Source organism: Pecten maximus, chromosome 15 (genome assembly GCF_902652985.1).
Source record: "Pecten maximus chromosome 15, xPecMax1.1, whole genome shotgun sequence".
Classification (NCBI taxonomy): domain Eukaryota; kingdom Metazoa; phylum Mollusca; class Bivalvia; order Pectinida; family Pectinidae; genus Pecten; species Pecten maximus.
The window spans coordinates 23,932,151-24,054,123 of NC_047029.1; the positions used below are offsets into that span (position 1 = coordinate 23,932,151).

At 35.0% G+C, this 121,973-nt stretch overlaps 5 protein-coding genes across 7 annotated transcripts; 3 read left to right on the forward strand and 2 right to left on the reverse strand.

The window, feature by feature from the left end:
- Positions 1–233: 233 nt before the first annotated feature.
- Positions 234–23,875, reverse strand: LOC117343711 (peroxisomal carnitine O-octanoyltransferase-like). Of its 2 annotated transcripts, none has more exons than XM_033906178.1 (16): positions 23,789–23,875; positions 14,586–14,762; positions 14,044–14,168; positions 11,760–11,941; positions 10,098–10,225; positions 9,540–9,745; positions 8,907–9,020; positions 8,159–8,260; positions 6,925–7,008; positions 6,246–6,353; positions 5,828–5,958; positions 5,085–5,208; positions 4,757–4,835; positions 4,216–4,309; positions 3,592–3,711; positions 234–2,840 (listed from the first exon to the last, which is right to left on the reverse strand). In XM_033906178.1, exons 2-16 carry the CDS (start codon positions 14,725–14,727, stop codon positions 2,705–2,707), a joined length of 1,875 nt encoding a protein of 624 aa, XP_033762069.1. In that variant the 5' UTR covers positions 14,728–14,762; positions 23,789–23,875; the 3' UTR covers positions 234–2,704. The 2 variants fall into 2 exon arrangements, with proteins under 2 accessions (XP_033762069.1, XP_033762070.1); XM_033906179.1 differs by lacking the exon at positions 23,789–23,875 and adding an exon at positions 15,542–15,779.
- A 3,728-nt stretch (positions 23,876–27,603) lies between these two features.
- Positions 27,604–64,728, forward strand: LOC117343641 (serine/threonine-protein kinase Nek10-like). 2 transcript variants are annotated; one of them, XM_033906086.1, is made up of 31 exons: positions 27,604–27,778; positions 33,130–33,246; positions 38,721–38,781; positions 43,064–43,185; positions 43,331–43,429; positions 43,970–44,096; positions 44,478–44,556; positions 44,882–44,949; positions 45,272–45,351; positions 45,631–45,717; positions 45,943–46,164; positions 46,517–46,598; positions 47,829–47,879; positions 49,863–49,902; positions 50,092–50,243; positions 50,892–51,059; positions 51,490–51,663; positions 52,288–52,429; positions 52,735–52,856; positions 53,246–53,351; positions 53,793–53,871; positions 54,332–54,461; positions 54,770–54,840; positions 55,205–55,354; positions 55,814–56,034; positions 56,675–56,881; positions 57,523–57,720; positions 58,029–58,138; positions 58,350–58,460; positions 58,723–58,852; positions 59,355–64,728. In XM_033906086.1, exons 2-31 carry the CDS (start codon positions 33,209–33,211, stop codon positions 59,543–59,545), a joined length of 3,618 nt encoding a protein of 1,205 aa, XP_033761977.1. In that variant the 5' UTR covers positions 27,604–27,778; positions 33,130–33,208; the 3' UTR covers positions 59,546–64,728. The 2 variants fall into 2 exon arrangements, with proteins under 2 accessions (XP_033761977.1, XP_033761979.1); XM_033906088.1 differs by lacking the exon at positions 47,829–47,879.
- A 2,879-nt stretch (positions 64,729–67,607) lies between these two features.
- Positions 67,608–79,386, reverse strand: LOC117344327 (oncoprotein-induced transcript 3 protein-like). Its single transcript, XM_033907054.1, has 8 exons — positions 79,269–79,386; positions 78,641–78,871; positions 74,006–74,170; positions 73,729–73,779; positions 71,711–71,935; positions 71,139–71,300; positions 69,257–69,298; positions 67,608–68,518 (listed from the first exon to the last, which is right to left on the reverse strand). Exons 1-8 carry the CDS (start codon positions 79,312–79,314, stop codon positions 68,433–68,435), a joined length of 1,008 nt encoding a protein of 335 aa, XP_033762945.1. The 5' UTR covers positions 79,315–79,386; the 3' UTR covers positions 67,608–68,432.
- Positions 79,387–95,640: 16,254 nt separating this feature from the next.
- LOC117344191 (coadhesin-like) lies at positions 95,641–105,097 on the forward strand. Its single transcript, XM_033906846.1, has 11 exons — positions 95,641–95,723; positions 96,213–96,284; positions 97,229–97,260; positions 97,973–98,164; positions 98,525–98,713; positions 100,059–100,247; positions 101,381–101,569; positions 102,435–102,623; positions 103,280–103,459; positions 103,882–104,043; positions 104,194–105,097. Exons 1-11 carry the CDS (start codon positions 95,641–95,643, stop codon positions 104,592–104,594), a joined length of 1,878 nt encoding a protein of 625 aa, XP_033762737.1. The 3' UTR covers positions 104,595–105,097.
- A 2,496-nt stretch (positions 105,098–107,593) lies between these two features.
- On the forward strand, positions 107,594–117,826 carry LOC117343846. Its single transcript, XM_033906382.1, has 3 exons — positions 107,594–108,149; positions 115,393–115,482; positions 115,729–117,826. Exons 1-3 carry the CDS (start codon positions 108,047–108,049, stop codon positions 116,367–116,369), a joined length of 834 nt encoding a protein of 277 aa, XP_033762273.1. The 5' UTR covers positions 107,594–108,046; the 3' UTR covers positions 116,370–117,826.
- Positions 117,827–121,973: the final 4,147 nt, after the last annotated feature.

The following is a 121,973-nucleotide window of genomic DNA, read 5'->3' on the forward strand; positions in this document are numbered from 1 at the left end:
GTATGTATACATAATAATAAAGGGTCTTGTAAGTAATAACAAATGTATGGTCCACTATAGGTACTGGATCCTAACAAACAGATATATATGTACTAAGTATTACTCTTAAATGATAACATGACCTGAAAATAATATGGCATCAACATTAAATTAAATACAAAGCATAAAAACAAACATATACTGTATATATCGACATCACCAACTGTAAACATCTTGGTCAATAATATGTTTTTTTCTTATTATAATGAATTTGAAAAGGAACATTTCTATTGGCTTCTTGAAATAAAATGTTCATATTTTCTTACAGCACACAAAATATTTAAATTTTTACACTTTCATCTCTCCAACCATCCCTGGATTCCTACAGTTAATTGCACTACGTTACACTTATCATGCGAAGACGTTCTCCAATTGAAATTAAATTTAATTTAATTAACTACTGTTTATGCTTAAAACACATGCTCACATTGTATCACACAGAAACAACTCATAGATATAGTCCACTTTCCAACAATCTTTAAAAAGACACAATTTTGTAATCATTTTGAATTAAAAAATGAGTTTAAAAAATCAAAAGTTCCGTATATATAAACATAAAACATTAATTGGCTTTAAAATTATAAGAGTCCTCTTAAGGCCTTTTGTCATTAGAATAATGTGAACTTGAAACAATATACAGTACCAGTAGTACAATAATTTGTCAGGAAAAAAGTCATGTTCTGGCTAGTTAGTAGAGTACATATTGCAGACTTAATGATATATGATATTGAAGTTATTTGTGGTATTCAACATATACATGTACACAATTTATCTAAATTGAATTAAGAAATTAAAAAAAAAAAAAATCATCAACGAACATAACAAAATACTTAACAACACAATAAGCTAACGACATATCTGAGGAGAAGTTGATTTTTTAAGATAGAGGCTGCCATCAGGTACATAATGTATACTCTCACTTCACTCACCGGTAGGTTCAGCCTTACAAAGGGAGATAATGCAAGCCAATAAAATATTGACTCACTTTTCTGACAAATTCTCCTAAGAAGAAAGAATAGATGTTCAAGTTCTCTCTTGATAGATTTCCTATGGTCACTTTGTTTTATACATGTACAAATGTAATTGGTATCACAGAAAATGTCTTATAATCAGACTCGTTTATCTAATTTTCACTGTACTATTTCTGAGATATATCTTGATGGCCCTGCAGATGTTAATAGCTCTTGAAAGTCTTTATCAAAGCTCATCCAAATACTAAATAAAATCACCAGGTCTGTCCTCATTTCATAAACAAACAATTCTAATCCAGCCATTAGGACTACGATAAACAAAAATGGCACATGAGATTATGGCCCAGAAGCTTAATTGAATCAAGTTCCTTATGTTTACATGTAATGCATACATGTAGTTATTTGTACATTGTCTTCATTTAGAAGTGATCAATGAACTTGCTCATATATATATCATAGAAAATGTAAATCTAGAGGCTATTATGTCCTATATACTTCTAAACTTATAGCTGTGAGTCAGAAAAAATAGTGTAACATGCATACATTAGCTTCTGTATAAAAAATCATTCACTACAATATTAGCATGTTTTTCTCTAACTTGGTCCTTGGTAGATATAAGAGAACTTGATTAAAAATTACCTATGTCATTACATATATGTATTAACCTGCTATCCACTAGTATATAATATAAACACAACTTCATCTGGTTATAAGGCAATCACTCGCTTTAAAATCTGGGTAAGAATGACAATTCTCCACAATGAATGCAGAAACAACTGCTATAAAAGACTATATAGTGATACAGCAGTATAAGTTATCTGAGCCTGAACTGAGGTAATTTTGTTGTCAATGTGAAGTGCTCTATATTCATTACAGGACAACCTGTAATGTGACTTGGAATTTTCTCTGCTGTGTCCTTCCACAGTTTAAATACTGTACTAGTCCTACAATAAGCCAAGGGCACTTACATTTAACGAATGACTCTAAAATCAGGTGGGTTAGTTTTAGCCATATTAACATATTGCTTCCATTCATGCCAACTAGAATTACCATCATTCGTTCAGGGAGGTGGTATGTCGTAACAACCAAGCCAGCCCATCATCTCCTTGCTCTTATTATTGTCTTTGTTTGATGCCATGCTTTTCTTCTGGCATCTACGCAAAGGATAACTACAACTTATTAAATCTTTAAAATAGGTGTTACCTCTCTCTCATAGTAGTATTATTAGTTGATAAGACTTTCTTCATCAATAATACTTAATAAAGAGTCATTGATTCATCCACAGCCATTTGATGACATCAAACTTTTACTTAAGACATATATATTAACATAAATAACTTTTCTAGAAACTTTCCTCATGGCCTTGACAGAATCTTTGATTATCAGTCTTTTTTCCTTTGATATTTTCTCCCTCATATTTTTTTGATATCACAGATATACCACACTGTTTAACCATTGTGGATTTGTGCCATTTCTTACATAATTCATATTTTTGGGGCAACACAATTCAACATATTTTTTATTCCAATTTCAATATCACATTATAGACTGCTTTTAATTCTGTTTTATCATGAGTCACTTTAGATACACTATGTATATAGGAGACATTTTTGCATTGTTCTAAATGTTTTCTTTTCCATAGGAGCAATTACATAAAATGTAGACACACACCACCACTGTCTCCAGAATACATGTCACAGTTTGGCAGTGTTTGCTGACACTGTATCCAGAAGGTCGCCCAGCTCTTTCAGTGCATCCATCATGCCAGTGGCAAACTTGTCAGCATCTGTCTCTTCACTGACCTGCCATGATGTTACCACAGGTACAATTCTGAAAACAAACAGACACCACAATATTACCATGGAAACGATAATAAAACAAACAGACACTACAATATTACCATGGAAACCGTAATAAAACTAGCAGACACAACAATATTACCATGGAAACAATCCTGAAACAAACAAGCACCACGATGTTACCACGGGAACGATAATAAAACAAATCAGCACCGTGATGTTACCATGGAAACAATCCTGAAACAAACCAGTACCATGATGTTACCACGGGAACGATAATAAAACAAATCAGCACCATAATGTTGCCATGGGAACAATAATAAAACAAACAGTTTCCAGGTAACCACCAGAGCAATCCTAAAGCAAAACAGCACCATGGTGTTACCATGACAACGATACTAAAACAAGCAGTTGCCTTGATGTTAAAACTGCTACATGTAAGTCATTTCCTGTTAATGTGACAAAAGAAATTGCTGAATATTAAAAAAAAAACTATTGATGTCAAAGATTTCCTGTTGTCACATCAAATGTCTCCACCATATGGATATATTTACGATTCACCTCATGATCATCCAATTCATTAACAGTTCTAAACCTGTGGAACTCCATTCTCAAAATCATACTTCATCAGAGTAAGTATAGTGAAGTATTGATAATACCCATTCATGACACAAATGGTTACAATACACTTTGTGTAATAGAATCAACACTTTCTTGAAGTGATATTTTTGTTTATGTTCTGGACTGATATGTTTCAGAGAGTAATGACCGAGGTGCCTTACTTGTCTGCCTCCACTCTGTAGAATGTTCCATAGCCATCCTGTAGCATCGGAGCAACAGCCCCATAACAGGTCGTGTAGCCGACGAAACTAGTGGACAGGACAAAGTTACCTCCACCTCCACTGAAACAAGGAATTAACACAAGCATATCTCCCTGTCAAATATATTGTAATACAGTTACCTCCCCTTCATATCTAATATAACATGGAGATAATTTTGTAATACAAAGTTACCTCCCCTTTATATATTGCATGGAAATAATATTGATACAATGTTATCTTACATTGAATTAATAATGTAATACAAAATTATCTCCCCTTCATATCAAGCCCGTAAACAATCTTGTGAAACAAAGTTACCTCCCCTCTAAAGCAAACACAGAATTACATTTCTGGACGCCCTCCTGAAAAACTAATATCCTTACTGCTACTCTTCCTGGATGAGTTTTTTTTATATTAATTAAATAATTTTTCAACAACTGTGCATCGATTAACAGAATGAACTCCTGTCAGCTGGTAAGCAACTTGTACCATGCAATCAATTTTCATGACAAATTAAGTGTCTGGATGAAAAATAAAACAAACGACAGTTGGAAAATAGCTATATCTAAAGTATGGATTATTCACCTTTTTTTGTATGAGATGTCTTCATACAGCTGAGGGGTGGGCAATCCCTCCTCCCGGGCAATCAACATCAGGCCTAGAAGATGGCGGTCACACCCTTTAAACATACCAAAACAGTTAGATACAATATAACAGGATCACACACAGGTAGGTAAGTGTGTGGTCAACATAATTGGAGTACCCAACAGGCTCCTCATCACATGTTTGCCGAAATTTTTCAATTAATTTGGATTTTCATTTTCTTTCTTGAAAACAAGACTTTCCACTGATTCGAAGGTTGTCTTTGGGAATTTACACATTTTATAACAAAACCATTTTTTACCATTTTGATAGCATTCCCCCTTACTTTTGTTTTTAATTGTGTAGAATGCAAGTAGCCTTAAAGTGTGACTCTTACTTTTGTTTTTAATTGAGTAAATGCAAGTAGCCTTGAAGTGTGACATCATTTCTTCCCTGTATGACACCATAGGTTGGTATATTCACAGGAGTGCATTTAGTGCCAGATTGGTTTAACTAGAGTGATTTACAGATGGCCAATCCTCACCTTGTAGTTGGGTAGCCTCAGACATCAGCTTGTTGTGTTTGTCTGCCGCACGCATGTACAGTCTGACCTTTTGCTCATTCTGAAATAATTTGTCAATATACATAAATCTCACTTAACAATCAGTACCTTTATATAAACTGCAACTGATACAGGGACATAAAGTAGTATATTATCTAACCATTGCAACATACAGGTATAGTGCTCGGATTTTTCCCTGTTTAATCCCAAAGCATGAGTCTATATATATATGTTAGATATATTACTAAATCTACCAAGTGTTAATAAACCACTTTCTTGCAGTACAGAGGTTATAGAAAATGCTATTTACCGTCGCATTGGGATCGACCATTGCCTTACACCAATCAACAAGTTCTACTGTACACGATCGTAACGTCTCTGTACGAGATCTGTAGAATCTACGTGTAGTAGCTGTCTCGTATGTAGGTGCTGCCCTGAGGAAATAAAAAAACAAATTTACAGTGAATCCTGCTGAAACAGTACAACTGAGCTAACACCAATGGTGCACTTGTTCAAACAGAGTTCCTCCGAGAAGGTTTCTTATAATTTTTGCATTAATATATAATTAATTATAAACAATTAAAGTCTACTGTCCTGAATTTTTAATGCATATCAATAATAAAACAGGCAAAAACATAACAATACTTCAGAACAATAGGACCGAACGTGAGCATCATAGTCAAAGACAAGAGCTGAATACAGACAAAGGTCATATTGATGGTGAAAAAAATCCCTTACAGAACGTTCGACATAAACATGAAGTCAAATAAAAAGCAGGAATATTTCTGAATTCAACCTAATAAGTAAACTACCGGTATGCACATAATAAATTAAATTATCTATAAGGAACAGTTTCCATGGGAATTTTTTTTTTTTTTTTTTTTTTTAGATTTCTCTTAAAATTTTTTTACTCGCAGATCAGTGAAGAAAATAAGGATTTTCATACATGGGCACTCATTTGCTTTTTAAAAAAACCCAGTAGGGATGCACTTGTTATAGGGGCAGGTGGACTTATCAGGTCTAATACAGCACTAGTTTGATAAATGTCTTTACTTTTTATGCATCTTGTAGTAGGTGTACTGCATAGCAAGCTGGACATGGGTGTCTGGATGGAGGTGTTTAGATCGGAGATACTTTCTGCCATAACCCATGAAATGTTTTGTGCAACAGCGTAAATTGGATCCCTGAAAAAGCACATCACTGTTAGGCATTGAAAGTGAAAGTAGATATTTAAAATCAATTACTCACTGAACAGAATTAGACATGTATAATTGTTAAGTGCTGAAAGTGAAAGTAGAATTCACAATTATTAAACACTTAAAATGAAAATAGGCATTTAGAAGAAATATTTTCCAAAATTATGTGGTACTAGTCATTATACATCATTCTGTATAAATGATGAAGTACTTTTTTTTAACCAGTAGAGTTTTGGTTTATTAGCACTACAAAGCTGATAGTGTTTAGAACATACATAGGTCAGGAACATCTGTCTGGCCTTTGCGATGCCCTCTCTGATGACATCATCAATGTGAAATACCAACTCTTGAGGCTTTGCAAGATCACGAACTTCCACTGAGCCCTGCAAATAAACAACAATAAACTCTGTAATGTCTGCTTTTCATATAAATAAATCATGAATAAAATACTGATAGTAATTTTAATATGATATCAGCACAATACATTATCATATGTATATTGCAATTTGTCTGTGCTTGGTCATAAGGCTACCCCTTTGCATATATTGCAGTTCAGTAGAAATGCTGAAAAGTACATTTCCATTGCCTTGTAATGAGCCAATCCCCATGATTCAGAGATTATGTGCTGGTCTACTGGGCTAAATGTATACGGATAAATATTTTAACTTCCCTACATTAACAAGGAGATCATTTTACATCTGGAGTAACTTTACAATAGATCTTTTTTAAAAAAGATGACGATCTTTAATTAATTAACAATGAACTTCCTACACAAGTACTACATACCTGTGACTTCATTTGAAGTATGATAGAATAAAACATACACTGGCCATTCTAAGGTGTTCATATTTGATTAGCTTATCAGAAACTTATGATTATTTTTTATGATGTCTGTCCCGTTATTTCAAATGGAAGGGACTTATTCATAATAAAAATGACAAGATCATAGCATACCGGCCACTTTCCTTTACATCGCTTCACATTGAGATCAATGTAAAAGGTACTGGAGACAACAATCATGGCATCCATCGGGGAATGCTGTGGAAAAAAACAATAAGTTTTAACTCTCATTGTTACAAACATCCATCGGGGCATGCTGTGGAAAAAAACAATAAGGTTTAACTCTCATTGTTACAAACATCCATCGGGGCATGCTGTGGAAAAAACAATAAGGTTTAACTCTCATTGTTACACGGGGCATGCTGTGGAAAAAAACAATAAGTTTTAACTCTCATTGTTACAAACTGCCATCAGGGCATGCTGTGGAAAAAACAATAAGTTTTAACTCTCATTGTTACAAACATCCATTGGGGCATGCTGTGGAAAAAACAATAAGGTTTAACTCTCATTGTTACACGGGACATGCTGTGGAAAAAAACAATAAGTTTTAACTCTCATTGTTACAAACATCCATCGGGGAATGCTGTGGAAAAAACAATAAGGTTTAACTCTCATTGTTACAAACATCCATCGGGGCATGCTGTGGAAAAAACAATAAGGTTTAACTCTCATTGTTACACGGGGCATGCTGTGAAAAAAAACAATAAGTTTTAACTCTCATTGTTACAAACTGCCATCGGGGCATGCTGTGGAAAAAAACAATAAGTTTTAACTCTCATTGTTACAAACATCCATCGGGGAATGCTGTGGAAAAAACAATAAGGTTTAACTCTCATTGTTACAAACATCCATCGGGTCATGCTGTGGAAAAAACAATAAGTTTTAACTCTCATTGTTACAAACATCCATCGGGGCATGCTGTGGAAAAAAACAATAAGTTTTAACTCATTGTTACACGGGGCATGCTGTGGAAAAAACAATAAGGTTTAACTCTCATTGTTTCACACTGTACACACTAAAGTGACCATATATCAAAAAGAAAATCACACTTTCATTAACAATTATATATTATACAAATATTTGTCATTTCATGAAGTCAATCTTTGTCATCTCAAACTATGATAATTCAAGGACAGTTTTACTCAATGAAAAACTCCAATTCTGACAGCAAAAAATTATATTTAAAACATTCTCTGTTATCTCCAACACTCTGGATATTTGTATCTCAAAACCCCCTTTTAAAGATTTATCTTTCTTTCCAAATTTGCACCCCTTCCCTCTATCCACAATTAACTTTAATATTCAAGTCTCATTTTCAATTTAAATACATCAGATTTAATTTCCTTACATCACAATTGGATCCTGCGAGTCCGTTTTTATAGTAGATGAGGATTGAAGATTTATCAAACCAGCGATTCTGAGGGTCACCAGCTAGGGACATCTCGAACACCTGAAAATTATGAATATCAACATCACGTTGGTGGCAAGCATCTTCCCTACTGTAGCATTTAGTCAATTTTTATTTAATTTTTTTTTCGACTTTGTGTCAATCAGAAGTCCAAGGAGGAAGAAATAGATATGTGATGAAGTTATATAGCCATTATATACAGCATCTTTTATTTATCAACAATTAACAGTGATTTTTTTCCCTTTATCCTTTGCAGTCAGGACAGATTGTCTTGCACCTTGATAAAAACAACACACAGGGGTTTTCAACATATTTGGCATGACATCTGAATAATTCAAATACTGTTTTTTTTTTATTTAAAACATGACATTTTTCCAATCTTGTTTCAAATATCTTATTTTTATTATACCTCATAATTCTCACCAATGAACGAAATGCACATTATTTGCACAGAAAGTTGAAAGTTGATAGGTAACCATAGTAACATACATCTGACAGATATATAAAGGTAACCATGGTAACATACATCAGACAGATATGTTAAGGTAACCATGGTAACATACATCTGACAGATATGTTAAGGTAACCATGGTACCACACATCAGAATCATATGTGTTTGTAACCATGGTAACACATAGCAAGTTCACAAGTACATCAGACAGATATGTATAGGTAACCGTGACCTACATTGGACTCATCTGTGGGACTGTTATCATCAAGTGCTACAGCCATCAAGCTGCTCTGGATCAGCTCCAAGTTTTTATGGTTGTCTGGATGGAGAGCAAGCAAACGACTTCTCATCTACAAATAAAACAAATATTTCACTTCTGTGTCAGAAGTCTTAGTGACTACATGTTGATCACAACCAATGGTCTATACTAAAGTAATAAGCATATTAATTTTATGTATACCTTTCAATATTTTTTATCACTTTTGCATTGTATTGAATATGAAATGGATTTGTTCAATTGCAAGGGATATTTCAGTTTGATGTTTACATTTTATTTCATAAATAATGATTTAGAAATGAAGACATAAAATAAAGTTAAGAAACAATGCACATGTCTGTCTATAAAGACCTATTTAAGAAATACTATATTTATCTGAAAATAAGCCACATTCCTAATTTCTGAAGAATCATCCATCTTTAAAAAAGAAAGCTACCAGGTAAAACTGGTTCACAAGTAAGCTCTCCACAGTCTTTAATACCACACTTTTACCCTGGGGGATGTGGCTTATTAGAGTATAGATACAGTTATCAGTCCATGCTCATTTCAAACTATTTCTCTCCTTCAATCTGACATATTACTTGTCCCTTACATGTGCCCAGGATGTCCGCTCGTCCGCTGTAAGCTGGCCAATCCCTGGTCCCTCAGGCTGACTGTCACACTCGTCTCTAATCCTCTGAAACTGAATTTTCAGCTCTGGTGCTGTGAGGGGTTCACCATGCTCGTCAATGCAGTCAAAAGTAAATATGCGTCCACGACAAAACACGACCATGTGGATTGGGGTGTCACCTTCTGACACTGAAAACATGACAGTATACTTAGGATTGATATCACAAAATTGTACAAATCTGTAAGTTAATACTTTTTCATGCACCCTAACCTAACACCTGTAAATTTTGTTTATAAACTGGGTTAAAATTGATTTTACTAAATACAACTAACATAATTTTTAAGATAATAAATCACTCTAAACAAGTTCCCAAGGACCATGATAGCTCTGTCGGAGTGCCAGCCACGTAATTAACCTTAGGTGAAGATCTGATCATTTCTCACAGAGCTACTGTTCATGGTACCAATAATTACTCAAGGACTAAAACAACATGGGAAAGCTATAAGTCATTGGGGACCAATCAGATTCTCTGTTACATACCTGTTTTGAAGTAATAGAGGATTTTATCTTTCTTCACTCCTGGTATTTTACAAGTGTTGAAGGCACGATGGAACTGGCTCATGGACAAATGGCTACCATTACGGTCCTTGTCAGGTTTCAGACGCTCCCTGGAAATTAAACCAATATAATTCGTACACCTGGTAAATGTGTCTAGGTTGGATTTTTGGCTGAGAACTACATAAACATTTGCCATTTCTGTTTATCACAGTCAAAATCCAATTTGCAGATTTTTCCTATGAAGAGATATTTTTGATTCAATGATACATGATAATAATAAAGCAATTCTGTAAAACCAGAGTGTACTTGAGTCTTTTACGAACTAAGGTGGTCGGGTGGCACAGTGGTAACACACTTGCCTTGTCGTACAGGTCTTTGGACGTATATAAAGTCCAATGTTCCCGATCAGGAGCTCTGTGCCCTTTACCAAAACTAATACCATATGTATAGTAGAATAAGAAGTGGTACATCAATCGCAACAATCTGAGGACAGATGTCCTTGTCTTTATTGGTGTAGTCTACCAGTTTCGCCCAAACATTGAGCTTTATGGGTCCTGGTGAAGCTCAATGTTTTGGTGAGACTAGAAGACCACACCAATAAAGACAAGGAACCAGTCCCTTGTTTGTTGTGATTGATATACCCCTTGTGGTTTTATCTTTACTCTCTAATCACCCTGCATACCCTTTGGTATCCACGAGAAGGACACTGGGACCAACCTATCCGCCACAACTCATTACAGAGTTCTACCCTAGAACTTCAATTTGTAGTAGAATTATGTATTATTCATCGTCAGTTAAGCTTACGGACAGAGATAGAGGGATGATTGGTATACACAATTTGTCGTTTCCCAAACAATATTCCTTCAAGAATATTGACCAATCAGAAGGCTGCTTTCTTGGGTGTTTCAGTTCTACTTAACTGTAAATCACTTATATTTCGCGTGGGATTTATTTTCGCGTTAATTCGCGAGGAGAGTCAAACGCGAATTCAAATCCCTCGCGAATATTTATATAAGAATGACAAGAATAAGTGGCATCCATTTTGAATCTACCGTGATCTTAGTTGGTGAACAGACATCGCCGTTAAAGTAATAATAGAAAGATAAACTATATACTTATATCAGATTGTAATTCTATATCACAAAACACTACATATGAACGGGCATGAAAGCTTTATTTACATTGAAAACAACTCGCTTCACTCTCCACGTGGAAATATTGCCGACCTCTTAACGTCATTCGCAAATTTAAAGTCATTTTGAGATCAAAATTTGCGAAATTATGTATTCGCAAATAAGTCGAATGAGGCGAGTTCGCGAAATTAAGTACTCACGAAATATAAGTGATTTACAGTATACAGTAATCGAGGCCTCCATGCATTACCTTTCGACAGTGAAAGAACTGTTTCAAATACATAATTTTAAAGGCTTTCAAAGAAAATAAGATTTCTTATTATTTGCATGTTTTGGTGGTGGCCCCCATGACGTGTATCATCAAGACATGTTAACACAAAAGATTAAGTCCTAAAATATTTTTAAAGATAAAATGAGATTCCTTGAACCAATTGTCCCATGGTCTCTGTCTGTGAGCGTCAGGACCATGGGTTTACAATGATGGTATTCTGTAGCTAGTTGTAATGCTTACTCTCTGATGAGTTTCCAGTACTGTAATGCATAGTGGGTGATGAGAGATCCACGCTCTACTTGTGTCCCATCTTTCGGTGGCATGTAGTGGTGCATGTAGGGGCCGGGACCTCCAAAGTTCACAAAGGGTGCCTCTGGGTACCGCCCCTCCAGGTATGCAAAGTCCTCCCACCATACCTCCAGCTGGCCAGGTAAAAATAACATAAAACATAGGTAATGTCCAGGTAAAAATAGCATAAAACATAGGTAATGGCCAGGTAAAAATAGCATAAAACACAGGTAATGTCCAGGTAAAAATAGCATAAAACACAGGTAATGTCCAGGTAAAAATAGTATAAAACACAGGTAATGGCCAGGTAAAAATAGTATAAAACATAGGTAATGGCCAGGTAGAAATAGCATAAACACAGGTAATGTCCAGGTAAAAATAATATAAAACATAGGTAATGGCCAGGTAAAAATAGTATAAAACACAGGTAATGGCCAGGTAAAAATAGTATAAAACATAGGTAATGGCCAGGTAAAAATAGTATAAAACACAGGTGATGTCCAGGTAAAAATAGCATCAAACACAGGTAATAGCCAGTTAAAAAATAGAATGAAACACAGGTAATGTCCAGGTAAAAATAGCATAAAACACAGGTAATGTCCAGGTAAAAATAGCATAAAACACAGGTAATGGCCAGGTAAAAATAGCATAAAACACAGGTAAAATAAAGTACAAGATAAGTAGATACATGACAGACAAATAAATAATTATCAATATAAAATGTTTGGGGATATTGAAAAGTCAGTATTGATTAATTTGTGACCAGATGCCTTAGTTTTTTATGTGAATAATGCTTATACCATGACGCAGAACATCGAACACTGAAAAAAACTCCATGAAAATTAATGCTCACAATAATCTTTGCAAATTTACGTCACGGTAATATGTTCCTCACGATAATAGGCAAGAATGTGTCAGTATTTTCAAAGATTATACCGGTACTCTTCGGTTGCACAGAAGATGTGCTAATGACTCAAAAATTTTGGCGAAACTTGTTAACTTTAGTGAACATGTATTTGTTTTGAATCTATTTTGTCTACGGTTTGAATAAAGCTACCGTATCTCCCTTTGTCTATGGTTTTAATGAAGTTATCTCCCTTTGTCTATGGTTTTAATATGCTATCTCCCTTTGTCTATGGTTTTAATGAAGTTATCTCACTTTGTCTATGGTTTTAATAAAGCTATCTCCCTTTGTCTATGGTTTTAATGAAGTTATCTCCCTTTGTCTATGGTTTTAATAAAGCTATCTCCCTGTGTCTATGGTTTAAATGAAGATATCTCCCTTTGTCTATGGTTTTAATGAAGTTATCTCCCTTTGTCTATGGTTTTAATGAAGCTATCTCCCTTTGTCTATGGTTTTAATGAAGTTATCTCCCTTTGTCTATGGTTTTAATGAAGATATCTCCCTTTGTCTATGGTTTTAATGAAGTTATCTCCCTTTGTCTATGGTTTTAATAAAGCTATCTCCCTTTGTCTATGGTTTAAATGAAGTTATCTCCCTTTGTCTGGTTTTAATGAAGTTATCTCCCTTTGTCTATGGTTTAATGAAGATATCTCCCTTTGTCTATGGTTTTAATAAAGCTATCTCCCTTTGTCTATGGTTTTAATGAAGTTATCTCCCTTTGTCTATGGTTTTAATGAAGTTATCTCCCTTTGTCTATGGTTTAAATTAAGTGATTTCCCTTTGTCTATGGTTTAAATGAAGATATCTCCCTTTGTCTATGGTTTTAATGAAGCTATCTCCCTTTGGCTATGGTTTTAATGAAGCTATAAAGCTATATCTCTACAGAATTAATATGAAGACAAATAATGCACCTAGTTAATCTGTAAACTATGAATAGTTTTTATTTCAAATTTTAACAATTATCTAGCATAATATTTATTTCTGAAATAATCAGATAAAGATATGATAGCATGACATGGTGTATAAAACACCTGTAGTCTGTACACCAGACATTAGGACTAATTTATGAACTTACAGATAACTTACAGTACACAGGTGATCAGTGGATAAAAGTTTCTGACTCAATCCCATATTACCACATACACCCTTAACAGAAGTAGCTTTGGGTATTTGATTAATGGGGTACTTTCATACTAAAAGGGGACCCTCTGTATAGGTTTAAAAAAAATTCTGAATATGAGTAAGGCCCCCCCTTACTTTCCTTGCTCCAATGTTCTACATGGATATAGTGAACACATATATTGTTCTGGAGACATGTAAGCTATAACATACCCAGTTCCTCATATTTTGTGCCTTTTTCTTTAGCTTCTCATTTAGTTCCTTTCCAATCCCACACCCAAACTGTTGGACCAGGAACTCTGTCTGACGGTACTCGTCTGCAGTCACATGCGGCTTTACTGTGGGAAAGAACAATTATTTGTAATATTACATTTTTACCAGTGAAATATCAGAAATTATCAACTTATAAAACATCACCACAGTGATGATATTACTTTGGTTTTGACCAATCAAATCAGTGCATTCTATTCACTGCATTAAAATCCACCGATTTTTAGGTTAAGATCCATTTGAAGCAAAGTCATGTAGAAACATTGTAATTAGCTTGTAGAATATACATATTAATCAGATTTTGCAGATGTATAAGATTACGAGGTTAACTAACACACGACCATAGTATGAGTCTAATCATAAGATCAACCACATTTTGTGTACAACCCAATAAAACACAAGTAAATCTCCTGATATCTGCTAGAACACGGATTAATCTTATGATTTAAGTTTGTATATATATATAGTGTTAGAAGACTGCTTACTTGAGTCCAGGTATCTGTTGAGGGTTTTCTGTAAATCTGGCATCGGTAGTGATGGTAGAGATTCCTCATGCTGAAATGTCTTCTCCTCATCTGTTGTGTAGAACAGGTTTGGGTCCGGGATGCTGTCAGGTCCAAAGTCCATTGTTGCCTCAGTGAAGGGACCGATTCAGCTTCAATCTGTTTGGACGAGTTTAGAAAATATTTCAAATAAATATGCACATCTTCAAATACCCATGGTTGATTGCACTATACTACGCTATATCCATGGCTGCATGCATGATTGCAATACACTATGCTACACATGGTAAGCAAAGCATAGTTCAATTAACCATGGGTATCTAACGATGAAATATACACAGATGAAAATATAATTGGCACAAACTCAAGCAATTTAGCCATCATTGCCAATCAACCGTTAATTATTTGAGATCCTGAAGAGCTTTTGATTGTACATAAATTTTTTAAACCATGCATGTTTCTACTTTGAAAAAAAATCCTTTACCACAATCAAGGGAGATATAAATAATATCATTTAACTGGTTCAACTGTTACATATTTCCTTTTAAAACTTAAAAAAATAATATCTTATCAATGATTTATAATCTTGTAAGGTTCTTTTGCTCTACAGATCATACTTCTTTCTTTAATTACTTCATACTGTACAAGTCCCTAAACTGGATGCCAAATGAATCAATCCGACTAAACTGAAGAGAATTTCTCCAAATTATCCAAATGAGTAGGATTTCACTGAGTCATGCTACATAATAAAATTTATAAGTAAACAAAAATACCCACCCCCAACATCCCTGTATATTGCATACATTTGTTTAAGTTGATATGGATACTTTGAAACTTTTATATACAATCCTAATTGGCTTCTTCACTACAGAAGCAATATCTTTTGTAAATCAAATTATATTATATGTCGAATAAGCTACGAATAATAATTAATATACCTGTCAGATTTATGTAACTCTGTACAGCAACTAGTCCAGGTCAGTAAATATGCAGACACAACGTAGACTTGGGTGTAGGGTCGAGTGATAGCTATAGGTAAAAGTTTATCTACAGTTATCCCGACATATCAACTTATCATCCAGTCAATGTCAATAAGACACTACAGCTGGACTTCGGATTCAGAATATCAGGTCTCAAATTTTATATTGTGAAAGTGGGGATTAATTGCATTCCAAGACTGATATTATAACTCATCATTATTTGTTGTCCATCTTGTTTTTTACATATTCTGAACATAGCTTATAATGTAATCTGAAAAATTCTCAGTAACTTCAGTGGGAATTGTTCACATGCAGTTTCCCGTATTCTGTCTTTCTATACATGTAACTCACTAATTTTCTATAGTTCCCTAATCAGAAGTCCTCGTGGGACTGTCTGGCTCTGATGGACAGGAAATTTAAACTAAGGTAATAATGTAAGGACAGCGGTCATATATATACATGTACATATGTATATATATAATGTTTACACCTGCAACATTTATAACTCAAAGATATTTGGTTTGGTTTGGTTTATTTTGTTTAACGTCCTATTAACAGCTAAGGTCATTTAAGGACGGCCTCCCGTGCGTGCGACATGCATGCGTGTGGTGAGTGCTTATGTGTGTTTTGGGAGGCTGTGGTATGTTCGTGTTAAGTCTCCTTGTGATAGGCCGGAACTTTTGCCGATTTAAAGTGCTACCTCATGATCACTGAAGCATACTGCCGAAGACACCCAGCAGCACACCCCACCCGGTCACATTATACTGACAACGGTAGAACCAGTCGTCCCACTCCAAATATGCTGAGCGCTAAGCAGGATTAGGAACTACCATTTTTAAAGACTTTGGTATGTCTCGGCCAGGGAACAGAACCCAAAGCCTTCCTCACAGGGGCGAACGCTCAACTAAAGGCCAAAAGTGAGGCAGCAATGTAGGTTTCCTGTGTTACTTGAAACCAGCCGCCTATGCTTTCATAAAGTTTTAGGAGTATTAACTGCATAGCATTAGATATAGTATGGTATTTGCCCTAATAAGGGTGCAGGTAATTGACTGTTGGGTGCCCTTATTAAGGTTCATTATTCTGAAGTTTTATGAAACAGACTACAGTTGTATACCTTATAGCAAAATACCCAAGACTGTGGAAAAGGTAAAATATTTGGTTATGAAAATGTTCCGGATGAAGATACCTATTCATGATAAATTATTTTGCTTAAATATCAGTGGAATATTCCTGTAAAATTGTATAAACTTAGACAATGTGGCAAAGACTTCTGTCCAGTGACTAATTTTGCTACAGAAAATTGAACACAAAAAGTAACAAAACATTTTCACATAGATTATTACTTTTTAACACCATTTTGACACTCAGTCAAAGGTTTTTTTCTTGGAAAAATTTCAGGAGCACACTTATTAGGGCAGGCGCCTTAATTAGGTCATATACAGTATATGTTGTCCTGTTGTTGTAAACCACTTTTCACTTTACACTTGTTCTGTTTAATAATTAAAATATATTGAATTCATACTTTGAGTCTGTGTTCATTTTCCATGCTTCATATTTATCAAATTCTTAGACCCTAATGAGTCCAAGATCAATTAATGAACCTGGGTCAGGTAAATGTAAATCAAAATTGCTAAATAAGTCATACTGTTTCAACTTATATTATTGAGTACCCGGAGAAAACCCACATGGTCAAGCAGGTGACCTAGTAGCTCTAATTCAAACCTTCACATCTGATCAGGGAATCTACAGTACGAGGAGGGTGATTTGGTACTCGAACGCTCACAGCGCGTTTGCGCCCGTCGAGCGATGGGGATTAAAACCCCGCTGCAATCCCGCCGTAATCCCGCGGAAGCGATGTCGCTGCGATCCCGCTCACGCAGCGATTCCGCTCTGACAAGGCAGCAACTCCGCTCAGCCAGCGATTCAGCTCCGGAAGGCCTACAAACCCGCTCAGCCAGCGATTCCGCTCCGGCGGGCCAGCAAACCCGCTCAGCCAGCGATCCCGCTCCGGCGGGCCAGCAAACCCGCTCAGCCAGCGATCCCGCTCCGGCGGGCCAGCAAACCCGCTCAGCCAGCGTCCCGCTCCCGTAACATGGACACAAGAAATCCTGCAATCTTTTTTTTTTTTTAAATATAACGATGAATAAGAAGGAACTCATATTTATTTCATCAGAAACGTTCGCAGAATGTAATGCAACGGTTACAAAATATGTTTCGTATTCACTTGCTTGAGTTGTTCTCTGCTTGTGTAAGTATCAAATCAAGAGTAATTTGGTAGCGTAAGTAATGAAGTTTAGTTTAACAAAAATACATTTTATGGATCTTAAAGTATAATCATAGAAAAAGGTTAAACACAAAGTTATTTTTTATACAACATCTTGTATCTAAAAATGTTCATACGGAGAGTAGCGTAGTGCAAAATGCAAATGTACATATGATTTTAATTAGATTGAGTATTCTGATATATTTCTAAGTTGTTTTGTCTTTTTGGTGTATATACGTTTCAGTACATGTACATGTTAGCTGGATCGTATGAAAGAGGAACATGACGCAATTTGGCCTGTTTCGACCTAAAGGTGACCATTTTCAAATAAAAAGTAGTTCTCAGATTTGATATTCGCTGGTGTCAATAACATGGGGGAAGACGTAGTTGATGAAATATTTAAGTTTGGATGTCAATTAGACTAACTACATGAATAATAGAAAACAAAACCATCAGTTTATGCAGCATACGGAAGATTAAGAGATCAAACCACCAACATTTATCTATTTTGCATACATATGTACATATCTACAAGTTGCGAAGCTCAGCGATGACAACTGAGCAAAATATGAGTGCAATATATATGTTTATATCTATTTTGGTATACGGTGATGTAGATTCGCAATAAGTCACGTGATATTTCACATGTACTCTAGTTAAGCTCTCGCTAGCGCTATGCGCGAACAATCATTTATCTTATATATACATTTGTGCGTGGTATATCCACTTAAAGTATCGTAGTTATGTATGATCTATCAAAATAAAGAAGGCAACTCGTTCTGTCAGTGAAACATTTTCTTTGATATAGGCAGGATTTGAAATGTGGTCGAATTGTACGATCGCCAGCCGTGATGTAGCCATGCCCGTCTGAGTTACCTACAAATGTATTCAATGCTCGATAAACGTCGTAGTATGCACAATGCACGCGCAATGTACAGGGTACCGAGACAGTTTACACTGATACATGTAGGCTTAGTTTGTTGTTCAATCCATTCATATATATATTATATAATATTTATGTAATTCTCTGAATGAAATATTTGAAATGAACTGTGGTCATCCTTATCATTTACATAAGCTGAGACGGTAAAATGTACTGTATTGTAAACTTATTAATCTGTATATCACCTGTTTGATAGGTAACCAGCCTTGACATTTTTCATAAAATGAAAACACATTTGTTTTGAACAACCGGACCCATAACGTATGTCTCATATATACATTATACATGTACATGTACATTTGTATGTGCTTGTTGAAACAAATACATGTACATGATTTATTACGGATAATGTTGTTATTATGATTAGTATTATGTGTATATATATGTAAATTGTATATGCATGTTTGGGTAAAATATCCAAGTTCGTCCTTATTAAAGTAATATGAAGATCAATAAATAAGTGTATCACGATATCGATCTATATAGGCTATGTCTGATGTCCAATCCTATTGACTTAACATCTCGTCAATAAGATGTGTTGAAATTAAAAATATGGATACTGAGTATTCTATTTTCTTACGAAACCTGACATAAATAGTTACCCTGATTTTTTATTTAAACATATTTTTATTGTAACTTATATGTATATAAGAGATTGGGCAAAAACCACCTTTCCCGACACAAGTATACATGAAAAAAATACAGCAAGATGGCATAATATAATATTTTAATATAATATTATTTTTTAACATGTTTACAAATTGGTTTAGCGGGAGAGAGAGAGGAGGGGGGGGGGGGGGGGGTATATATAAAGATATAGTGAAAGTAATTGCTCTTATTTCAATGCACGTGTATATCTTGATATGTTGCAACCATTAAACCAATACGTACAATGTACATATCATAAATGTATAACTTTCAACAATACAAATTACGTACCTAATTTAAATCTAAAATATATATATGATTTAAGAATGATTAATACAATTATCATCGCATACGGATTTAACGGGTTTTACTTCCGCTATTACGGCCTCAAAAGGAAAACGGCAGGTGCCTTATTCTAAAAGACCTAAATGTAAGAGGTGAGATACAGGTAGACTAGTAAACATGGAGCATAGGCTAAATCCTTATGTAACAACATTCCGCCCGCAGGTAAAAAAAAGCTGTAGGGGTCCGATGGGGTCACTGCGATACAGGTATACTCGCTATTGTAATCAAAATCTGTGATTGGCAGATGTTAACAGCAGGTGAAAACATTTCTATAACGTTAACTACACTGTACACGACCGGTATTTGTACTGTGTATAGAGGATTTATCTATATCACATTGATTAACTCCAATCATGATTTGTAAATGACGCGATTTTAACCACGTGGTCTCCATACACACAGTTTTATTTGGATACTATAACACATGGAAATGTGTTACATGAGGAACATTAACATTGTATCACACGTACATATATATGAATAAACAATCCAGTTACAAAAACATATTATTCATAGGATTATATTACATACACGTAATCAAAGAAGAGATTTTTTTAGAAAAAAAAAGACAAACCATTTAGAACTTACCGTTTATAATTATGACCTTAAACAGACCTTTAGTTTAGTTTTATTTGGATTTGAGCGGTAATAATTTAGAATATGTAATTTCTTTGCCAATTTTCAATGGGAAAACAGATAATGATACTCATCTCCTACATTCTCTGAAGACAAGGTTCATCTTCTCCTGAAACTCTTTGTTACCTACCAGTTTCAATGGAAAATTTCAATTACATGTACGTACACTGTGTATCTTATACAATTAGAGTTAATCTAATCTCAGGCTTCATCGGACATAAAATGGACTGGTCAATAGCTCGGTGAAGGAGGAAATACTTCACATTGTTTGGGTGTTAGGTCTTGATAATAATGGTGACTTTCGCATAGTCAGTACGTATTATTATTTTTTTTTTACTTCCGAAATAAAAAGGACAGGAAATATTCCCATGTTGTCGTTATAATTTATTAAAATTTGTTTAAAATGTGTTTTTGTTGACGTTTTTATCACATACACATGACAGATGACACAAATGTATTGTTTTTCTCACAATAAAGAAAGAATATTGGACTACACACACAATCATTCTGTGGTCTATATAGTTTAAACTGTATTTTATTTGACAATTTCCATTTAATAGCATATATACAACATAAGATATACATACATACGTATATACTATTATGCTCGGTCTTGTAATCAAAGACCGTACTACATGTATTTCTTTGCTGGCAAAAAGAGATCGGGAAGGCAATCGATTATCCTTTACAAAAGTGTTCGATATCTCACAAAATAATTTTGTACCAGGCTGCTAAAATGGTAACAATTTTTTCAATTCTTTATTAGTCTTGCGAGTATACATCTCATCAACATCATACGATTACAAAAAATATAATTCAAGTCAGCTCGAGTAGAGCAATGCACTTGTGACGATTTTTTTTTCTGATAAGAAAGTAATTAAATGATTAGCTACTATAGTTGGGAAACTATTAGCACTGATTTCGATATCTACCGGTAATATACATGTAAGTGTATGTCCGTGATATTAGCCATGCAAGAGGTGACCCCGATGGACACATAAATAATGATAGTAATAAAAACACAATATCTTTAGGCCGTGGATTTAAAACTACGAAATGTTCAAATAATTGTGAAGTTTATGAAACTTACTACAGAAATTCAAAGATAATTTTCTCAAACGGACATGTTGCTAGCTAAATACTTCAAATGTCTACGTAAAAATAAGTCAAGATCAAAATAACGAGCCCCTTATGTGGCCTCTCCGAGGTCATGCACAAAACGACATCTATACAAAGGTCAGCTAAATCAGAATTGTAATAATGCTGCCGTGGACACGTGGCTCATTGTCCACTATTTAAATGGTTACCGGATTGAGCACATTTCCGTGTTCCCCATATCCCACTCGAGGTGCACAAAAATTCTGACCAAGATCCGACCGTCCTAAGTACTCTAGAAATGATAACAAAACCGCCTTTTGACCCGTCCCCATTCCGTAAGAATGAAATAATGCTACTGCAGACACTTGGTTCATTGTCCACCATTAACCGGAATAATTACCTTTTGTTTTCCCAAAGAAGGCGGTCACCAGTTAGCAGTCACAGGATACATTTACAATGTATTGACTCAGCTCCTAACACTAAATGACGACTATATCCAATATTACTGGATTTATGACTCGTGAGTGATCTTGCACATGCATGAAAATAGTCTATTTGAACTTTAATAACTACAATATTTCCCTACAAATAGTTTTTATCAAAATGGTCGACATCAAGTACACTGTCATATTGTACAACATTGCAGATATTATTCAACTTATAACATAGATTTCATGAGCAATACATTACACGTATGAATTTGTATCTCATAGTTGAGGTACATCATCCAATAAATACTTACGATGGACGATACAGCTGAAAACATATACATGGTCATTAAAGTATAATTAATCGACACCAGGCTGTTGAAAGTCTACCGTCATTACTGATTGAGCGGGTCCTATTCAATTCCGTTCGAGCGGGTTCGCTACAATTCCGCTCGAGCGGGTCCGCTACAAGTCCGCTCGAGCGGGCCCGCTACAAACCCGCCCGGCGAGCGGGTCCGATACAAGTCCGCTCGAGTGGGCCCGCTACAAGCCCGCCCGGCGAGCGGGTCCGATACAAGTCCGCTCAAGCCAGCTACAAAACCGCTCAAGCCTGCTGCGAACCCGCTCAAATCCCGCGCAAATTCTGAGCGGAGGGCTGCGCGGGTCAACGCTCTGTGAGCGTTTGAGTACCAAATCACCCTCCTCGTACTGTAGTGAAAGGCAAGTGTGTTACCACAGTGCCACCTGACCATCACAGGTTATTATAGGATTCTTGGATAGAAACCTCACCTTTTAAATACAAAAATTAAATAAATATATTTGTCAGTGTCTCTCATTGTATGTAGATCATTATTTGTAGGTCTTTTAGGACCTAATGGGCTGTGGGGTTTGAATAATGAATAGAATATTGTTTGTTTTGTACTTTATTTGCTTCCCTCTTTCGGAGGAAGACTATTTGTAAGACTTTGTAACCTGATTTTAAAGTTACTATAAGACAGTACAAGTAGTACAAGATAACAGATGGTTGGAAAATATAAATCCAATTCTAATTAGATTGTACATCTTCATAATATTTTATTATTATTATTTTTTTATCGTGAAAAACGTAGTTATGTGGTCCATGCAGGGATATTGTGTGACATACATATATATACACAGATGCATGCATGTACGTCCCTTGTATAGCCTAGGCCTACGAGAAAGAGTAGCTTAAAACATGTAGTCTAAGGGTATTTATATAATGTTGCATACATCAAAGAAATCTTATATTACAAAAATAGAAGGAATTATATTTTTAGCTTAATCACTATTCCCATACATACAAGGAAGATCAACATTGGCCAGGAGTTAAATGTAGGTTACAATAATCTGTAGCGATGTACGGATACACAAATGTCTTACAACTAGTACACTGCATAGGGTGTAAGTGTTTATCTATAACAGAGACTTGTATATCACATAAACAGAGACTTGTATATCACATGTGATATACAAGTCTCTGTCTATAAGTAGCGTTTGATTTTGGGGATTTCCCTGTTATGATTTGGGTTCGAAGAAAACTCGTTGTCTGACCACAGGTGCCTGGCTCGTTTTATAAAATAATAACATATAGAGTACATATAAATAAGTGCAGTACATTTACATGTACTCTATATGTTAATATTTTATAAAACGAGTCAGGCACCTGTGGTCTGACAGAAGGCATGTTTGATACATACAGCAGCCTTTGCATTTTATATGTAGTTCTTTTTACTTGCAGGAGACAAGTACAGTGACAACCGATCGGTTTTAACCTGGAAAAGAAGTGTGATGACCTGTGCACACTTTGGTACACCAATTATTACCTGCGTTATCAGAAACACAACATCAAACACCTGCTCAAGCTAAATGCTGCTGAATGTTGTCAAAGTCCAGGTCATGACCCTGCGCGCACCGTCTAGCGGCCAGTTCTTTCTTTTCCTATGGGAGATAACTATGTCACAAAAAGTAATACTGCTATTTTCCCGCGTTTTTTATGTGTATTAAGAAAAAATAAATCGTATTGACCTACCAGTTCTGTAAGACATCAAAGCCCTGAAAGGACATCTTTTGTTACCATTTATTTATAATTACTTGCTTGTTATTATCTATTTGTTCTAACTTATTTGTTATTTTATAATTAAGACAAAACGGGGTATGGCTGTCTGGCAAAATGGAAGGCCTCGGCTCTAACGATAATGCTAAAGTATTTATAAATTAGATTCATACTGTTGGTAAACCCTACGATCAATCAATAAACTAATCAATTTTTTTTTGAATACAGAATACATATAATTGTCTCATTGAATTCCGGAAGTTTATGCAATGGCAATGATAATTGTACAATGAATCGTCACAAATTGTATAAGAAAAAGATCATTTCAACGCGTGGTGGGCAATAAGCCGGATCACGGGCACATTATGTTTTTGATTTAAATATATTTTCATTGCCATAAATCAAAGCAAAAACGATTGGGCACAAGTTATAACAGCATTATTAAATCCCTTTCCCAAATAATTACAAAGTTTCAACATTTGGCAAAAAGAGAGTGTGAAGTGTGAAAGTCATCAATTGAATATTTTGGTAACATTGTTCTCCGAAGATTCAAAAGCTAAGGAAGCACAGGAGAAAGCAATTTTATACATTATTAAATCTATTGCTGGTATTTATAAACCTGTGCACATTTCTGAAAATATTTATTTTTGTGTCTAAGGGCAGATGTTCATTTCCAGAAAGAAGTATAGCTCTAAGTTTATAGCTACATCTAAATTTTGAACATGACCAAGACAAATCCAGGAATAGCTATAGGCGACCGATATATATTCTAGATCTTAATTTGAAAATATTCATGGTTTTCATACTTTGCAGTATAATTGTGAAATAAAACAATACCTGGTAACTTCTGGTTTAGCCTCCTAGTGTTGCTTTTAAGAATCCCTATCCATTAAGAAACAGAAATAATGTGACGGTTCCAAATTGTAGACCGAACAGTACTCGATCTTCCTTTATACCATCAACTTTACTTTCTTGGAACAATTTAAAATTGGAAACAAGATCGTGTCCTTCTCCATCTAATTTTAAATCCGCTATTTCGTATCCAGTAAATCGCTAAAATGCACCTCCTTTCTACAGTTTTGGGGAAAGAAAGTTGAATATTTTTTATGCTAAGTTGGGGTACAAATGTAGTTCTTTAAACTATGATCTTTTCGAGGTAAATCTAACTGAAACTCATGAATGTTCTTATGGAAATCCATGTGAGAATGCCCATCATTTCTTTTTTACATGTCCTCATTATATTTCACACTGAAGACGTACCCTCCTCTCTAATTTAGAAAATCTAAATCTGGAGGTTGTCACTGATTTAGACTTACTGCTCAAAGGAAATGAATATCTGCCAGTAGATTTAAACACAAATTTTAGAAGTGTGCAAACTTATTTTAAATCCAGCCAAAGGTTTTTGTAATATGATACAATGTATACATCTTTTTTAATTAAATGATATTCATTGAGATCACATTATGTTATTTCTCAGTTTATATATTATGTATTGTGGCATATGAGAGTGCCTTAGTAATATTGAAACAGCTTGTGCCTAATCCTCTATGCTTAAATAAAAATCTGGTTTAGCCAACGACCGTAAATGGAGTAAAGTGTAGTTTCATTAAAGGGGTGTAACTCTGTATGTAGTAGACGTCCCATCAGAAGAGCTTATCGGGTTTTCCGGCAACCGTTTCCGAGGATTGCCGGAATTAACCAATACGTTGCGATTGACACAGTTTGGTGTACAATACATAGATATTTGGCAATGAAATAATGAGGGAACTGTGTTTAAAAAATGTTTCTTTTCTTGTTAAGCGTCGAAGCCATTTGAGGTTATTCATCTAACTGCAGTTTGATTGACATTATAAGTGCTCCATTCAACGTATAAATGTATAAACCAAAGTGATTCAGACGTAGTGTTTTATTTCTGTACTTATTTTGCTCTATAGTTTTATTATTTTCTTTCACTACTAAAACAATGTACCAAAAACCAATTAATAATTGTGTAGTGCACATATATAGATTTTGTTTCTCTCGTTTATTTCCACGAATTAGAAAAAAAAAAAGAGGTGATACCTTACGTATCGATTTATTTTAATTCAGTGGCGTGACACTGGAAATGGTGGCATGTCTAAGAATTTTGACAGGGAGCCAGTTGACGGTCTTCGTCATGTGTGTTCTCTTATCACAAAGACGCTAGAAAACGTGAAGGAAAAAAAACATGTAATGTACATGTTTGGGAATGCAATCCATATTTGTATAAATTCTTATTATAGACGTTCAAGAGAAGGACACAGGGACTTGGCATGAATCACCGACCTACGGTATACCAGGGACGTATATCTATATATGTCCCTGGGTATACGTACACGTATTATCATTATGGGTATCGCGGGTTTCGAAATTTGTGTCAAGTCCCAATGCAGTCCGTCTGTCGCTTAACATGCGAAAAGGTAAACTGAAATTTGAGCCAAGTTCCAATATATTAATGAAATACGGTTTGTATACTAGTTAGATATATGTCCATGATGAAATACATGTTAATTATTTAATAACTTAGAAACAAAGAGTAATATTGTGCATCAATTAAGCATAATTTTGATATTTCTCTGCATTCTCTCATAGAGATCATACTATAGTATGAACGGGTCGTTTTAGGATGAAATACAGAAACTACTTGAGGGCAAAAGATTTGCTTTTACTGCTTACTAAAAAAAACCCAGAACATAATGGAAAAAACTTAGTACTAAAACCACACAATGTAGAAAAAGGTCTTTTGTCAATATATAGTGATCTTTTATTTTGAAAATGAATAAATCTTTTGATAACATAATTACTTAGTCTCAAGAGACATATTTCCGATTTTCAACGAAAAATTAAACTTCAAAAGATTAATGTCTTATTTCAAGTTTGTTTTTTTCCTGTTTTATTGGTGCTGTTGTTGTTTGTGTCCGATTCAAGTATACGTAAAACAAATATAGAACATTACTTGGAAAGTGATACAAGAGAAACATCTTCATACCTTTTTGCACTTATAAGTAGGCCTAGTTTCTCACTGTATTTTGTCATTAAACTAAAACGCCCGCCCATCTTCACCCCAGGGTTGTTTCATGATTATACTGCTTACTAAAAAATACAGATTGCTGCAAACTAAGAATTAAACTTCGTTTTACAAGATTTTGACCCCGCCAGAAGATAATTTAGGTCTATTTTGTAGTATTAGACACATCTAGATTCTATATGAAAAATATTTATTAATCTAATATAAGTTTTATTTTACAACAGACACCTGGATTTAAACCAGAGACTTGTATATCACAAGATATACAAGTCTCTGATTAAACCAACGCAAGGTTTTGAAAGATAATTCGAAGCTGAATTTGTTTTGTTAGGAAAATGTTTTGTGGAAATATGCCAAAATTTGACCGTGGTCTTGAAAACCCTGTCGGAAATCCATTCGGGCTTTCCCGTCATAGATTGCATGAGTTCGTCAAATGCGGTGCAATATCGATATATCTTATCAAACGGAATATGATTGGTTGCCAGTGTCGCTATAAGGTCCATTTTGATTGGTTGTAGTTCACACTCTGAAAATGGCTTCTCTCCATACCTGTTCTGGCCAGGTAGATCGAAGACGGTTCTGCTAAATTATTCAAGTGATGTAGGTAGAATTCACGAATGCTAAGTGCAGTTAAGGTGGTATCGTCCACTGAGTAAATCTGAGTATTTCATCCAGGTTTTACTCGCCAGTTTGTCCAGATAACCCGAAATGAAGGTGAGTGTTTACATTTTTGCTTCGACACGAATCGATCTGTCAAGAGAACTGTCGAAGCATGTCGGGCTCTGTGTATTGGAAATTATATATGCCTTTTAACTTATTAGCAACTGTAATGTGACTTGTCTATCGGATTATGAAGTTTAACATATGAAAAATTTGACTGGTTTTCCACAGTTGAGTCAACCTTTGTGATAATTACCTCTCGATATTGAATTCATTGATTGTGGGAACCCAGCTTACCTATGCGATTTCTGTGCTGGAAATATATAGGTCACCAGTTTTGTGCTGTGTCTAAATTCTAACGGTAGAATCTACTCGGGGGATTCTCGTTCTGAATTTGTAGTGAACATATCTAGTGGAAACTTGAGCAAGATATGACTACTAGCACATGTTTATTTGAATATAACCAATTAATTTACCGTTAGAAATGTTCTGGTTGACTAATCACGGTCACCAATTTATTAGGTTACATTGTGACCAACCATTCAATTGTAAACAACCGTGACGTTGGTCTGTCATGATCCAACTTGTATTGGACATTTAAAAGCACATGCCGTACTGATTTGAGGACAGTATTACCAATTCCATTGAAATGTTCACTTAGATGTCATAATGTCCCCAGGAACCTTCCTCAACTAGTATGAGAACAGGTAAGATTTTAGAGATCTATATCGAGTAAACCTGTATGTAAATACAGTTTACTACTTTGTTGTAAACTCTTTTTGTACTTTAACTTCTTAATTGGCATGGAAGTTATTTCATGTTTATATATAGGCCCTAAGAATTAATTCAATCCTCCAATCATTGAACCAATTTTTTCCTTTAAAGTAAATTTTAATTAAAATGAATGTTTCTTACCATTGTATAGTATCTGCCCTGAACTGTGTTATCTTAATTATAATGTTTTAAAGTAATTTTCTTTTCTACTTGTCCCCACGCCTTTCATCTTACTTCTGTGATGTTACATTGTAGTAATTAACACTCTACCTAACTGGGACAAAATTACCTGCAATTAAATCAGATATAGGGATTTTACCTGTAATCAATGACTACATCACAGGTAATTTAGCCATCTATTGATTTCAACACTCTCTCCCATTGTATGTATACCAGTATAGTTGGAAGTAATAGAATTCAATTTATTTCTGGATGGACGCTTGACCATACAAGTAGTCAGAAAGCCAGCAGTCCATTCATTAATTGTTAAAAGCGTACGTCTCACTTTACATTTATGGACCCAGGAGTGTTATGCGGTAATACAGGTATATATATATATATATGTAAGTAATGGTTTGCAGAACTAGTTCAGATTTACTGTTAGCTTTCCTTACTGGTTTTACCGTTAACATTTTTGGCCAGGTTGATCAACACTTCAATAAAGCCAATATATTGGGCCTGTGTATTATATGTTATTGATGAAGCGATGTGGCATGCTGGTAGGTTCCATTCATTGGTAATATACATGTATACACAGCTGGTATGCCATGGAAGGAAAACATAAGTACATTTTTTATTCATTGAACATGAATACGCCACTACATTGACTGTGTTAACCCTAGTGGCTACTTACAGCCATTTAATGTGTTGGTATACCCTACATAATAGTAGGCTTAGCTTACCAAAGTTTTACATAACAAATATTTTCTTGTGAGATAGCAACACATACCATATATACTGAGCTGCTATCTGCTTGTAGAGTGTTGTGACTTTGTTAAAAGTGGACTCCGGTAACTTATTTACGGAAAGGTTTTACGATTATGAGTTTGTCATTCCACTTGGTTTTTAGGTAAAAGAAGAAATGTTTTGTAATTTAGGAGAAAAATCTACAGTGCATTTAATGAAATAGTTCTGTCACAGAAGAAACATTCTTCATAACACTGTCAACATAGTTACAATATTTGTAAAGCAAAATACAATTGATTGTATCCAGCTGGGATCTAATTATATACTGTGGAGAATTTCGGGAAATGTGACCATTGGAACCTCCTAGGATTTCGCCCTACATACCTATTGGCATTTGAGTGTAAGACACACACATCATAAGATATCAGTTTTTGTTTAAAACTAATCTAGAAAAATGCTCAGAATTTCTTTTGTCATAAAAGTACATAAAATTTCCTGTGTTTGTCAAGAGAAATTGATTTTTTTGTAAATACAATATCTTATGCTGTTCTCTGGGAATGAATTATGTTTAAACAATGTATGGCTATATTTGTTGATTTCAGAATTAAAACAATTAAGATTAAGAAGATCAGAAATCTCTTTAAAAACTTAAGAAAATTAATTACCAGTTATATAGGTATATCAATTTCTCCAAAAAATATCTATCTGCAATCATCCTAATCAAAATTCATTTCCAATCTAATTGTGTTTTAATCTGATGACTTTGACTTTTCAGTTATTGTATCTTTGACTTGCTCACTCAGTGTCTGCACTCATATCCGAAATTTATAGTATTCAGCAGTTTATTACAAGTGATATAAATTTGGAAATGATAATTATCTTCAAGTTGTTATTTTGCTGACTCAGCTAGTTGCGTGCCTACCATCCAGCTGTCATCAGACTTCCCAGTAGTAAAAGCACTGATATACCTGTGCATGAATAATGTACCCTGCACTGGTTCACATATATGCATAATATCTGCTCTCCTCGTGAGCTTTATGACCTGGATCAATTTCTACAATAGGTGAATCCTCTATTATTCATGAAACTCTGCGGGGTTTAAGACATCTTCCTTAGCTATCACGGTATATCTTGGAGTCCAGAGAATTTTTATCAGTTTCTGCTTGAACCCGGTGTCCCTTTGGATTGAGTGTTTCCGTTATTGATTAAATCTGATTGTCATTTGTATTTCTTATCTGGGAGAGGCTTGATAACATGACAGCATCACTGGAACTCTTGTAACTGCTGTCAATCTAGAACTCGTAAACACTTAAAATCTCAATGATAAATTATTTCTATCAATTTCAAGCAACAAGTTTCACATATAAATGTTGCTTCAAACTGCCTGTTATCATTTTCTCAGGATTTTGTTCAATTCCTCCACCGTATAATTAGTGGTGTACATGTATTTGTATGAAGGTACAGTTTGTATATATGATGACTTGTTCTAGAGTATTTCGGGGAGAAAGACAATCTATGATTTTCCAATATTGCTAAATTGTGCCTTAGAACATATTTGCTGATTATCTTTGTGAAAAGGGCAGTCAGACAGAATATATTGAAGTTCTTGTAATTCTCAAATTGAGTCCCAAAAACTGCTGAAAGTTTCATTTCACCAGTTTTTGGGACTGAATTTGAGAATTTATTTGAATTGTGATGTACATAAGTACACAGGGGCTTATTGACATGGAATGAAATATAACAACCCCAGAGTCTGACCATCACTCATCTGGGTCATATAGGAGCTTTAATTGTCAGGTCCCTGTGCATATGGTCATTAAAAACTTTGAATCAGCTATTGATAATGTTAATGATTTGGGTCACAACTATATCAGCTAAAATTGGTTGTAGTACAACTCAGTATTTATTTTTTAATTCAAATGTCATAGAAGATTTATGATCTGATATCCAATGTTGACAAATGAGAGTAAAGGTATGCCAGGAATGTCCCGTGTCGTAAACTGCAATATGTTTTACCTGTTCGTTATCAGTAAGCTGGGTAAGCACTGCGACCGACAAACCTTGTATGCATCTGCACGAATTTACAAGACAGTTTCTGTTGTCTTGTGTAATGACAAATTCTTGTGTCTGGTTTAGACTACAATTTTTGTCTTTTTTTTTTCTTGGGAAATGTTTTGAGGTCCGGAACTTGACACAGTAAGTAGCTAGATTGCTTTTAATTTGCAATATTTGAAAGGATTCTGAGGCTTTGTAGGAAATGATGAGAATGATAGTATTGATTCTGATTGCTTAGTACTAAAAGTGATGTCTTAAATTATAAAGCATTTATGCTGAACTGCTGACTTTAACATAGATATAGCTAGGTGAACTGTATAGCTGAAATATTGATATCTTTGAGACTGTTTTCACAGATGTTTTATAGATGTAAACAAATAAATCTGAAAAGTAATTAAAGCATACACAATTTGTGGTGATTCACTATGGCTATATAAATGTATGATTTAGCAAAGATTTTGAATTTTTATACACTACTACAATGTCCATACTGTTTATTTTTGTCTTTACTGATCAATGAGTATAATCATGGTCTAAGACGTCATTGCCCTTTACTTCACCAACATAATTCATCATTAGCCATTCTTTTCTATAAATAGCCTCATTAACCAGGAATTTTGTAATATTTTTGTTATAAATCTCAACGTGTGGTCCCAACATCAGACAGTTTAAAATCACTGGTCGTCTGACGAGTACATAATCCTACAAAGTTCTTACAACTTATTCCGCTCCCTGCTGTGTACAGGTCCGAGTCTTAATTCTACAAATTACACTTAATCCCACAATATCTGATCAATAATTGCACTGAATGGTTTAATTAGGCAGAAAATTTATAAATTGTTTGTAAGTTGTGATATAATTTTTGTTTATGCAGTATGAATGAGTACGATTTACAGTGATATTCAATCAGTAACAACTACAGTACTTGATGACCATAGTATAGAAAACTCTGCTTATAGTTGCGTAGATGTTTTGTTTCTGCCTATGATTGAAATTTTGATAGGTATTCAATATTTAGAATAAGAGCAACTGTTTCTTAAATGACCTATGCACAAATTTCCATATTGCTTTAACTCCAGTATGTTACAGTTTAATGTCTATTAATTAAACCGTATAGTATTTCTTTGTTGTTTTAATAGTTTCAATTTACAAGAAAACCATGCTTGCTTTTGTCAATATTTTGGCATGTATTGTTCATAGGGAGTAAATGTATTCTTAAAATATCAACAAATTTTATTGCAAATGGGAAAGGATAGGGCATCAGGCTAAACCTATATCAGCCTTCTCCATATAACTTTGGTATGATGCAGCCATTGAAATGATCAGACAAACATGTAAATAATCAAAACTATGAATACTATTATGAAGATCGAATTTTGTAACATGATTAAAAAAAATCCCAACTTCATCAAATTTTCCCTGAAGAAAGGTATTAGTCTCTTGCACATATGTTCTTGTATTATAAGATTAAGAAATTGCAACCCGGGGGCTATATTGTGGTAAAACCCTGAGGCTTTGCCAAGGGATTAAGCAATTTTTTAAAACCCAGAGGTGGAAATTACTCTGTACATCCTATACTAATACAAGGTACACAGGATTGTGCCTTTTTCTTTCATATCGTTCCCGTTGGCCCAGATATGCAGCTTTTCAAATAAAGTTTTGTTTTACAGGTGTCGTGAGTTAATATCCTACACCATGTGACAGGCGGAAACGAAGCGCCTCCCTTATCATATCTACCCGTCCAAGATAATGCCCAGTCAGGAACGACGCAAGTCGCCGGATGCTGAGTAAGTACTGAAAAATACATTTTTGCCACAATACCTAACTACCTGTGCATGTGGCTGCAAAGTTTATCTTGATCAGTTTAACTGCAAACTTCGGTGTAAATCTGAATAATTCTAACTTTAACTAACCTGGTACGAGATTTAATAGTGGTCCGGCATCCGTCTGGCATCAATTTTGCTGTTAAAACAAACTCTTTTCACAAATGACCTTGACTTCTAATTAAGGTCACAGGGGTCAAATTTGTTTAAACATCTTCTTATTAACTAAAGGTCTAGAATGAAGATATTTGCTTGATATAGTCATAGTATTATGCCCCAAAAAGTTTAGAAAAAGAAAATACCTTTACTCGTATTCATTGTCACAGAATAATATGTGTTAAAACAATTGAACGACTTCCTCTGATTAATTTAAAATCCTTGATATATAGCATCCAGATATTTGGCTGGTATGTCTCTTGGATGAGGGCTGACAAAGTTCACAAAAAGATATTACCTTGTTTTTAAAAGATGAAAGAACTTTGGGCTTGCAGAGGTCAGTTGAAATTGAATCGGACTTAAATGGTGATTTTTTTTGGTCAGACCAGGTCATAGATACAATCTCAATTCTCAATATATTCATTACTATTTGGTGAATTCACTTCATCTCCATAAGAAAATTTTGTGAAAATACCTTACACTGGTTCGAAGGAGTTCTAGTCAATGAAATCTCATTATTTTTATAAAGTACAGAAGAAGTTTTAAGATTAGTCATGAAAGTGCTATTTTCATAGGTATTGGGTATGATATACAAGTATACAGGAACATGGTGACGACCATAATTCATTGAATGACCTATTCATTAAAAAAGTAGGCTGTGCCGATCACTACAAAATCTATTTTGCTAAATGTCAGTAACCCCTATTAGTTATATGAATGAGGTCAGAAATATGACCTGTAGTAAAATTTATTCAATGAATAGATGTTTTTATTTTTCATTTTTAAAAAACTAGGTGAAATATGGTCTACATTTTAAGGTATTCAATTTAGTAATTTTGCTGCGGTATTGTGTTTTGACCGAGTCAATAGACTTTCCTTTGGAATTATCACCGATATTTAAATAACCCCTGTACATTTCTACTTTGACAAAGAAGCCTAATGTGCCTGCCCGAGTTTTACCATGAAGTGTAGACATATTTATAAAAGTTGTATTTCAAGGTCAGTTCTCGTTGACATTTAACTAGCATGTCAATTTAAAGTCCTACCCAGTGGAATAAAACAAAATACTTATCTATTTTATCTGCTAGAAAACATTACTTAGCTAATTACATGTGTCCTCAAAAACGTGTTTTAAACAATTCATATATAGGTTCTTTACTTAGCTAATTACATGTGTTCTCAAAATTTGGTTGTAAACAATTTATATAAGTTCTTCACTTTATGTTAATTAAGAAATCTTATAATTTTTTAATGGGGTCATCGCTCAAGAAAGAAACTATCAACTTTCACACAAATCATATATTTTGCCTCTAGATGTCTGTTTCTGCTTTCATTGATTTTAGTAATTGGACAGTCAGACTGTGTCTGTCTGGCTTGACAAGAATATACTTTAGGATTGGATTTCCATCTTTTGTAATATATTTTCAGAATGCGCAGCATTTTGTGAAATTTTCTTTAGGGATATGGACAGTCTTAAATTTGCATTTTGTTCTTTTAATCAGGAAATTGTAATTTGCTTGAGCGGTGACTACCTTTAACATTTTTGAGTTATGAGTTATTCAAATTATGAATTAAATACGGAAGTGTAAAAACATATTAATAGAATTAGAAAATCCTCAAATTGTTTTTAAAAAAATGATATCAATACTATGATACGGCTCTTTGAGTAATATGTATGAGATGCAGTAATCCTATTGTACATACTGGCCCTGTAGTATGCTAATTATAAAATAAACACTTTTTTCTGTTCATTATTTATAATGCTGTCAAAACTGATTTCAATTAGTTATATTAGTTTCAGCTTAACTTTATCCAACTCCATATTGATCTATTTGAAAAGGTTGTATCAAGCTTTACTCGATCCTGAGCTTGTTTATAATCCCCATTCTCTCACCTATGTGTCATAATGGAATAGTCGGTAGAATTGAAGTGGTCAGTTCTATTTACAAATAAAGGGGTACAATTGATTAACAGGATTATATGTGAATGTTATGCAATGAAAACAGAACTTTTAAAATGTTATGTTTAGTCAGCCCTATTAAACAAACAGAATGCTGTAAATGACAATTTGAGGTAATGTGTCGGGAAACATTGTACTGTCAAATCTGTCATCACTTTGTGACATGGTCGATGAATGATACAGTATTACTGCTTGGTACCACACCGATTAATTACAATGATCTTATAATCTATGTACACACCAGCTCCTAATGTCAGCATTAAATCCTCTGTTAATTAAGTAAACAACATATGACTGATGGTGGATTTTATTTTCAGTTTGATAAATGTTATATTTTTGCCATTTAAACATTCATTTTAATGGGTTGATGTCTGTAATTAATTCTGAAATGGAATGTAACTTTTTTGGTGGATAAAGCAGAATAAAAATTATAGAAATAGAATTTTACATTGCAAATCCACTAATACAGTATTAAGTTCAATTTTACTAACTTTTTTTGTGGATAAAGCATAAAAAGAATTAAAGAAATCAAATTTTAAATTGCAAATTCGCTACGTACAGAGAAATACATTTATATCCTTGTTTTGTGTTGGTGAGAAATTCAGGAGAATTAGTGATAAAGTTGTTGATAACATATCAGGTAGATTTAATTAGTGCTGAATCACTTAACTATTGGTCTCGCTGTGATCATTGATTAAGTATTAAATTAACGTTTAACTTCATCATGAACTAGTTCCCCTATAATGTGGAGAGGCAGAACAATAAAGCACTCTTGTTTTTCCCACTCGGCAACAGCACAAGTCTGCCATTGACATATTATATTACACTTTGAGTATGACCTGTAAGCTCGTTAAAATAACTGGAATGGAGGGTGTTTGTTTACTTAACCGCTTGACGTGACCCATTGTGTGTATATATAAGTGATACCCTCCCCCACCCTAATGACAGGTAAAAACATAACGGACTGGACAGACACCTACTACCAATAACTTATGTGCACTATATGGACACAATAGGGTAGTGTATTTGCCTTTAGGCTGTACTGGTATAGTTCAAGTTTTCATCTTGATATTTAAAAATCAAAAAGCACTCTTGAAGGTGAAGAACCTGTCTTATTGCATAACTGGGAGCAAATCTGTGACATGTATGTACAGGATCGAGATCAGAAATGTGATGTCACACAAACCGTGCTGGACAATATATATATTGGTGCAGTTCTGTAAACAGATTTAGATATACATGTATGCACCAAGTGTACTAGACATCGTTTTGAATTTACATTTAACAAAATAATGAAGGATTTAATTGACTTGGTGGATAGCTATCCAGCTTATCATAAGATCAGGTAAGTTCTTGAACTATTCATTAATTTATCATTATTGCATTAACCTTTATTATCATATTTTATTGCTCGTTTATATCAATTACGTATACACTATAGACGATTTTAAAAGGTTCATAATCTTAAATTTTTAAAGGGCCGGATGATTATTCCTTTTTATGGTGTCTTTTAAAAGTCAAATATAGTTGTGTATTCAGTATAAGATAAGTTCTGATTGAGCACACCCGCTTTAGTATAATATTTTATATATATATATATATATATATTGATTTGGTGGATAATTATGCATGACAAATATTCCGAAGTTTATTTTAATTTTTGGTATGAGATTCTGATTTGTGTTCAGCAATAACAAAGATCAAGGGGTTAATGGTTTTCCTGATTTCAGTGAATTGTAAACATTTTATAGCATTAAAAAGTAACTTCCTTAAACTTGCCAATTAACTTGTTGTAAGTGTTTCCATGTGGGAGATCATGCAAGACATAATACAAATTTGAAACCTCAGAAATTTTACAGACATGACTAAGACGCTCTTGACAACTTAATTCCTTAAAACATCCTATTTGGAGCCGTTCAGATGAGTCTCTGCCTGGCTTGTTGGATTTTAAAGACAATAAAAACAATGATATTCAAGTCCATTTTAAGATATGTCACAGTGTATATTTAAAAAAATACCCTGTGTAATCATCATTGTATAATGTCGAGTACATGTCAAGCAACACAAATAAATATTTCTACTTTTAAAAATTAATTAGATGCTTCATAATTAAGTTTGTAATTAAATATTGTTACAGTAAACACAGTGTTTCAAAATACTACATGGTACCTGTGTTTCAACTTAAAGGTTCACGAAGAGGACAGAAACTTTTATGAAATAACATTTTGTTTGGGATTAAATACAGCTCAGTGTAGTATTTACAAACTCCGCACTTGTCTAAAATACCTGATCACCTTTTAAACACCTGTATGAATGAAGATCGACCATTGACCTCCAGTTTAGCTCGGTAGACTGGTCAAATTAAAATGGATGGAATATGAACCCTACAAAGTTCTGAATCTGAATTAATAAATAAGAATATGTATATAAAAACACCATTGTTTGATCCAAGCAGAGTAATTCTTTAGATTTTTCATTCTTATAATTCTTACTCCTTTAAAGTGTGTACTTTTGTTCAAATATTTACAGGTGAAAATATTTCATCAACTTAAAATTAAATGCTTTCAGGAAATGGGAATTTTAAGTAACCTAAGGTAAATGCTTGAATGTACTTACAACTTAGTTTGTGGTTTTAATTCATAGAATTGTCAAATAAACCTGAAAAGTAGTTTGAATCAGGATTGAAGTATACAGATACACTTACAAATGTAGATTAATTTGGACATTGTGTGTGTACATGTATATATTGAAACAGGAATGTATATTATTCTGTCAGAACCATGATGAAATGTACCAATAATTCAGTCTACACTCGATCAATATGATTTTAATCACATAAAAGTAAAGAATCTTTCATAAAGATGATAAAATTGTCAGCAACTTTTTTATTTTGAAATTATTCAAATCAATTTCAGTGTATGGGCTTTCAAATGAAAATAACTTGATTTTAAATGAGCAATTTAATAATTCATCTGAAGCTATTAATTGATTTTAATTACTGCCAAGCATTGATGGTATGAGATGGTTTCCAAAATCAAAATGACATTCATAAACATGAAAAAAGTTTTTTTTTTTTTAAAGTCAACTGACCGAGCAGGCTAGATATATATGGGAAGAAAAATAATTGTTTACTGAGACCTTCAACTCCCCAAAAGTCCCATGCTGACATAGACATTAATACCTACTGGTCGAGAGGGGGAGGGGATCGGAGTAGATGTAGGCGTAGATACTCTACGTCATTGATGGAGTATGTCACCGCTGTAGTGTTTGTTTACGATCAGTCTGTGGCCCACTTTTATATGATTTTCTGTTTGTTTTACAGAGAGAGTAAGAACTTGAGTCAACTGCTACAGCTGATTAACACACCTGCCAGTAAACAACAGGTAAGTCTCCCATATCCAGGTAATGCTAATCTACAAGGTAAGTCAAGGGTTCTCAGGGTGTATACATAGGGGGGGTCATGTACCTCGTGGGGTGAGGCTGACCTCTATCTCCTGAAGTGCACATATACACAGAGTCCTCTAAGGTGAAGCTGACCTCGATCACCTGAAGAGCATGTACTCAAAGTTCTCTCTGGAGAGGCAGACCTCAACCTCTTGAAGTTCACGACTATACAAAGTCTTCTCAGGGGAGGCTGCTCTCAGGGGAGGCTGCTCTCAGGGGAGGCTGTCTTCGATCTCCTGAAGTGCACAACTACACAAAGTCCTCATAGGGGAGGCTGCTGTCTGGTGAGGTTGACCTCAATCTCTTGAACTTCGCGTACACAAAATTTCTTTCAGGTGAGGCTGACCTCTATCTCCTGAAGAGCATGTTCATGAAATCCTCTTAGGTGAGGCTGACTGCAGTCTCTACAGATCTAAAATTCCTGATAGATCAGAGCGTACATTAAGTCAATTTGCATATGTAACAGAGGTCGTTACCACAATTAATGTATCGGAGAAATTGGTAATGGGAGTCATTTGTCAAATCATAATCAGACTCACGGTGCTGGATGGAAATGTAACCGAGAGTGTAACATAAGTATAATGTTAATCACAAGGCCAGCTAGAATTATCACATACATATAAATCACACCAACCCAAAGTCTTTGGAAATTTAAGAATTACAACTCAAGAAATTAACCAATCTTTCGATATCATATATATATAAATATATGTTTGTTTCCAAAAATGAAAATAATTCTTTCCCTGTAATGTAATAAGACATCATTGTTGGTGAAATTGAAAGCTGATAAGATTGCTTTTTTTGTCCCAAGAATCTTTAAAAATTCTGAAAAATGCCATCTATGACTTAAACACCTTTCATCTGTGTCTGAGCTGATTCTGATAAATGGAATAATCAAGAGAAAAAAAACTTAATGTGCAATGGGTTTGCTCCCAGGGTTTATCACCATGTGAAAAGCCAGGGTCATTTTGAGGTGAAGTCTCCTTTTATATGTCGTAGCTGGTGGCTACCTCACCAAACAACATATGAGACTCCGAGATCCATCACATGCTATCATGGCTTCCTGAGAAACACAAACTCTCTCTGAGGAGGGAATTGAAATACACATCTCAAATCTTAACCCGAAGGTTGCCTTTCATGTCCATCCCTCCCCAACCCCTTACAGGAAATTTCACCCCTCTTAATTGAGACGCCAAATTTTGACCTTGGCAAACCTCAGGTATTTCACAGCGTTCAATAACACCTTGGGTGACATTTTCTTATCTACAATCCCAAGACATGAGTCTTCAAATAATTTTGAATTCCACAGTGTGGTTTCTGCTGTTGTTTATGTAATGGTCCAAAATATAATGTTTGAGCCGAACTTGGCACAACATAGGTTGTGTGTATGTACATTATACAGGTAAACAGTACATTAGTGGTGTGTGTCTATATTTGGGACGGTAAACAGTTTCTGGTACCTGTATGTCTATTGCACCATCCAGGTAAGTGTTTTATGTATATATACATACAGCCCGTCGTATATAATCACCTGATATTCTGCAGGTTCAATAAGTCTACCACTAATCCTTCTATACAAGTAGAACTTGGAGGATATCTACCTTACCGATGTTTTTAATCTGCAAAGAAACACACCTGACATTGGAGTTGTCAATATAACTGTACTTACCTATAAGGGTAAGCCTAACAGTAGCTAACACGGTATAAATCTCCTTATTAAATACAGGTGTTCAAGAAATGCCATCGGATAAGTCTAAAATGTTATGTCTATGTATGGTGTACGTGATACATCGTTTGTTATTTATTTTCATTTTTTTATTGAAATGATATTTGTGGTACATTTACTCCTTTCCTCAGGACAACTTGACTATGTCCTATCTTATTTAGTGCTAATTAAAACAGTTTGGTTTTACAGATATCTGGCCCTAAGGGAAAGAGATATAATTATATTGATGGAGACTTTTTATTGGTCAGTATCTCTTTCTTAGGTTCGTTAACCTAGCTATGATTCGGTACCTCAAGAAAAGTTATAATGTAATTGTATTATTCATATCAACTTTTAACAAAGGGGCCACAATTAGGGTTTCACTGACACAACTTTTAAGTGAAATATATAAATATGCAGAAATCTTAAGCGTTATGTTAAAAAAATTCATTCCCAGATTGATCACAGTTGTAGTATGCAGACCTGTATGTATACATCATCTTTTCAGTCTAATGTTGCGATCCATTGATAAATACAAGAAAGTTTTACACACTTGTATATATATAAATGGTATAGGAAATAAGTACACTTAAATCTAGTTTGATAGCTTCTCACATAGAGGTATCAATCACAGACATCAAAAGGGATAATGCCAAAACACATGAACAGCTCTCACAAGCAAAACGAAATTGAATTCATTGGGAGTTATATAATGAAATAAAGCTGAGTCATAGTATACTGCTTGTTGTAGGTATATACTTCACGGTATGTTTTTTTTTGTATCGGCCATATAGACATTATCTCTATATAAGTACATTGCATGTACCTACTTGACACCTGATATGCGCAGTGTTGAGTCATATAACACATATTTGTAACATGGAAATGTTCGATAGAACTTGATCAGTGAAATTCTGGATAGTTCTATTAGAATTAAGATATTAATCAAACAATACATTTTCATTAAGTACATACTTGTATTATATGAATCTCTCCCAAGGCTTGTTGTAGTCAATTTAATTTCAGAAAATGGTGGTACATTTTTGTTTTTTTTTTAAAACCTTGTCATTTTATAAAACAGTTCTAAGTATAGTTCTGTTTCTTTTTAAAACCCAGTCATTTTATCAATTAAACAATTAGACTAAATGCTTGGGGTGACATATCAATGTATGTCTTATCAGTAACCCTGTTATTACTGGGTAAGAAGGAACCACACCGAACTTTTTACGCGACATTGGATCTCCGACCTCCGGTATATTCCAGTTATAACTAGTTCAGTTATATACAGTTATTCATTAACTTGATTTAAAACTAACCACCAGCAAAAATGTATAGAAATACTAAATCCTTGGTGGATAGTGTAGTATGTCTGTATGTGTGGGCGACAGGTGAGAAGTTTGAGGGGGTGGGGGAGAGGTACGATAACGGATTATTCAGGATATGATTTTAATGTGGATATATTGTAAAGGTATATGTATCAGGATTATGTTTAATGTGTGGAAACTTTAACATCACAGTGGATTTACTCAGTACGTGATTCATACTTCTTGATGTGTGATGTGAAATTTATCAGATTATAAAGAACAAAGATTTTTTTTAACATACTAGGGGTATTGTAGTCTAGTTAATGGGCGAAAGTGACTCACAGCCTCGCTTGTGGATTGTTGGGTAGTAATTCATGGTTCAAAAATTTTGATATATTTTACTGAAAAAAACAAAGTCATTGACTCAACAGAATCACAAAGGACTACACATATCATACTGAACTGAAAAACAAAGGTGTTGACTCAATAGTATATCACACAGGACTGACCTTTACATACCGAACAGGTATAGTAATATTAACAACTACAGTAAAATGTCTTTAATGAATCCCATTTGACCTGTCTGGAGTCATCCAGAATTCATTATTAGGATTTTGAAATAAATAGGTTGAGCCAATTAAACTTGCTTTTCTTTTTTGAACTACCTTCTTCACATATCGTAAAATGTGAACACAATTTTGATGGTTGTAATGTAAACACATGGTGTATGAATTCTCTCCTATTCAGCCTCCAGCTATCCAGTAACATTTTAAGCACTTGATTGTTACTCAACAAGGTGCGCAAGATTTGAATTGCATGGAATATGAATTCTATCACATATTATTATTTTGCATAATATAGAAAGTATTAATTTGATAATGTTGATGATATTTATGAGCTAAGAAAATGATTTGATGTGATTGGGAAACTGGACCCTTGCTGTCTTTGTAAAAGATGAGTCCATTATCCACTGCACCATTCCACTATCCAATTACTGTTGATGAAATAAGAATCTGTAGACGTAGGAACATCCTTACATAAATACCATCTTTATTGGTATGAGTTTTCAGATTAAAATTGGTTTTAGAAAATTCCATTAAATACCGAATTGATTAATCTGAATTTTACAGTTTGACATTGCCAGAAAAATTAAATCAAAATAGCACTTTTTGGAAAAATCTTTGATGGTTGGGTTATTTTGTGTGTTCACAGTTGCCGTCTTTGGAGTTGAAGCCATGTCAATCAGAGAAGTACCTGCCCTGGCCCCTCCCACACCCAAAGTCAGGGGCCCATCAGGGGAAATCCTCCGAGGCTGTAGCACTGGAAAAATTCAGGTACGTTTTATATGGAAACTGCAAAAGATACAGGATAATTATTTTGAAATTCGAGTTTTATGATGTTCCTGTTAAAAAAAAATTGTGTACTTGATAATTAGCCTTCATTATTTTTATTTTGATTGATAGAATATTTTTCTTTCAGTCAAAAGTATCAGTCAGAGAGAAATTTTTGCAAACACACACACCATAAATGGTTTGCCTCCTTGTTTTCGGCGCTAGTGAAGCAGAGGCTATGTTGTCCGTAAGTATTTTCATCACGCCATTTCATGATCAGACGATGTATGGAGGGCTAGGGGGGAAAAGGAGGGGGGGGGGTCTTTTTCCTGAATTTCACAGTACTTAATACACATACCACATAGCTGTGAGAGTAAATATCATGTATGTTTATAAATCTGATCGGCTGGAGCTATTTCATAGCAAAAGAGAAATAGAAGTACTAACTGCCAAGCTAAAAGTTCTTACTCAACAAGCCTAGAGTTAGTATTTATAAGGCTTATATTATTTTAGTGAAGTTCAGTCCATCTGATTTTCTTAAAATTTCATATATTAAGGGAAATAGATGAATAGAAATGAAAAATATATAATAGACAGTCTTATTGTTTCATTTCTTGGACCTCTCAGTTATAAATGGTTACAGTGGCTGTTTTACTATTCATCAACACAATATGACAGTAGTGTTGGTAGGTACAGTGCACCAGTTCATGACTACAGTGATAAAGAACCTTAGAAATATTCTTTGTATAAATATGTTCTGACAGTGTTGTAATTTCTTCCTTTACAGAGCATGGATAGGGCGTGCTCCCCCAGAAAACATACTGTTACTTGTTACATGTTTGAGAATACTGATGCGGGATCATGCCTTCCATCGACAATTTTTCGATCTGGGAGGTCTCAAAGTGCTTGCAGAAGTAAGTGTTTTTTTAAGCTAATATAAACTTCCACTGTACACAAACACAATATAATAGTTAAGTGTAATATACAAATTGTATTGGATTCTGTTTGATGTTTAGGGTTTTCTCCAGATAAGTAGAAATTATATATATATTGGTGCTCTGCTGATTGGACCCTAGATTTTAAGAGATTTGTGAATTCTTAGTGGACTAGTCTTATATATAAAATTTCAAAATCTGATAAAATTGACATAATAACTAACTTGAGTTTAAAGAAATTTGTTTTAATTCAGAAAATGTTGTATTTGATGAAAAACATTTTACTTTGCATTGTAAATAATTTTACAAATCAACTACATCCTTGAATTATGTTATGATAATGTTGTTTGGTATTTGTAGCATTTCCGAAAGGCTGCAGACAGCTACCTGATGGATGACCGCAGTCCATACGTAGTGGACATCCTCAAAGAAATGACCAGTAAGTGACCAATACTTAATGGCCATATCTGTTAGGACAACTTCAAGGAAAAGAAATCAATGCATTACAATATGTTAATTTATAATGTATGCAATGTTGTGAATTTCATAATGTTGAAACCTTGCAAGATGAAGAATAAAGTTCAAAATGTTTGTTGTTGACTTTTCAGGTGTCATTATTGAAACCTTTCAAGTTAGAGAAGCTCAAATTTAAAGTTATTCTTAGTTGTCAACTTTTTAGATTTAATTACTAAAACCTTAAAAGTGTCAAATCACAAAGATTTCTCCAGTTCAATAATTTACCAATATTTTGTTTTACTTTCCAGATATCTTCCAGAAGTTATCAGCCGTAGTGTCACAAAGGGCATGGCTTATAGAGTATGACACACATGCTGTAAGTGATTTTGAATTTAAAATTTAGATTTTTTTTTTAAATTTCTTTGTTTATCTTAAAAGTTCATCAATTTGAATAAAGGGTGTGTCTTATAACATGTATATATATTAAGTAATTTAAATAAAATGTATAGCCTTTTTAAAAAAAAAATCTTAATTGTCCCCTTAAAGTTCATCAATTGCATTAAACAAATATGGTAAAATGATAAAAAAAAAGATGGTAAAAATGTTTTTTTTGCATTGCCTTGGTCTAGTATTATATATGTGTTGTTTATGTGTATTGTTTATATGTGTTGTTTATGTGTGTTGTTTATCTTACACAGGCGTTGGTGATGCTGTTACATGCTACTGATGTGGTTGTGTTACACTGTTCCCTACATGCCCTGTATGGCCTAGCTCAAAGGTACTGTATCACACACAGTATAATACATAGATACGTTTATATTGTTTAATGGTATTTTTAAAAATACAGATGAAAACATATTCATCAATGTCAGTTCAAATGCAGAATAACTTTTTAAATGGCATCATTAAAGATATAACTTTTCTTATTTTGTATCATTTATGATACATACAACATTTTTAATTGTTTCATTAATAGTAAAATGTAGTTACAGTATTCTAATGACATTTTCATGGAGAGATGGAGCTGAACTAATTTAATTTACATTTTGTTTTTCAGTGAAGGGCCACGGAAAGTGATAGGCGAGTCCAACTCAATAGAGCAGTTGTTATTGATCGTCCAGGAGTACGATAATCTAGCAAAGAGGTAGGTAATGTAGGATATATCTAAACTAGGGTGAGAATCCAAAATTCAGAAAAAATCCAGAATGCAAAATTCAAAATAAAATTAGGGAAAAAATTCTTGAATACTGTCTGTGACAAAAAAATACTGAAAATGTTTTTTTTGTTTTTTTTTTAAATATTGTTATTATTTATCTTATAGCAAAATTACGATCTTGAAAGACAGTGATTTATAAAATTGTGTTTGCAGGTTAGCGGCCCAGCTGCTGAAGTCGCTGTGCCATGATTGTCAGAGTCGAGAGATGGTAAAAATGTATGATGGAATCCCCATTCTACTGAGTCAGCTCCACTTTGATAATGTACATCTTCTCCTACCTGTTGTCTGGTGTCTTGTCCAGCTTTGTGAGGACCCCAACGCCAGCAAGGAGATCAAACAAATGGGAGGCATTCCTCTACTTTTGTCTCTTCTACAGTACGTATTGATCTGTACTGCTCACTCGACTTCCTATCTTTTCTACAGCTCATGTAAACAGTATACTGAGAAGTAAAGAAAAAAATGTTATATCATTACCTGGTACATGTACATTGTAATTAGGAAATTGGATTTAAGAGGGATGTTACTTTTCTTGAGGTTGCAAATGAACAAATCTTGGGTTTTTTCTTTCCATTTTTTATATAATGGTATTAAATTTAATTGTATGCCATGTAAAGTATTTTCAAATTAAAAAACGAGCTATCCTGCACAAAAATGTGATTATTTTTCTTATTGTATGATGAAAGAGTTTGATTTGACATCTAATATGTATTATGTTTGACCGTTTCAGTGACCGGACGTTTGTGACGGAAAGAGCAGAAACAAGTGAAGGTGCTGCCAGTGCTGGTCCACATGGCAGAACAGTTGATGATGTAAGTAGATCATGTGATGGTCATGTGATCATACGTTTGGTTGATGTAGATAGATCATGTGATTGTCATGTGACAAAAGATTTTAGTCTTATCCTGTTCTTATATGTTTTTCTTCTTTTACATTTTTTCTTTTTCTTCTGCAATTATTTTTTCTCAACTCTCCTGAAATCGAGGAACTGCTTTTTAAGTTGTTATGAATCTCATGATAAGTAGAACTAAACAAATTTAGAAGTTGAATATACTGGAAAGACAAAAACTTGACTTATTATTATTAAGGTGCATGAAAACATTTTTTATTTATTACACTTGTAGGAGAAAATCTCGTTTGAACATCGCCCACTCTACCTGTCTATATTTACCTGTTTTAAAATCAATGGTCTGATGACAATGACTAACGAGGATGCTCGTTACATTTCCTAGTTAATCAATATTCCTATGTAGGCTGAAAACACTAGATACCGCTTCATCTCTATAAAAAGATATATTGTAGGGCTATCATTTTCCATAAAAGGCAAATCTAAAGGTGTATTTTGTTTTTCTGTAAACAATAATCCATAGGGCTAGGAACTAAATTGTTTTTACTGTAGGAAATCAATACTCAAAAGCAGGTGCTGAGATGACATATCCTGTGACCATTAATTATTCTGTAGTGATCGTTAGGTAATTTTGTCGGGGTAATAATAGATGGCCATTATTGTTGAAAATAACACCTGCTTAACAATTCAACCATCCATATAAATGTGTAATAATTACAGGTAATTTTTTTGTTTTTAAATATTTGTCCTAGATTTTTCTACACTATATTGATAAAACAATAAAAAGTATTTGATTGCAAAGGACAGAATAATTAGGTGATTTATGTGTTTTTATTTGAATCAATAAAATCAATTAACATTTCTGGGTCACCATTGATTTTGAAAGCATACTTTTGTGGTATTACGACCACAATCATCTGACCTATTTTCTGCTTTATTATTTTTTTTTTGTTGACTGATGAAATTACAAAAGGATGTTTTAATTGGGGGCTACTGTTTTGGGTCTGTTAAGTTAAGATACACTTGTGAACATTTTTGTAGGAAAGGACATTTTTCAATAGAATTACACCTTAGTTGAACATGGGATTTATTTAACATTCATAATGTATTTCATTGATTATTCGATTTTACAAAGGGGACACTTAAAATTATGAATTAAAGGTTAATTAAGAATTCACATATTTTGATTTCTCAGGCAATATGGGAAGCTATACTTCCCTCTGAGATGAAAGATCCGGTCTCCAAGGTGAGATGCCTGGGCATGTCTTGTGTGACCCTTGATCCCATAGTCACATTTCATGGCTTGACCAATCATACATCACCGTCATATTTTCATGCCCTCATCCCAATCATCTAATACTGAAATCTTTATTACTTAGTTAATAGTTGAAGTTTGGAATAGTAGCATAGCGAAATGAAGGGCCTTAAAATGTTAAAGATAATTTCTTGGTAAAATACATTTGCCTTGATCATAAACAATATAGATATAAACCTCACATTCTAGCAAAGATGTGAATACTTTGAGAGATCATCACACCTGTTGATAGAGTTAAATAATGTCTAGGGGCCTAACAGGCGTCATTCTATTTATCTGTCACCCAGAATTCATTGATCTTGCCAATAAATACAATCTACCAAGCGTTTAATTGTTAAATAAGAGTGATCAGTTTAAGTTCATATCACTTATTTTGCAATTGTTGTATAATAGATAAAGTTGATAGTTATATCAAACATCTATTTAATATATAAAACTGTTTAGCTATTAAATTCTCTATTCTTCACAGACAATTATTGTTCAGCTGAATTCTTATAATAGATTATCTCCCCTAGTTTGAAACTGAGAATCAGACATATCCTAAAAACCAAAATTATAAAGCTGAATTTTATTCTTAATTTTGATTTTCTAGAGACAGGTCAGTCTAGGGGGTGTACATTCATCAACGATTCCACTGCCTTTTCCATCCCTATCATATATCAGAGCTACATTAGAGCTATTTAAAAAATAATACATGTACTCACCATAATATATCATGTGTTTTAATCACTGCATGTGCTATAATCTACGCCATCACCGTGTGATCACTGCTTACCTTACCCACAATTAGCGGTATTTACAAGCATGTGTATAGGGTCAAACTCAATTTAATGGAAATGGATATGTAATAGAAAACCGGGGTCGGAATTATCAGGTATTATCTCAAAAAAATGAAGTACATGTATTTTTTTTTTCTTTTTTGATTTTAATTCATTTTTTATTTTTATTTTCAAATTTCTGCTTCTGATTCATTTACTCCCATAATTACCCCTATAAGGTCACCCTGACCCCATTATGTTTATGTAAATGCACCATGTGCTTATCTAGGTTGAATACGGTAATTGTAACAAAAGAGAATCAATATACTGACACTATATATTGCTAAAAAATATATTTGGGGTTTTGTTTTCCAACTCTGTTCTCACACACAAATATCTCCTTAAAAATGGTTTAGTTAAGTGCATCCCTTTTGGGATTATGTTTAAGTGTATCATTTAGGTCAAATACGATACAGCATTATATTTCTGATGAATAATTTAGCCACTACTTACACACTGGTTAAACATATTAACAGAAAAGGATATTGCTCAACATTTTCGAACAAAGAAAACCATTCCCTATATAATTTGCATGTGATCGCCATTAGCTCAGCTTGTGTTTGTAGACCAACTAATAGTCCTGCCGCGTCCCAGCCCTATAATGACCTTTGGTTGATGTGTGCGAATGTTTCCTATCAATATTGGTCCAATTTTTTCCTTTGATTTACATCAGCTTTTCTCTAGTGGTTTTGGTGTGGAGGCAGTTTATTGATATATTAATGATTGGATTTTCTTGTGTTGGTTTGTTTGCATTTAGGATGATGGCAAAATCATTATATGGATATTTCATAACGCTGGCATCAGTTGGCAAAATGTTTGTGGTGTAACATTTAATATCAAAATGATTTTTGCTTTGAATCAAAGAGATGGAATTACAAAAAATGTTGGTCTTTTGATTGAAATCCCCTATATTGCTTAACCTATCTGTTTTTAAACTAACAAAAACGGGATGTCTGTCTGCAGTTTGTCATGAATTAGCATGAGCAAACAAACCCTAATATATGGGGAAAAAATTGGAATAAGAATATTTTATTGGAAGCATATATGGTCATCAAATATAAGATTTAAATTTCAAAATTATGTTGTTATTTTATAGGCAGAAGAACTTATGGAACAACAGTATTCTTTGAAAACAGGTATGTAAAATTATCTCATCTCATAATTTTATATCAAATTAATTGGTTATTATTAAATTTGAAATTAAATTTCCTGAATTATTTTTTCCTACTAAGAACTAGATTAAATTTTGAAGTAAAATACTGTAAAATGAAAATTACAAAATGATAGATTATGTTTTAATGTTATATATTTGTATTGACCTGCAGCCTGCTGTGCGGCGCTGACAGAACTAGTCATGAATGATGCCAATGCGTATGAGATAGCCCAGGCAAATGGCATCTACTCCTTGGGGCTGCTCATCCTACCCCCACCTAAGAACTGTGGGGACAAGGAGCGCAAGGGCATCGTCAATCTACAGGTAAATACCAGTACATCTGGTACTTCATAAAACTGATTGTTTTTTGTCCAGAAAACTCACTTTCCAGGTGATGGAAACAATTTTATAAAAAGTTATACTTAAAATATTTGATTATCAAAAAATAAAAAAAAGAGAGAAACCAACATTTACTGGTGTTTGGAAAGTGTTTCTAGAAAAAAAATATTCAGTTATTACAATCATACACAGGTAATTAGTTTTCTTGTTGTTTTCTGAAAAAAAAATTTGCCCCACAAAGGTTGAAAAAAATTAAGATGATGGTACCGGTGTCATGATGTGTTTTCTCTTGTTAATTCCTCGACACATTCCTTAAATGCATCAATAGATACAAACTAAACTATGTTTTACTAATGACAAATTAAACGTTACAGAAATATATATATACTGTACATAATAGAACAGTTATATTGTTACCATCGGCGGAAACCCACGTACCAGACTGCTTTGTCATTAACCCTTTCAACCCTAAGAAATGTTAGTGGACTCAGCCATTCATTCATCATTTGAAGTCCAATACTAGTCAGTAGGGGTGAAAGGGTTAACTCAAATGACAGAGCAGAGGTTCTTGGATTTTCGTCGGTTCAGTTTGTCATTTAGACTGTCAAACTTGACTGTGTTATTTTGTTACAGAGAAGTGCCTTCCGTACACTGAGGTTCTTGTTCAGTATGGAAAGAAATCGAAAGTTATTCAAATTGCTGTTCCCACCCCACCTGTTTGAGAAGTTTATCAGTGTTGGACATTACAACCGTGACCTGAAGGCATATACACCCCTGGTGGATGCTATCAACAGTCTCCCTGTAAGTGTGCATGCTTAGAATGTAATGTCTAGGAGATTGTCCTGAATCAAAGTTTTATCAGATCTGAACATTTCCAATGATGTATGCTGAAAATGTCCCACAGACTTGTAAAGTATTGCAGGTTTTGAATATTAGCATCATGTGTAGTGAAAACATTTTTTAGTGTTGAAATATATTCTGAAGCCTCAATCAGTGTAGTGAAATTCATTACATTTGACACTTGGTAAATGAATATGACCAAAATTTTCCAATTCCCTCTTTTCTTCTTCTTAATGCTAGATACATGTAGTTCCTCAATCCTTTGTATATCAGCTGCAATATACTGTCAAATTTGTGAATTATTGCAATTGCGACATTTTCAATGTAATTAAGAAAAATATTTCACAAGCTACACCATCATATTGATTTTCATTGTTGACATTTTTTGAAGGGTGCTAAAGTTGATGAGATAAAGAATAATGTTCTGGAGACTAACCACAACAAGACTCCTAGTCGCCATATCGGAGAATATGATGTGTTTGATCTGCTGGGCAAGGGTGCGTTTGGCTCTGTGTACAAGGTCAAGAAGCAGACTGCTGGCCAGTCCTTCCTGGCTCTTAAGGAGGTATGTACCACACTACCGGTCAATAAAAGTTATTTAAGGAGGTATGTACCACACTAACGGTCAATAAAAGTTATTTAAGGAGGTATGTACCACACTAACGGTCAATAAAAGTTATCGGAGATGTAACTACGACTGTAGTCAAGTCTAATCCTGGACCTGTTTGTTTGACAGTGTCTTTTATTCAGCTTTTATTAGTTGCATGAACAATAAAAATAAAATATTGATTTGTAAACAAAGCAATAATTTTAATTCGTAGTTGGTAAAACGAGGGCAAAAGAAAAACACACGCCATACAAATATAGGTCATGACGACACCCGCCATACAAATATAGGTCACAACGACACTAGCCATACAAAACTAGGTCATGATGACACCCGCCATACAAATATAGGTCACAACGACACTAGCCATACAAATATAGGTCAAGACGACAACAGCCATACAAATATAGGTCACAACCACACCTGCCATACAAATATAGGTCAAAATATAAACATACAGTACACTAACATTAAGATTCTTGAGCAAGGTGAACAAGACAAGGTTTTCCGAGAGAGTAGGTTCGATTTCAAATTCTAATCATTTGTTGGTTTACTGTACATTTTTTTGGTATTGTGTTACAGGTGAACATCGACAACCCAGCCTTTGGAAACAACATCACGGACCAGAAACAGAGCGTCGGTGAACTGATTAATGAGATCTCCATCATTAGAGAACAGATGAAACATCCCAACATTGTCAGATATCATAAAACATTTGTGGAACGTAAGTGATATATCATAAAACATTTGTGGAACGTAAGTGATATATCATAAAACATTTGTGGAACGTAAGTCAAATGTCACAAAAGATTTGTGGAACATAAATCAGATATCATAAAACATTTGTGGAACATAAATCAGATATCACAAAACATTCATGAACTGAAATCAGATATCAAAAAAAAAAGTTTTAAAACTTTATTGGACAAGCTCTTCCCTTTTGTACACTTAATTATTTTTTTATGTTAAATTTTGCGTGCGATTCTTTTGAACGACAAAGTGCTGAGTTGTTTGATGTTTTGATTACAGATGAAAGGTTATATATTGTTATGGAGCTGATAGAGGGAGCCCCGCTAGCCGAACACATCAACTCACTTAAGGAAAAGCGTGAGAAATTCCCCGAGGAACGTATCTGGAACATATTCATGCAGGTTCGTGATAAAATTGCAATTATCCTACTTTTTTAATTAGTTCAGTCTTAAGTCATAAACACTGAAATGCATATTCTAACAATTAGTAATAGTACATGTAGTTGTATCTAACGGAGAAAAATATTCTGAACAAGTATATTGTTCTTGATCTTAAGCTGCAGTGTAACAATTAAAACACCTTATGATAAATCACACCAAATTTTTTCAATGACTTGTCTATTGTAGATTGGTGTCATTTGAATACAAATTCTGAAATTTGATTTGGGTTGTGTTGTACTGCCCATTGTCAATTAAAGTCAGAGCCAGAAGAATAAGAGTCGTGTAAACTGGTAATTTGATCGGAGATCAATGAAGGATTTTGTATAATATAATTGTATATGATGTTGTAGATGGTGCTAGCTCTGCGATACCTCCACAAGGAGAAAGGCATTCTACATCGTGATCTTACACCTAACAACATCATGCTGGGGGACCATGATGACAAAGTCACCATAAGTAAGTATTTTTTTTAAGTACCCTGTTCAGTGGTCTTAAAACATTACGAGTACCACAAATTTTATTTCAAATCAAGATATAGCTGAATTATTGTCATATTAATGTAAAAATTTGCAACAGTTCAAATTATTTTCTGAAACAAAATTTGTAATGAAACACTTGGAAGAGTTTCAGGTATTTATAATTTTTAAAGGACTTTTGAAAGCATAACAATGTTAAAGAAATAACTTATCTAGATATATATGTGGAACCTAAGCCCTTTTCCTGAAATAGGAGATAACTTGCATAGGTTACTAATCTTTACACCCCAGAATATTTTCATCAGATTGCTCTTGAAATTCTCAACAAAACCATTAAAGTTTAGTGGATTGCTGTTGATCAATAAATCAACACTATATACTCTGTCATTTTCCTAATGTGACCCTGTTTCACCTTTAACAGCGGATTTTGGGCTCGCCAAGCAGAAAAGGACAGACTGTAGTAGAATGACGTCTGTCGTCGGTACCATTCTGTACTGGTGGTGAGTAGTCCCAGCAGTACATCGCCCCAGTTTCATCAATGTCCCTTAACTAAAAAAATCTATAGGAAGCATTTCAGAATTTAAAGAAAGTTCTAAGGATTTTGAATCTAAATCCAATTAAGCTTTGATATGGAAAATTTTAAGTTAAAGAATTTCCATGAGTAAAATAATATTGTTGAATAAGCGGGCCCTGTATTTCCATGAGTAAAATAATATTGTTGAATAAGCGGGGCCCTGTCTGTGTTGGCCAAGTTTATTTTCTACCTGATATGAATTTCCAAAAACATTCCATATCAGGAAACATTGGATATATACTTAATATTCAACACAATCAGATTTCTTGTCTTGTTTGCACTTCAGACAGATGCTCTTGGTTTTCTCAGTGTTTCTTACACCCGTATTTCAAGATTTGAATATATTTGTGTTAGTCTCCCATGAGTTACCTCCCCTCTATTTACAGCCCAGAGATTGTCCAGAACGAGCCTTACGGGGAGAAGGCAGATGTGTGGGCCCTCGGCTGTATCCTCTACCAGATGTGCACACTCAAACCTCCCTTCTTCTGTGACAATATGCTCTCACTTGTCACCAAGGTAGGCATCGGACTGGATCTTTCTGTTTTAGCTATCATCCAAAAACAATTGAAACACAATGTTTCAGATAAATGTACAGCTGACAAAGTATAATCAAAAATTTTGCAAGAATTTCCAAAACAATTTTTGAAACCTGAAATTTTTCCAACTAGAAAAATTTTCAAAAAAAAAATTTCTATAAAAATATTTTATTTTTATTTTAAGAGATGTAAAAACTATTTTTTCTGTGGTGAAATATTGATTCATTAATATTTGCAAACTTTGAAAATTTTAGTATTTTATATCAAGTTTGTTTTCTCCCTGTGTAGATTGTGGGTGCCAGTTACGACCCGATGCCAGAGGGGCAGTACTCCGACAGACTCATTAAAATGATCAGCAGGTAGGCTGTCCATTATAACCACAATTTGTACTGTCAAAATCAGTAAAAATGTCTATTTTACCATAGTAAATTGATACTGACAATGTTAAGCAGTATGGGTAACTTTTCTATTTATATTTTATTCTATCATTGGCCTGATGATGGATATTGTAGAGTATGTGACATGTTAAGTAAATATAAACATGTACCGATGATATCCAGATGGTATGTCTTCAATCAATATTTCTTTCTTTAAAATAAATATTTATGAGTTAAGTGTAGGAATTTTTTTTTTTTTTGCACTTTCCAATTTAACATTCAAGTTGATGAATAGCATTTGAATATCATGAGTTTGATATGAAGTTGAATCTTATTCTCTCTGTAGTTGTATCTGCCAGTCTTCGGAGAAGCGGCCAGATATCGTAGAGCTGGCAGGAATGATGGCTGACAAACTTCTAGTCCACATGGACAGTCTGCGTACAAATCAAATCTCCATGGAGAAAAAGCTTGAGAAGGAGCGGACAAAGGCTCAGAGGTACGGTCATAGAGGCCATAGGGTCATTGAGGTCACATTCTGTAGGGTCACATTCTGTAAGGTCACAGAAGTCACATTCTTTAAGGTCGTAGAGGTCACATTCTGTAAGGTCACAGATATCACATTTTGTAAGGTCACAGAGGTCAGATTAATTATTGAGATTTTACTACACCTACTGGTATATATCAGAACTAGGTCATTGTAACCTAATGTTTAAGATGATTTTGGATATCAATTGAGTTTAGCTTAATAGCTTTACTACTAGAAGACTATAAATAATAATGCTTTATGTATAAATAAATTTTGATATTTTAATATCTCTGATGTACAACAAGAGCTCTCTAATCCTCATTTATGGTCAAATCAAAACGAGGTTTTAACATTACCTTCAAAGTTTACTTTATACATTGTTTCAACATCATATTAAGAATTTAACAAATAAATGTCTTTCATTTGTAGACACTATTTTGAGGCCAACCAGAACATGCAGAACTACCATCGGCTGTTCCTTGTGTCTAAAGAGAGGTATGACCGTCTTGCCAACCTGGCGGGGAGTGGAGGTGCAGCTGGACTGAAGAACGGGGACGTGATAGATCCGTCCCTGGTAGACATTGATTTTAACTCCCTGGCTGGTTCTCTGTGTATGCCATCAATAGATGTGGATATTGACCGGGGCACAGGTCAGTACTGATGTGAAAAATCTTTGTTGATTTTCTCAACAGAGATGTGCAGGAGACAGGATATTATATAATAAGATTGTTTGTTTTTTCAAGACGTTCATTTTGTATTATTTTCAAGCCTTTAGAAATATACACACAAAAAGTCACCAAAAAAAAATGATATTGATAGAGACTTTTAATATTGGCATTTCATAATTTACAAAACACAATTAATGCACCCTTTTTTGCTTCAAACTTTTGGTAAAACTGTGAATAAATCTAACCATTGAAAAAATATATACTGGTACATTGTAAAATCTTCACATCAGTTAATTTTAACTTACACCATTATGACTTTGAAATTTACAAACAAAATTTTAAAGCAAAATGCCCACAATTGATATACTGATTTGAGTTGTAACTGATAGATATGTTGATCTCATCTGTAGAAGCTATTGTCTGCTTTAATCAGATAGATATTTGGATATAACAATTTTTTGTGTGGAGCCTTTTTTTTTCCTTTTCTACAAGACTGTTTTGAAGTCTCAAATTATATTTGATAAGAACATTGCTAAGCATTCATATTTACATTTAAATACCTGAATTTGAAATTTGACAGTTTTTAAATGTTAATAATGATTTCTCCTTTGACTATTAACAGGCTGGACAAGTGATGATGAGAGCTACCCAAGCAGTGGTAGTGAGAGTCGAGAGAGTAGTGCGGGTAGTACTCGCTCTCAAAGCCGTGCTAACCTCCGTAAGGCACTACCCAAACCTCCGACTACACCCAAACAGTCGCGGAAAGACCGACCTTCTCGTAGTTCCACCTCCACCTACAGTCCGCTGGTCCTGGACATCCCAAACACACGTAAGTAATTAGTTATATATATAGTCTTAAGAATGCTTTCAGAAATGTATTGAATGTACAATCATATCAGCTAATAGTATAAAAAATGCAATGAGATTATCATTTTCCAAGAAATAGAGTATAATATTTTTCACTATATTACAACTAACAGGATAGGTTATTCACAGCAAAATATAAGCACGAAAATGTACAACTTGTATGTAAAACTGTAAGAAATGTGGTTAATTTTCAATTGAATTTTAATATACAAACAATATTTTCTAATTTTCTTATGTATTTTTTAGGCATGCCCTAAAAACTGTTAGTAATAAGTAATTATTAAATTGAGTTCTGTGACTGAATAGTTCATTATCAGCTCTGCAGTCCTTAACTGAAGGAAATTGATTAACTTAAAAACAATAGGAGAGCTTATTGCATTTAAGGAAAAAAAACTTAGTAATGGAAATTGCTTTGAATTTGTAATGCTTTCCTATTGAAAATTCTAATTTAAGGAATTTAAGGAATGATGATGAAACTACATGACACTTGGTAATCTATTTATCATAAACTTGGCCAAATTTCTGTTGAAAAAGTTACAATTCATGTGAAGTTGTCTCCGTATTGTTCTAATGAAGATCTATAATTGTTTGTATCTTTTGTAGCGAAGACAAGTCGTGATTCGGGGTTCAGTTCTGGTGACCCCTCCCCCAACAACAGTAATGCCAGCAGTAGTACAGGCCCTCTGGACCCTATCACCAATGGCCCCTTACAGGCCCTCAGCTGTCGAAAGTTCTCGCGATCCAACAGCACCCCATCCTCAAGCTCACCAGCACGAAAGAAGAAACACAGTAAGCGACCGAGTAAGTCCATTACCTAATATGTATCAGTACTAGTTCTTGTGATATTTTCTGTCAATATTGAAAAAAGTATCCTTTCAATTCTGTATTCAAGAATATGACCTAATGATGTTAACATGACTAGCATAATTCTAGAAAATATTAAATTACAATTAAAAAATAAAATAATTAACAGTTACTTATTTCACAAGTTTAATTTTTTGAAAGTTGGAAGAATTTTTCATTGTTTATCTCACTATTTATGTTAATTGTTTTACCTTTTTAGGCAAATTAACTGTTTAAAAATTATTTCTGATTTTATTTGTTTACAGATAGTGCTAACACACCAACACTGACTATTTCCCAGCGACGGGTACGGCAAATCAGCGACCCAATTCTACAGATGTTGCATCAACTCCACAAAATCATCTATATATCTCAGGTACAAAATTCAGCAAGATATGTTAATGTTTGAAAGAGAAGTATGGTAGCATTAAATATTTGGCCTCTGATTCCTCGTATTCTCGAGGTTCATCTAAGTTATTACCGTAATTATCACACTGATTATGAAATGAAAGTTTAAATTTTTTTTTTTGCCATTTGAGTTTTTGTTACCACTGAAATGTGTTACATTAATATAATATCTATTACAGCTACCTCCGACATTGTGTCCAGACTCCAAGAGACGGAGGATAGAAAGATATAAAAGAGCCTTGTTTGCTTCTCAGAGCACAACATTTAACCTGAAAAGTGAACTTAAAAAGGTATGGAACTTATCTCCCTTTTTTGATAAAATCAGAAAACTACGATTTCAAATAGATAAAAAATTCTTACATAGATTTGAATCTCAGATATACCTGACCGTTGAGCGGTTTTAGTGAAATATAGAATAAACAGCTGAAAATGCAAAATCATATGTAGAATCATTAAGATGTTTAAAGACCTTCAGTAAGGAATCGGTTAAGAAATACACATCAAGTCATTGGCACATATTTGTATTAAGGGTATGAATTGTTTTCTTTACAGCTGATGTCTGGGTCAAGGGAGATAATCGACTTTAATCTCGGGCCGTCAGATGCCAAACGTACTGGTTCTGCAGGTTCCACCAAGTCTTTGGAAAATGAGTCAGGAAATGGGATGGAAACAGACAGATTAAGTAGGTTTATCATTAATATCATTGTTCATAAATAATGAAAATATGTTTACAATGTATTACCATCGTTTAATGCAGAAATTAATAGGGATAATGTTGAACGGAACTTGCTGTCTCAGTGGTGAGATCAGTTCAGAGTAAAAATGTCTGAATTAACAGATTTAAGATTTTTTTCTGTGGAAATTTTAATATTACAGCAGACATATTTGAAAGTCTGAAATCAGTTTTTCAGCTGAAAATTCTCAAGTTTGCACAGTCTTTTCCATTGAAGCAGTGTTAAGTAATTCATGAGAATTCAATTATTAGGTTTTCAATTACCGAGATAACTTTCTTAAGTCAGACTTCGTTCATTTTTAATTATCGATGAATTATTGTTAAATTTTGTATTTTATTATACATTACAATGTTATAGTGATAAACTTAATTAATGGCTGACCAGCAGCCTCTATGTTCTTGGAGTAATTGTTATGTAGACATTACTAATCATGTTTTGATTGTGTTGCAGAAAGCAGCCGGTGGGAAGCTGATCCTAAAGATGGTGGAATCACATATGAGCAGCTGCAGAACATGATAGAAAGTACACTTCTGTCCTGCGGGTATTATAACATGTCGCCAAACGCACATGAAAAACAGCCACCCCTCGGACCAATCAGTGTTGACCTTACAAACAGTCGAAAATATGAAACACCAAGGTAGCGATAGCTCTCAGCCAATCAGTGCTACTCTTACAAAATATACCAAACAAGCTGCACCTCAGTCTAGACATCGGTGATGTAAACCATAAAATCACTGTCCATGTATCCGATACAGTTTAGGAAAAGTTCACAGTGAAATCATCTGCCTGCAGGTCAGTGTTTTCTTCACTGAGAAATATGCAGCCATCGTTCTGAGCTAAGATTTGTTCGGCAGTTCTGAGGCTACCTCTAAACAAAGCAATGGGATGTTTGAACCATAGCATGATGAAAAATCAGGTTGGAAACCTGTAAGAACTCCAGTGTACTGACTGGACTGTAAGAATCACCCATGGAGTGTGAGGAAGTTTTATCTTCCTGGAAAGGATACTGTAGCTGTAGCTCCTGTGTGGATTAGTAATGACAGTATGATGGAGGTCTGTGGAAGGATAATATACTTCTGTGTTTGTCACAACCAGGTTGTGGACGCTACTACAGACAGTCTCCTTCAAGTGTCACAACCAGGATGTGGACACTAGTATAAAACTGTGTCCTTTAAGTTTCATGACCAGGATATGGATTTTACCACAAAGAGAGTGTCCTTGAAGTGTCACAACCAGGATGTGGACGTGACAACAAAGACAGTGTTCTTCAAGTGTCTCAACAAGGATTTAGAGACAATATAAAGACGGTGTCCTTTAGGACATCGTGTCACATCCATAATTTTTATGTTAATTTAAAAAGAAAAACAATTGTGTTTACCAAGTCTTTCTGTTCTCACATCACATTCCAGTCCCATGTCTATCAGTAACCTGGGTAACCCCATTCTCACATCATTTCTCATTTAATGTTTAACAAATGCAATACACATTTTAGTTTTTGTTCTTTTTTTAATGTATTAGAAACACAATCAGGCCCCAGTTTTATCAAAATTTCTTAATTTAAGAAAATTTCTTAACTTATTCAAACTTTCATAAGAACACATTAAAGTATTTAAGGAAATTTCTTAAACTAGAATAGAATATCCCTTAAATCCAAGAAATTACAGAAATGTTAAGTTAAAGAAATTTCCTTAAATTAAGGAACCTTGAAAAAAGTGGACCAGAAACCTATAAATTGCATTTTGTGGTTTTAGAACTTGTTCATTTCCAAATTTGAGATATTTATAAATATTGCTTTCATTTGAGACTTGTTATAGAACAGTCCATTTTTTCTATGGTTATTTTGAATGTCTCCAGTTTTTTCAGAAAATGAGATTTCAAAAAAAATATTTTCCTCGAATTCCAGGTTGTACTGTTTGTGGTGTATTATATTAACTTAATAGGAAGTATTCCAGTTTGTTGTTGCCAGTATGTTGTTGTTGTTTTTGTTGATTCCTGCCATTTCCACTGTGGTACATGTACATCCCCAATGTAATATTGTAATATTTAAATGGTGATGCACTGAAAAAATCATTCCGTCTCAAATATTATTGTTATTAAAATCTGAAAATGATTTTAATATATATATCATAACTTATGATTCCATTTTTGAAGTGCTGTTTTGTACATATAGAATTTTATGTTGAGCTGATCTTCAGGTAAGCTGACACATTGTTGGTGCCGTCCATATTTATATAAATATACATTATTGTCTCTTGTTGTATATACGCTGTGATTTGTTTAGTCAGGTAAATTATTATTGTTTATAAAATAATGTAAATATCGTCCTGATTATTGTGTATATAAAAATATTTATTTCAAAGAAATCTAATATATTTAATTGTTAATTGATTAAGATCAATATTAATTATTTATTGATTAAATTATAATTCTAGATCTTGTACCATCCAATGGGATAATAATGGGATGTTTATTTATTATTAATCTATACTAATTCAAAATATGGGATTAGCTACTGTTCATCAGTATTTTATGAAACACATGTATGAAACCCAATGTATACAACAAAAGAATTAAAATTAAATGTTACCAAATAAAAAAAAAACTTTTTTTAAGAAAGCACTAATTAAGAAGTCAGATCTATCTCTCTGTGGTAAAGATGAGGGGAGATAATTTCAGAAGAATTTTTCATTAATTAGAATATTGTCAAATTGGTAACAAAAATCATAATGCTATCAAGCTGGGAAAGATGGTAGTTTAATATATGGTTTCAAGTGTGTGTAGAGTGATTGTATTATTTAAAATATTAGCCAAAATGGAAACTGGATTTAAAGGGACATAACTGCTGAAGAGTTATAGTGATATTGCAAATCCGTTTTAAAATATCAGAAATATTCAAACTCATGATATTCCCTTTTTTATATATTTATGATCAAAGAATATTTTAATTATTTGTTTTGATAATCTCTAAAATGTTTAAATAATCTCAAGAAAGTTGTTACAGAAATGATTACAGATTTATTTCACATGATATACAGTAAACACAGAACAAAGACATTTTGTGACTCAAAACTTTTATAATGTTGAATAAATACGAAGTTTATATTAAGCCACACAGGATCAAGGAACTTGAAATATTGCTATCTGATATAAACAGGTTTTCAGATCACTTTGGATTCTCTTTAGACAGATTATATTACTGTGTTTATTGTTGATATATAGGCGTTAAATTATAAGCCTGACCAGTATTATTGCCAAAATATAGTTATGTTAGATGTTGATACCCAGGTATGCTCTGTTTTCCTGAGTTTTTGTGGAACTGAAATTTGCTAATTACTCTTTGAACATTCAACATAATTCTATATGAATTGAAAATAATTCTAAGAAAATTAGATTTAGATTATATTAAGAAATATTTCCATATTGTAGACCATTAAAAAGAAATTATTTCAGCATTCATTTCTTAATTATGACATCAAAGTTTTACTGGTCCGAGATTTTTATCATTTTCTCCTATTGGATTGGATTTCTTGTGATATCCGTTTTGTTTTTAAATTGTGTTGAAAGTTCATAAAGTGAAATCAACAAAATTTGAGGCCATGAGATCGATGGAATATACAGATTGGTTTGGTATGTATACAGTGGTGTATTAGTAAGGTCACATGCAGAATTTTGTGTCTGAATTATTTCAAATTCTTTTTTATTTTATCTTTAGGTGTATGAATCATATTTGTTTGTATTTATTTTTACACTTTGTTTAATTTTGCTTAGTTAAAAGTAGGGAAAATATGTTTGGAACAATTCAGATTTGACAAAATTATACTTTTAGAAATATGAACAACTTTGTTTTTATTACAAATGCAAAAAAACTACATTGATGTAAAAGGTAAAATGAATTTAGAAAATAAAAGTACATGCATAACTAAATATATATTTTATATATAATTAACATTTAACAACTATTTATTTACAACAATCTTGATAAACGTTACATTCCATTATCGTCCCAGTTTCACAAAATTCTTAACCAACATAGTTCATTTTCCTTTTTGAAAAAAATTTTAAGAAAAAAATCGGGTATATTTCTCCTGAACTCCAATAGCACTTTCCTATTGAAATATTATGGTTAAAAAATACTAAAAAGACAACAATATATATACATGTACAAGTATCTACAAAATAATTACCGGAGTTTTAATCCTAATTAGGGTTTAATCAATTTTTTGAAATATTAGAAATTTTTCATTAATTTCAGTCATCTGACATGATTGGAAGAATTTTTTTTTTCCATTCAGGCCTAAAAAAACTAAAAAAGTACCTGTGTGTTCCTTTTTTTTTTTTTTTTTGCTATTTTCAAGAAAGGACTATTAAAGTCAAGATTGCTTTCTATAATACAACATTTAGAAAATAAACAGATTTTCCCACCAGTTTTATATATGGACCCTATTTTTTGGGTCGTATATATGTTAGCAAAAACAAACATGTATTATTTTTGCCAGCCTCATGTATATGTAGTTTGTTCTTAAAATTGACCAATAACAATAACATATGTGTGCCTGTAGTTTTACGATAGTATAAAACTGTATATACTTACACATTCATGCACAATAATATCTTAATATTTTTTAACATACTATTAACATCAAATTATTTTTAATGAAGAATATTTATCAATTATTTATTTAAATGAAATAGTCATCAATTTCATATATAAAAGTTTTTACCTGATTTTACATTGTGTTTTAACTCTGGCTTTCGAAGTCATACAAATTCTCCCCCTGTTTATTTATTGAAATCCTTGCAAGAATTTTACCATAGCATTGGAGTTTGCTGTGTAACTCCATATATATATTATGGTATCTGTTACCGTCCACATTTCATACCTTCTGTTGTTATATACTATTATTTTACTGAAATCATTCATTTTTTACTATTTTTCCAAGAAATCAAATGTATTGACTTCAGTTTACCGTCCATATTTATGCAGCCCACCGAATCATCAAGTTTTACTTTACATCTGTCAGTTTTGCTAAAGACATAAATGATACATATATGTCTTTGATTTCGTTTTTATCATATGAACTGTCTCAAATACACTTCATCCTTTGTTCATTGCATGCTTATGACACAGGGGCTTGGCACGATTTTCCAAATGATGGTCCATATATGTATGTATTATAGTGTTAAGACACTACAATACATATATATGTGGACCATCGTTTGGAAAATCGTGCCAAGCCCCTGTGGCTTATGATAATAGAATAATGCTGTTGCTCTGGTATATTGAAATATAATGTAATTAATGAAATAATTCTGACAATGGAATACCAGTAATGTATTTATAGTGAAGGTTATGTTATGATTAACATACCTGAATTTAAGTTAATTAACATATATTCTCATTACCATGGCGACCCCTCCGTTGTAATAATTACAGGAGAATTATTTCCAAAAAATGTATAAATTGACGATAGCTTGTTTATGGCTATGAACTTAGAGTTTTTCAACATTTAAGAGATAATTCTTTGTACATGTATAAGAATCTACTGAAATAATGCATCTCTGTATTAATCATATACAGTTTTGAAATCAAACTAATTCCATTTTAATCATCACTTATCATCCAGTCATATTTTGTCCTTCGGTTTGTCTTTTGTGTCACACTTTGTGATAGCCATAAACATCAGGTTTGCCGTCCAGTCATTTGACTATATTTGTTTTATTTATTATGTACACGGACTGAGCACATTATTATGTGTAACTGTATGATGACCTCATGCAACCAGTTATTATGACGTATGAATAAATTTCATATATGAACTTTTAATTCATGTTTTGTGTCTTGATTTTATCTTCACCAATATGACTTGGGGTATGACGATCGATTTAGTGTAAATGTACATATGTACGCGGTTATTTTAGCGATTTTCACGCCAGAAGAATTTCTCTAAATTTTGACTGCGCTTATACAGCAGTTTATCGCCAATGTTTTATATTGCAAGCATTATCAGTGAACCAATTTTATCATTGTGCTAATCTATTTTGATTAGCCTTTGTGCTGAAATTTGAGCACATTAAAATAAGTATATTTACAATTATTCATTCAAGCAAAGCTGTCATTCTGACTTTAAATCGTAAAACGAGGGCAAGTACGAACAAGACCTACTGTACACGGACACCTTGATACTAACTGAACAAGACCAGGTGAACCAGGAGAATGAGCGTCTTCTGCCTTACTACAACATCCACGATTGAAATTTGGTTTAAATCAGAGTCAAGTCACATCTTCAAAATGAAAACTGGTGACAACGGAACAACCAGTCATCAACAAGCATGGGCCATGTCCATTTCATGAATTTATTAATTAATATCGACTATTAGAACATTCCTGGAGTCTATGTATTTTAAGAGACCCTTCTTTTTCCTTTTTCCGTCAGCGGTCAATGTCTGTTGCAGAAATCGTAATATTTGGAACAAATTTTTGGTATCAAATCAACTCGTGTATGTAAACATTGTAGTGTTGGAAAGCAGGAATGTTGCTATTCAGAAAGGGAAAATTTACTATAATGAGATCAATATTGTCCATTAGCTTACATCTTAGTCCCTGTTGGTCACGTTTAAGTAAATATTCTAGGTAAACTGGTGATGTTGAAGACATTGTAGTATCAATTATGTAAAGCTCAGAGAGAATGTAAAATAGATAGTCAATAAATTTCTTATTGTTATTTAAGCACTTCGTTGATATATCTAAATGTGAAGTTGAAGGGTTTAGCAAAGCTTATAATAAGATTTTAGATTAGTTCACTTTCATAAAAAACAAAAATGAGTCGGCCAAGAGAGGAACATAATTTTATCCAATGGGTATATCAAGTCTGTTGACAGATTTTGCTACCTGATGTCACTAGCGATCAAAAAAAAATCTGTATTTCATTTTAAGTGTATTAATCGTGTCCTTTATGAATAAGAAGAAAGAAAAAGGGCAAAATAAGTAAAAATTAGGCAGCGCTTTTTATAGAGGATATACATTTTTGAGGGGTCAGTTCTTAAAATTGACAAAAAAAACCTCTAAATTATCATGAATACTTACATGTACTTAGCAGGTCAACGACCGAAATTATTTGAAAATAAAATGATTTGCATAAACGGATGAAAATACGAAATGAAAACATTATGTTAACATAAAAATAAAACGCACATATTGTAAAGGTTTCACAAATCACTGATGTGGTGTATTTTCCATATTTTCAAAACGTACAATAAATAATGCGGTTGAAAGGAAAGTTACAACGTAAATAATTAGACTCAAGTCTATCTCGATACGAGGGATAATTGATATGTGGTAAGCCTCGTATTGAAGGAGGTACTCAAGGGTGTTCTTTTAAGTCCTACTATTCTCTGACTATATTGGGCCGTGCATCCAAGGACTGGTCTTATTTGGTTAGTTTATAACAAGACAAGTGGCTTTTGCAAAATGGATAAAATCGGTGAAAAGAGCAGTGATAAAATATTTGCATAAAAAAGGGTTTAATACCTCAGGATATCCATAATGATATGGTAGCAACACTACGGAAAGATGCCCCTTCATATATTCTACAGTGGAAAGGTGGGTGGTGGAATTTAAGCGCGGCCGACAGAGCCTTGAGGATGACCCCCCCGTCCTGGAAGGCCTGTCGATGTTGCAACCCAAGAAATGGTCAATAAAGTTCATGATATTGTTATGGCTGACAGACGAGTCACAGAAAGATATATAGCCAGTAGAGTTGGCACTTCACAGGAAAGAGTACATTCCATTCTGACTGAGGATCTGGCATTGAGAAAACTTTCGCCCCGATGGGTACCAAGACTTCTGACAGTTGATCAGAAGCACACCAGGCGCACATTGTCGCGTGCTAATCTTAACCTTTTTTAAGAAGATCCTGCCAACTTTCTTCAGAGATTTGTCACTATTGATGAACATGGGTCCATCATTTTACCCAAAGACCAAACAACAATCGAAACAATGGAAGCACCCTGGCTCTCCCCTGCCAAAGAAGGCAAAGACTGTTCCATCAGCTGGGAAGGTTATAGCCTCGGTTTTCTTGGATGAAGATGGTATTCTGCTAATAGATTATCTCCAAAAGGGACAAACAATCAATGGTACATACTATACTTCACTTCTGAGGCAGTTACGGGAAAATATTAAACTGAAGCGCCTCGGAAAACTCACTAAAGGTGTGTTATTCCATCAGGAAAATGCTCATGTTCACAAGTCTGTCATTGTCATGACTGCCATGAACATCCGTCTTATTCACCTGATCTTGCTCCATCAGACTTTCATCTGTTTCCGAAACTGAAACCAGCTATTTCAGGCATCCACTTCCAGTCCTTTGATGACGTCATACATGCAGTGGATAACTTTCTGAACAGCCAAGAAAAGGAGTTCTATAAAAGTGGCATTGAGGCCCTTAAACAGCGGTAACAAAAGTGTATAGATACTGAAGGGGATTGTGCTAAATGTATGACCCCCGTGCCATTTAAACTGAACCTTATTCCATGATATTTACCATAACGTCACACATACGGCATCTTTAATATTTCATTTCGGTAGCCCGAGTTTCCTCTGGCCCTGACACCATGTCTGGTGTAGGCCAGAGGAAACTCGGGCTACATTTCGGGGTGACAGGGACATGTTCATACCTTGTTGTATAGACAGGCATAAACTAAACATGAATTTTCTAAAAGTTTGTGATGAAAGTTTTATTACAGTAATATCAAGAATATCACATACAGTACAATAAGATACAATTGTATATAATATAGACTATGTAGACCTACTGGACGGATTCACCATGTTCTATTTTTAGCCACCAATGCCATTCACGACACAAATCGCCAATATTGCTTTCGTTTCTTATTCACGTGTAATCTAAGCCACACAGACATTAGGGTCCTAGGTTACTACGTTGGGACCCTAACATAGGAAAGAAATTCTTTGTATGGATAAACTATCTTTTTATCTGCGACAATGTTTACTCACACGAAACATTTACATTCAATAGTTTTTATCGTTGATGTAGGAATTTCAACAAAAATCTTCGTTTTGGATTTTTGTCGTCAAAGCAGAGACGTATATACCTGATATACAAGTCTCTGGTCAAAGCAAATAAAAAAATCCTACAAAGGTGGTTTCTAAACCGTAACTAGTTTTAGCTAGAAGAGAAAATACGACATAAAAGGACGCAAAATGGTGGATAATACTCTCTCTATCACACAGATATCCCACGTGCTTTTGAATTGTCCGTCGAAAGGAAAGTAATTAACTTATAAGCGCTATAAGACACCTCATCAATGCATTTTCAAAGCATTATATGAATGACACCATGAATATTGAAATTGATTTAGAAATAACATTTACACACGATAATTAAAACAATACCCGTACATTCTGTCATCAAACTCCCCTACCAATCACCTATTTAGTCAGTCTTGAAATTAAAAATACATATCTCCAAAAAATGCTACAATATATTGATATGAAAATTCTTGTTCAGATCACAGAAAGAAGCTTTGACGTCCAATCATCCATAGAATGGCGACGTGAACGGCGAGCAGGCTCGTCAATGGTGACGCATGCGCAGCTGAAACAGAAACGTTATGATCAGGTACACGGACGATACAGGGGAAATTGAGATGAGTGCCAAAGCTCCATTTAGTCCAGTATTAAATATAATCAGATAATGAGGACATCATCTAAGATTTAAACTTCATATTGATATTACCTATAATATCATGGAAGTTAAATACTTTAGTATATTTAACACACAAAACAAAAAAAGCAACAAACAAACAAAACCAAAAAACAATGAATTAAGATTTGAGATAGAATTAAAACCTTTTCCTATGATGATGATTGTTAATATTCCTTCTCAGGCCCGGTATTATCAGAGTTCCATAACTTAAAGGAACTCCTTAATTTAAAATTTTCCCATTAGAAAGAATTATTATATGTAAGGATATCATCATAGTAGAGCTATCCTTAAATTCTTTTTTACCCATATGGTTAGATAACAGATTTTCTTTGAGGAAAGACATTTTGAGGAAACTGGGTCATGTGAACAAATACAGAAAGCATATTTTTACTATTGATACATTATCATACACTTTGTATGCATGTTTAAATAATTTGATCCTAAATTGAATAACCATCATTATTTTCTGTCTTATTTTTCCACATAATAGATATCATATTATTTATAAATTGGATATAAGGTTTAATTTAAATGAAACAGATCATTGAATATTGACATACAAATCAATGTCAACCTTAGTCATAAGGAACATGACGTGATATGGACAGGTGTAAATGATAAACGTACCATTACTGTTGTAATCAGGATTCTCACATTGTTTATCCTGTCCTATAACAGCAAAATAAACAATACACGTGTTTGATCAATATTTATCTCATTTTCTACTGACATGCATTTCATCAAATTTAATACATCAAAACGATATACCAATACAGTGTTGTATTTGACAAGATCGTGATTTTATTTATTGATATTATACCCCACCATAAAAATACCAAAACAATTAAGGATTAACATAAATTATTTTTTCTGTTATACAGTCATAACATAAAAAAACTGGAGTGTACTCTCTTCATAAACCGCTTATTTATGTTAATTCTTATAATTTAATTTCGTCTTATACACACCAAGATATTTCACTTTCTTTTCTGTGATAAATTATTACGCAACGTCATCAGCCAATCAAAAATGACGTTACATTTCGCAACGTCAAAACTTTTGTTATGGAGGTATATTTGCATTTGGTGTGGCAATGCCCTTATATATTACTAGTAAATCCCTATCCATCTTCGCTAGCCAAGGCTTCGGATTACGTTACACTCCACGAACCCTTGGCGGATATAGTCGTGTTCAAACCGTCGCGCCCTGGAATCCCAGGGCACCCAATCAAATCGCGTTTTACATTCTGGCTTGGTTTCACAGTAAACAAAAAATGCGGCACCCAGTACAGAGCTACATTGCCGACTATGTCATGGCATTTTACCTTAATACAAAAATCACAATCTTTGGGGGAACATTCGCAGTGTTTGATCAATTCATATAAGTCATTGATCACATATCTCATCGAAATGACACCAAACCTCGATGTGTGTTTGTAAACATCACCGATGAAGTAAATCGGTAACGCTTGTTTTGATTGGTCGAAAATTTCATGCGTGAAGGGTGGTAATTTCGAATCACCGCTAGAGGGCCAGAACTGACGCCTATATCTGCCAAGGGTTCGTGGAGTGTAACGTAATCAGAAGCCTTGGCTAGCGAAGATGATCCCTACCAAAAGCAGCTTCATCTATGAGAGTATAACTGAAGTTGCCCTGAGGGCGTATGAATATCTCACTTGCAAAAAATGTAATTTTGGAAGATTTTTTTCGTATTTTTTTATTTTTGCGATTCATTAATAGAACGTAAATATAAGCGATAAACTGCCTAGATGCGGCAGACCTACTGGTATAACTGCCACATGTGTCACAGACAAACAATCATGGTGCGCTAGCGCGCACCATTCAGTTTGTCTGTGACACATGTGGCAGTTATACCAGTAGGTCTGCCGCATCTAGGCAGTTTATTGCTTAAATAACAAAATTATTTCAGCCAATGAAAATGCGTGTTTCATACAAAATTAAATTATTAAGCAGTATCATAAACTTACGGATTTTATATTCAAACCAATTCAATCAGCCACGTCACAAACGTACTGACGTAGTATACTTACCAAGACAATAAGCCACGTCACAAACGTACTGACGTAGTATACTTACCAAGACAATAAGCCACGTCACAAACGTACTGACGTAGTATACTTACCAAGACAATAAGCCACGTCACAAACGTACTGCCGTTATATACTTACCAAGACAATAAGCCGCGTCACAAACGTACTGACGTTATATACTTACCAAACAATAAGCCGCGTCACAAACGTACTGACGTTATATACTTACTAAACAATAAGCCACGTCACAAACGTACTGACGTTATATACTTACTAAACAATAAGCCACGTCACAAACTTACTGACGTCATATACTTACTAAACAATAAGCCGCGTCACAAACTTACTGACGTCATATACTTACTAAACAATAAGCCACGTCACAAACTTACTGACGTCATATACTTACTAAACAATAAGCCACGTCACAAACGTACAGTACTGACGTTAGATACTTACCAAAACAATACGCTGCGTCACAAATTAAGGTTTTTTGCAGTTTGTAGACAAAGTAAGAATCACAGTGTTTAACAGATATGTTGTATTGATGTATACAGGACCCTTCGATACCATGCTGGCACGCCGTCCTGTTAACCACTGAGCCACCAGTAGGATGAGTACCTGTAATCAACACACCTTTATTGATATAGGTCAACCATTAAAATACAAATGTACTTTGCTTTATTATTACTATTATAAGTATTTTTTATTTATTCTTTGTTGAGTTCTACTTTTGATAATTATCTGTCAGAATTTTCTTATCGAATTATGGCCAACTGATTTTATTTAAGTTATTATTTTGTAGGAATTAAATTCGAGAAAGTCTTCTTTCATTTTATTACTAACGCAAATTAATAATTTCACGGGGAGCAAAACTTGAGCGAAAATAGTGTGACTATAACCAACCTCAAACAATGATAATAATGATAATTAAAAAAAAAAAACAAAAACAAAAACAAAAACCCCAGAACAAAAAACAAACAAACAACAACAACGACAACAAAAAAGAAAAGAAAAGAAAAACACCTCACCGTTCATCCATATCGGAAATGAGGTGCCACACATGTTAATATGTTGAGGTTTTGTCACGAGTTCCAGGTCCTCGCCACCACCGTTAGTTACTCTGTACCAAACATCTTCCACAGCATACCGGTCACAAATTGTATCGCTAGAACCAATGGAGCACTCTGTTCCCCTCTCTCCCGCCTGGTGGAGATTGTGGGAGGTATCGCACGGTTCTAACGCTGCAGGATCCACTGGTATAGAATCAGTATAGAATAATCGACAATAGTTTATTACGTATGACATAGAGCCGGCATGGGGCCGGTGTCATACAAATTAGTATCCACCATTAAAGGGACATTCCTTCGTTCGGACATCAAAAACAAGTACAATTTCCATTGATGAAATCTATGTCTGAACGATGATTATATGAGTGTTTGTTCCTACAAGTAATGAACTTAACGCCGAAATGTACAGGAAAAAGTCGTATTGTAGACAAATACTGTATGTCATTGTGGTGATTAGTGATACTTATGGTCGAATTAATAATTTTCATGACTTAATACTCGAAGAACTTTGGTTTATCTTGCGAGTAAAATTGCCGTATCAATGTATAAATTATAACTTTTACTACTTGGAAAAAACACATCTTTTCCAGTAATTTAATTTTGACGACCTAAACCTAAATCTTTCAAATATGAGGAAAATTAAGAAGTTGTAAAAACTGTCTTTTTATATGATGAACATGACGTTTATCATCAAGCAGCTACTATCTTAATTGATTCGAAGAAGCTGCGTTTAATATTTGCTAGGTGTTTTCGGACAGTATACCTGTACTGTTGTTGGTGTTATCAGACAGTTTACCTGTACTGTTGTTGGTGTTGTCAGACAGTTTACCTGTACTGTTGTTGGTGTTGTCAGACAGTATACCTGTACTGTTGTTGGTGTTGTCAGACAGTTTACCTGTACTGTTGTTGGTGTTGTCAGACAGTTTACCTGTACTGTTGTTGGTGTTATCAGACAGTTTACCTGTACTGTTGTTGGTGTTATCAGACAGTTTACCTGTATTGTTGTTAGTGTTGTCAGACAGTTTACCTGTACTGTTGTTGGTGTTATCAGACAGTTTACCTGTATTGTTGTTGGTGTTATCAGACAGTTTACCTGTATTGTTGTTAGTGTTGTCAGACAGTATACCTGTATTGTTGTTGGTGTTGTCAGACAGTTTACCCGTACTGTTGTTGGTGTTGTCAGACAGTTTACCCGTACTGTTGTTGGTGTTGTCAGACAGTTTACCTGTATTGTTGTTGGTGTTGTCAGACAGTTTACCTGTATTGTTGTTGGTGTTGTCAGACAGTTTACCCGTACTGTTGTTGGTGTTGTCAGACAGTTTACCCGTACTGTTGTTGGTGTTGTCAGACAGTTTACCCGTACTGTTGTTGGTGTTGTCAGACAGTTTACCCGTTCTGTTGTTGGTGTTGGCACACAGTTTACCTGTAATGTTGTTGGTGTTATCAGACAGTATACCTGTACTGTTGTTGGTGTTGTCAGACAGTTTACCTGTACTGTTGATGGTGTTGTCAGACAGTTTACCTGTATTGTTGTTGGTGTTGTCAGACAGTTTACCTGTATTGTTGTTGGTGTTGTCAGACAGTTTACCTGTAATGTTGTTGGCGTTGTCAGACAGTTTACCTGTACTGTTGTTGGTGTTGTCAGACAGTTTACCTGTACTGTTGTTGGTGTTGTCAGACAGTTTACCTGTATTGTTGTTGGTGTTGTCAGACAGTTTACCTGTACTGTTGTTGGTGTTGTCAGACAGTTTACCTGTACTGTTGTTGGTGTTGTCAGACAGTTTACCTGTACTGTTGATGGTGTTATCAGACAGTTTACCTGTACTGTTGTTGGTGTTATCAGACAGTATACCTGTACTGTTGTTGGTGTTATCAGACAGTTTACCTGTACTGTTGTTGGTGTTGTCAGACAGTTTACCTGTATTGTTGTTGGTGTTATCAGACAGTTTACCTGTATTGTTGTATCTTTCATCACTTACCTGTGGGTTTACTAGTAGTATGGCCGGGTGTACTTTGGCAGCGTTCATGTCCTAATAGATATGAAAAAAGTCATCATACAGAGGATGATACTCAAGAGACAGGGGAATATCATTTAATATAGATTTGGTATTATAGATACATCATATATTGAAAAGAAAATTCCTTCTAGGATTCATCACAGGTTGAGGTCTTCACAATTTGTCAAAAAAATAAATTCTGCCCAAATTCTGGATTATATCAATTGGTTAGAGACTGAATGACGTCATTGATACCTACCGAAGCAGTATGCCGCGTTACATGTATCGGTAGGCTTGAGTTTGTACACGTGGTATTGATGGCAGTTCATCACCGTGATATTGAATGAGGTTTCACAAGCGTTCTCGAGACCCTGCATGCACACAGTCAAGTTCTTTTGTGTATGATTTCCGTGTGGCAGGATTCCTACAATCAAAAACATGTAACATGATAAACGGCATAATATAAAATACATATTGTCAACCCGTCATCGCACAATAACTAGGTTCTTAGATTTTGATATTTGTTCATTGAATAATATCATCTTGGAACATAATAGTAAGTCACCTTTCGTAAGATATGATCAGGATTGCTATTCAAAACACATATAACGTTATCAATGAGAGCAATGGGATAATTTGGTTAAGTGTCTTCAGGTTAATTGACGATCAGAAGTAAATGCATAGTAATGTCACACCCTAAAAATAAGAACAGAGGCAATGACAATGAAGCTATCAGACACAATATCAAGGATAAGCAACATAAACCTTATATCGCACAGGAAAACACTATCTATCCTAAAATGAAATCATGATGTGACATACAGTTTCTCAGTAATTATCACCAAACTGCATTTCAATAGTGTTTTGCCTGTTGGCACTAACCATCTGCATAAGATTGTCATTTAATTTGCATATTTTGTTATCCTATATGCTGTATCGCATTTGAAAATTAATTGAATCAGAAATCGTAATATTGGGACAAAGTCCTGGAATAACGCACGCTGGCGTAACATATATGAACAGTTCAGAGAAAAAAAGTTAAGAGACCATCAGCTCGTTAGTTGCAAACTTGTGTTGCATGGTAGAGTTATTAGGGCCTTTGATATAAGGTTAAAGGGTTTATATCATTGCTGTGGTCAATGGATAAAATACAACACATCATCGATACAACTTAAAGTGAAAAATGAATTATTTGAACACACAATTGTTATATGTCAGTATTTGTTTTTGATAAATCAGAACCATTTTTTGGGGGGGGGGATCGATAAGGGGAAGAGCACAATTTGAGGTTCCCTTGTTTATCAAGTATTTCGTCTTTCGAAAAATAAATGTGCGAATGATTTTATAACAAATGTTAAATCGTCCATGGTCGTCTAAGAGATTAAATATTGGTTATCCTAGCTGCACTGATGCTAAACGTGATATCCTACTCTTTAAGATATAAATAACATTTCGTTTAACACCACATCATATTTGATATTAGGAGCTGCTTAATATTTTTGTCGCCATCTCTCTATTAAAGGTTTACTTTTTTGATAATGCACGGGTCATGGAACAGGAATACACCGTTTAAGTTAATCTAACTTCAACTCGTAAACTTAAACAGAACTTCATGTTATCGGATGTTAAGTTTATAGCATATAATCCTATATTGTCAAGATTTACTTTCAAAACATAACGAGTAACATTATTGAGACGACTCTCGTTGTTAAAGACTCTTTGTGCTAAATCATCCTTGATTTTATGAGGCGTCTAACTTAGTTCCCAAACATCACAGCAGCAATAATTTCAACTGAATCCTTTTATGATACATACATTCGAAAATAGTGGACTTTGAACGATTTCGGTATTCAATACAAGGTCTTTAACTTTCTCTAACTTTACTGTGTATCCGGTAGGCCTATTGTACATGTCCATAACTATCTTAAATACTGCCTTTGAGAAGCGAACAAAGACGCCATGTTTGTTTTACGGCATCCTTGTCAGACAGATCTCCTAAAAGGCCTAACGTGGTTTGAGATACTAAGTATGGGTTATTTTAACGGTCATGTTTTCTCACGAACATTTATAGAGTCCATGAAATAACCGGAAGTCTTAATAACGGATAAACACCAATTTATGTACCGCGCTTTCAGGCCAGCACCTTTTAAGTTTTATTTATTTGTTTATCTTTCAGATTGATGAGTGTCTCCCTGCTGGTGGGTGGTTTTCCCATGGCATCCTGATGCTATTCTAGATGCCACGCTTATGTTCCTATGGATATTGACTACGGTGCAGAAAAATTCCAACATCAAAACTAGATTATTCAATATTGGGCAAACTGCAATTTCCTAGACTGGCATTATAACTCCAGAATATTGAAATTATGAATAAAATTGCCCTTTATGATTTTTGGCCTCTAGGATATGTTAGATTCCAAGTTTCAAACTATTGGGTTGTTGGGTAATCTAGTATATAATTTAGTGGAGCAATTGTAACAAAAAACTGGTGGCCAATTTAGCATTTTCTCTAACATATTTAAACGTTTTAAGTACATTATCTGTTACTCAATAAGTGTTTAAAGGTTCACTTGTATGGCCACTGACAATATACCGGCTGGTATGAGAAAATGAATTTAAACAGCAAGCAGAATTAGCATAATTACCGGATATTGTGATTTTTTCTATTTTATTTCATCGTTTACATATTTGCATGAATAACACTGACAACAAAATTCAGCATTTGATATTACATCTTGTAACAGTACATATCCATGTACGTTGATTAAAACAAGTCAATTGAGCTATATTCTGGCTCATTAAGACAATTTAAGGAAAACAGGACCTGTGTGTAGCATTGATTTTACAATTAACTATACATTACTGCATGTTGGATTGGGTGTTTTCTTTGAAATAAAACATTTCTTAATTAAAATCATTGCATCTCTATTTGATACGTAAGACCATACTTTTCAAGGTTGGTTAAAGTGCCCTTTTCACATAGAAAGAGCATATATATCTCATCTTCAAATGTATATTGCAAATAATTCCTTATTCTCTTAAGGATTGAATCTTTATTTGGTCGATTTCATGGGGTCATGAATTGAGTTGCTCTTGAGACAAATTCAACATGAACTGCTTTCGCAGTTCATGTTGAATTTGTCTCAAGAGCAACTCAATTCATGACCTGAGTTGCTCTTGAGACAAATTCAACATGAACTGCTTTTCGCAGTTCATGTTGAATTTGTCTCAAGAGCAACTCAATTCATGACCCCATGCAATCGACCAAATCAAGATTCAATCCTTATATTTCAATTGTTTTTTTTTAATAAAAAGGTCGGTCTAGATATTAATGTCTCGAAGCTTGTGCAAGTCCAAATGCGGAAAAGCCCGAGGAGTTCCGGATTGTGCATGTCTAGTCGGTCGAGTAAAATAGTCCGCAATATTAGGATTAAAAACAGCATTATTTGGTCAAAATAGAAGTATTTAGCGTATCTGGTCTTTCTTAAAATACAAGAATACATTATAAATATGATAATTTTAATAATTATTCTATGTTTATAACAACAATGTAGAAAAAGTGAAATCGTTCCGCGGAAGGGTTTTAACCATATATTCATACGCACCGATCAGTGTTAATCTGGTCAAATTCATGAGCAAATGAAACAGATTAAGTTTGGTAGTTTCATTGAGTCCAACTTCAGTAGAAATTGAAATATATATAAATCAACCGTAATCTAGGTTTCTTTTTCACTTCGATTTAAATCAGATTATGTTTCAAAGGGACATAAATTAAGATTTGTTTTAGATATAAATACAAATATGGACCCCCTTTTCAATACGATATAAATATAGTACGTGTTTTCACAGGGACATAAATATATAGATTCCTTTTCACACTGACACAAGTATCGCTTCCATTTTATTATCAACACAAATACAGATTCACTTTTCATATGGACACAAAATATAAATTCACTTTTCATATGGACACAAAATATAAATTCACTTTTCATATGGACACAAAATATAAATTCACTTTTCATATGGACACAAAATATAAATTCACTTTTCATATGGACACAAAATATAAATTCACTTTTTATATGGACACAAATACAGATTCCCCTTTTTAAAATATGGACACAAATATGCATTGTCCTCCAAAAGTCGTGTTACAATTATTACATAAAATACAGCGAAGTTAATCGCGAAGTCTTTATTAGAATTTGTCAGAATCATAACTTCTTAGGATGTTTTTGTTCATAATTTCAAATGTTCATTTTTCAACAGTCACTGCTATATTGCTGTTACCGCCAATTTATTGTATTGTATATATGTTTCATGTACTGATGAGCTGTAAAGCTTAAAGTCAATAAAATGAATTGAATGAATAGTGCATATGTTTTGTTACAATGGAAATCCTCAAAATGCAACATTCTCGAAATTTCCCTCTTTGTTTAATATAAATTTCAAAAATGCATTTCTTACATTTTTTAAAACTATTAATCAGTTAAACAATTACATGTACTTTTATTTGTGTCAGTAAAAAAAACATATTTTCATTCATTTTTGAACCTTACGGAAAATAGAACCCTCCATTCCCTCAAACTGCAACTTCAAAGAAGTGAGGTATTTTTAAAATAATTTACATTTCCGACTTACAAATGGACTATCTTACGGATATTACAACACTTTTTTCCATTTTGTTGGCTAGCCATTCGATTTAAACGTTCCAAGTGTAACAGAACTTTTGGAGGGCAGTGTAGATAGCCTTTTCACATGGACACAGATACTTCAATCATGATTGTTTGCTTTTGAAGCTGAAAACAATGCATCCATTTTTGTTGCTATAAACATTGTCGTCATTCGGATGTGACGTCATCAAAGATAAACATTGACGTGTTGATACTCACCATTCAGCCAGATAGGAAATGAGGTACCGCAGTGGTTGAGTTCAGGAGCAGACGTCACCATGTCCTTATAAAGATTGTCGCCATGTTTATTTTCTACCTTGTACCAAACCGTCTCGTTAATGGCGTACCTGTCACATACTTGATCATAAAGATCTGCACATCCAGTACCCCTGTCTCCGGCCCTGTGAAGGTCTGTGGCTGTGACACATGGGTCATACTCTGCCTCGGACCCTGGGTTAGAAATTCTTCATTTAGATGCTATAATATTAATCACTGGTTCTCAATTACGTGACAGGAATTAGGAATTAAGAAAATAAATCATCGCCGAGTAAGTAAATTGGGGCTATGAATAGGAAATTTAGTTAAAGATAATGACAGATGCCAAAATATTGATTAAACTACACCTTAAACAGGTGTTTTGGCCATCTCGGACTTCCCGGTTCCGGCACTATGGGTCAAACGTATGGAAACAAGTAAATAGGGAAAATTAAAAAAATCAAATAAATCAATCAATGAATAAAGGAAATATTAATAAATAAGAAAAAAAAAAAAAAAATAAGAAAAAATAAATAAATAAAATTAATTGTATTACGTCATTTGTGTCTGATAGGTTTTTTGTTTTACTTACCTTGTAACAGCAAACCGAAAGTAAAAATAAAAACTATCATCGCCATTATGCATATGGTGTCCCCTAATTCAAGACGTGCATTTCACACAAACGGTCACGTTAGAATGAGATCGTTGATTGTTTCACTTCCTGTCCACGTCCGAACATCCCGATACGATCAGATAACGGAACCACAGCAACCCCCATCATGGGTCTACACATTGATCGGTAGGTCAAGTGTCTTATCGACGAGTCGTATGGAATTCATATATTCTCGCTACGATAACTCACACAGATTTAATAGCAAGTAACCCGGTAAATATTATTCAATATGCTTTACTGTATTCTGTTCAGATAATAAAACTCATATCTTAAAAAAAAAAAGTGGGCATTAAAACAACTTGTCTTTACTTGTCTTCTGTACAGTATTGTTTCTGGTGTAGTGGAGATTGCAAAATGGACTCGAATTTTCTTTGTAATATTTTAGTTTTAAACATTTCAAAATGACAACCTTTTTCATTCTGGGCATTTCCATCATTCTATTATCAAATACCATTTGGACGACAACTTTTTCGACAGTTTCACCAAAATCTGACAGTGATCGTGAAAATATTTTTCATCTTTTATTTGATGAAAGACGGTATGTCTGAAATAAATTTTCTGCACTGACATAAAAATCCCTATCAAAACACTAATGCGACAAATATTTGACAGGCCTTTATCTCATACATTGACAATGCGGAACTCCTCGTTGGTGACACTGGAACTCATTTGATAAATCCCGTTGATCGAAGTTACGTTACATGTTGTGACAATGACAAAGTAAAACCTATATTGATTGATAGTTTAAGTGTTATCCTGATATGAAGAGCAATATGTAAAATGTATGAAACTACAGGATTGTGTACTGGTTAAAGTCATGTTACACACAATACGGTCATTTATAAGAGCAATTACCAGGAACGGCTGACGCCTTTATAGTGCAATCTCACAGAAATGTCACATGTGGACATGGTAAAGGGACACCACATCCAGGTACATTATATTTCAAACTGTAGTCTCGGTCAACCAAACTCTTGTTGACTACCATGACGCGCCACACATAGAAAATGCAGAGTAATCAAGCTTCTGGAGACACCAGGAAGAAGATGATCAAAATGATGAGAAAAGATAAGATTTAAAACCGAGTCTCCTCTTTCGAATCATACATTGGGGCCGCAGGTTCAAATTCTTTCGCCCTACCTGTAGGACACAAAGGTTTCGGAAATCATTTTCAAACGACTTTCCTGGGTTTTCCTTAAGGTAGGGTTTTCAACAGCAAATACGGTAGCTTGTATATGCTATTGTTTGGAAGCCTCTGTAGTCCTACGTCTATAAATAGGCATTTAAGTCCAAACATGTGCATAAACAGGAATAGAAGACCCTTTTTGCGTTTCGGTAAAATCGGCGATACTTTATATAGACCGCCGCGATAAAATCGAAAGATACTTTTGGACAGATTTGTATCACCAGGCCGCGTCACTGATGCTACAAGGCACTATCACTTGTATCAAATATACTGTTTGTAGGGAAAGGGAAGCAAATGTACAGAAACATCATTCAAACTTGGTGCATTCATAACCACCCGTTAAGGTTTAAACGTAGCCTTGTAAGAACTTGAATCTGCATGACAAATAATCTGCCCTTCAATTCTACAACAGCAAAAAGATAGAAAAAATCATTACCTAGACCCAGTGCGAATTTCAATGTTAGAGTTGAGAGTTTTCCATTAAAGATGATGTGATCAAATACGTGAGGACGTGAGACACAACAGCCTGTGATGAAAGATGAGTTGGTCTTAAAATTGCGCGCTTGGGTAAAATGGTCGAGTTTTAATTTAAACTATTTATACAAAGTGTGCATTTGGCGTGGGAAGACTGGCCGCAGTAAGAAAATCTTGTATTGATAATAATGGGATGTTCCGACACGTTTCATCATCAACACCAATATTATGATCTTCAGATTGCGACTTTCGATTTTGATAATTGTTGATCATCAATAAATTATTGTCATCTACTTTTAAGACATCAATCAACCAATTGTACTGAGGAATTCTTATGTTTGAAGCAGATTGCCTGGTGTAAATGTCACTCCTAAAGACAACTTCACCCCTACACACCTGTCTCTCATTATGAGAACAGTACTGTATTAGGTGTTAGAGTGTCCATCAGACGCAATTTTATGAATAGGATAAAAGTGCTTGAATATATTTCAAATCATGGACATTAAACCTATTTACTTGATCAAAATGTAAAAAGTATCGATGAAATTTGGTATATGGGGCATATTGATGGAAGATTTGTTTAGTAATTATCGGTCATGTAATATATCGTATTAAATTACTAATTAAGGACGTGGCCTATACTTGTCGACATTACTTGTAGGCACGCTTAGGGTTGTTATATATGAGAAAAGGCACTTGTACACACTAAAGTTTGGAGTGTTACAATGATGGTCTGGTATGTCCCCTAGCATTCATTAAGTCATTGGGGTGAAACACATCAAAGCCAGGAATCAATACTTTGCACAGTTGGTAAATTTTTGATCTTTTGACAAGATTAGGGTAAGGGATACACGAAATAATTTTTGAAAAATAGATATAATCGGCTATATACTTACTGATTTAGTATTTTTGTATTTAGTTTATGGTTCAAACTTCCATATTTCGTTAAAATAGAAAATTAGTTATTATCTGTTTTGTGACAATTTGCATTCTTTGTTTTGCAGTTTAGCTACGCAATCAGTTAATTAGGCAAGGGCATCACCGATTTATAGTTTAAAAGTGTAGCCAAGGGAGCCTACTTTGATGACACAAAACAATTTGTCGATGAGTGGTCTCTAAGTGTAAAAATCTGTAAGACGACCCATATGGGAAATTAACATATCTGAAAACTCACCTTTAGTCTCCTCTTACGAATGTAATGGGACAACAGCTACATGTACATAGCTTTCGCTCTACCTGTAGGGAAGTGGGAATCTGTAGCGGATTAACGTGTAGCTTTGCGGACTAACGTGTAACTTTGCGGACTAACGTGTAACTTTGCGGATTAACGTGTAACTTTGCGGATTAACGTGTAACTTCGTGTATTACCGTGTAACTTCTTGGATTAACGTGTAACTTCTTGGATTAACGTGTAACTTTGTAGATTAACGTGTAACTTTGCAGATTAACGTGTAACTTAGCGGATTAACGTGTAACTTTGCGGATTAACGTGTAACTTTGCGGATTAACGTGTAACTTTGCGGACTAACGTGCAACTTTGCGGATTAACGTGTAACTTTGCAGATTAACGTGTAACTTTGCAGATTAACGTGTCACTTTGCAGATTAACGTGTAACTTTGCTGATTAACGTGAAACTTTGCGGACTAACGTGTAACTTAGCGGATTAACGTGTAACTTTGCGGATTCACGTGTAACTTCGTGGATTAACGTGTAACTTTGCAGATTAACGTGTAGCTTTGCTCAACGTCCACCAACAAAGTTGATATATGAAGCATATTTCAATAAATCTATGTTTAAATACTATATACATATATGTATCTCATTTTATACAAGATTGATCTCCCTTGGACCGTGTTGATAATGTTCACGCGTTTGATTAATATCCTTAAAAAACATTATTTATAAAAATTGTTTTAAGATAATTTCTATCCATTTTCTATGATAGCATAGCAATTTAATAGACATATTTAATGCAGTCTTTTTATGAGATATCTGTCAATTCCGTCTATGTCAGTGAAATTCGTTGAAATTAATATACACTAAAAATAAGTAAATTAGACGGCCGAAAGTCAGCCGAGTCTGAGGTGCCTTAATATTTACTTACCACGTGTAGCTGGCTATAGTCTGATGAGGATGCACCATATGGAGTTTAAATAAGAAAGGAACTCTGATAAAACTAGGTTAAACATAGAATAGAGAGCGCAGGCGAATTTGCCATTTTGAAAAGTTTATCTTTCTTTAAAAACCTGTTGAAATTGCATTTTAAACGGGTATCGATATAATCTTCCGACTTCGTCTCGGGTAACCAAATATTCTAGGGTGGCTATAATTGACATTCACACTAAGGGGTGGTCACAGTAGAGAGGTGATCGGTTATAGTCAAAGTACAGATTAGAGAGGGTTTACTAGAGACACAAACAGTACAGAGAGGGGAGGGGTGGTCACAGTAGAGAGGTGACCGGTTATAGTCAAAGTACAGATTAGAGAGGGTTTACTAGAGACACAAACAGTACACAGAGGGGAGGGGTGGTCACAGTAGAGAGGTGACCGGTTATAGTCAAAGTACGGATTAGAGAGGGTTTACTAGAGACACAAACAGTACAGAGAGGGGAGGGGTGGTCACAGTAGAGAGGTGACCGGTTATAGTCAAAGTACAGATTAGAGAGGGTTTACTAGAGACACAAACAGTACAGAGAGGGGAGGGGTGGTCACAGTAGAGAGGTGACCGGTTATAGTTAAGGTACAGATTGGAGAGGGTTTACTAGAGACACAATCAGTACAGAGAGGGGAGGGGTGGTCACAGTAGAGAGGTGACCGGTTATAGTCAAAGTACAGATTAGAGAGGGTTTACTAGAGACACAAACAGTACAGAGAGGGGAGGGGTGGTCATAGTAGAGAGGTGGCCGGTTATAGTCACAAACAGTACAGAGAGGGGGGGTGGTCACAGTAGAGAGGTGGCCAGTTATAGTCAAAGTACAGATTAGAGAGGGTTTACTAGAGACACAAACAGTACAGAGAGGGGATGGGTGGTCACAGTAGAGATGTGTCCGGTTATAGTGAAGGTACATATTGGAGAGGGTTTACTAGAGACACAAACAGTACAGAGAGGGGAGGGGTGGTCACAGTAGAGAGGTGTCCGGTTATAGTGAAGGTACAGATTAGAGAGGGTTTACTAGAGCCACAAACAGTACAGAGAGGGGAGGGGTGGTCACAGTAGAGAGGTGACCGGTTATAGTCAAAGTACAGATTAGAGAGGGTTTACTAGAGACACAAACAGTACAGAGAGGGGAGGGGTGGTCACAGAAGAGAGGTGGTCGGTTATAGTCAAAGTACAGATTAGAGAGGGTTTACTAGAGACACAAACAGTACAGAGAGGGGATGGGTGGTCACAGTAGAGATATGTCCGGTTATAGTGAAGGTACAGATTAGAGAGGGTTTACTAGAGACACAAACAGTACAGAGAGGGGAGGGGTGGTCACAGTAGAGAGGTGACCGGTTATAGTCAAAGTACAGATTAGAGAGGGTTTACTAGAGACACAAACAGTACAGAGAGGGGAGGGGTGGTCACAGTAGAGAGGTGACCGGTTATAGTCAAAGTACGGATTAGAGAGGGTTTACTAGAGACACAAACAGTACAGAGAGGGGAGGGGTGGTCACAGTAGAGATGTGTCCGGTTATAGTGAAGGTACAGATTGGAGAGGGTTTACTAGAGACATAAACAGTACAGAGAGGGGAGGGGTGGTCACAGTAGAGAGGTGACCGGTTATAGTCAAAGTACGGATTAGAGAGGGTTTACTAGAGACACAAACAGTACAGAGAGGGGAGGGTGGTCACAGTAGAGAGGTGGCCGGTTATAGTCACAAACAGTACATAGAGGGGAGGGGTGGTCACAGCAGAGAGGTGACCGGTTATATTCACAAACAGTACAAAGAGGAAATGTAGTACACTGTAATGTAAAATTCGCTACCAACCATCATCTTCCACGTATTAGGTATGGTTACCTAGACAACTACAACTACGATGTAGACCAACACGGACATGGCCAATCAGATTCGAGGACAAGGAAGCCATATTGGATTCCAGATTAAACAGTTCAATGTGTAAACCAGCATAAATCTATCATGTAATGTTCTTGTCAGAAAATTGAATATGACGGCCATTTTGGAAATGGAAATTTCACTTTAGTTGGCTATTAGTGTAGGTGTCAGCCCCTGTGTCCTAATGAAGCCAATTATTAACATTTTATTTCAGTTAACAATATTTCTATGCAAACAGTTTTTCCTCTATGCTCGTTTTTGTTTTCAATATTGTCGATACGTTTTAATTACTTTACACAAAACTACTGATTACTAATTTTTTTATATATGTTTTATACTGATTGAAGATGTTTTTTACCACATAACTACGAATTGATTGTATTAGAAAAATGTATTTTTGACCTTCAGAAAATTTTGCTTAACGTAAAAAGAGATTGTTTTTACTCAAAATCCATCTCTTTTTCCTAATGTACTACAGATTGTAAATTCTCGCTGGCATGTATGATATACATCATGTTAGTATCGGCTGGCGTGTATGATATACATCATGTTAGTATCAGCTGGCGTGTATGATATACATCATGTTAGTATCAGCTGGCGTGTATGATATACATCATGTTAGTATCGGCTGGCATGTATGATATACATCATGTTAGTATCGGCTGGCGTGTATGATATACATCATGTTAGTATCGGCTGGCGTGTATGATATATACATCATGTTAGTATCGGCTGGCGTGTATGATATACATCATGTTAGTATCGGCTGGCGTGTATGATATACATCATGTTAGTATCGGCTGGCGTGTATGATATACATCATGTTAGTATCAGCTGGCGTGTATGATATACATCATGTTAGTATCAGCTGGCGTGTATGATATACATCATGTTAGTATCGGCTGGCGTGTATGATATACATCATATTAGTATCGGCTGGCGTGTATGATATACATCATGTTAGTATCAGCTGGCGTGTATGATATACATCATGTTAGTATCGACTGGCGTGTATGATATACATCATGTTAGTATCGGCTGGCGTGTACGATATACATCATGTTAGTATCGGCTGGCGTGTACGATATACATCATGTTAGTATCAGCTGGCGTGTATGATATACATCATATCAGTATCAGCTGTCGTGTATGATATACATCATGTTAGTATCAGCTGGCGTGTATGATATACATCATGTTAGTATCAGCTGGCGTGTACGATATACATCATGTTAGTATCAGCTGGCATGTATGATATACATCATGTTAGTATCAGCTGGCATGTATGATATACATCTTGTTAGTATCAGCTGGCATGTATGATATACATCTTGTTAGTATCAGCTGGCATGTACGATATACATCATGTTAGTATCAGCTGGCATGTACGATATACATCATGTTAGTATCAGCTGGCATGTACGATATACATCTTGTTAGTATCAGCTGGCATGTACGATATACATCTTGTTAGTATCAGCTGGCATGTACGATATACATCTTGTTAGTATCAGCTGGCATGTACGATATACATCTTGTTAGTATCAGCTGGCATGTACGATATACATCTTGTTAGTATCAGCTGGCATGTATGATATACATCTTGTTAGTATCAGCTGGCATGTACGATATACATCATGTTAGTATCAGCTGGCATGTATGATATACATCTTGTTAGTATCAGCTGGCATGTACGATATACATCATGTTAGTATCAGCTGGCATGTACGATATACATCATGTTAGTATCAGCTGGCATGTATGATATACATCATGTTAGTATCAGCTGGCATGTATGATATACATCATGTTAGTATCAGCTGGCATGTATGATATACATCATGTTAGTATCAGCTGACGTGTATGATATACATCATGTTAGTATCAGCTGGCGTGTATGATATACATCATGTTAGTATCGGCTGGCGTGTATGATATACATCATGTTAGTATCAGCTGGCGTGTATGATATACATCATGTTAGTATCGGCTGGCGTGTATGATATACATCATGTTAGTATCAGCTGGCATGTATGATATACATCTTGTTAGTATCAGCTGGCATGTACGATATACATCATGTTAGTATCAGCTGGCATGTATGATATACATCATGTTAGTATCAGCTGGCATGTACGATATACATCATGTTAGTATCAGCTGGCATGTATGATATACATCATGTTAGTATCAGCTGGCATGTATGATATACATCATGTTAGTATCAGCTGGCATGTACGATATACATCATGTTAGTATCAGCTGGCATGTACGATATACATCATGTTAGTATCAGCTGGCATGTACGATATACATCATGTTAGTATCAGCTGGCGTGTATGATATACATCATGTTAGTATCAGCTGGCGTGTATGATATACATCATGTTAGTATCAGCTGGCGTGTATGATATACATCATGTTAGTATCAGCTGGCGTGTATGATATACATCATGTTAGTATCGGCTGGCATGTATGATATACATCATGTTAGTATCAGCTGGCGTGTATGATATACATCATGTTAGTATCGGCTGGCATGTATGATATACATCATGTTAGTATCAGCTGGCGTGTATGATATACATCATGTTAGTATCAGCTGGCGTGTATGATATACATCATGTTAGTATCGGCTGGCATGTACGATATACATCATGTTAGTATCAGCTGGCATGTACGATATACATCATGTTAGTATCAGCTGGCATGTACGATATACATCATGTTAGTATCAGCTGGCGTGTATGATATACATCATGTTAGTATCAGCTGGCATGTACGATATACATCATGTTAGTATCAGCTGGCATGTACGATATACATCATGTTAGTATCAGCTGGCGTGTATGATATACATCATGTTAGTATCAGCTGGCGTGTATGATATACATCATGTTAGTATCGGCTGGCATGTATGATATACATCATGTTAGTATCAGCTGGCGTGTATGATATACATCATGTTAGTATCGGCTGGCATGTATGATATACATCATGTTAGTATCAGCTGGCGTGTATAATATACATCATGTTAGTATCAGCTGGCATGTACGATATACATCATGTTAGTATCAGCTGGCGTGTATGATATATACATCATGTTAGTATCGGCTGGCATGTATAATATACATCATGTTAGTATCAGCTGGCATGTACGATATACATCATGTTAGTATCAGCTGGCGTGTATGATATACATCATGTTAGTATCGGCTGGCATGTATGATATACATCATGTTAGTATCAGCTGGCATGTATGATATACATCATGTTAGTATCAGCTGGCGTGTATGATATACATCATGTTAGTATCAGCTGGCGTGTACGATATACATCATGTTAGTATCGGCTGGCGTGTATGATATACATCATGTTAGTATCGGCTGGCGTGTATGATATACATCATGTTAGTATCAGCTGGCATGTACGATATACATCATGTTAGTATCGGCTGGCGTGTATGATATACATCATGTTAGTATCAGCTGGCGTGTATGATATACATCATGTTAGTATCAGCTGGCGTGTATGATATACATCATGTTAGTATCGGCTGGCATGTATGATATACATCATGTTAGTATCAGCTGGCGTGTATGATATACATCATGTTAGTATCAGCTGGCATGTACGATATACATCATGTTAGTATCAGCTGGCGTGTATGATATACATCATGTTAGTATCAGCTGGCATGTACGATATACATCATGTTAGTATCGGCTGGCGTGTATGTTTACATCATGTTAGTATCAGCTGGCGTGTATGATATACATCATGTTAGTATCAGCTGGCGTGTATGATATACATCATGTTAGTATCAGCTGGCATGTACGATATACATCATGTTAGTATCGGCTGGCGTGTATGATATACATCATGTTAGTATCAGCTGGCGTGTATGATATACATCATGTTAGTATCAGCTGGCATGTACGATATACATCATGTTAGTATCGGCTGGCGTGTATGATATACATCATGTTAGTATCAGCTGGCGTGTATGATATACATCATGTTAGTATCGGCTGGCATGTATGATATACATCATGTTAGTATCAGCTGGCGTGTATGATATACATCATGCTAGTATCGGCTGGCGTGTATGATATACATCATGTTAGTATCAGCTGGCGTGTATGATATACATCATGTTAGTATCAGCTGGCGTGTATGATATACATCATGTTAGTATCAGCTGGCGTGTATGATATACATCATGTTAGTATCAGCTGGCGTGTATGATATACATCATGTTAGTATCGGCTGGCATGTATGATATACATCATGTTAGTATCAGCTGGCATTTAAGATATACATCATGTAAGTATCAGCTGGCATGTATGATATACATCATGTTAGTATCAGCTGGCGTGTATGATATACATCATGTTAGTATCAGCTGGCATGTACGATATACATCATGTTAGTATCAGCTGGCGTGTATGATATACATCATGTTAGTATCAGCTGGCGTGTATGATATACATCATGTTAGTATCGGCTGGCGTGTATGATATACATCATGTTAGTATCAGCTGGCGTGTATGATATACATCATGTTAGTATCAGCTGGCGTGTATGATATACATCATGTTAGTATCAGTTGGCGTGTATGATATACATCATGTTAGTATCGGCTGGCGTGTATGATATACATCATGTTAGTATCAGCTGGCGTGTATGATATACATCATGTTAGTATCAGCTGGCGTGTATGATATACATCATGTTAGTATCAGCTGGCGTGTATGATATACATCATGTTAGTATCAGCTGGCGTGTATGATATACATCATGTTAGTATCAGCTGGCGTGTATGATATACATCATGTTAGTATCAGCTGGCGTGTATGATATACATCATGTTAGTATCAGCTGGCGTGTATGATATACATCATGTTAGTATCAGCTGGCGTGTATGATATACATCATGTTAGAATCAGCTGGCGTGTATGATATACATCATGTTAGTATCGGCTGGCGTGTATGATATACATCATGTTAGTATCAGCTGGCGTGTATGATATACATCATGTTAGTATCAGCTGGCGTACATCATGTTAGTATCAGCTGGCGTGTATGATATACATCATGTTAGTATCAGCTGGCGTGTATGATATACATCATGTTAGTATCAGCTGGCATGTATGATATACACCATGTTAGTATCAGCTGGCGTGTATGATATACATCATGTTAGTATCGGCTGGCGTGTATGATATACATCATGTTAGTATCAGCTGGCGTGTATGATATACATCATGTTAGTATCGGCTGGCATGTATGATATACATCATGTTAGTATCGGCTGGCATGTATGATATACATCATGTTAGTATCAGCTGGCGTGTATGATATACATCATGTTAGTATCGGCTGACGTGTATGATATACATCATGTTAGTATCAGCTGGCGTGTATGATATACATCATGTTAGTATCGGCTGGCGTGTATGATATACATCATGTTAGTATCGGCTGGCGTGTATGATATACATCATGTTAGTATCAGCTGGCATGTATGATATACATCATGTTAGTATCGGCTGGCGTGTATGATATACATCATGTTAGTATCAGCTGGCATGTATGATATACATCATGTTAGTATCAGCTGGCGTGTATGATATACATCATGTTAGTATCAGCTGACGTGTATGATATACATCATGTTAGTATCAGCTGGCATGTATGATATACATCATGTTAGTATCAGCTGGCGTGTATGATATACATCATGTTAGTATCAGCTGACGTGTATGATATACATCATGTTAGTATCAGCTGGCATGTATGATATACATCATGTTAGTATCAGCCTATTCATGTTATACCACCCCCCCCCCTCCGCCGCCCCCCCCCCCCCCCCCCCCCCCCAAAAAAAAAAAAAAAAAACAAAAAAAAAACTGAAGAAATGGCACTGTAGCATTTTCAACAAAAAAGATATATGTTTTTTTCCCATTTGGCACAAGAGGGGCGGTATATTCTTTTAAAAGTAGGACTACAGAGGCTACCAATAACACATACAAACTATCGTATTTGCTTCTTAGGCCATTTTGAAAAGCGACCTTTCACAGAGTTAAAGTAATATGTGTTAGTTCTTTTAGGATAAAAACCAATGCTCTTCAATCTTGAATTTATTCATATTGCAGTATGACATACACGTAATAATATTGATTTTTGCGTTGAGCTCCAATGAGCGGAAGCGAGTGCATGCATGTTATAAAAAAACATCATTAGTTAGAACGATATTGGGAATGTTGCCAGAACAGTGAATGTAATTATCCAGGGAAGTCATTGATGTCCATTAACATTTGTAGGCCTTATCACCTGGGCCCAGTTGTTCAAAAGGTGACCAGCCGAATCATCTTTTCCCTTCTTTTCATACTATTTTCCTATAATAAAAAAAAACTTAATCCAAAATGCTCCATTTATCTATATAATACAAAAATGTTTTTTCTTCTAGTATATTTGAATTCATTCCAAACATTTATATGTCGTGATCTTTCCCGATGCAGTCATTTAACTTTATATGTACCTATCTCCTTCTCCGTCCTGCCCCCCCCTCTCTCTCTCTCTCTCTCTCTCTCTCTCTCTCTCTCTCTCTCTCTCTCTCTCTCTCTCTCTCTCTCTTCGTTTCTTTATCGAATTTCTGAATATTTGTATATGCAATCATGTGACTATGTTATTGTTAATTATTTTGTTATTATTATGGGAGAAGTCGTCTATAAGTTGGAAAAACTTGCTGACTAATCCCTTTGTCATTATTATATGTCAATAAAATATGTTTAAACTAACTAATCATAATTTAACAACAATTTTACAATCCTTATAAAATCATAAACAAAATTGTATGAGACTATAACACTGTTCAGTCTCTTCCTACTGTACCTGCCCACTTAAAGGAATATTTCTACACAGGTACAGGCATTTCTTTAATGAATTTATGAAACACTTATAATAGCGTATAATAATCGGTAGGTTTGTAGTGCCGATACAAACGGAATTTCGATGTTGAATAAATGTCGGCGTTTACCACCGATCGTTGGGACACAAACATGATACTTCGAGTTACTGATTATTTCAAGTAGAATTTTCATTGTTGGGACCTAATTTTCACTTCGTATTATCCGAGTTTTTGGAGTTTTCCAAATTCTGGTATTCCGAGTTTTTTTTACTAGGATAAAGAGAGATTTCGCCGGGACTGACGAATTAGTAAATCGTACGTACGGATTACTAATTCGTACGTACGGATTACTAATTCGTACGTACGATTTACTAATTCGTACGTACGAATTAGCAGAGACATATATAGAGAGATTGGCAGCTCTCTATTTGCCCTTATGTCTACGTGGTGGCCCCTGACCTTCCCACAATCCATTTCGGTCACTCTGTCCAGTCTTCTCCTGATGCCATAATGGAGAAAACAGTGTACATAATCATCAAGGCTATATCCTATAAGTATTATAGTTTTTGGATTATGTAGTAACTTTTGTAGTGGCCTAATTAAAACCATGTGCTTTTTGTGTGTATTGAAAATTGACGATGTTTTGGTCTGACGTAATGGCGGATTAACCAGAACATGTCGAATAAGTTCCAGTACATCAATACACACATGCGCAAAGCCCGATTTACCTGTGCTCGCGTGTGTTTGATAGGGAACAAGACGCTCTCGATAAGGGATATGCTTGAGTGGTCACGAATGAATAGCGATGTTACTTATCTCTCTTGTATATGTCTCTGGAATTAGTAAATCGTACGAATTAATTAGTAAATCGTACGAATTAATTAGTAATCCGTACGTACGAATTAGTAATCCGTACGTACGATTTAACTTTTTTTTATATAGTGGCCCTAATACGCTTCCGTAGTTTTGTAATATTTTTTTTTCTTTAGGGTAAATGGATGAACTATCATTTGTTCGTCAAATACATCAGCTACTGTTCGTGGAGAATCTCTCCGATTCAAAATTTGGCCAGAATGTTAGAGAAAATGATAAACGGTTCCAACACAAATGAATTATAGATATGTCTGGATTATAGTATAGCATTTGGAGGAAAACACTGGATCAATCAAGCATAATATGTAGGTCAGATCCCCTCACTGTGTTATATTATGTGCATTTTGAGTATTGAGTATTTTACTAACGCAAATCAAATATGTGGTATTGAATATTAGAATTGTATTATTCATATTCAAATGACAACAGTTTTCAGTTATATATTAGCTTAACCTAACGTTGTGCGGTTGCGGATAAAATACTTTTTTAAATGCATATTCATACCATATGCCTTGCTGTATTTCGCCGGATGTTGAGTGATCTATTTGAAACTTCGTTATATATATTCTTATCATATCTACCTCTGGTCAAAAGTTTGATACGAGTTATATACTTTCGCTTATTTAAAGATCTCTCCATCATCTTCATTTTTATTAATACATTAATTTGACAACTGCTATTCCATTTGTCTGTCCGGAGGTAACATAGCCAAAGGACTCTCTATCATGGTATTGATGGACTACCTATAGCTTGTTCAAATAAATAACCTTTAGCTACTTTTGAGGCCACTATGGTCAAATGAGCTAAACTCTTTGAGTTATTTTTTTCTGAGTTTAAATATATCTAGATTGTATTAGTTGACATGTATCAATAATTGAAAAGGAAATAATATAAATTTGGATTTGAAACTTTATTTCCGCCATATGTAGAACACGTGAGCAATTTACGCCCATCAAACCTCTTGATTTCCCACATTTTAATTTTGTTTAGATAGCTTCGTTTTTGAATTTCGTTCTCTTGAAACGTGATTGGTGATTTTTATCATGATATGCAGATGTTTGTTGGCATCTATTGGTACACGGCGATATCCTTTGTTCTAGAGTGCAAGTTTGGTTCCGCCCAATCATCCCCAACGAAATACTAAATATGTCGCCTTTCTAAATTGAAACTTCATTAATGTTGACTTTGCATGAATAATAAAATAATAAAACATTTATCAGATCATTACATTAATGAATTTCCGATATACGTATACGTTAGCAGTTTATTTTTGGTAACTCTATTATGTAATATACAATAAGATACATAATCAACCACCTAAATAAATACGCACCAACAGGTGGACGAATGGAAACGAGGTTGACCTGTTATGTCAACCGGTGTATACAAAATAAACTACTGGTATAAAAGTACCAGGTACAATACATAATACACTACCGGTGTGTATGAAAATATGGAACATTTTGGTGATTGCAATCTATTCTTATTTTCAATCAATCATATTTTACTCTTCGTCGGAGATTTAGTAACTTGAGACAACAAAACAATGATACATAAAATATTTTGAATAATTCGCTACGTCGACAATTCCAGGTCATGGCGACAATACAATGACGTCACGGTGACAATTCAAATTTAAACATTTCTTTGCATTGATGAAACGTCCATATTAGATACATAAGAGGGTAAACAGGGTAAGAGAAAAATAATCATTCATCCCCATGGAAGTGAGACAGGGGAATCTCAACCCTCGGGGTAAGATAATTAAGCTGCCAAACACTCGGCAAGCCTCGTGTTTGTTAACTTATGAAACTTCCCTCGGGTTGAGATTCCCCTGTCTCATGCCCAAAGGGGTGAAAGATTCTATCAATTTTACCGAGATGAAAATGGTATCAACCGAAGTAACATCTTCTCGCGAACTATATACCTGGGACCAATTATTTCCAAGGTATAACATAAATAACATAGATTCTTTAAAGCGATCTGAGGCTAATTTCTTTCTCGGTCAAGGCGGCGAACCAGGATTCATCGAATCCCGGTCAGTAATTTTGGTTGAATATGAATCTGGAATCAACATATGATTATATTTGTACCATTTTCATTACTTATGGGATTACAGAAACATGACCTGAGTTAATATTTATCTTTAAAGCATTGTGTCTTTGAGCTAAGAGAAGCCAGTTCAAACATTTCGGGTAGCGTTATCCCAAATAACAATGATATGCCAGGAGACATAAACTGGTGAAATGAGAGAAATATTATCAGAATAGCACACACTCCAACAAGTGGTTGGAGTGTCCGTGAAATACTCTATACTATCGTATTACGGTTAATCGTACTGTCCAGTCAATAACTGGTGTATTGACCATCTATGGCATTGATCGTTGAAGAAACTAGGTTAATAATTTACATACTTCAGGGTATATCAGAATTCATGAAGCCATCAGGGGGACTTTAACTGGTCAGTTATGTGTATTCCTATAATAAGGATTTTGGCGGTTGTCAGTGCTTGACCCTTTGTCGTTATATGGTCAATATTGTATGAAACACAATCGTTATCAAAATACAGAATATTTATTTTCACAGTAGTGCCATGATTATTCACAGCGTTGTTGTCAATATTTTGAAAAACAAATATTTTTTCAACATACAAAATCTGAAATTATTGCAAACAAAATGCTCGAACAAAATTTTTAATTGAAATTGAATCGCTTTCTTTTGAAATAGATTCAAGGCACTCGAAGGTCAAATAAGATAATATAAAACATGTAAGGGGTATGTTCCTAATCATTTTTGAAAAACCAGCCATGTCGGATCCAAGGAGTTTTCTCTTAGAAAGACTTTGTTTTGCCCTTTGTCTTTTGGCGTTGACAAACGCAGCATCATACAGGTTAGTCTGTATAGGTAAACAACAATATCGATAAACATCTTAATAGGTAGGTGATTATCTTTGTAAAAATAATTGATGGGGAACACGTGCGTTTATGTGTAGATTATTCACAACTAATTTTGGTGACATGGCAAGCATATCATTTTCAGTCTACGGGAATCTATCGTTAATTCCATAAATATAATATGTTGATCAATTATTTTATCCGAATTTGTATAATAATTTTGGATTATTGGACGGGAAGCACTTTTTGTAGGTTTTTGAATCCTAGGTTTGCCGTAATCTGGCATACCACGTCAAAATTCTTGCGTTCAGAATATACATATGTAATAAATTTAGGCCAGTTTGGTTTTCGCAAATTCCCTTGCAGATTTGCAGGTTTTTATTTATCCTTTTATGACAAAAAAGTCTTGGAAGATCAAAACGTCAGTATTTTGTAGCTTTTATTCACAATCATACTGTACTGATTACCAAATTCATTTTTGACAGTTGCCCATGCGGTGTTACGTACAGTCGAACGTCTTATGACTGCGGATTTTGGGGCATGAGTCGTTGCACAAGGTAAACAAAGACAGCGTATCGATTATCGATTATCGATTATCGATTATCTAACGTAATTGTAATGCTACAGTATTAGATATTTTTTTGTATATAAACTTTTGAAGTTAAATGGCGTATCGAATCAGTGATTTGTTGTGAAATTCTTATATTTTTTAATGTAAAACATGTAATTTATATAAAAAAAACTTTGTAATTGATATTTATATTCTGTCATTTACATTTCAGCCTTGTAATATATGTTTTAAAATTAGTTATTTGTATCGTAAAATATTAAGATAGATATTTAACTTCTCTGATTGCTAGCGTCAATTTGACGTTTTCAGTCGTCTAAGCCATCAAATACAATAATAGTTACTTCAGTTCTTATATAATACATATACATATACCAATACAGTAAAACCAATGCCTATCACCTGCTCCACAGACTTGGTTGGGACAGAACTGCTCTGCTTTGACAAATTTCTTGATTTGATGTCATGTTGAAGGCATTTGGCAACGAACATACTCCTTAATTAGGGCTAATGCATACAAAATAATATGTTGGTTATCAACTGTATTTAAACAACCATAAACGCAATGACACTGACGTTCAGTACTGACGTAACAGCATTTTAATGCTATCTACATTATGTATACCAAGTGTTTATGCCGCCACTGAGAGCAGCAATACGTTATTCCGCAAATAACAGCTTAGTATGGCACATATTGTCCTAGATATGATGATAATATGTTTTAAATAAAGGTTATATCGCTTGAGACATTATCAGTCTTTACAACAGTTCTCTTATATAAACTTACTACTTTCCCAATTAAAGCGATGTCGAACTTCCAGTAATATTTATAACAGATGAATTTATTTACGCATATCATATTATCCAAACCCCTGAAACAGGAGCCGCCAGCAATTGTGTTTTATATATTTCATTTCTCTATTTTTAAAACAGGCAAGTTTCGGCCACTAAGATGTGTCAGTGTGGTAAGTATCAAGTACAGCGTTTTACCTATTATATCGTGACAGTATGGAAGTTGTTTCAGACTATTTACGGCTCACTCTTTCACTTTTTACCATAGTTAACCTATGTTGTGACCCTTCCATGTCTGTATCATAGTTAACCTAACCTAATGTTCAATATCGCTTGGAGACGCCTCTTTCACTTCTACTGTAGTTACATTAAGCCATTATCTCCTATTATGTTTCTAATAATGACAACAATATAGTTTGCTTTACACGTTGTAAATTTATCTAAATATTATATGGTCTTCCTTATTTCAATCATCCGAATATAAAATTATTAATTTCATATGAAAAACATATGCATAAATGAGAAAATAGCTCGTTGCTCAGTTATTATCGGAACTATCATTCCACAGTGCACAAACCAACAAGATACCTCCTCACCGGCAAAATAGAATTTATATAATTTCAAAAAGAATGCACTATTCACGTGCTCGCCTCATATAGGCAGACACCACGTGACATTCATCCGATGCCAAAGTCAAAAGTCGTACTAGACACATGCATCACCTGGGTGCAAACGAATTTAATTTGATATAAATAACAGTTTTACGATTCCTAACTATATATATATATATATTGTATTTGAGTGCCTTATGTTGTTGGAATTTTCAAAGCATAGAATACTAGATAAAATCTTAAAGCAAATGTCTCCTTTCTAAATTGTCTGTAGTTGATGGTGGCTGGACTGATTACACAGCGTGGACGATGACGTCACAATGCAGTGTGACCTGTGGCGGAGGTTATCGCACCGTGTCGAGGTCACGAACATGCACTAACCCATCACCAGCGAATGGTGGAAAAACCTGTGTTGGCAGCACATCCGAGTCCAAGACGGAAGCATGTAACACACATCAATGCCCTGGTAAATATATCCTCCATCATTACTGTCTGTATGGTATACATATCTGTTGATTCTGTTGTTGATGTTGTTGTGTTGTTGTTGTGCTGTTGTTGATGTTGTGCTGGTTGTGTTGTTGTGTTGTTGTTATTTTTTTGTTGGTGGTGTTTGTGTTTTTATTGTTAGTGGTGTTGTTGTTGTTGTTGCTGTTGGTGGTGGTGGTGTTGTGTTGTTGTTGTTGGTGGTGGTTGTGTTGGTGTTGTGGTGTGTTGTTGTTGTTGTTGTTGTTGTTGTTGCTGTTGGTGGTGGTGGTGGTGGTGGTGGTGGTAGTGGTGGTGGTGTTTTTGTTGTTGTTGTCTACTGCTGAATTTGTTTGGATTTTAGTTGACGGAGGTTGGACTGATTTTGGGCAGTGGGTGGCATCCCAGTGTTCCGTTTCCTGTGGTGAAGGAGTACGGTCACTGTCCAGATCCAGAGCATGTACGAACCCTTCGCCGCAGTATAACGGGAAGGAATGTGTAGGCATCAACACGGAACACAAGACGGAAACCTGCAACACTAGTCCTTGTCCAAGTAAGACCAATTAAGTTTTACATTTCGGTCGCTTTAAACTTCAGTTTATTGGAAGAAATCATGAAGAAACTTGAATAGGTTAAGATAACACATACATACCTGTTGAGAATATGGAGTAATTCTCTCCTTTGTCATGCATCGTTACGTGCCGGGAGTACAGGTACAACTAGGTAATTTACGTAAAATATGATGAATGTATCTGTAAAAAATACTTCTTAATGTTCTCATTTTCATTTCAATCATTCTTCACTTTCTTAAGCATTATTGTTAATTTACGTGTAATCAGAAGACAACAACAAGGTGTTTTGTCTGGTATACGTTTGCAAAAAAAAGATTCACTAAAACATATTCGTGAATTAGATTTCATTTCAGTCATACACTACCAAAATCTATCTTTGCGTCTTTATTACATCATACTTTGGACGCATCCATTTATGTTTTATTTCCCTCATTCTTCAAAACTCAATGATCAATTCATATGTCACTTTATTTAGTGATCCTAAATATTTGAATTTCCTCCCGTACCCATCAAGATGTTTTCGTTGATGAACCTTTACAGTCCCGATGATACAGATTGTTTACAATTGCGGGAGATGCATGTTGATGAAGGCCATGGAAAACTTTTATGTCCGACATCCATGATCCCATTTGGAATTATTTCCTTATTCGATATCCTAGAACTGTATGACGGATGTAGTCAATGATGTTGAAGACGCTTGGTCCTGCGGAACACCTGGTCATATTTTCCCCATACTGTTTCAATGGTATTCCTGCAAATATATATTTTTTAAAGTATTTTCTCATCATTTGATCAGTTTTGGTTTTTATTTTTGTATTCCTTGTTGTTTTTGGCTTGTACCTATCGGCTCCTTGGTAAAGTCAAAGGAATGTCATCGACCTCGACTACTCTAGCCGGGTGGACGAAAGATACCCCAGTAGGTTTCTAGATTGATCTATCAAGGTGTCATTTTTCTTCTCATAACACTTACGATGAATTTTGTGCATTTCATATGACTTGATGTCAAGACCAAAGCGCCGTCTTCAACCCCCTGTCGAAAATTCCTTGTACCAGAATGTCATGTCCGTTGTCAATAGTAGCAGACATATAATCTTCTCGGAACTCTCTCTCTAATGTCTCTAGCTTACTATTTGCAGGGCATCTAGTCACTGGTTATTTTATTGGCGGCTTTATAGGTTGTTGTCTTTTGGCAGTTGGGTTGTTTCCGGATCTTGGTTTTATCTGTTTTCATGCCAGCATCACAGTACTTCGCATTGGGGATTTGTTTCTGGAGCTACCCGGATTATACTGTATCAGTTATTCCGGGACTGTTTCCTTGACTTTCAGTTGACGGAGCGTGGGCTGATTTCGGAGATTGGGTGCCAACACTCTGTTCCGTTTCCTGTGGTGGAGGGGAGCGGTCATTATCCAGATCTAGAACATGTACAAATCCTTCGCCGCAATACAACGGAAAGAACTGTGAAGGGGACAACACAGAGTACAAGACGGAAACCTGTAACTCTAATCCTTGTCCAAGTAAGACCAAGGATTAATTAAAGAAATGAAATGCTATAAACTCCAGTAAAATACCGATGTATAAAATAAGGAAAGGTATAACTAATATGTCCGATCACTTGCTCCTATTGTCGACTTTGTTAGCGTTATCGCTTCATTTCAGTTCATCCTATGTACATATCTTTTTCAACGGTCGCAGTTTGCTTTTTACGCCATTTCTGGCATTTTCTCTTCTGCTTTAGTCGATGTCCTTTTATTTGGTAGAAATAAGGGATAAAATCGCTACCTCACGCTCTACATTGATCAAGACTTTTTGTTTGAATGGACTTAGAACTAGACAGCGGGATCCTCAAAGTGCCAGCTTTTAAATCATTTATGATGATACTTTACGAACATCTGTCTCACATCTTGTTGCTTTTGTTGGTGAGTGATACTTCTTTTATGCTTCTGTCGTCATTCTAACATCTAGATGTAGAGGTAAGATACATAATTTATATTCTTTAATTTTATAAAGAATCATTTTTAAGCCGATTTGCGAAATGCTCATTTTTATGATTGGGAATCATTTGCCTAGGATTCGTATCGAGTCCATCAATATTCTGTCTTTGACGCACCTTGTTGGTTCTGGGAAGAATAATAGATTCGTCATTACTTGTGGTTATTCATATAGAACACCGAATTGGCGGTGTCCTAGATCTTGGCTCTTCTGTCCTATCAAGTAGAATCAACGGGGTATCTCTCTGCGTCCGCTGTTCGGTGAGTTTTGGGCACACATGAGGTTAGCTTTTTACGCAAAGACTAAGGAACGTCTTGGCTCCTTCACAAAACCTATCTTCCAGGAAGTCGTCTCCACCTGAACGAGTTGCTGCATTAGCTCTTTTTCGTCCTTTCCAGCGTCGATTTGCTCGCTCATTTAGTGACGCTGATTAGCTGTAGTATCATTGCGTTCGGTACTTCATCTGTATGTAAGCAAGACCACAGGATGTGTGATTCGAGGAAAGTGGTGCCATTGTTACTTTGAGGTTTTTCCGTAGTGTACCTTTTCATTTTGTTTGGCAATGTCAGGTTTGCATATCTTGTTCATGGACCCTCCACTATGGTAGAATAAATTTGCTGTTGAGGATAATTAGTCCTTAATCAAGCTTTGGTTTTAGTTGACGGAGGCTGGACTGAATTCAATGAGTGGGTGCCGACAATCTGTTCCGTTTCCTGTGGTGGAGGGGAGCGGTCATTATCCAGATCTAGAACATGTACGAACCCTTCGCCGCAATATGACGGGAAGAAGTGCGAAGGCGCAAACACAGAGCACAAGACGGAAACTTGTAACACTAACCCTTGTCCAAGTAAGGCCGAGGATACGTTTTATATTTCGTTATTGTCGTTACTTAAATATTATATTTTCAGTCATACTATCAAACAAAAATGTATTATAGATGTTTCTCCAGTTATTCTATTTTACATTACATGAATTTATTGTCTGTTGTTACTGCAATAAAAATTATATTGAAATGTAGCTTAAGAATTTTGAATTATCTTGAAAGATATGTTACAGTTTAAAGCATGCTCTGAAAAAAGGTCATTATTGATAAATAAATAAATCAATAAAGGAATAAATTATATTATCTGTATACTCTTACCGTATAAACCGTTTCTGGATATATTTTAATAACGTGTAGAAAAGCTGCGATATGTTTATAGTAATGGGGTGGGTTATACAATCAAGACTCTAGCAAACAACACTTTAAAATGTGAATAGATTAATAGATAGCCTTAATGCTTAATAATTAATATAAAATTATGACAAGTTGGTGATTTAAATGTGCTAGAAGTCAAAAGTGTATAATAACTGAAGGGATGCTAGGGGAATCAAAATAAACGTAAACAATTAAAATCGAGGATACATTAACCGCAGAAATAACTAATGCTTGGATATTAGATAATTTTTTTTTAAATATTTTTAAATATTTGTTTATCTCCATAATCGTTAGGATGATTTCGGGCCTATTATGATAATTTATAACCTTAAACCAGTCCGAGATAGCAAATACAAAAAACCTGAGCTTGAATATACCTATCCATAAACGCTATCCATAAATAGTTCTTAAATTTATATACGACATTATATTTGTAAATAAAGATATTAACAATAAAACTTTTAAAACTCAAAAGAGGTTTAAATATGGATGCTAGTTATGATTTGATTTTTAGTTGATGGAAGGTGGTCTGAATTTGAGGAGTGGGTTCCAACACCCTGTACCGTTTCCTGTGGTGGAGGGGAGCGGTCATTGTCTAGATCTAGAACATGTACGAATCCTTCGCCGCAATACAACGGAAAGACTTGTGAAGGGGACAACACAGAGTACAAGACGGAAACCTGTAACTCTTATCCTTGTCCAAGTAAGACCAAGGATTCATTTCATATCTGATATTTCCAAACATTAATACGTAGACGTTGTATCCCATCTTCGTGGAGTGTTTGTCAAAGTTTTTTGTTATAATGAGATCAATATTAATAAAATGAACATTACTTAAATTTCTCCATTTCTTTCTTAATTGCAAAGACGTTTGAAAAGAGGTACTAGTTGCCTCGGCAGAATGTCGTTTTGAATTATATTCGGCTATACATTGGACTCTGTCAAAACCGGACTCCATCGTATCAAATATAATTTGGCCGGTTTGTAGAGCGCTCCTGATTGGACAGGTCCACTTAGACAAAGTCTATTGTATTTTGAGATTTACATTTGATTGTATATAAAGCGATAACTTGTATTGGAAACACAAGTATATGCATGTTGTGGCTTTTTTCGAATAAGCTATATACATTAACTTTCAGGGCGTTTTTCGTATTAAACTGTACAATTATAAACCAGCGATGTATTTGTGCCATACCCAACAAGTTATCTTCTAGGATATGTCTTGTCTTGAGCAAGAAAGTAAACGTTGACAAATCCTGGTTAACAGGGAAAACCTAAGCACATGGCTAACTTGTTTATTCTCCATTAAGATATTAACACGTCATATTGTTGTCAATAGTCTTTCATATATTTCGATAGTCGATGGCGCCTGGTGCGAGTTTAATGAACTTACCTGGACGCAATGTTCAGCACACTGCAACCAGACGGGAACACAAACTCGAGTCTGTGAATGCCCTGCAGCTCAATATGGCGGTGCTGCTTGTGCTGGAACCAACATAAATACCGAGACAAAAGATTGCTATCAGGGAGCATGCCTTGGTGAGTAAAATATACCATATTATCGGTGTCTCCGAATTAATACAACACAATGTATTTGCTATTCTTGCATTTCCCTGGTATCCCCGGGAATATGAAAACATTTGAAAAGCTTTTTTCGAAATAATGTCCATTATTTATTTTTTGTACGAGATATACAAATGCAAATTTTGAAATTCAGTTATGTTGTAAATATCACTTTCTGCAGATTTTAAATAATCTATCTCATGAGGCTGCCACTTTGACGATTGCGTTTGTTCACGATAGTAAGTATACTTACTCTTGGAACAGTGTTGAAGGAGTTTAGCTATAAACGGATAGACTAATGATTAATATAGCTATAGTAGCGAGACTGTGAACGAAAATAAATGTAATATTCAATGTATAATCGACATTACAGTTCTATTATATATTATTCTGTTTAGAACAAGCCTGTGCAGCCACAGATAAGTCCGGTTCCTCCCTCCCCAGGAACTGTGGGGAGTATGTGAGGTGTGACACTAACTCTGTTCCCATAGTGATGCCCTGTCCTGCTGGACTTCATTTTGACGATGACACGGGAGTCTGCGTAGAGGGAGATTGTGGAGGTTTGTACAAAGTTTGATCATTCTCACACAACGAAGAATAAAATTTCCCATGCATTTTTTTTCATTAAATTAGTGTCCGTGTATATCACTGTATATAATGATACATTTTGTTCATGAACACCTTGAACGTCCATTTTATGTATATTTCAGTTGCTGCTGAAGATGAGGTTGAATCTCTGTGCAACGTGGACAACAATGGACAGTTTTTAGCTGATGAGGTAGACTGTTCGATTTTCTACCAATGTTCAAACGGAGATGCCATTCAAATGGCATGTCCTCCCGGAACCATATGGGACTCCACGATGAACGCCTGTGTCATTGGAAACTGTGATGTCAATGATGAAGTAGACGAAGTGGTCGATGACAAAGTTCCTGAATGCGCGGATAAAAACACAGGAACGCTGCTACCAGATCAGAATGACTGTCACAAGTATACATTGTGTGTCAACAACCAAGACCAATCCATGAGCTGTGGTCCCTTGGTATTTGACCCTACGCTGCTGATATGTAACTGGGAAAGTGAGGCCAATCCGTGTACCACTAAGCCATAATTCTACTGTCGTAGACAACAAAAGAACGACTTAAAATCTAGTGATTAAGAAACAAAATAAATAGGTTGCAAATATTATGTTTCGGATAAAAATCTGTGAAAATAGAGACAAGTTTCGTAACGTTAAATCGGTCAAAAGCTTGGTCAACGGATAGCTAACGCTTTAAAAGAAAAAAAAGATAGTTTTGTGCATGCATGAATTTAACTGAAAACAATTGAAATTCTATTATTACGTCGTGTTTTTCGCGAACGTCTATAATATCAACATGTTTAATTCGAGACTGGTATATGGTCTTAATCAACTGGAAAATGAAAAATCAGGTAACCGTTTTATGTTGATTAACTGTGATTTGTTTATATATGTTTATTGTTTCTCTTAGCTTAATGACTTATATAATATCTCGATATATAATGAGATTCCTTTCTTTATATGTATACTGAATATTATGCGCACATTTCTGTCAGTAAAGATTATATGTATTAAAGACATACACTTCTGCTGAATCATTTTGTTGTTGTTGATGTAAAATGAAATTCGAAAACAATACCTTTTTGCGTAGTACGATGACGATCATCCAAAGTTAAAGTATCATTTCTGGAGTAAAATAACATCTTGCGCAATTCCCCTTACGATGGCTCTTACATTATACTCGGTTTTATTTGCGTCACATCCATGACCACTCATCAGAATAAAGGTCCATGTTTTCCCAAATTAAAATATAAATGGTAATATTACTGACTGAAAACACACCACCTTAAAATGTTTCTTATATAATAATAAAAGTCCTTACCGAAATAATATTCGTCAATTGTGTAAAAACAATTATCGATACTACAGTTTTTTAAGTAAACTATTACAACATCCCAAAGCTTCCACAGCTATACGATTACAAAACAATTGGCATTAAAAGTTTTAAACGTGACATTTTAGCAATTCGACTATAGCTGGAGAATATTTAGAGAAAATAAGAAATATCTTTAAAAAAGATAAACGGCATAGTTTTAATGCTAGTGGTTTTAAAGTAAAACTCCTGGTGAAATGAATCAACGAACTAATTAAGAAATGCGCAGTTTCAGCACGGATAACAAAATTATATCAGTCTGAATCATTTTAGGTGATAATAAGACTACTTTTGAATTAGGAACATACTTTTATTAATGTGTCATTTGAAAGGATACATCCACTTATTTAACCTGCATTCAATCTTAACTTTGTTTCGTTTTTAACTGCATATCTGCATTTTGCATTTACCACTACCTTGACCAATCACATACTTCATCTTGACCAGTAACGCCTCCTGTCGCGTCTTATCCGGGCCAAAAGAATATTATACGCTATGCCTAACAACAACCTGACATAGTACAATGTTTGTGTACAATGCAATGATATATGTACTGTGAGAGTGAAGATATATATGTACTGTGAGAGTATAGATATATGTACTGTGAGAGTATATGTATATGTACTGTGAGAGTATAGATATATATACTGTGAGAGTAATAGATATATGTACTGTGAGAGTAATAGGTATATGTAATGTGAGAGTAATATATATATGTACTGTGAGAGTATAGATATATGTACTGTGAGAGTAATAGATATATGTAATGTGAGAGTAATATATATACTGTGAGAGTATAGATATATGTACTGTGAGAATATATATATATGTACTGTGAGAGTAATAGATATATGTACTGTGAGAGTATATATATATGTAATGTGAGAGTAATAACTACATGTACGTGATAGTTAATCAATTTGAATGTGATGAGAGAATAATAGATAATTGTGAGTGTTGTGTCAGTACACTTTAATGACGAACCAAACGGCTTGATGTTATAATGTCTAGTATGCATACAATGTTTGTATACAATTTAATTGTATAGTAATATGTAGTATGTATACAATATTTGTATACAATGTATTTGTAAAGTTATGTCTGGTATTTGTACAATATTTGTTTACAATGTATTTGTAAATTTATGGCTAGTAAATGTACAATGTTTGTATACAATATCATTGTACAGTAATGTCTATCATGTATACAATGTATTTGTATAGTAATGTCTCGTATATGTACAATGTTTGTACACAATGTATTTGTATAGTTAAATGTCTAGTATATGTACAATGTTAAGTTTGTACACAATGTGTTTGTATGATGAATATTTCCAATACATGTGTGCGATATACATGTACACACGTACGTTAGATGTGTATAGTGTCTGTGTATATCTGGACATGTTAGATGTGTATAATGTCTGTGTGTAATTCCATATACATTGTACTGGTGTCCGCTGACCAAGATGCTTATCACAGGGACCTGAGATTTGTTACGGTCTATATTATTTAAGGGTTAACTGTAAACCTTATAATTTAATTAACAACGATAAGAAACATTTTCATTAAGTTTAACATGTTTATTTTCCTCCAGATATTTAAAAACACATCGATAAATACAAAATCCCGTGAACAACGATTACTCCGCTAACGTCACAGTCATTAATGTTATGAGATGATAACATAATTTTTTGGGCCAATGAAAAGGCTTGTTACAAGCAAAATTAAATTATATATCTTTGAACATATATTCTTTATAATCTGTACCGAATCATCTTCTAGCCATCTTTTTACGTCTAAAAAAGTCCTTTACATACCAGGCTTAACTCTAGCACATATATAAGTAAAAATGTCGCCTACTATTATCCACTATATATAAGGCTACTAATGTTGAAAGTCCATTGAACAGATAAAGATAATTCAAGTTTATTTTCCTCCTGTCTCGTTATGACACGATATAGGTTTGCACCTGTCGAAATGATCGAGTTATAGTACGCTACAGAAATATAAGTCTGCATAATTATATCTCCGTGTAATTCCCTTATTTAACCTCATATTACTCATCAACTGACAATTTTTGTCTTTTTGGTCCGGAAGTCTGTCCAGGCGAATGTCCCCTAAATGGGGCCATCAAAACTCCTTTAAATTTTGTACTTATATTGATTGATATTTGACGTGCAGCTTTAAAAATGCGATGAAATCTTGCGGACAGGGGTGTGTGACTTGTAATCGCGAACGTCCGTCTTAAGTGTATATGCCTAAGCCTTATTATGTTAAAAGGAAGTTAAACACGGCAGCCACAAAACCATAAATAGTAAATACACAGGTGAATGGACTACATGTGCGTACGATCATTATGCGCTAAATTCTACGTATAATGAAAATGTGAACTGAGGCCGGTCAGATAGAAGCAGATAGAAGCAGATGTTCGAGGGCAGAAGAAACGTGGTACAACCGGACCCTGTGAATGAAAGCCGACACCGCTGACCCCCTATAGCTACACTTTGCAAGCTTGTGGCGTGTACTCCACAGCAGTCGCAGTCTGTACTATAGAGAAATGATCGATAATTCTGACTTTCTCCTCGCATTGGCGTAAGAATCCATTTGGAATGTTGTTCGGCAGATTTGGAATAAGAATGACATGGAAACAAGTGGTGACGCCATGGTTCGTGGGGATATTATTCCTAGTGTGTGTACCTTATTTACACATCGGTGAGTATTTATAAATAACAATAGCTATTATAACCGGTTTTAGTCCACAGTGGTAGGGTCTTTAGTAGGATAAGATTTGTATTGTAAAATTTCTGCTCCATGTAATCCTATTGTACAGTACTACCAATGTGTTGTCGACTTTTATACTGTGTCGACACTGCTTGTTATGTGACGGAAATCTATTGATATGGTGTTATGTACTTGTCGTTTTGTTATATAATTATGAGTGTGTTCCTGGGGGTGAGGAGGGAGGTGGGTGGTTTGTGATACTGTAGTGAGTAGGTGGTGGTGGGGGTGGTGGTGGGAGGAGTGGTACTGTAGTCAAGTGAGTGGGTGGTGGTTGAGGTTGGGGGTTTGTGTGGTACTGTAGTGAGTGGGTGGTGGTTTGTGTGGTACTGTAGTGAGTGGGTGGTGGTTGAGGTTGGGGGTTTGTGTGGTACTGTAGTGAGTGGGTGGTGGTTTTTGTGGTACTGTAGTGAGTGGGTGGTGGTTGGGGTTGGGGGTTTGTGTGGTACTGTAGTGAGTGGGTGGTGGTTGGGGATGTTTTGTGATACTGTAGTGAATGGGTGGTGGTTGGGGTTTGTGTGGTACTGTAGTGAGTGGGTGGTGGTTGGGGTTGGGGGTGGTACTGTAGTGAGTGGTTGGGGTTGGGGTTGGGGGTGGTACTGTAGTGAGTGGGTGGTGGTTGGGGTTGGGGGTAGTACTGTAGTGAGTGGTTGGGGTTGGGGTTGGGGGTGGTACAGTAGTGAGTGGGTGGTGGTTGGGGTTGGGGGTAGTACTGTAGTGAGTGGGTGGTGGTTGGGGTTGGGGGTGGTACTGTAGTGAGTGGGTGGTGGTTGGGGTTGGGGGTAGTACTGTAGTGAGTGGGTGGTGGTTGGGGTTGGGTGTGGTACTGTAGTGAGTGGGTGGTGGTTGGGGTTGGGGGTGGTACTGTAGTGAGTGGGTGGTGGTTGAGGTTGGGGTTTGTGTGGTACTGTAGTGAGTGGGTGGTGGTTGGGGGTTTGTGTGGTACTGTAGTGAGTGGGTGGATGGGTTGGGGTTGGGGTGGTACAGTAGTGAGTGGGTGGTGGTTGGGGGTTTGTGTGGTACTGTAGTGAGTGGGTGGTGGTTGAGGTTGGGGGCTTGTGTGGTACTGTAGTGAGTTGGTGGTGGTAGGGGGTGGGGTTTGTGTGGTACTGTAGTGAGTGGGTGGTTGTTGGGGGTTTGTGTGGTACTGTAGTGAGTGGGTGGATGGGTTGGGGTTGGGGTTGGGGTGGTACAGTAGTGAGTGGGTGGTTGTTGGGGGTTTGTGTGGTACAGTAGTGAGTGGGTGGTTGTTGGGGGTTTGTGTGGTACTGTAGTGAGTGGGTGGTTGTTGGGGGTTTGTGTGGTACTGTAGTGAGTGGGTGGTGGTTGGGGGTTTGTGTGGTACTGTAGTGAGTGGGTGGTGGTTGAGGTTTGTGTGGTACTGTAGTGAGGGGTGGTGGTAGGGGGTGGGGTTTGTGTGGTACTGTAGTGAGTGGGTGGTGGTTGGGATGGGGGGTTTGTGTGGTACTGTAGAGGGGTTGGGGGTGTTTTGTGATACTGTAGTGTGTGGGTGGTGGGGTATGTGGAGTGGTCTATGTTTGTACATTATAAGGGATGGCGAACCTATCTATCTATTTTATTTACTCCTATATGTATATGACTGTATGATCATAATGTATAATGATAACAATTGTCTATAACAACATGGAGTAAGTATTATTGTATGATGAATATAATAAGACATATCATTGTATATATTGTACCATTACAGGATACGTGGAATGTTGTATGGTGTTATGGCAATGGATTATACTGTATGTGACCTTGTTACACACATGTACAATAGTGTGGCTGAATTTGTGAATAAATTAAATCTTTGAATCATTAAAAATGCCTACGCCTGCAGTGCAATAATATGGAAACCATTCATATTCAGTCGACAAGATAATATATAACATGTATATAGCCGCTAAATTGTACAGCTTACCTGAGTGTTTGCCATTTGACCATGATGTCATGTCGCCGCATATTTTCTTGGATTATGCAATGATGTTAGGCCAAGTGTAAATAACTACCTGTACAATCAACACGTCACCTGTACAATCATCACGTCACCTGTACAGTCATCACGTCACCTGTACAGTCAACACGTCACCTGTACAATCATCACGTCACCTGTACAGTTAGTACGTCACATGTACAGTCATCATGTCACCTGTACAGTAAACACGTCACCTGTACAATCATCACGTCACCTCTGCAATCAACACGTCACCTGTACAGTCAACACGTCACCTGTACAGTCAACACGTCACCCGTACAATCAACACGTCACCTGTACAGTCAACACGTCACCCGTACAGTCAACACGTCACCTGTACAATCAACACGTCACCTGTACAGTCAACACGTCACCTGTACTGTCATAACGTCACCTGTACAGTCATTACGTCACCTGTACAGTCATTACGTCACCTGTACTAGTATATACATATATACCAATTAGAAGACCAAAAGACAAATATACATTTGGACTATAATAGTCTTTAAAAAGGATTTGCGTGTTAAAATATCGCTAATATGTAATCTAGTTGTAGGTAAACTATAAGGAAATAATGTTACCACCGGAAAAGAAACATCAGTCTCGCCTTTTCACGGCTTCTCGTCACAGGAAAGAAATAAAATTGAAATTCAAATCTTGTATGAGTATTACACTGAAATTGAATCTCAAGGATCTCATTGTGTCATGGATTTACAACGTACTGGTATAGAGCGGCCGGTGAAGTCGCTAGTCATAAAACTAGGTGGAAGTATTGTTAGCTTTAAAATATAAATTCAGAATTCTGACTAAAATAACATTAAGATGACGAAGTTTTCGAGTAAAAACGTATGTCATATTTGGATGTAGTAACTATTCTGCGTCATTTCTTAAATAGATATTTTCTCTCTTTCCCCCAAAAAATGACTTGATCTTGATTATATTAATATGACAAGACTGGGTCGGGTATTTTGTACTTGTGATTGTCGTGTTACAGAATTGGAACAAGTTTTAGTCGGATATGTTATTGGTTCAAGGCTGTAAAAAGTCATATTCACGTGAATGTAAATTTATTAGCTCGCCTGAGGCTGTTCCACAGGGACTTCGCACATTTGCCCATCACAGAGTCAATGCTTATCGACAAAACTGTACATGCACGCCGAGTTGAGAATTTTTTTCACATTTGCATACTAGACTGGTCGCCAGCCACGAAACATTTTGTCGAAGAATTGCCCAGCTAAATTATAATACTAGATTATCTCCCCCTAGTACGGTCATCCACTAGACGTCTGTCTATCAGAATGTCCAAGTCTGGTGTCAGGGCCAGAGGAAACACGGGCTAATAGATTAGTAACGTCCACGCTACTGTAATACAGTTGGTAATTACATCGTTCATTTTTAGCCCACCATCATCAGATGGTGGGCTATTCAAATCACCCTGCGTCCGTGGTCCGTCGTCCGTCCGTCCCTCCGTCCGTCCGTCCGTCCGTCCCTCCGTCCGTAAACAATTCTTGTTATCGCTATTTCTGAGAAAGTACTGAAGGGATCTTTCTCAAATTTCATATGTAGGTTCCCCTTGGTGCCTAGTTATGCATATTGCATTTTGAGACCAATCGGAAAACAACATGGCCGACAGGCAGCCATCTTGGATTTTGACAATTGAAGTTTGTTATCGCTATTTCTGAGAAAGTACTGAAGGGATCTTTCTCAAATTTCATATGTAGGTTTCCCTTGGTGCCTAGTTATGCATATTGCGTTTTGAGACCAATCGGAAAACAACATGGCCGACAGGCAGCCATCTTGGATTTTGACGATTGAAGTTTGTTATCGCTATTTCTGAGAAAGTACTAAAGGGATCTTTCTCAAATTTCATATGAAGGTTCCCCTTGGTGCCTAGTTATGCATATTGCGTTTTGAGACCAATCGGATAACAACATGGCGGACAGGCAGCCATCTTGGATTTTGACAATTGAAGTTTGTTATCGCTATTTCTGAGAAAGTACTGAAGGGATCTTTCTCAAATTTCATATGTAGGTTCCCCTTGGTGCCTAGTTATGCATATTGCGATTTGAGACCAATCGGAAAACAACATGGCCGACAGGCAGCCATCTTGGATTTTGACAATTGAAGTGTGTTATCACTATTTCTGAGAAAGTACTGAATGGATCTTTCTGAAATTTTTATATGTAGGTTTCCCTTAGTGCCTAGTTATGCATATTGCGTTTTGAGACCAATCCGAAAACAACATGGCCGACAGGCAGCCATCTTGGATTTTGACAATTGAAGTTTGTTATCGCTATTTCTGAGAATGTACTGAAGGAATCTTTCTCAAATTTCATATGTAGGTTCCCCTTGGTGCCTAGTTATGCATAATGCGATTTGAGACCAATCGGAAAACAACATGCCCGACAGGCAGCCATCTTGGATTTTGACAATTGAAGTTTGTTATCACTATTTCTGAGAAAGTACTGAAGGGATCTTTCTGAAATTTCATATGTTAGTTTCCCTTGGTGCCTAGTTATGCATATTGCGTTTTGAGACCAATCTGAAAACAACATGGCCGACAGGCAGCCATCTTGGATTTTGACAATTGAAGTTTGTTATCACTATTTCTGGGAAAGTATTTAAGGGATCTTTCTCAAATTTCGAATGTAAGTTTCCCTTGGTGCCTAGTTATGCATATTGCATTTTGAGACCAATCTGAAAATAATATGGCCGACAGGCAGCCATCTTGGATTTTGACAATTGAAGTTTGTTATCGCTATTTCTGAGAAAGTACTGAAGGGATCTTTCTCAAATTTCTTATGGAGGTTCCCCTTGGTGCCTCTTTATGCTTATTGCATTTTGAGACCAATCTGAAAATAACATGGCCGACAGGCAGCCATCTTGGATTTTGACAATTGAAGTTTGTTATCGCTATTTCTGAGAAAGTACTGAAGAGATCTTTCTCAAATTTCATATGGAGGTTCCCCTTGGTGCCTCTTTATGCTTATTGCATTTTGAGATCAATTGGAAAACAATAAGGCCGACAGACCGCCATCTTGGATTTTGACAATTGAAGTTTGTTATCTCTATTTCTCAAAGTACTGAGTGGATCTTTCTCAAATTTCATAAGTAGGTTCCCCTTGGTCCCTTGTATTGCATTTTTGGACCAGTCTGTCCTGAAAACAACCTGGCAAACAAACAGCCATTATCGTTAAATCTCAAATTTCTTATATAGCTAGGATTCCCTTGTTTGAAAAGTACTGGAGGGATGTCTCAATTTGCACAGATTAGTAAAATGAAGGGAAAAGTAGAGAAAAGATCAATCTGACATGGAACTTATGAAGATCATTCAATGGTGGGCGCCAAGATCCCTCTGGGATCTCTTGTTTCCGAAGTTATGGGGTTGAAATCTGTTTCATATTTTAAACTGTTCGTTTATTGATACAAACGGATCAGATTGATGCTGTAAATCAAATTATTTTATCGTGGTACTATATAGTTTGTTTGTACACCTGTGTCACGTGGTACTACATAGTTTGTTTGTACACCTGTGTCACGTGGTACTATATAGTTTGTTTGTACACCTGTGTCACGTGGTACTATATAGTTTGTTTGTACACCTGTGTCACGTGGTACTATATAGTTTGTTTGTACACCTGTGTCACGTGGTACTATATACATATGTAGTTTGTTTGTACACCTGTGTCACGTGGTACTATATAGTTTGTTTGTACACCTGTGTCACGTGATTGTTTTATTTCTCATTTCTGTACAGGTTATATTTTGTATACTTCTATTTGTTTAAACTTATGATTCTTCGTTTAGTAACAAACCTTCATGTATCACAAGTAAAGTGCATACACGTGTCTGTTCGTGTGTGCAGAAAACAAAATGAAATGATTCTATACATAAATATCGCTTCAACTGTAAACACTTGGACGTATTTCAGAGTTGGTTTCATATACAATTTAATGTTGAATGTTCATATATAACCACAAGATTGTTCTTTAAGAACCACAAAGTAATTTCAAAGTAAACAAATTAAAATTAGAATAAAAAATAAAGTCATCGACCTCACATATACTCAATTTACACGTCTTAGAACACTACACGTGCATTACTTGTCTAGTTAAGGAAGTTGAATATATGCCAATACGTTGACAGAGATAATGCTACATTTTGAAAACAATAACAACAACAACACCACTTAACGTAGCGCCATTGACTATGCTTTCATTACATCTCAGACATATTTGGCACTGACTACTTGGTGAAGATTGGAATTGTCCAATGTTATTGGAAATACATATTCGTTTGAATGTTTGATGCAGTAATTAATATTCTGTAACTCAATTCAAATTCAATTCATTTATTCGTTAACTCCACTCAAAACATATCAAGACCAAGTTTTTATTATATGCATGAAACAATACTTTAGATACCTATAAAGGTTAAACAAAACAATATGTACGCATCCTCGGCTTTTGAATGACATGCATAAAAATATTACTTATCAGGCTCCAATTCGGACCTAATGTAAGGATGGAGCCCGAGCTTCCTCTGACTAAAACACCAGACTGTATACATTTTGACAGATAGATGTCTTCACAAAGCCGTAGTTTCATCAACGCTCCTTCGCTTCAATTTTTCCACGGGAAAGCAGTTTTGGATTTAGGGAAACAATCTTAGCTAAGGAACTTCCCTTCAATTTTGAAATGATTTCCATAGGGAAAAAAATAGTTAAGGAGTTTTCATAATTAAGGAATATTGATGAAAATGGGGCCAGAGATTTATCCCGTCATTATGTCGATATCGTCGAGAAACTCCGGCTATGATTGTGTGATGAAGGTATTTAGAAAAGAACGTAATAAGAACGAGATTCACACTTGTTTAATTTTGTAAAGGAATTTCTTTTTATAAGACCTTTCGTAATCCATAAAATTTCCCTTTCCTAATCCATGTAATTTCTTGAGCAGATTGTTTTGTTAAGGGCAAATACACTCATGTAAGCAAAAGTTATCTCCCTTGGATAAAGTAACCAAAGTCATGATCTATTACGTTTTAGTCAGGGACTTACCACTAAAGGTGTGGTGTTACACATTAATTAGACTTACCACTAAAGGTGTGGTGTTAGACATATTAATTCGAGGATATTTTCATAGTTGCAATAACATATTTCCACTGTATGAGCATTATTTTGTTTTTATTTTACAGGAATTTTTCACTTGAAGCTCTGGGTACCCGATAAAGGACCAGTAGATAGAGAAAACTGTAGATGCACGTGCTGGGATACTGTTTTCAAAGGTAAAATCGATAATCGATAATAGATATACTTCCAACGTGAAACCCGAGGTAAACCCGGTCATCGGGAACCATCGGCAATTTCCGTAATCGAAAAAATCGTCGACACTTTCCGTAGACGAGAAAATATATAAATAGTCATAGGCCTAAGTCATAAATATTAAATAGTCATAATGAGAATCACATTATAAAACTTAGATGTTCGTGTTACTGATTTTTTGTTTGAAAATTTGCTATTATCTTTTTCAGGTACTTACCAGAATCAGGATGTAATAAAATACAAACATATCTACTTTAACGCCACGTCACAAACTTTCATCATCTGGGTCATCACCGTTTGTCACATGATCGCCGCTTACGAAGCTCTGAAATTTTTATGGGTGACCTTGACCTCCAGGGAAAGTCGACTCTCCATGATGTGTTTGTTTCTTATGGATGTGTACCCGATTTATTATTCTTGGTGGAATTACCTAAATTATTTAAATGACGATTTTTATGATCAATTTATACACCAGTTTTTCTTTACCGTGACTGAGTTTGTATCAACATGCCTCATATTGCAGCTTTGTTCAAGGACACACCAAATTCATAAACTGAAAATCTTAACGATTATCTCGATTAGTTCCGTTCATTTGCTCATAGGGGGCGTTGATCAGTTTTTCGTACAGATGTTTTTAGGCGAAGGAAGGATGCATCAGAAATTACGAAACTTCGGCTTTATGTTACCAGACTTTTTACATATCTTTTTACCTTTGTACGTTTACAACAGATCTCGATTCGATATCAACAGTGATAATTATAAGCAACCGTTTTTTACTAAAGCGGATGCCGTTTATTCACTGATTGCCATATGTGGTGGATTTGTCTTGGGAAAAGTAATCCTTTCCTGACATGTGAGAGAGAGAAATCAAACTATTAATTTTATTGTATGTGACTGCATAAATGATACATAAAAAGGGACAGATTTCGTACCCACTGTTAATATATTCCGGTGATTTTCATATTTATTAAGTGATGTATGATATGGATTTGGGCTGGGAATTGGAGACAAGTCTCTGTACATGTGTATTTCAAAATAGCATCACTATATATATATGCATTCCGTTATTAATAGACATGGCGAAGGATATTACTTAATTGGAAATTGTGATTATGCCATATATCCACTTGCCAATAAGTCGTACTATCTCACACAGAACTGCATGGTCTGTTCTACCATGCAATGCGTCTATGCAATATGTATCGCATGATATACACGTGCAATACACTAGATATCAGAGCCGAAATTTCATTTCCTTACACGGAATAAATTGTTTATTAGCCTTAACTTGTCACGAATATTTATGTTGATGAATAGAATATTACAATCCTGGTTTTAACGGGAAGAGTATATATATATTATAATAAAAATGACCACGGCTGTTGACGGGCCGTGAAACATAATCAATCCATCAATCAATCAACAGCTGGTGCTGAGTGACGCATCGTGGGTCACATGATCGATCTACAACACCAATCGTAACATCTCGGGGAAATTTCCGGCAACACTCGGAAATCAACTCAAGTGTTGCCGGAAAGTCCCCCGAGATGCAACAGCCATATGATCCGGAGGAACTTGATCATGTGACCACAGTGCAGTCCCGGATCGGTGACGATAGAACGAACATTTCTGGTTCTTGTTAAATACAATATGTTATTTGGTGCATGCATGTCTTACGACAATCTGATCAAAATACAGATCAACATTCTCTGCATCGTCGCTACCCAGGGATCTGTCTTCCTATAGCTCCGATCGATCAAACGATTGGAACGTGGAGCGCCGACGATGTGTTCACTACCGTAACGCTAAACAGGTAGTGCGCAATAGGGATCTGTCTGTATTATAATGGGATTCGTCAACTGTTAAAGGGGCATTCCTTCGTTCGAATATCAGAAACATGCACAATTTCTATTGATAAAATCTATGTTCAAACGATGATTATATGAGTGTTTGTGCCTACAAGTAATGAAATAAACACCGAAATGTACAGGGAAAAGGCGTATCGTATACAAATACCGTATGTCTTTGCGGTAATTAGTGATACTCCGGGTCAAATTAAGAATATTCAGGACTTAGTACTTGAAGAACTCTGGTTCATCTTGTATGAATGTAAAGATTATAACTTTTACTATTTGGAAAATAATACATATTTTCCAGTAAGTTTAATTTTGACGAGCTAAACTTTACTTTACACTGACATGTTCCATTTATGTATTTTGACACAATGTACATACAATTCGTTTTGTTAACACGAGAAAATGTATGTGATACATGTTTTAAAATAAATAAAACATGCTTTTATCTGTATATATATTTCGTCAATTACCTGAAATTCCAGCACAGATTTCAAATACTTACTTCATTTAAATACCATTATCAAGCTGCTAATTAATTGACTTTAACATTTCAGAGATTTATGTCTTTAAAAATGCCCTTATATGGAAATACTGCATACTGCCTCAGGATAGCAAAATATAATTCTTATGGTTTGTTTTTGTATAAATTATAAAAAAAGGTTAGAAAATGAATTTCTGTTAATTTTAGCTTTGTTGATTTTGATGTACTATCTAGAGACGACTGTGACGAAAGTAATGGATCTCGGTTTTCAATAAACATTCAGGGGCGTAGCTTGCTATATAAAAAAAAGCCCAGGCTTGCACATAAAAAATCCTAGTATGAGTTATTAATAAGCCATGGTCTTGTAAAGTTAATATATCTAATATGTATTGTCGACCCGTCAAGGTCTTGAATGTAGAATCACAAAAAAATCTAAACGTAGATTAATTAAAATTAATGATAATGAAATACGCAGATAGCCATGCTGTTTTTCGAAGTCCGGAAATGGAAACCTGAAGTCGTATCCGTTTATTATTATAAATCTAGGGGTTTCCGGTGTTTAGTTGTTTGGTGCGTAAATATGAAGAAAGCACAATCAACGATATATATCTAGATAGCTTCTTCAAACCTAAACCGAAAGACACGCAAAGTCAAAGCCCGACAGAAGAAATTGTCGAAAATGTTAAATCGATATCTAAAAGTGACACCTCTCAAATTATAATGACACACACCTTATTTAGAAGTATGGTCCCAAAATCCCAACCCAGAGGAAATGTACAATCTACGATATAGAGAAATATGGATTCCCATCAAGGTAGGCTTCATGAAGACAACGATTCGTACACTGTATTTTTCTATCTTTTCATGCCCAATTATATGAGGCGCCGTTTTTATATTTATTCATTATTTTCACATAGGCTATGCTATGCATGATTCGAATTTTACATGTGTGAAAAATGTGAAACCCTATTTTTGCTGTATGTATTCAAAAATTCGATTTTTACATATGCATAATTCGAATTTCGCATACACACAAAACGATTTTTTATATGCAAAAATAAATATTTTTGGATATCATATGTTGAAATAATTTTACTTAAATTCGACCTTTGGATATCTATAAATAAATTATGCATATGTAAAAATAGGGAATAAATATAAAAACGGCGCCTCATAGGCTCATACTATTATAAAAAAAGGGGAGACAGACATCTTAGTCTAAATGCTTATAATAATGTGAGATTTTGATACTTGAAAATGGAATAGAAACGGATCAAACATCAACGCATAATTATTAAGTTTTCATACAGGTAGAAAACGGACCTATTATTTTGATTTTAATAACACAAGTTTAGTACTATCAAGCATTACCGAAAATCATTTCCAGGGGCTGATCAATTCCTTAACACCATTTTCCGTCGAGGGGCTTCGCCATCCTGAACCCCCCACCAGGGCGCTGCCCTGGACCCGCTGGGGGCCTAGGCGGCCCCCAGACCCCTCGCCTGGGCTTGCACATGTCTGAACCTCTAGCTACGCCCCTGACATTTTCATCAGAGTGAAATATATTGAAAGCAAAATCTGTAATTAGAAACACAGGGACTTTGCCGAAATTCCCAACCCAAGCAATGACGAGATAATTATGTACCATATACATATACGTGTATTTTTATAACGATTGTAGGCTCAGTTGTGTCACTTTAACTATAAACACCTTATATACGTTAACAATCAAACATATTAAAATAAAAAAAAAGGTTATATTATAATATAAGACATTCAGCCAGTGTGATGGTCACGGTATTTAAAGCTGTTTTTTCATAAAATGAACTACAGAGCCTGTTCAAAATTGATGTCATGAAAGGCAGACTATTAACATATCCGGTAACGGAGATGCTTAAAACGAATTATACTATCGACCAGGGGTTTCGGAAGGATCAACGTCATCTGTACTATCAACGGCAACCGGTATATCATAGCTCAAATCCGGTAAATTTCATCTTAGTGTCAACGAATTACTAAATTATTAAAGACTATTATACACCTCGAACTTCATATCGTTTAAGGATCGAAACGAAATGTTTCCAAATGACACCAAGATGGTGATGGTGATATTTTCTTCGGTCTCTTCATCCTTCGGTGTAGAAGAAACCTAGAAACTGATGCAAGTTTTCCCATCAACATTTGACTAAAACAAGCCTCCTGATATCCGATCAAATGCAACATACATGTTCAAGAAATTTAGCATTAAGAAGGGATATTGCCATCAAAAAATAGAAAGTTCACCACAAGTAAATTGAAATCTAAGCCGTTCTTTGTTGGGCACGTTGTAGGTTAAGATCCCCTTGGCACCCACCGTAAGATCTCCATAACTTGATATATATATACAGTGATAATCTGTGTTTGAATCAGACTCCACTTGGTGCTGCATATGAAAATATAAACTTTTCGTGTTTCTTTTATTATGCAAGATCTGTATTTAACTATTCTAAGCTGTTATTGCGGAGCGTGTTCCAACCAGGGGAGATAACTCCCCAATTCAACTCCCAATGCATATTCATGTATTCACAAAAAAAACTAAAGGTTTGGTTTGGTTATGTGTTACTCCTACACGACAATGATTATATAGAAAATTTATATAACATTTCTGAAATAGAGCATATAAATAACATTTCTAATATTGACCATATATATAACATTTCTGATACGGAATATAGATATAACAGTTCTCATATAGACAATATATAGCATTTCTAATATAGACCATATATATAACATTTCTGATACAGAATTTAATTGTAACAATTCTAATATAGAAAATATATATAACATGTCTAGTATAGACCATATTGTTACGTGAAAATAACAGAAAGATGAAACCCCACAGCTAAGTTCAAAACACAATTTAATGATACATACAAAACTTAGCAAGTTGCAGAGATATTCCACAATCAAAATGAAGTGGTGTATGAGGTGGTGTATTAGATTATCACTGTTAATTACTTATCGTATAACAGGTATCTTTAAGTAATCCTTTCCTATCCGTTTCTCCAGAATTAAGAATGTTTATAAGTCCAGCAGTTCACAGTTCCAGGCAATTGATAATCCAACGGAATTCACAAAGCTCTCCGCGACAGGTGTAAATTAGTTCTCAGTATCAGGCAATTAATAATCCAACGGAATTCATATAGCTCTCCTTGACAATTGTAAGCGAGTTCTGAATAACAATTTGTCTCTCGTGGTATTTATACTATATTGCCAAATCTTTCAAATACATTCACGTAGAATTCTCTAACAAACTTCTTGTAAACAACCACTTGTCAATAAATACTTGTAAACAAAACATTATGACATATCTCTCTTCAAGAAGATTCTTATATTTCTGTAAGGGTTGTCTCCCTTTAACCACTGGGTATATGTAACATATAGAAATAACATTTCTAATAGATTATTAATATCTCATGTTTAGAGACTATTTTCGACTATAGTTTTAAAATCCGGTAGTTTCATGGTGCTCGTTCTCTGTATTTCAAGTCGGCAGCTGACTTAAATAGGCCTACGGGCGAGGTAAGCCTTCCTATGTCTCGTCCCGTGAGCGGGATGTTCCGTTGTTTCCCCCCCAAATGTTTCACTAGTACCATCCTGGCAGAAGGATATCCTCACTTTGCTTTCACTTAGGGTTCCCGTAGTTAATTAGTTGTCTGGGATGGGGCCGGTCGTAATTATGTAGGGAGTTGTTGGTCCTTTATACAGTAGTCCGGGTGGGCCGAGTGGGTATTCTCTACACTTTACCCCTATTGGGTAATGTATAGTAATTTCGGTAAACTTTAGGGTTAATTTTGACTTTGACCCACTTTTTTATATTGTCCATCTACATATGTAGGCCTTATAATTACAGAGTTACATACTGTGTAATAGCAAATATCATCATTGTTTATAAATATTAAATTATTGAACTTCATTTTCTTCTTTTGGTATTCTTTTCTCTCTAACGTTATGCCACTGGCACAATGAACCTGAAGTAGTTGGAAGGGACATGACTAAATGTCGCCTGTTTGTCAACATATGACTTAGAACACTTCGAGGGGACGTCCAATTTAGCTGTAGTTCGCGTCCGAAT

What these genes read in the sequence shown, in the direction of transcription:
- LOC117344191 (XM_033906846.1), top strand. Translation starts at nt 95,641, where the DNA reads ATGTCGGATCCAAGGAGTTTTCTCTTAGAAAGACTTTGTTTTGCCCTT. An exon ending in GGCATGAGTCGTTGCACAAG is followed by an intron (nt 96,285 to 97,228) that starts GTAAACAAAGAC and finishes TTTTTAAAACAG; the next exon opens with GCAAGTTTCGGCCACTAAGA. An exon ending in TAACTCTAATCCTTGTCCAA is followed by an intron (nt 100,248 to 101,380) that starts GTAAGACCAAGG and finishes CTTTGGTTTTAG; the next exon opens with TTGACGGAGGCTGGACTGAA.
- LOC117343641 (XM_033906086.1), top strand. Translation starts at nt 33,209, where the DNA reads ATGCCCAGTCAGGAACGACGCAAGTCGCCGGATGCTGA. An exon ending in AAGCAGAGGCTATGTTGTCC is followed by an intron (nt 43,430 to 43,969) that starts GTAAGTATTTTC and finishes CTTCCTTTACAG; the next exon opens with AGCATGGATAGGGCGTGCTC. An exon ending in TAGAGTATGACACACATGCT is followed by an intron (nt 44,950 to 45,271) that starts GTAAGTGATTTT and finishes TATCTTACACAG; the next exon opens with GCGTTGGTGATGCTGTTACA.
- LOC117343711 (XM_033906178.1), bottom strand. Translation starts at nt 14,727, where the DNA reads ATGGACTTTGGACCTGACAGCATCCCGGACCCAAACCTGTTCTACACA. An exon ending in GACAGATGTTCCTGACCTAT is followed by an intron (nt 5,959 to 6,245) that starts GTATGTTCTAAA and finishes GTGCTTTTTCAG; the next exon opens with GGATCCAATTTACGCTGTTG. An exon ending in GACATCTCATACAAAAAAAG is followed by an intron (nt 3,712 to 4,215) that starts GTGAATAATCCA and finishes TCCTTGTTTCAG; the next exon opens with TGGAGGTGGAGGTAACTTTG.
- LOC117344327 (XM_033907054.1), bottom strand. Translation starts at nt 79,314, where the DNA reads ATGGCGATGATAGTTTTTATTTTTACTTTCGGTTTGCTGTTACAAG. An exon ending in TTTCGGTTTGCTGTTACAAG is followed by an intron (nt 78,872 to 79,268) that starts GTAAGTAAAACA and finishes TTTCTAACCCAG; the next exon opens with GGTCCGAGGCAGAGTATGAC. An exon ending in TGACGCAGCGTATTGTTTTG is followed by an intron (nt 69,299 to 71,138) that starts GTAAGTATCTAA and finishes TTGCTGTTATAG; the next exon opens with GACAGGATAAACAATGTGAG.
- LOC117343846 (XM_033906382.1), top strand. Translation starts at nt 108,047, where the DNA reads ATGTTGTTCGGCAGATTTGGAATAAGAATGACATGGAAACAAGTGGTG. An exon ending in TGTACCTTATTTACACATCG is followed by an intron (nt 108,150 to 115,392) that starts GTGAGTATTTAT and finishes TTTATTTTACAG; the next exon opens with GAATTTTTCACTTGAAGCTC. An exon ending in CTGGGATACTGTTTTCAAAG is followed by an intron (nt 115,483 to 115,728) that starts GTAAAATCGATA and finishes TATCTTTTTCAG; the next exon opens with GTACTTACCAGAATCAGGAT.